This window comes from Leptosomus discolor, chromosome 5 (genome assembly GCF_034619465.1).
Source record: "Leptosomus discolor isolate bLepDis1 chromosome 5, bLepDis1.hap2, whole genome shotgun sequence".
NCBI lineage: Eukaryota > Metazoa > Chordata > Aves > Leptosomiformes > Leptosomidae > Leptosomus > Leptosomus discolor.
This window is the reverse complement of record NC_141395.1, coordinates 30,825,691-30,940,229: the sequence shown is the minus strand read 5'-3', so window position 1 is coordinate 30,940,229 and position 114,539 is coordinate 30,825,691. Positions and strand designations below refer to the sequence as shown.

Genomic DNA, 114,539 nt, shown 5'->3' with positions numbered 1-114,539 from the left:
CTAATTCATAGAAAAATGAAATCTAGATTGGAAAAATAAATTTATAATTAAATTCATAGTAGCAAAATCCTGTTGTAGATATGTGGTTATACCAGTCAACATTATTGGTTTTTAGAGCAGCCTGTGTTAGAAGGGTCACAGGAAGTCTGTATGCTGTGGTCTGCAATGAAATCAGATAATCTTGTACAATTTTTCAGCAAATCTCTATACACCTCTTTTTTTCTGTGCGTGTATACACGTACATGCATGCACACTGTATACACAGAAAGTATTGTTATATACAAGAACATTTGAAAAAGCAGTACATCTGATTTTAGCTTATTATTCCATAATCTGAGATCTTTAAATTCAAGTATAAATTGTATTAAATGTATTACATATTGGTATTTTTCATTGACAAACTATTTTTATGAGGCTGAGGAAAAATGCTCATTTCTTAAGTTTGGAATGTACATAGTCATGGCTAATCAGACACACAGCCCTGTTCTCCATCCTTATCAGCCACTTTTCTATGACTAGTTGGATTTATTTTTTTGCATATGAAAAGTTGCAGGTGTTCTAGACTTGAATCCAAATTATTTTTCTATATTTTTGCTGTAGAAACCATCTGTCCGTAACGAGAGCTACAACTAATAAATTTGTTACAGCAACATGCAGCAGAATGTGGAGGTACATATTTGAGCAGAGACTACATCCTTTCGAGTTTTCTATTAAAATAAAAATCTTACTTAGTCTTAATGTTCTGATTCTGTATTTCAGAAAGCCTGTTTCTTCCAAAAATTAAAATCTTCTTTTTAAAATATTCTGGTGTTTTCTGCTTTGCAGTGGCTAACCTTTGTGATCTTATTCAAATTGTATTTGCTTAAATTGAGCTGGTATCAGTGGGAGGCTTTCAGCTGAATTTAGATTGGACTAGGCTTTTGCTTTTAGCTAGACTGCAATTCCACAAGTGCACAGAACAGAACCTTCCCATGAGAGCCACCTCCATCCTGGACATACTTTTAATATAAGTTGTTATTTAACATAGTAAGGTGTCAGAATCCAGACCTGGCATCAAGTGGACTAGTGGCCCAAGTGTTAGAATTGGAAGGGTGCAAAAGGTCAGTAAGACTGACCTCCCATGGAGGTCAGAAAGAGCAGGACACTTGAGTGTCTAAAAGTTTATTCCTAGGTTATTGTTTGCTACTGCTTTTTACCAATTTCCTCTGCCTAATTTCTGTTAGCTGACTGCACGCTTCCTTAGTTCTGACTGGTTTACTTTTTCCCTGTGGCCCTTGAAAATTAATCTCGAAGTGTAGAGCGAGGTGCATTCCTTACAGGTGATTTTGGTAATGTTTTTTTCTCTTGATATCTGTATACAGTTCTCCACATGTGAATATTGGTAAAACCTAATTCTAAAAGGCAAATAACTCACCTCCGTCTGGAAGAGTGGTGAAAAAAAAATAAATGTGCATAGGTTAACACTGGCTTCCTTAGCATCGCAAGCACTGCTTCAATCCTAGTTAATTACCAAACGCTCTTTTAAGGTGAATGTTTTGAGTAAATGGAACTGAAATTCCAGAATCTGTGTTGTGCACACCCATCAGATTGGTAGCTTTTAAAAATTTATCTGCTGCCTTACAGTTTGACCTGTAACCTCACTGTAAGAGATGTAATTATAATTTCCATGCAGATAATATGCAGGAATCTTATTATATTGTCCTTACATAATTTGTGAAACTTATTTACTTGTCTTCTTGTAACTACTCTTAAACAAAAAAAAAGAAAATCTAACTTATCTATAATGACTTTTACTCCCTCCTTATAGCGTCTCTGCTTGACAGGATTATTGACAGTTATTTTATTCCATAAGTCAGCTTCTCACAAGCAGGCTTCTGCAAATAAATAAAGTCTGTAAGATAAGTCGTAACTCGGCAGAACAGGACCACCTTGCGCTCTTCAGTACCAGCTAACCTTTGATGTACTGGAGGCTCACTATGTGACAGACCCAGGACCCACAGGTGAGAGATGGCATTTCTCTTCAGACAGTGACGGAAACACGTGTTCTTTGAGAGATGCAGGTGTGGATTTGGTTGGGCTGGGGAGTGGGCTGGTTCTGAGAATGCTACTGTCTTAGCACACCAAGCGTGGTTTAGTATTGCAGTACATGTTTTAATTGCATTACATGCTCTGAAGTACAGCTGTGTCAGAACAGGATCTCTTCATCTTTCATTTTTTGGGCCTCTGTATGCTTGGAATTGTATCTGCCAGTTTTTACTGTTCACAATACTTGTAAGTAATCAGATGGTCTTGGACCCATCTTCAACAGAACTCTCTGTATCTTATAATTACAGAGCTAGCGACGTGCAATGCTCCTTTTAATGTAAGGGATTTGTACAGGGGTCAGTGAAGGAATGAAGAGCAGGACAAGGCTTGACTTTTAGGCCAGCCAGTCTTTTTTTAAAACGGCACCCTCAATTTGCAAAGCAAATACAGCAGTTTGGATCACTCAAACAAAAACATGGAATTCCCACTGCACTTTGTACACTCTTTCAAAAGTGGGAACACACCTTGAGGGGCAGTATTTTAAAGCAGGTTGAATCTGTTTTTCTGTGTAAGATTAAACTCAGAGTAAGGGCAGAACTCAGCAAAATAAAGGACCAAATATGTAGTTGGAAAACTAAAAGGAGAAGGTAACGTAACAGAGCCAAGCAATTTGGAAAACTTAACATTAGTTAGGCATCGAAAAAAAAGTTAAAAAAATCACTTGATGTGTTTGAAAATGTCGCTCTGAAAGAGAAGCTATTAATTCTGGAAGGGAAACACTGTTCTTGTAGTGCTTTCTTGGACCCTGTTTTTGTAGGGGAACAGCTGGTCTGAGCTTGTATGGATGGCAGTTCTTATTGTGAGTCTGTTTCCCCATGTAGCGACTGGGCTGCATCAAGATTTTAAAAATCAGCTACATCCTTCCTGCTCATATATTTGTGACTACAGCAGAGGCACTATGGGCCCTGGCCAGAGGTCTGAAGTTCCAGTACTGCTGCCAATTACCCCTGTGAGGATATAACAGAAATTTGCCAGAAATTTGAGACAATACAGCTATTTCATTATGGCAAACTACTAAAACAAACTGTACTAAAATGTTCATGTATGTTGTACCAGAGACTAGGACGAGTGAGAAGATGCATATATAGGAAAGGGGGAACTTCGAAACGGGCCAGATCTGTAAGAAGAGATATCCAAAAAGCTCAGAAAGCAGCAGAGGTCTGTAGCATCAGCCTTACCTGTTTCTACTGCATAACATCTGTTATTAAAAGCTGTTGCCCAAAATGCATTTAGATTTTCTGGGGCTTTATTACCACAGAGTATTTACAGGGTTTTAGTTCTAACCACACTTTGACTATGTAACTGCAGCAGAGGCACAGAGAGCTTCCCTCACAAGTTTCTGATGGCATAAGTAGCCTCCTGTTTTATTCCTGAGAATTTGTCCTTCGTGGATTGGGAAGAACTAAGTAGATGGAATCTGCTTACTCCTGGGTAATGTTAGTATTTCTTTTTAGCCATTATAAGATTTGAACTACATAATGTTTATTATCTAAGCAATTTAATGTAGGCCAGTTTAAAAGAGTACTTTTCTGCTCTGGAAGAGCTGGTAGGGAAATAACTGGAACCATTTGAAAGAAAAAAAGAGGCAGCTTTGGTATTTCCATGGCTCTTCAGCTAAAAACAAGCCTGATGAAAACTCAGTCCCTGAGGATCAGTGGTAACATGTGCCTATCACATGAAACAATGTCTGCTTGCTTACATCAAGTACAAAGGAGTTCTCCGTACTCAGAAGCAAACAGATAGAATTACATCTGGTTGAATCATATCTTGGGGATAATAGGCCCTCCGCATCACAAGACCACGTGTAATCACAGAGGAGTAATTTTCTAGAAATTTAACTTGGAGTCATATTTTTCTTGTCTCTTTAACACATATGATGCCATATCAGTGATGGTTTGGAAAGACAGTAGTGTGAGAACTAAACAACTGGAAAATTGACAGCATTTGTGAGAAAAAAATGTAATGTGTCAAACTACACTGGTGATACAAATGTCAGTGTTTAGAGTGCAGCCGTTACACTCTAGTAACCATTAGATTACTAAATTGGAGTAACTTTCTGAACATGGTCTTTTCTGAATATGACTTCATCTATAATGAATTGTGATTTTACAAAGATTCAGAGTAAACCACTGTCACACCACTTGAAAATTGCATCTAATCCCAACTATAGAACTGCTGCTCACCTTTAGCAGTTTCCCCAGTCAGACTGTCCGGTATGTACATACAGTGTATCAGAGTTTATCAGTGCAAGTGCAGTTCCAGCTGGTACTTCGTTAGTTGAGTTAGACAAGTGAAATGTTAAGAAACATTGAGACTTCTAAGAAACCTGGGAACATACAGTTTTGAGGAAGTTTCAACCTGCAGGAAACTCAGACTTGCAGAATTTCTGGTCCTTGTTCCAGGCCTCAAAACCACAGTCTGTTAGCCAGGTTCAGGGATGACTTGTCCTTGGACTGGCAAATTTCATTTATTTTCAGCTACTGGCCTCCCAGAGAGAAGATGAAATTCTATTTTATTTCCACATTTTAAAAGGCTTTGGGTAGATAAGGGCAAAGCTATTTCTACAGTGAAAGTCACCATGAAGGTTAGTGCTATTCAGCTATCGTAAAACTGTTTAATATCAAGCCCTCAGTTAAGAGAAACTTAGCAAAATGCACAGGTATAAAAAACCACGCCGAAAGTGCCTACTCAGATAAGGTAAAAGGCCATGTTTGCACCTCATCAAATTAAAAATAAATAAATAAAATCACGTCCCTCAAAAATAATTAATCTTTCTCTACCTCCCACCACAGACACTTTCCTGTTTCATCTATGAAATTCAAGGGAGTTTTTTTGTTGGTTTTTTTTCTTTTTCCCCTTTTAACCACAAGCCAGTATGACTAGGACAAAGAGAAGACTCATTAAAGCTACTGTAATGCAAATGACACAAATGTTACTTGAAAAATGCTGTGCTACCAGATAATTAAAACACTGAGCTAGTGCATACTCAGAAGTCCTGTAGGATTATTCTCAAAGCTTTTTTCTTGTACACATGCAAAATTCCATACTTTTTCTGAGCTTCAGTGTGATGTTGGACTCTATGATCTTAAGGATCTTTTCCAACCTAAATGATTCTATGTTTATAGAAGCCTTCTAAATTCATCAAAAGTTGACGAGGACAGAAATCTGGTTTAGGGAGTACTGCAAAGTTTTAAAGGTGCATGGTAAAGTGTTCAGCTATTCAATAAACAGTGAAGTAGAAGTCACAGAAAAGTATTAAAAACTGCCTTTCATTCAGATTATTACGAAAAATAAATTTCATAACTTTAGTGTCAGTGATGAATTGCATGCTCAAAGAATAGGAGATTACATTATGTTAGCATCTTCCCATAATTTTTGCCTTGTCCTTTCTTCAGTGAAACATTTTTATTGGGATAGGAAAAGTCTTGGGATTGTTGCTCTAGATTTAAGAAAAACCACTAGCGTAAAGATTCTAAAGGTAAGCTGGTCTTCAATTTATACACCAATAACAGAAATTAAAGTACTGCACACCTTTACAGGGAGGGACTATTGTTCATAGCAAAGTGTCTCCTTAAAAATATTTTAGTACATGAAACTGTGGTTTTCACTTGTGCAAACAATGTTTCAAATCCCTGTGGTTAGAAGAAAAGCCTGGAAATGTGATCGCTACTAACTGATCTAGAAAATAAAACATTTAAAGAAGGCTTCTGCAATTCTAATAGTCTCAGGAATTTTAAGAATGTTGTATTTTGGCAATGTGATAGGACTTCTCCATGTTTAGGGTCAGCTGTATTTACTGTGCTGGAAAAGCAAAAGCAGTAGCAAAACAGAAAAACCCAGCACACAGCTGTAAGCAACCAAGAGCACAAAAGCCAGGTTTAATTTGCTGATGTAAACAACTAAAAGGGCTTTTTAAAAACAGTGAGGCAAATCCAGCTTTCCTCTGCTGACAGAAACGTACAGCAGCTCTTCAGTATTGTTACTCAAAATTTACCTTGGTACAAGGAGGTCTCATCTATCCTCCTCCTATGGGGGAAGGAGGGGCTCTTCTCTTTCTTCAAACCAGGGCACCTCTGTTGTCACTGCTATGCTGCACAGAAGTTGAGCTTGTCCCCTCCTCATTTGAAAGGGCCTGCAGAAGGAAACTGCAGAAGGCCAGCTGTACCTCAGACCTGCGAGGTTCCCTGCAGCTGCAGAAAACTCGCCCCACAGAGGTGTGTGCCTGCAGCAGCCTCACACCTGTGGCAGATCACACCACGTCAGGGAAGCAGTACCTGCACGTCTTGGGCCTTTTTCTCACTGCACACAAGCAAAGGCAGCCCTTTTCTTTGCTGTTAATAACTAAATGGTGACTTCTTTTCAGGAGTACCAGTAAGTGCATTCAACTTCTGGAACCTTCACAGTACTCAGTATGTTGCGTGCTTGTGGCAAGCTTGTATCTAAGAAAAGCTGCTACTTGTTATCTGGTTTTCCCCACTTTAAAGATACAAATTAAGGAAATTACCTCTCATTAATGTTCACTGTAGTTAAAGTTGATGAAGAGGTCTTTTGTGCAGTGCAAGTACTTCCTTTAAAAAGGTCAGTTGTACTAGTACAGCCTGACAGAAATACAGATGTGAGATACCATAACATTACACTGCACGTGCTCTGTATTTGAGGGGGTTTTTTAATACAGTTTTCTTCCTCCCTTCCCAACATCTAAAAAACATTTAGAAATAAAGCAGAAAACACACTTCAGTGCTCACTCAAAACAATTTCTCCCTGTGCTTTTCACAAACTTTTTCATCCTAATTTTCTACGAAATCTTTGAATAAATGACCACATGAGACAATGATCTCTTCTTTGACCGCATGATGCAAAGCTATCCAGTCTATCAGGCCAAGTCAAGCATTATCCATCCACTTTATCATTCTTAAGCTTAGTATTCTCTGCTAATAGAGCTGGTTCGTTTAGTACAACAGATGTAGCAGGAATTTCAACAGCAGCACTGTCCTGTTCACTTGATTTACTGGATACAGAAGAAGATGGCTGAGATGCTGTCACAAGAAAAAGTGGAGTTCGCTTCAGCTTTACTACACGGCTGCTTACGGGCTTCCTAGACACTGCGATCTTGAACGACATTTGACATGGTGGCCCAGTGTCAGCACTCGGCCTTCCACAGGGCACCTGGGAACTGCTGGGCACCGATGCGTGTGTTGGGGGTGCACTTTCAGAAGTTAGTTTGTGCAGTGTCAGACTTTCACTGCTGGGTCGTTTCAGAGTCACTGCAGAACGTGAAGCACTGCAAGCAGCTATCTTCAATGCAGCTGAATTCTTGACTTTGATATGGGTACTCGTTGAGGGGCCTGAGAATCTAATTGGCTTGGGACCTGCTTTACATGGTAGATAGTCTTCCTCCTCAGTAAAGTCAATTAATCGTCTGTAAAACAAAGAACTTCAATTAAAGAAACAAAACTATGAACATAAATTGTTCTTTTTAAAACATTATTAGAAAACAGACATTCTGCGACAGCCATCCACAAATCTGAAGTTCTTTTAGTTTTCACTTGTTACAATAATATAATTTATGGTTCTCAACTGTTCATCGCGGTAATCAGGCTTGGTTTTACATGAATAGCACCACAATCATCTTCTACCTCTGTAAGTAATATTACACGTTAAAAATTGTAAGAAAATATTAAAATGCTACAGATTCCATCAGACACAAAATCCACTAAATACTAGTCTGGTGTGTTTTAGCTACAAAAATGTAAGACCCAACTGCACATAAACACAAAATGTAGAGTTCCACACTATGTAATTTGAGAAAAGAAAGAGATTGATTCTTTCTCACTGCCCTATTTCTTTTCAACACAAATGATTATGGACAATCAATCTAGGATAAAATGTTTTTTTTAAAAAAAAGAACCGATGTAAGAAAGCCTATGGAGTCTCATGGCAACTCTAATTGGTACAAACAGACTGCATTTTTAAAGTATTATATAAATGCTGTTTCTCAGTGTTAGCAAAGAAAAATGGACAAGACACCTAGAAGGTTTTAATTCCTCAAGGAAATAATAAATGATGCCACAGATACCCAGGTCACGCTAAAACAGCAGAACAGGATGTTGGAGAAACCTGAAACTCAACAAAACAAAAGCTAGGCCAGGCCAGGTCAGAGGGATGATCAGTAAATATAAGTCAAAATCATTTTTGGAGAGATGAGGAAAGAGGGCAAAAGAACAGAGACCAAATTAAACTCAGAGAATATTAACAACACATTTAAAAATGTATCAAAACAAAAGCTGTCAAACTGTGGCTTTATTGCTGGCTCCAACGTGGTGTAAAGCTACTAAAACCTGGTAGTAGGAGAAAGAACATGTATGAATGGGATTATATCTAGATTTTGAGCCAACAAAAGCTGTAGTTTTAACTGATGTGATTGTCAGGAATAAAACATTTAGCTGGTGGGTTGGTACTGTAAACAGGCTATGAACTGTGAGACCCACTAAAGAACCACTTAAAAGATACACTACAAAAGCATTGATGTTCTTCCGGGTACTTGCATTTTGGATTTTAAAAATCTGTGAAATGCCACAGGGATTCATACCAAAAGAATAAACAATATCTGAGAGTAATATTTCTTATTATTTCTCTTATAAAACTGGTATATGGTGACACTTCCAACAGAAAGCCTGCAAATAACCTAGTTCTTATAATGAGTCCAGGGAGGTTCTTCTCAGAGCCATAAGGTGAGAACGCATTCTCAACGTCTGCACATCCTAGATCAAAAGAACCACCAAAACAAAAAGGAAAGCTTAAACATTCAAAGATCTGGTGATTTAATAGTAGCAATGAAGTGCTGGTAAAATATCATCAGCAATTACATTCATTTACAATATTTCAAGACAGTATATGGTCTTGCCAGGATCACTGCAGTACCTCAGGAGTTTTAGCTGACACCTGAACATAGTTTTGTGATGGCACAGAAGACAAATCAAAGCAGAGACATGGGAGATAAAACAGGTAGTGGTAGTAGAGGAGCATTCAGGAATATATGTAGGCTGTCTGGCAATCCAGGGATCAAATGATCACAGTCCTTCCTATTTGAGCTGTAAAAAGCAAAGAATGCGGTATCCAAAAAAAAAAAAAAGGGGAGGATGGTGAGACAGGAGTTTTCAGTTTGGATCATTGTGCTGATGTGGCTCCGTGGCTGCTGCTGAAATGAGAGTGTGGCCAGGGACAAGGACTGTCAGCAGGATCCTCTTCTATCTAGCAGCAAAGTGGCTGTAGAGTGTCTTAGATCAACTGTGTAGCTGCACCTGCAAAGGCTGCTTTTAGGTAATGTACTGAGAACACACTCAGAAGTATCATTGTAAAACTGCAAAGAAGAAATTCTAGAAATTCCTTCTAAAAAAGAAGGGCATCTTGCATTGTGAAAATCAATTAACCTTTTACAGTTTCAGTAAATTTCTTTTTTAGCAGTCCACTTAACTAATAACTGCTCTCTAATGACTCCTTCCCATTCTAAAGTGATTTTTAAAGGCTGAAGAATAGAGAAGAGCTTCAGCAGCCTAAAAGTAATTTGTTTCTAGCAAAGTCAGTCCTGCAATTGCAATTAAGCACTCCGATTATAAGACAGTTTATAAAAATGTAAATAGAAAAAACAGAAAACTCAACATCCATAGCTATTCAAAGAACCTGAAATTATTTTTTTAAAAAGAAAAATAAAAAGATTGTGCTTTATTTTAAACCACCTATGCAAATCAGCATACCTTTTATGAACTGGAGGCATATGATGCAAACTGCCTCTCAAAGGGCGTTCTTCAAGAGTCCAACATTCAATCAGCTCCTGAGGCACTCTCCAGTAGCTGACACCTGCATTTTGAAGGGATATTGTATTGATAAGCTGAGAGAACGTAGTCAACGTTATGTGTTTATACACCTGACTAAATGAATGCATGTATTTTATTGTGTAGAATTTCAGCTTTGAAAACTATGCCGACGTGAACGTTGCTCAGAGCCAACGTGCTTCTAGGGCTTCCAGCAGAGTGCCCACCACTAGTAGGCTATCGCCCCTTGCAAGTGGTGGCTCTCACTGCATCTACTCATTCATGTCACCTTGCTGGAACATCTCTAGAGGCTTTTTTTTTTTCTTCTCAAATAGCCAGTACTATGGGATATTTTACAACATGTTGCTTACTGAATGAGTGAAAATGTATGCAGAGTTTTTATTATAGTTAATTGGCAAATATTTTTCTTATTTTCTGTAAAAAAGTAGTACTACTGAAATAGAAGAAAAAAAAGTAATACTCTACCTCTCCCTTCCCAGGCATCGAAAGCATCCATCATCTTTTTCAATTCAGCTACTGAGTAATAGCTCCAGATATATTGGATGTTATTTCCAGCTTCTCTAGAAATATTGTTTTAAAGGTAACAGTTACGTGGTAAATCTAGCTAAATCCTTAAAAATACAACACTGATTAAACGTATCATTCTTTTTACCAAATCCTAACCATAAGGATTTAATAGTAAATGTTTTGTTAAGTAGAAAGGAAAATGTTACTTAAATTTCATTTTTATTTGTGTAAGAGGTTCTAAACAGACATCCTGCTATGGTCTGCATGCCTGTGAACACCTATTGTTAAAAACAGGTACTCATGAAATAGATGTTCATAAAAGAATAATTACAGAATTAATGGTGTAAAATCTGTTCTTCTAAATCTCAATCATTTATTCAAAGGGAAAACACAGTAGGAAGACAGATACCTGACACTATGTGTCCAAATACTCGTGGAATAAATATTAATGTTCCCAGCCTAAATTTAGTAAAATAAGCATCTTAATTATAAAAGATGATGAAACATCAAAAGCTCTATCTTAATCATGTTTCAGAAGGTACACAGTGAAGTACACAGCTGACACTGTACTGTGGGACCAAGAGAAAAACAAATTGCCTACAGGCACTCAGAAGCACAGGTCTACCAATAGCTTACAATGACTGTCATAAAAACACATTAATAGTGCAGTAGAGATGTACATGTCCTTTAAAGAATTAAAACCATTTCCTTTCATCTTCAGTTCTTTTCAGTGTTGAACATTTCTTTCAGCTGTCTTAGAAGACTGCAAAATACAATTCCATTAATCACAACCAACTTTGTGAATATTTCTGAAACTTTTTCTGGATGGAGATTCAATCACTGTATTTAGTGTGAATATTGTCCTAAATTAGGAAGTAATTTTAAATGGTTGAGACATTTTAAAAATAGCAAGTAAAACATAATGAGAACTTACAGCAACTGCATGCTAGCCACCTTTTGTGGACTCCCTCAAATTCTTGTACTACATGATCAGTCTTTATCTTTTTTTTGCTGTTTTTTTTGGATTAATGTGACCATTGTATTAGCCAGCTGTTCTCAAAGCTGGAAAGAATCTGATTCCTTCCACAAATTTATAGTACAATAATGCTATATTATGCTACATATAATAATATTCAGGTATTATTATAATATGTGAGTGCTCATTCTCACTTCATAGTGCTTTCATGTGTTTGAGAGTCATCTTACCTTTTGTAAATGCTTTTACTATGAATTTTTGTTCCTAGCTCCTTATTAATTGCATCAGTCCCATCAGCTCTTGTGGCATACACACCAATAATTTTACTTTCACAGCTTGCTCCAGAAGTGTTGAGATAGTGCAGGACCCAAACTGTAGGCTTGGTACAAACTAAATCGTAAGAATTGCAGAAATCTAACAAAGCCTGCAAAAAACATAAAACACAAAATACAGAATATTAATACGAATACAATATTTTTAGTTGAGTAAGCTTATATTTTTAAGTTTTCTTGACTGTGCTGGTGAGCTCCTTTAAGTAAATCAAGGATGTAGTTTATCTAGAATAATGTGTGCAGTATTTCTTACCTGATGTTACCAGAGAATATTGTAAAATTAGGAGAAATTCATAGAAAGGCAACAGAAATACTTGAAGGCATGTCAAATCCTTAATATGAAGAGAAACTGAAAGGCCTGGAAATGTTTTGTGTTTTTCAAAAGGAAATTAATAAGGGAGAATGTGAAATATATGGAACAATAGCTTACTAAGAGAACACAGATCACAGTCAGGACTAACACAGCCATACTTGGTAATATGAATTCATTTCTAATCAGTTAATTACAATTAGCTTTTAAGTTACAATACTCTAAAATAGAAAAACCATGAGATTTTAAATACTATATTAATTTTCTCCTTTCTTGTTCTAAAAAAATGGCAAAGTACATTCTCTCTTTCAAGTTTTCACGTGAATTTGTAAAACTGAAAAAAAAAAACCGCTGAACATCTTGAAGGGATCAAATCCAATCTCAAGTAAAATTTGAAGCCAAATAGGGAACTAAACAATGTCATTCCTACCATGCAAGTTTTTACAACAGGCTTGTATGTAAAACAGTAAAATTTAAACTGTTGCTGTATTGCAATCATGGGAAAAGCTGATGTCCTTAACTGCTATGACTGCAACATGAACTCTAGGATTTCTTAACCTAAAACTCTGAATTTACTGGTGATTTAACGTGGCGACTAAAAAGTGCTAACTTGCACGTACGGTAGTTTTAGTATCTGCTGCTAATGAATGATGTACATTAGAGAGTACACCTTAAAAAATGTAAGAAATGTCAAGACCTTTTTAAGTTCTATATTTGACCTTAAAGAATACGTCTCCATTTCATTAGCCAAATGGTCAGACAGACTGTATGGATAAGGGATGCCAAAATAATCTGCTTCCTCCTGCAGTGCAATTCGAATTTGTTCATCTTCAGGAATCCGAACTTCTCCATGAAGAAAATCCAAAAGATATTTAAACAAGCTTCCATCTCGATCAATTAGACATGCTCCTGAAAACATAAATAAAATTATTTAAAATACTGCTTCCAGCAAGCAAAGACAGACTTGTCATATTCTACCAAATCATGAAGTAAAGCCTTTATACAAAACTCTGTACTAGTTTCACTTAGGAGGAGTAAGTATACTTGCTCTATTCTTTCAATATATATACTGTTTTGTTTCCCTGGAATATTTGTTATTTGAAGATAAAATTCCTAGTGCAGTAAACACTGCTTTGGAATTTCAGTGAAATCACTAATCTGCATAGGACCATGCCAACATACAACCTCAGTTGTATTGCACTCCACTTAAAATGCTAAAATCTAACTCTAGATGCATTTCTAATTCTAACTGCAGATACACCTTTTATTGCAGAGATTTTTTACAATTTTGGAACTAGACAATTTAAAAGAGTTAGAAGTAGCATCAGCTCCAGTATAAATCTAGCCTAGCCTTCCATGAGTATTTGATCAAGTTTTACAGTAATTTTTGTTTCTTTTTCTCCCCTATGCTTGCTGGGCTGAAGGACCACTACAGAAACTGACCACACCATACACAGCTGTACACAAGAGGCTGTTCACTGCAACTGGAAGGTAGCAGCAAAGCCCTGCCCGTAAAAATGTTAAACATTTCAGATATTTTAAACAGCCAAAACAACAAGGAATCACTATTCTCCACCCATCATATCTTTAAACTGGACGTGCTTTGGCAGGATTTCCAAGTCACAAACAAGTATAAATTTGACTCATGAATAGTTTTATTCAAACTTTTGTATCAAGCCATGGTGGTGAAAAATGAAATCTTTACTGGGTAATTACGTATTCTGAAATGAAGATGAGATTCAAAGCTTATGTAAAGAACAGAGAGAGAGAGAGAGAGAGATGCCTTTGGAGAATACAGGGGGTCGTAAACAGGATCCAAGTTAAACACCAAATACTCTGCCAACTTCAGTTTTACCTATTTTCATATTCATACCGAACTAGTACATTCCAAAGCCACAGTATGCACTGTATGAAGATGTATGTTTGCAAACCTGAGTAGTCTTGTGGAATTCAGATTAATTACTCGTAAGCACGAAGTCATGCATGCATAATTGTTTTACATCCTGGAATTAAAGAAGCCAACTGATGCTCAGCAGATTGGGAAAAGAGACATACTATAAAACACATAAATATATATAAAAGCGTGTATTTGCCACAGAGCTCCCTGATCGGAATGTGATATTTACAGTTTGAATATATTTACCTGATTCATCCACTTTTAGAGGAAAGCGTCCACTAAACATAGAAGCTAGCATTGAATCCTTAAAGCGGCATAAAGACTCACGCCTGGCTGTGTATAAACATCCTCGCACATTGAGTCGTAGAATACCGTGGGCATCTTCAGTCTTGCCCTCTTCCATTGCATTTGCAAATGATGTTAATTACGAGCTATTCAAACCTGTAACAGATACAAACAGAAGTAAATCAAATGCGAGTTAAGACTGAATATATTACATGTAAGACCTAAGCGTTAACTCAGCTCTTAAATGTTTGTTACACGATACTGTAAATCAGCTTTGAAAACAGTTCTGGAGATGTATTAGTGCAAATAGCCAAATATTCTGCTCATTTACTATAAAAAACCCCTGTTAATTTACTTTGCTAGGAAATAGAGACGTTACTCTTTTGAGATAAATGGGTAAGCAGAATCTTGTGGTATGTGTGAGCAGAGCACTGGAAGGACGTTCTGGGAAATCTTGAGTATAGTTCACTCAAAATGCAGTAATTTTGTATAACACCTTGGCTTCTTTAAAATCGGATCTTTAATTAGGGCTGCTTTAACTAGTTGTTGAAGCTGTCATGTCATTAATGCCACATTGCCAATAAATAGTCTTACTTGTGCCTGCCTTGAGCTCCCTGCTGGAGGGGGCCCCTGTCTGGGCAGAAAAAAATTGGCCTAAGAAGCAGAAGAAAATCTTCAAAAGGTTGGTTGGGTTTGGGTTTTTTTTTTTTTAAGAGCATGTCCTTTGAGGGGTACTAACTCCCACTACGCGCCTTTCGCCTGGGCAACTGCTATTGTTTCACCAAAACTAACTGATGAACTCGGGAGCCCGCTGGGCAGCCGCCCCCACAGCAGGCCGGGGCACTCCCTCCCTTTCGCGGGGCGCTGCTTCGTCAAAAAATGGGGAAGCCCACCCCCGCCCCTCGGGAGCCAGCCGGGGAAGGCGGCTCGGCTGCCCACCCGGGGCCGCCCACGGGCAGGAGTACCGCAGCGGGGCGGGGGCGGCCGCCGCCGCCATGCCGCGTTACCTGCGCCGCCGCCTCCCACAGCAGGGCCGCCGCGCCGCGGCTGGAGCGGGCAGGGCCGCCTGCGGGGCCGTCTCGGCTCCACAAAATGGCGGCTGGGCGGCAGGAAGGGCCGGGCCGGAGCCGAGCGAGAGGAGAAGAGGGAGAGGAAGAGGAGAGGGGCAGCTCGTGTGCCCGTGGTGCTACTTCCCTCTTCGGGGCACCGCCGGGCTTCCCGCCCTGCGGGTGTGGTGGGTCAGCCGGATGCAGACGCTGCCCCTGCGTCCCCAGCTTTGCCCGGAGGGGGTCCTTCAGACACGGCTTTGGTGCCGGCGTCTTCTGAAGGGAGGCTGACCCACGAAAACTCCGCTACTCTGTAAGGCAGAAACCTTTCCTGATAATCTTTTTTCCTTTTAATTACAAGTAAACGTTTACTCAAAGTGGGTTTGATTCAGTTGCTTCTTCTGTAGGCTCAATAATTAATGTCGCAGCTTGAGCTATTGCTATACCTGCAATGTCCCATTTCACTGCAGGGCGGTCTCGGAGCCTTTCTGGTCAGCCCGGGCCGGGGCAGTGGCTGGCCCAAGGTGGAAGCCCGAGCGATGGGCGCCGGTTTCTCCTGCAGCTGCACATCCCGAGTCGCAGCACCGAGACAGGTGCTTTCGCCAGGTGATGTGATGCTGGTACGTGCACCGAGTCTGAAGATGGACAGGCCTACATTGGTTAAATTGGGGGCAAAGGCAGAAAAAGCTGGCCTCAGCCAGTGTTTCCTGGCCTACTTTGACGTGACTGCTTGTCCCTTTGAGCAAACCAACTCGCTAGCTTCTGTGCCAGCAGCAGTTGTTGCATTTTAGCTAATATATAAGAATGCAGGCATCATAGCTTTTAATTTGCTTTCCTCTTGCTTGCATGTGAAATACAGGGGTTTTCTCTGCTTCAGACTTGTCTGCGTTTTTTAGAGCAAACTGTTAATGCATTAAAATAGCATGAATGAATGCAGGGAAGGTGCTTCATCCTCATCGAGCTATTTCACAAAGACTTGCAGAAAAGTGTCCTATTAAAAGGAATTATTTATGTCTGATGTATAGTTGCTCACCAATATGCATGCATAAACAATGGAAAGGTGAAAAAGTTAGATTCTCATTATGCTTTTGTCTCAGCATCTTTATGAAAAATTTCCATACGTACGAAAAATGGTTCTAAGATGCAGCCACAGCCATATGTTAAAAAAAAAAGTTTTTATGTCTAGTTCCCACTTACCTTTGTAAGCAAAACAAGAATAACTTATTTTTTGCTATAACATATAGTAAGAACCTATCCCTATAGATACAACTGCCAAATAACTAGTAGTTGTGTGCAGAAGTTAACAGGGCCAAACTCTAGGATTCAGCAAACCTCAAGTTATAAGCAGATTATATGTTCAGAAAATATACTAAGAATTAACTAAATCCCAAATGCTAACAATATCTTTTAATTACTGTCTGAATTACAGTAACAATCCAGTTATTTAACTGTACACTGCACATATAAGTAATGTGCCCATATTATATTTAAATAGTTTCTCTGTATTTACCTTAGCAAATCAGTTGTATGCGTAATTCCTATTGATTTTCATCTTGTATCATCCTGGTTTTTTACTCACCATTTCCCTTTGGAGGTGTTTTATTACCATATTTAAGGTATTTAAAGCTGCAGGTTTGCTTGCTAAAGGGTCAAAACAAAGGATGTGTGACAAATAATCACAGAGTGGCCACAGTTCAGCTGCATGGTATGCTGTATGGTGGTATGTTACTACATTTTGATTTCAAGAATACCTCAATACTTGTAGGCTACTGTGTTTTCAGTTACTGTTTAGGACTATAGACTTGTAATTCAGACTTCCCTTCAGTCAAGTGAGGAACATTAAAGGAAAGAGCCATCTAACTCATGTTGCATCTGGTCCTGGTAGGGAGATCTGAGCGATCACTTACTACTTAGAGCTCACTTGTTTTTATCTTAATGCCAGTTTGCATTAGAATGGCAATTAAAGCTACAGTAAATATTTCCGTGTTTCATTTTCCATGGCAACTGAGCATGTGGCAGTTGCAGCAAAGAGAGGGAACAGCATGCCAAGCACCACGTCTCTCATGTGCTCCCTGAACAGTTCTTGGCTAAGAATGTACCCAGAAGCGAGGTCTTTAGTGCTTAATATAGATATTAATTAAATAAGCACACAAGTTGCAACATGCCACTGAATGCAATACAGACTGATAATTCACAGATGTTGGACTTCCTATAAAATAAGTGAAAATACGTATAATAGATTGTGAAAGAATGGTATCTGGTTTAACTGTCTTTAGTAAGAATATAGTGTTATCCCTTACTCCCTGGGAGTAGTTCATACATAGCAATTGCAACTCAAATGTGGCCTCTGTTGTCAAATGTTACAGTATGCTTTAAGTTATAACTTCCAGTCTTTCTCACTCTGCAACATTCACTTAGTGAAGCTGCAGCTTTGCACACTTGTTTTCTCCTTCAAACTGGTTTGGGTTTACCTCAAAAGTCTGAACAAAGTTCCTTCGTGTATTTCTGCATTGGGAGACTAGGAGAATGTACATGGTTTCAGCCTCTCCCTCTCTCCACGCGCTCACCCAAACACAGTGCCTAGGTAAGTTTTGGACCTCGGATTTAACCGTTTGAAATAGAGTTGCTGTTAAAGCTTAGTACAGCATGTTCTTGGTATAGAAGCATGCAGCATAATCAGCCTGCACAAGCAAACTGCCTTTCCAGCTGCGTGGTCTTGGGAAATGAACACAGGGACATTTTGTTTTGTTTTTCACTAGTTTCTAAAGGAAGGCAGGGTTACGTGCTCATCCTCTGTATGTTTCGATTTACTAATTTCAGTCAAATTTGACAGATGGGGAGAGGTATTAAGAAATGAATTTTCAGTAAACTTCTCCAGGAAAGGGTGTGATTAGAGGAAATTGTGGTTTTAATACTATACTTTCAGGAAAAACTATAGTGTGAGTTTGAGCCTTGTTAGACATCAGGGAGTCCTCAGGAGCAGCTGTACTGCATGATGTACCTGCCAGAATTGCTTTAGTCATAGCTTGCACTTTAGTAGACCTTACAGGATTAATTCCTCAACCAAGATTTTTCTCAACGCTTACAAATATCTAAAGGGCAGGTGCCAAAAGGATGGGGCCAGGCTCTTTTCAGTGGTGCCCAGTGACAGGACAAGGGGCAATGGGCACAAACTGGAGCACAGGAAGATCCATCTGAACACGAGGAAAATCTTCTTTACTTTGAGGGTGACCAAGCACTGGAACAGGCTGCCCAGGGAGGTTGTGGAGTCTCCTTCTCTGGTGATACTCAAAACCTGCCTGGATACAGTCCTGTGCAACCTGCTGTAGGTGAACCTGCTTTGGCAGGGGGGTTAGACTGGATGATCTCCAGAGGTCCCTTCCAACCCCTACCATTCTGTGATCAGGTGATTTGCAGGTAATGCAACGCTTTCCACGTGGTTAGGGCTCTTACAACAGTTTTGTCTCTCTTTCCCTCACTCCCTCTCATTTCTGTTCAGTTTAAAGACCAGTCACAGGATCTCAAATGACCAAAAACCAAAATTCTGCTCTTATATATATTTAAGGAGTATAGGCTGTGAAACTTGGCAGTGCATTAAAGCTCTTCAGCACTTTGAGCATCTGGCAATTAACTGGAGATTTTTACATGTGAAATGTTATAGTGTGGGAGGAGTTCCTCAGTGGAGTGTAAAGGAAAGTATGACCACAGGTGGAAACACAGTACTTGATGTTTTGTTTTAAATTTCTTGCCCACAGTGGTAACATAAATGTTAAATGGAAGCAAATTGGTGATTGCCCCTTCAGGACTCGGGAGTGTTGTAAAACTGAAGGAAATGAAAACTCAGGATTGAATCTGGAGGAAAACGCTGCTTTCTGGGAAGGATAAGAAGGCACATTTTATTTGTTTGGTTTTCTGTTTTTAAGGATATGTAAGGTTATTTGCTCTTTTATTTGGCCAGAGTTTTACAGTAGCTGCAGTCACTTCCAAGTTGCCTTGTAAGGGGGAAATGTACCAAAGGTATCTAAGGTGTGCTGGATCAAATCTGTATTTAAGGGGATCGCATAGAAGCATAGGGTTTTGCAACTTCAGGGCCACACTGAGAAACTAGACCGTAAATCATACAAGAATTAAGAAAAGGCAGAAGAGAGAGACTCTCCAGGTGCTGTTCGCTGCAGATTATGAAAATAATAAGTTCATAAAGATACATTTTCAAATAATGCCACTGATCATGCAATTCCTTTGATTTACTTTATTGCGTATTGTAGTATTAGCACACAGAAAGGTGAGCTTTTCATGATGATTACTGCACTACAGAACCTCACGCTGTATTTTAGTTCAACCTTCCACATCTCTGTAAATCTTAAAATAAATTAAAACATTAACTCTCTTAAGATTTTCACAAAAGTGTTTACTATAAATTTACTGATTCCAGGATCAAATTTAGGAATTAATGTCAACCTGAACTAACGGTAGGACTGGGCACACATAGCCAGTGAAAGAGAACGTGTGTGAAGGGAGTGTTAAAGAGCAAGGGCTTTGGGGCTCAGAACAGATTTTAGCAAAAAGGATTTTATTAGACTAAAATACTTCCTTTCAATTCCCAGTCCTAGTATTACCTGCAAGTGGGCTTGCTCACTCCATTGGAGACTCCTACCCTTGCAGTATGTGTGGAGGCAGGATGCATACTTGCTATAATCTGTTGGGTTTTAAATTTACCGTTGTTGCTTTCATAACTGTTTTGATGACTGTCTGTTTTGCCATTCCATCTATTACTATATAGCTAAAGATCAGCCAGAAAGAAATTTAACTTTCCACTAAGAAGGAATTACATGGATTTTTCTTTTAACCTAAAGGAACTCTTTGAACTGAAAGTCAAGTAGCTCAGCTCTTCTAAAAAGCTCTGACAGCCAAGTGGAATATCTGCAGTTCTGTACTCACTTCCTCACAATGCTAAGTGTTTATACAATTAATATTTATTTATTAATTTTAGCATTATTAACAGTTGGTATTTAAAATGGTTTTGCAGAGACGCATCGTTGTAAAGTTACGCGCGTCTCACCCCAGTCATGGAAGAACTGGAACTGTGGGTTATAAAGGTTAGTGACTTGCACATATCCCATTTCCGAAAAGGAATGCCTGTGACCACATGCAAGAGTATGTATGAACTGTTTTAACATAGATGATTTTGCAAGTACGTCACAAAACTGCTACGGTGCCTTTCCTGTTTTATCAACAAAGCGTCAAAACAGGTGATGCTGGTTGTATAAATCCCGCTGCAGATACCTTTGTACCCAGCTGTTACGGCCTGGCGATGCATTTTGCCTTTCCATTGTGAAGCACAGCGTTACTGATTCCCTGGTGACTTTGTCATCTTTTCTGGCTTTCGTGTATCTTTTTATTAAGATGTCACCCAGTGGTTTAACCCTAAATAACTCTTCATACGATACAGAAGCTGGCCGCGGATCGCTCCGCAGGGGTCGGGCCGCGCCTCCGCCCTCTCCCGTGCCGCTCTGCCCGCGCCCCCAGCGCCGCTCCCCGCCCGCCCCGGACTGGCAGCCCCGCCTGCGCCCCCAGAGCAGCTGGCGCCGCCCCGACAGCCGCGAGGGGCGCCGCTGGGGGCGCGCGAGGGGCTCGGCCCAGCGGCTGCGGTCCAACGGCCGTTGGTGCACGCGCAGGCGTTGGCGGCCCCAGTGGCGAGGCGGGAGCGGGCGCGCGCGCTACCCCTTGCCTGCGCTGAGGGGAGAGGCGCGAGGGCGGGGCGGCGGCGGGAGCAGCCCGCTGGAAGCGGGGCGGTTGGGCGCTGCCTGCGCTGGCGGCGGGCTCCCTCACTCTTTGTTTAGATTTATGGCGTTTATAGTACGGTTTGTTTAGATGCTTCCAGTTCAAGTTTGTCCTGACAAAGCAAAAGTTGGTCTGGTCACATTGTGAAGTGATAGAACCTAGAGGATTTTACCTTTTAAGTGTAAACTTTGATGGATAACTTGAGGGAATGGACAAGATAAAAAAAACTCTGATCCTTTGTCTTCATGTTCGTTAGTTGAATATTTGGCCACTGTGATAACATGACTTAAGTCTCAAGTAACAACTCATTAACCTGTTTGAATTATTTGAACACAGGTAAAGACTGAATCAATTTTCTCAACTTCAGAGAAAAAAATCCTGATAAGAGGCAATGAAATTTAATTTTTAAAAGTGAGAGAAAGATCATGTATTATTTGGACATTCCCCTTGATAATGTACAGGTTCATTTTGATGATGGATAAACAAGCAACTGCTAAATCATCTACCGTTTTCACCTCGGATGCTGTTGAATGGCATAGGAAGAAAAGGGATGGAACATTACAAGCTGCAAAATGGAATGCTTCTTTAGCATCTAAAATCAAAACTAAATTAATAAGTAAGTCCTGTTAAAACTGAAGCCATTTACTGAACTTAGAATGTATGACTTCAAAAGGAATACTAAATATATTTAATGTGATTTCCTGAATTGCTCCGTTAAACATATTAATGTGGTATGTTGAGAATTTTATGAGAGTCTGAAAGTTAAAACACATGATTGTAAGTTGTTTGTTTATGTAATTCTCTGACTATTTTCAGTGCTTGCTCTTTGGCATGCCAGTGTTTTTTTAAAAAGTGTACTCAAGTGTATTTCTAATATCCATGTCCACATCCATTTTGGTGTCTTAAAAACTAAGAGACCAAAATGAGTAAAATCAATGACTTTAAAATATAGCTGCCATAGTAAAATAGCTAGTATTCCCATTTACAAAATGGGATTCATATATAATTCTTCATTGAGTCATTTACTGAATCAAGGAAAACTACAAATATTAATCTGCTGGTTTTATCACTTGCCAGAAGGTACTCTGTTTTTTCCCTGTAAGTCAGGATTAAATTCAAACACAGGTTTGTCATGGTGGATGGCTGGGGGTTTTTTTTGGCTCTGACAAAAAACCACTATGGAACATCTCAGATCTTCTGCAAGAGGTGAGGAAACTATAAATGTAGTGAAACACCACTGTTTCAGAGCTCTGTAATTCAGGCAGCACGGTTAAGTGACTGTTGACTTTGCTTCTCTTTCTGTGATTGGTGCAGCAATAATTTTTGTTGTTTGTATATATATATGTTGTTGTTGTTTGTGTATATATATATTTGAACTTACTGTAGCTTTATGTCAAAAATACTAATTTGCAGTGAAAAGTAAACAGTATAGATGAATAAAACTAATGTCCTTTAAAAATCTCCCCACTGCAGTAATACAAATAATTCACTAAACTGAATAGTGATTTCAGAGCATAATGTTTGGATTAACAAGGTTCCAGTGTTGTTTCCTGGTTTCCCAAAGCAAAGAAATAAGGCCTTGCCAATTTTGGATTACAGAAGTAATAATGTAAGACAATGAAGTGATGTAGTTGGAGCAGATTTCAAGCTGGCCTTGTTCCTTTTTTTACTATAAAAGAGTACAGTCAGGCTTATTTCTGCCTTAAGTTAACTGTGTATACTGTGAATGTGAGGCAAAAAAATCATCTACGTAATATACATTACCACTGGAAAGAAAAAGAAGACTGCAACAGATATGAGTGAGCAAGGTTCCACTAGAACAGGGGAAGGTATATTTCTAATTTAAAACTTTTTTTCTTTCTCTTGTCAAAACTCACATTTATGCTCAAAATGTTTGAACTTTTTAATTTGTAAACATGTATATTTGTTTTTTAGACATTTAGAAACATTTTTTTTATGGCTCTGAAACTATCAATTTGTTCTTAAACCTTATTTTAAAAAAATCCAGACTAGAGCAGAATCCGTGCATGAAATAAACTTGAACTTGAAGCTGACAGAGTAGGCATCAGAATGACAACCAACAGAAACAGATTTATGTTAGAAAGTGTTAGGCTTTGCTATTGTTCCACCAAAACCTGCAGATAAAAATATTGTTATGTAGTGATAGTTCATGCAGAGGGTGCCTGGAATTGAAGCTGTTGAAAATAATATTATTTTATCTCCTTTAGATAACTCATCTATGTTTAAAGTATCTTTAAAACAAAATAATAAAGCATTAGCTATGGCTTTGAGTGTGGAGAAAGAAAATTCTCGGAAGCTAAAGAATGAGAAAATTTTTCTTCAGAAGGAAGCAGAAAAGCTGCAGCTTCATAATATCTTGCTTCGTCGAAAACTAACCTGTTTGGTATGCTGTAAATAATACCATTTAAACTTAGATCAGCTAAATCAAGCTTTTATCTTTTTTTGAAACTTAACATTGCTTCTTAATAGCGATTTAAAATGTAAATCTCAGATTTGTGAAGTTATATTATCTGATAGCATAGTATTGATTTTTGGTTCATAGGATTTTTTTGTACTTACTATTTTGTTCATCAGGAATATGTCTATGCATAGCTATTTTAGTGTCAGCTTCACCTTTATATTTATAGGTATTGAGATGCTATTAAAAATCTGCTTGTGCTCAATTGAGTGTTTAAAAAAAATTTACAATGTAGATGCACCTTTATATCTTTATAAGCCACTTAAAATATATTTTTTAAATTACTTTTTCTTTTACATGCAGAATAAAACTCTTATAGAAATAGAAGCATTTTTGAATTACAACCTCTTAACTGCAATAGAAATAAGCAGTCTTTCTGAGGTAAGATGTTTTTTGAACTATTACCATATTGAACTCATTTTCCAGGATATTTTCAAAGCATCTAAATGAGTGCAATGTTGAAATCTTCTTTTAAAACATTTACCCCGATTCCTTATCACTTGGGATGAAACCCTAGTCTAGTGAAATCAATTAAATTTTGCTGTTGCTTACACTAAAAATTTAGAATTTAATCTTGTTTACAAAATATCTAAAAGTTAAATATTAGTTAGTGCTGATGAAGTCATGTGGTTCACTGAGTGAGCTAATTGCAGCACTAAGCAAGGAAGACAATCTTGCATGTGGAAACTTTACCAGAAAACATAGTTCATGTTAGTCCTTGTGTCATGGCAAAATTACAGTTAATTACAAAAAAAAAATAATTATTTTTATTGTCTGTTCTAAACAGTTGCTTAGTGTTGCTCTGTGCTTCTATATGTGTAATGCACTTTGCATTAGTTATAGCTACATTAAAAAAGTCTACACGTTGTGTTAGGCTGCAGGTAGGTTACAGATTTTGGTAAGTTTTGCTACAAAATATTTTTCTTTAAAATTATTGTGTGTGTTTGAATATGATGCACCTTTCATCAGCACTTTTATTTTTTGCCCATTCATTTTTTTTTTTTTTCCTGTGGGTATTTCTAATATGTAAAATATAAGAGAATATTCAACTGTTTCTACTTCCCCACTGTTCTTCTGAAAGAATCTTCAGAGTCCTCTTCCTCTGTCCTCTGGTCCAAGTAGCCCTGCTGATGACCAGTTCAAGAGTACGTGCCAGTCTTCTAGGTAGGTGGTTATATTAATGCAGAAGTTGCTAAGTGTCTGTGGATTTTTTTACAACTAATCTTTTTCTGTTGTTGTAGGTATCTTTGAGGTAATGAGAAATTATTTCCTGTCTAATTCAGAAATTGGCTATTTGCAACTTGGAATTTATATAGAGAGCAGTAAACAAAACTTGTGTTTGAATAACTTGCTTCTTTCTTCATGGGATCTCACCAGCACAAAGCAGAATTCTCTATCATAAAAAAATACATTTGCCTCTAAGATAGAACCAGATTTCTTACTTGAGTTGTTGTTTTCTGCTTTTATACATCATTAAGGGAATGTTTTAAACAGTTGAATGTTATGGAATGAAATGTAATAAAAATCTTCACAGTAAAATTTCCTCTTTTCAGATCTGTGGAATTGCCAGTGAAGCATGCTTTAATTGCAACAGCTTATGCAAAACAGCAAGATAGCCCTTCTGTGTGTGAAATAGCAAATTCTTATAAGTGCAGCACTATTTTGTCAAAGGAAATGCATTCAGATCAAGTCAAGTTTGCATTATCATTGCCTTCTGGTGCCAGTAATCAAACATTAATTGAAATAGACCCAGTGGAAACAACTATTGACAAAAATGTGTTTTTAAAAGGTACGATGTATTTCTGTACAGGTGATTTATTTCTGAGAATTAGTATTTTAATAATTCATTACTTGATGTGCGATACAGAAGGTATAGTAAAAACCCTAAACTGTAACAAACTAATAAAAAATAGAATGCTCACCCATAAGCATAGGCGTCCTGGCAATCACTTGTAGAATAATGGTCAGTGAAATAACACAGCTGCACTGTAACAAAGTTATTGTGAATAGAATAAAACTTCCATACCTGAAGTAGTTATAGAAAAACACATTTTTATTTATACCAAATTTCAGAAGTTCTAACTTTGGTAAAATATGAAATTAGTTCTAGTTGACTAAATTTTTAAGGACCAACCACAGAATGTGTGTATTCAGTAAAAGAAATATTTCGTGCTTCTGGTCCAACCTTCAGTAATCTGTCTTATTCTGATAACTATATTCTTTCTTTCTCCAAGCTGCTGAAATTTTTCTCTTTGCAGAAAATCAATTATGTACAGAACTAACTTGCAATAGTGCCTTCCTGACTCATGTCGAAAATACACAATCTTTAAGACAGTCTGAGAAGCTTACAAAACAATATAATAATAGTCCATTGCCATTCTGTGGAAATGTGACTGAAAGAAAGAAACATGCAGTACTTCCTAAGTCAAAAACTCAACCTAATATAAAGGATTTTGATAGAAAATGTAGCTCAAATAATCTGCCTCATCATTGTATCAGCAGTAGCAGCAACACCAATGACATGAATTTGCAGGAAAGTTCAAGTGTCTTGTCTCACATTATTCCTTCACCTCTTAAATTTAGCAATGAAAGTAAGATAAATTTTAAGAAGCTGCTTTTTACTGACAAGATGAAGCCTGAGGAAACTGTTTATGATGCTGATATGGAGTTGACTGCCAGTGATGCAGGTGAACTACTCACAGTTACCGTGAAAGACAAAGATAAATTACACCGGAATAAAAATAGTAATGCCAATTCTGATAAAATATTGGAAAATTTCAGAAAAGTAAAATATTCTAAGAAGGATAAAGAGAAAATTAAAAGCAAGACTGAAGTCAGTTCAAATTTGTATGCAGAAGAAAGGCACACTAAGGCTGACAATAGTGCAGTTTCAAAAACTGTTGACTCACAACTACTCCAAAGTCAGACGGAGCAGCTACCTACAGGAAATCCTGTAGGGAAACGGAGTTTGCTGAATACCAGTGAATATTATCAAACACAAAATTGTCCGAGTAAAGCTCAAGATACTAGGAGGACATACCAGGTTAACTTAATGAGTCCAAGAAAGCAGGAGACAAATAAAGAAACTTTATCAGAAACATTTGAAGACATGCAAAGCAAAATACAAAAGGCAGACTCAAACTCTTGTAATAACAAGATCCCACCAGAAGTCTACTGTGCTGAAAATGTACCATTCCAAGGTAACACTTCTAATGTATTGCCTTTACAGTGGGACTTTCTGCATACAAATGAGAAACAAAGCAGACCAAAAATTAACAGGAAAACTTTTCAAAACCCTTCTAAAATGAACACAGCAAAATACTGCAGAGAGGAGAATGGGCAGTGTGGAGAATATATTTCAAAAAGGTCTCAAACAGAAATACACCAACATGACAGCAAGAGAAAACAAGACCAGAAGAATATTATAAAGAAAAAATGCGACGACAAAAAAAGGTATTGTGGACAAAGTGGAGAGACTGAAAGTGACAGCATTCATAAAATTACTCAGGAATTAGACCCAAAAAGTAGCCATTTTTCACCAGGCAGACTAAAACGTACATTGGCAAAGGCTAGCCGGAAGGCATGTATAATACCAAAAGAAAATCTCACACGGTTCTCACTTTGTAAAAATGAAGAATTAAAGAATAAGGATGCATCGCATGCAGAGGCTGTTCATGGACATACAGCAACTGAAAATCAGGAAACGCAAATAGCTTTAGTTACACAGAAAGGTGTAGCTATGAATATACCACGAGCTAAAGAACGAGTTGATGATGATGCTAATACTTTAAAGAAAGTCCATTCCTCATCAGTGGCACATAAAAATCCCCACATTAGTAATTCTTCTGGTAATCAGGTAAAGTGCAAACAGAGGTTTACTTCTGATATTACTGACACCAGATCAGAAAAAAATTACTATTTCGGGCATATTGATTCGGGGGGCCAGAATATTTCAGATGACCAGGAGGCCCCTCATGAGGTAGATTCCTTTATGAGCAAGTTAAAGCCTACAGTTCAAAAGTCAGAATTTGAGTGTTCTAAGAATATGCCATTAAATGTAGATAGCTTTTTCCAGGAAGGTCTTTCCAATGTGGAGCTCCCAGTTCTTAATAACCACAATGCGTCCATGAACTTCTCCATACTGAATAATTCTGAAATCTGTGGGGAAAATGATCATAATAAAGCACTGGATGCTGGAAAAGCAGAAAAAAACCTGAATCCTATTTCTAAAGAAACTTACAAAAAGACTCTGACACCTTGTCATGGTAAGTGTAGGGGGGGGGGGGGGGGGGAAGGCATTTTGAATTAGATAGTGCCTGAAATAAGCATAAGGTATCTTCTCTTAGTGGCATCCTACTCTCATTGCTTGATAAAGTGGATAAAACAGGAGTGGAAGAAGGTAAGACTGAAAACCAACAAAATTATTCATATTCTAGATCAGTCAAAATATCTTTTTTAATTGTGGCAACTAATATCCTTGTTACTTTTCAATATATTCCAAGATGACATTTAGTTGGGCAGATGTAAGTAGTCTACATTCCTGAGGAGCAATTATAGCTGGAGTATGTATTAATGTTTCAAAGAAAGTGATGGAATTCAGGTAGTTGGGGATAGAAAAAGTACAATAGGTTGAGCTTTTATACAAGGGAAATGAGAGTGAACTACACTGTTCCCTTCATAAATGGAGAACTTAAAGATTTCATTTGTATTTCTTTAGAAACACTGCAATTCAACAGGAATTCTAAGATCTAAAAAAAAGTACTTTGAGCAGGTTTTCTCTAGAATTTACCCATGAGCAAACTTGGATGTGACATTCTCTTTTTATGTAAGATACATTAAGTTCAGAAAATAATCAAACTTTAGTGTGGTCTGGAAGATAGGTTTAGATTCTTCTATCCTAGAATGAAATGACTGTAAAGGAGCTAAAGGAATATATGACTAACATGTCTATGCTAGAATTTAAATATGTTTTAAAATGTAGCTTTGAAGTTTTGTAGCATAAGGGGTCTCTTGTAAACTTATTTATTCTTAACAAGTTCCTGTTTACTTCATTGTCTGTGAGAATGTCCTGACACCTAGAAGAGTTTCCTAGCTCAAATTAATAGTTTGAATCCCAACCTATCAAGCAAATACTGCCTTGGCTTCATTTGTTTGCTAGGACACAATGGCCAAAAAAAATCTCCTGGTTTACATGAACACAGAAAGAATACTGGCAGAATTAGACCGTCATGTGAAGTATTAGTCATGGTAATTAGCAGTTGCATCTTCTCATCTTCGATTCTTTCTTTGGAAGGTAGAAAAAGGATCACACAAGTTTATTAGCTTTAATGATAAAGTAGTAAACCCTTGTGATCAGCAGTATCAAAGACTGCTGACATAAAAAGTAAGCTAATCTTTTGATCTTTGTCCATTTAAGCATAGTTCAAAAACCAGTTCATTTTTCATCCTACATCTAAATCCACATCTTGAATTAAAAGAAAGCAAGGAAATGCCATCCTTTCTGAGGATGCCAGCTCTTCTGATCACTACCTTGAGCTGTACTTAGAAATACACCTTGAAAGTCTCCTGTAATGAAAGTCTCTATATAGTTAGATCTATGTGAACATAAATATTCACACTCAAAGGCATCCAGCTTTCCTAAATAATGCAGACTCATAGATGTCTCAAAGCTCTTACTGCTTAAAAAGAAGCTGACCTGATCTCTAACCTGAATCTTTAGGAAAAGCTCAGAATAACAATTTGCTTTCACTATAAAACAAGTACAAATCAAGATTGATTTGTGAGGCAGCCAAACTTGGGAGGTTTTTAATGATCCTCTGATTTTCATGATCCTCTCGTTTAAACCAAATGAGCATTGCTTTTCCTTAATGAACTCCTTCAAAAGACAGTGCTTTTTCTTTTGCCTTCATAAATCGGCAGAGACTTGCTGCAAGCAGTCCAAAGTCACCTTAATATGTCTCTTAGAAGTAAAGTTAGCAGAAATCCAATGAAGAACCTCTGACTTTTTGTCTCTGCCTTACACAATTCAGAAGAGTATTGATTTACATGATCAGTCTTACACACTGAGATATTTTACTTGATCTCAGCACAGAATTCTACTACAGGGCAGTAGTAATTCAGCACTATCAGCCTGACCATCAGTTAAGAGTGTGTGTGCTAGCCTATACAAGGCATTCAGATGCTATACTAAAGAAAGAAAATCTCCACTTTTTGGACAGATATATACAGCGATATAACTTAATAGTCTCAAGATAGGCACAACAAAAAATTCATCATTTATCCCTTCTGTATATGAATTTATTCTGTGAGATCAATAGCATCTATTTGCTGCCACAGAGGATTTAAGGTAAAGCAATCGAATTCAAGAAGTGAAGGTAAGAGAGTTTTACATTCAATTCCTTTGAAAAACTACATTCCAAGTGTTCTCATCTAAATGCATTAAATCTAAAACTTGGCCTGTATCAGGGAGGAATGTGCACTCTTGGAAGAACTTTTAAGGAAAACAGATTATTTATTTCATCTTGGATTGCTGTCTGCATTAAATCTTAGTGCTTTTTGGAGAGACTATGACCCCTCTAGGTTTTTTTTAAATGCAGGCTAAATAATAATTTCAGTATTTCTTCCAAGTTATCAAAATATTTGTCTCCAAATTAAATAGTGATTGTTTAGTCTGGCACTCTGAATCAGTCTTAAAGGATTACAGAAAGCTGACACAAATAGTACTTCTTCTACCAAGGCTGGTTACTTTTTCAATGGAGTATCCCTCTTGGAGATGTTCAGTGGTTCAAAATATGAGGTATTGTAAATAGTTTGGTAGTATACAGTTTTGAAGATAGGGAGGCTCAGTTAACCACCTTGCTATGCTCACTTTATGCACATATGCCCAAAGAGCAGACATAAAGTTGGAAAATGCAGTACTAGAGAACCCTTGTACAGGTTGAATCTTCATATTATATGTGTATGCCCTCCCCCTGCATTCAAGGCCATGAGCTGTGTGAAGTTTTACTTTTTTAAATGCAGTAACTCTTGGGAGACTTAAGCAGCTTGCTGCAAATTACAGGGCTTATGGGTCTTTCTTAAAATGTGCCAAGACCCATGGCAGACCTCAGACAGCTCCAAATTTGGGTAGGTTGAAAGCTGCTGTAGTGGCATTTTCTTTGATCATCTATCCCATTTTTTGTTGAGCATCTTTAGAGCAGGAGCAGTAACCAAAGTACCTGAATTAAGAAATACTAATTTAAAATAATTATGAATTGAAAGTTTATTTAATGATTCAGAAAATATTTTAAATGAGCTATATAAACTACTATATTCACAGGGAGAAAGGCTTTGCAAGATCTGACAAATGCTGGTATACAATCTCAAGCTTCCTTACCTAAATCCCCCAAAATTTTAGAAGAAAACTCAGCAGCACAGGCTAGACGAGTAAGAGCCACTATTTGCTACAAAGAACCCAGTCTAAACTGGTAGGTATATGTAATTGGAGCTTTTGTTTGTTTGTTGGAGTACATAGCTATCCCCAGTGAAGATTTCCTATTAAAACCCCCAAATAAACACTTGTACTATCTCTTTCATAAACCTCTTTTGTGAAGATCCTTCAGTGTTAATATAAAACATTTCCTGTTAGTGTGGCAGGTTTTCCAAGTGCCAAAGTAAGACCCCAACAGTATTCAAGTCTCAAAATTTAAATATAGCATGTAATACAACATTTTATACTAGTAGTGAATAATGGTGAATTCTTAATGTTTATCATGGTATAAACCCCTTTAGAGGTGGGTAATTGTAAATGTTATACTTAAACATAAACTTATACCATAATAATTTCCAATATTTGCCAAGTGGCAAGATGATTTGTGCACAAATATTATATAATTCAGTCATTTTGCTTTAGCTAGCTGTATATTTGACTTTAAGATATATTAATTTGATAGTTATTTACCTCTCAGTGTTCTTCGCAAATGTAGTGGCACAGGATTTCCAAGATTGTTAAAAGGCAAGACATAAATTGTGCAATAAGTATTAGAATTTAAAAGAGGATTTTAAAGCTGGACTTGTATTAAGAAAACTAATGTATTTGTACTTACATTAATAGATCTAAATTCCAATGGACATTTAAGTTTATTACTTCTGAAAATATTCTGAGAGCTTTTTGCCACAAAGTTCGTTGTGGTTTGTTTGTTTGTTTTTGAATTATAATATTAATTTAAGGAAAAATTGTGCCGTGTTGTGTGTGTATTAGTAGAATGCATATTCATGACGTAAAGACAGTATCAAGATTTCCCTGTAATAGTGTTGAGAGTGAAAGGATTATAGCAATTTACTTTATGACAAAGGTTCAAGAGGAGTATGTCTTCCTTTTCTGGCAAAACTGGGGGAGGAGAAGAAAATAAATCCACAAACTAAAAAATTAGCAGTGTTCTCATACAGCCTCAAAATATTTTTGTTTTATCTCTGTAAGTAAGCAAACAGTTAATTGAAGCAATGATTCCGAGGACAAATAGGAGCTAAAAGTAATGTAGGAAGTGTCTTTTCACTTTACAACATTTATGCCAGATAATTCTAGTCCCTTTGCTTTTCTTTTACTAATTGAATTGGGTGTTGAAATGGTGTAATCTTGTGATATTGACACATTCTTCTCCTTTACCCCACAATGATAAGGTTCTGTATTTCTGGAGAGAGACAGTAACTAATAACAGAAATAATGTGGATGACACTCAGGATTTTAGATTACTGTCTCCTGTTTATATTTTATTTTCAAGTATGATGTCCTGCATGGATGCTGTTAAACTTTTGGCTTAAATAATTTTTCAGTTTTGTCTTACAGGAATAAGTTATGATTACTCTTATATTAATATGGAAAATGGAAAAAAAAATAAGATGACTACTATTTTTAGCATTATTTTGGAAAACAGTAGTTATCTATGCCTTGCTATTTCAGACATACTTATTTTCCATAAATTTAATTTCTTTAGTGTTTCAAGTTTTCATTGAGAGTATTTACCATTTGGAATTGTTATTATAATTACATAATTATTATCATTATAATTACGTAGGTGCTTGGTGATATTCATACATGATGCCTCTTCTTTCTTCTATTTACAGCAAGTTAAGGCGTGGGGATCGGTTTACCGATACACAATTTCTGGATTCCCCAGTCTATAGAGTAAAAAATAAAAGAAGTTTTAAAAGTAAATCAAAATTTATTTGAAGATGACAAGAGAATTGCCTTTATGAACAATACTTCTAAAATGGGTACAATTTTCAAAATATATATGTATGTTTAGCAGTATAGAGTGCTTATTGTTCTTTGATTAGTAAAGGCCTTCCAAGGTGGAATTTCCTGGAAAGGAGCCCCTGTATAAGGGACACAGAATACTTTACTGAGGAAGGCAAGTACAGATTAGGCTCCACTCTTGTGTTTTGCATTTCTGGTCAATAATTTATAATATGTTCAAAGGGTTTGCAGCACTTCTTAATTTCTAAGAAAAGTGTACTTTTTAATGAGAATGAAAAATAAATCTCCTTTCAGAATTTTATGTGAGTTTTTTTCATATTTACGATGAGTAGAACCATTTCTCAGTGCTGGTTGGAACGGACAAATGCATCTCAAATTTCAATAAATTACTGAAATAGATGGAGACAGTCCCCTTTTTTTTTTTGATAGTTGACTTTTGGATTTGGCAGAATCATACTGAAATTTGAACGAGGAAGTTTCATTTTGAGGAACAGTAGAGAGAAGTGTAGTGTCCAGAGTATGTGCCAGAGGCAGCCAGAAAGAAGATAGCACTGCAATAGAAATTCAGTAGTAAATAGGATCCAGACAAAGCAATACCTTGAGTTTTCAACCAAGAGAGTGTTAGTGTGATGACTAATACAACTGCATCATACCATTCAGCTATCAGGTTTTTATACTGCTTCCCCTCTGGATTCTCTTGGATCACTTCTGCATTCCATAATGCACTACCAGCTGACAAACAGTTTTCTGGCATTATATGAATCACAGGTGCTGCCAGCTGCAGTCTGTAGCTCACAGCCCAGACAGCTTTTACAGATTACATCCGATAAGGTTCAGGTTCATTTTGCAACCAAGATAGCCATAGCTCATTTTTAGTGACATACAAGTAAGTTAACTTCTTTTGGTTTGTAGAGGTTGATTCTTCACGTGGTATGCAGTTATGCTGAGGAATTCCTTACTACAGGAGTTGATGTTATTAGTTTACATGGGCTTAAAAATTGGTTGGACTAATTATGGAAGAAAAATCTATGAGGAATTACCAGAAACTCTCTATCTGTCACAGGATGTCTCTGAATTGCAAATTGGTGAAGGCTGGAAGAGTATTCTGGAGAAGCCTTACTATGCATTTGACCAATTTTTGTACTTTTCGCAACGGTGTTTGCTGTTGAAACTTCAGAGACCAGTTCTTTGGTTAGCTAGACCTTTGGTCTGATAGGGTACACCTGTTTTTAAGAGGCGTAACTGACACTCTTAAATTTATAATATATTCTTAAGAGTACAGTTCGGTTTGGTGTTTTTTGTACTTCATTGTAGCTTCCATTGTATCTTGGGAAGTTGATGGAGAAAATAGTCCTGGAAACTGTTTCCACACATGTTAAAGACAAGAAGGTGATTTGGAGTAGTTGGCATTGGTTTACAAAGGGGCAGTCATGCTTTATTAACCTGACAGCCTTCTGCAATAAGACAACTAGCTTGGTGGGTGAGGGGAGGCCAGTAGGTGTAGTTTGACTCAACTTTAGTAAGGCTTTTGACATTATCTCTGATAACATCCCACAGACAAGCGGATAAAGTTAAGTGCACAGTGAGGTGAGTTGAAAACTGGCTGAACTACCAGTCCCAGAGGGCTGTGACCAGTGGCACACAGTCCAGATTGAGGCAAAACACTGGAGCTCCCTAGGGTTTCATACTGGGGCCAGTACTGTTTAACATCTTCATTAACAACCTGTGCGACAAGACAGAGTGCAGCCTATGCAAATTTGCAGTTGATACAAAACTGGGAGGAGTGGCTGAAACCCTGGATGGTTATGCTACCATCCAGAGGGACCTGGACAGGCTGGAGAAATGGGCCAAGAGGAGTGTCATGAAGTTCAACAAGAAGAACCTACGTCCTTCTCCTGTGAGTTGCCAGAATTTCAGCTGCACATTTTGACAGAAAAATGAGTCATACATATCAAAGTGTGCTCCTGGATGTAGTTTTCAGGTGTGTCCATTCTACATATAAGTCTTGAACTATAACCATAAAAAGCCAGAGGCACAAAAGCATTATTTACAAATATTTAAGTTGTACCATACCTGTTTTCTGTTGTGGTTTTTTATTAGGACAGTCTGTGGCCCAAAGGCAGCTTCCCCAAGATCCTGTAGAACATTCCATGTGTGAACTTGGAGTTAAATATGCCAATAGTGAGGTAGTTTACATAGGGGACTTTTATCCCCTAAACAGAGAGCTTGTCTAGCTGTGGTCACCAGTTCCAGAGACCAGGCAAAGATTGTGTAAATGTACAGCAATAAGGACAACAAGATGCTTTCATGTAGAACCTCACAGGAAAAAAAGTATTCCATCAGTATGAAAGTTCTTCCAGTACAAAACTTATCACCCAGGCAACGTGATCTGTATTGGAAAACAGAGCTGCTGTTTGTTAAAATTATCTGAGTTTCAGCAAACAGATCTTTTCTTTCTGAAACGTGTCACTACATTAGCGAGACCATTGTGAAGAGGTGCAGAAATGGTGGGGAAGATAGATTCTATCCTGATTCTATGTTATTTAAAAAACAACTACACACAGATTTTTTATACCTTTTTTTTTCCTGTATTTTTTTTACCAAGTTCGTAATTAATTGGGTTTTTTAAAATTGAAATGTTCTTGCTAGCTTTCACTGTTTATCAACATCACAAGCTGTGTCATTGGAAATCCAAAAGAAGGAACTGTTACAGCTTGTGTTCCCTGTGCTGGCACTGCAGCAGGAAAACATTAGATGGCTGTTTCTCTCTGTTGCACATGGTTTGAAAGCTAGAAACAGAAGCACATGCTTCATTTTCTCAGAAAAATATAATCTTTCTGGAGATGGTCTTAATTATTTTTTCAGCGAAGGTCCTGTTATTCCACACAGCCTCAGGTGTTACCAGCTATATTACTAGGGTGTTTCAAAGAAATCCATGTAATTTTCAGTGAAAGTATAAGGCCTAGGGCTTTATGCCTTAGTTTCTTCCATTCCTTTTAGTATAGGGATCTTTCAAAGTTAGAAAGGATAAAGAAAATGACCTGGAGATATGCAGAAGTTATTTTAAGCTACTCTGAAATCATATTATTGTTGCTACTGCCCTTCTTCCCTTGTTTTCTGCATCCTTACTGTTTTTGTTGCTCAAACTAATGTTCTATACAAGAATTTACTTTGTCACTTTCTAGGATGCAGTTCTTTTAATTGGTCTGCAAAATGGTCACTTTAGCTACTGCATAAATGTTACGCTGCCTGTTGAATCTTCACTAAGTGTGCTTCTTTTACCTGATCAACTGATGGATTAGAAGCTCTTGCCAGGAAACAGATGTAAAACCAGCTCATGATACTTGGATTAAAAAGTAACCTTAGCTGTCACAGGGATTAAGATTATTTTGCTGAGGATGAGGTAACTTGAACTTTTTATAGCTTCGAAGTTGTTTTTTCTCATGTTTATTTAATCTAAATTTTTTTACACTTAGTATTTTAGTTTACCACTAATACAGGTTTTGATTGTTTTAAAATTTGTAGGAAAATTAATTCCATATATTTGGATTAAACAGGAAGAGGAAAATATTTATGATTCTATAAACCCTTGCTTGCACAAGTAGCCCTTACAAATGCCTGTAATACCTGGAAGTTACTGCTGATTATTTTCTGAGTGCAAATTTATGCAAAATTCCCACTAGGCTCATGATCCCTACATTGCTGAGTTTTATCGCAATTTAAAATTACCTTTGGCGATTTTATTGCTAGAACGTAACAGCAGTTAACAGCAGTTCACTTCGCTCACGTTGCCACTTTGCTCTGGAGGAACATACGTGTCCTTGAGAAAGTGTGAGGTATGCCTTGGTGTTCGAACAGACCGCAAAGGGCTCCGGAAATAAACAGGGTGGTCAGCTCCGCCGCTAAGAACCACGGGCTCGCAGCGCGCGGGGGCACCGCAGCAGGGCGGCCGCCGCCGGGGCGCGCTGCCCCGCCGAGCCCGCCGCTCGCCCCGCCCGCCGCCGCCGTGTCCGCCCCGCCGCGCCCCGCCTGCCGAGGGCCCGCCAGCTGCGGCTGCTGCCGCTGCCCGGGGCTCGCTGCCGCTGCTGGTGCCGGGGCTGCGGGACAATGTCTCTGCAAGTGGCGGCCGGGGCTGAGGAGCTGGTTTTCTATGTGAATGGGAGGAAGGTAAGTGTTCCCTGGAAAGAGTGTGAAGAAAGGGGGGCTGCTATTCCGGAAGTAACCCCGAAGGGTGTGGGCACAGATTTTGTTTCCTCAGGCTTCTTCATGGGAGTATAACTGAATCCTCACACGAGCCTCCAGAAGCATTCCTTCCCATCTCTTCCTTGCTGGATAAGGAGCAAATGAGCCTCCAGTGTTACTTTAGTTAGCTAACACTCTTCCATGCACAGCAAGTGCTGCTAGAACGGGAGAAGCAGCAGTAGAGGACAGACGTGATTACAACATTCAATTTTAGCTAGCTCTGCTGCGTTTGTGGGGAAAAAACGTGTCAAGGTGAAATGGACTTTCAGCTGGGTATCAAATTTGGCTGATGAGCAAACTAGTTTTTCATTTGGACGTGCCTGGTTTCTCATCTTCTATGGTATCAGAGAAGAGATATCAGATGGTACCAGATTTTGAGGCACAGGAAATCAGCAAGACTTAGGTGCCAAAAAATGGAGTATTGGCCAACATAAATATAATATTGCAAGAACAAAATTAAACTGGTTGCTGATTCAGTGCAACTGGAAGAAACTAGCTGATTCTAAGCAATGGAATAAGCAATACTGTAATTGATCAATAATGTTGGCATTTCTATTGCTCTCTGTTGTTAGTTTATTACAGCAAGTGAAAGTTCGTATGAATAAATCTAGAAGAAAACTGATCCCTGCTGATAGCCTTACAGGCTTCCTCTAGTGTTCATCCCAGTGGGTTAAAGTGCCAGGGAGACTCTAAAATCTGCAAATAATTAATTCTTTACGCTATGTTGCCCCGATCATAGCAAAGTTCTGCTGCATGTTTATTTGTAGTGTGGCTGAAGGTAAGTTCCCTCAGTATGACCTTTCACTGAGCAGCAGTTATTTTTAGTACTTGTGAAGTGCCCTGGCACTTCTTTCCTGCAACATGTCTGTCTGGGAAGGAATTTCCAAAAGGAGCCCAAACTTTCCTGGGGTCTTTGGCAATTAGTCTAGTTCTATGAGAGGGAACCAGAAGAGGATTCTCTTCTGGCTTTGTGGGAATATAGTCTGTGCCCTAAATTCTGAAAAGCCTTGGTTTCTTAGTTAAACCTCGTTTTTCATTTCTTACTGCAGATATTAGAGAAAAATGCTGATCCTGAACAGATGCTATTGTCTTATCTGCGAAAGAGACGTATCCTTTTCTTGTCTGTTCCCATAAGTCACTTATTTTAAAGCCTTATTCGAGCAAAATTCTCATAAATGGTAATTAAAAGGTGATTTGCCAGGTTACAGAAGTTGTGACTCCCTTAAGATAAAATAACCATATTAAATAATGTGTCTTTCTTAACCCAAATACTCTTCAGTGAGTGAGCTGCTGTATTTTTAGCATCATTTCCTAAGCAAGCAAAGTTATGCCATCAGGCATGATGTGTATATCCGTATCTGTGTTCCTCACCTCTCCCCCCATAAAGAAATCTAAGAACCTTTTGGCCAGTATACATAAAGCTTGACAGAATAGGGGTCTCCAAGTTTTGTAAAAGTTTCTTTCCCAGGAAGGGGGAGAACTCATGAGTCTACTGGAATTTTGAGGTAGTCTATGTTTTCTTATGATAAGAACTCCAAACAGTTTTCTAAACTCAAAAACTAGGCTTAATAGTAAGTAAATATGAACAAGTATGTTTTTAAAACAGAAAAAAAAAAAAAAAAAAAAAGTTAGACAAGACAGAACAGAAGTTGGGAGAGCTAGAGCTCTTACCCTGCCAGTTTTCTCTTTGCAGACACGATTCTTTCCTCCTGTCTTGGTTTCAGTCGACAGCTCAGTGGCTTTCTGGGTTGCTACAAATTGTGCAGCACTTGCTCTGATCTTTTCCTCTCTTTCTCTTCACCATTTCAGAGGCCTGACTGTGTGTCTGCTCTCAACTGTTCTTTGATGGGTTTCCAAAATCTGCTGCGCCACAAGCTTATTCCCAGTGTTCACGAAGCTGTTACATAATATTCTGAACACATGTATAGGGACTCACAGCCAGGAGCAGGGAGCCGATGTGAGGAAGAGCAGAACCTCTCCTTTTTCAGGCTTCCTAGACTGTCTCATTAGTTTACCACTAATTAGTTTACCCACAGGGCAAGCAGTGTACTGTATACTATAGAATTCACATGGGAGAGAGTTTTAATATTTGTCTCAAAAGAAAAACTTAATTCAAAACATGTTTATTACTGATCAGTCATAAGGAGGAGTCTGGAGCAGAATAGATTGCTGTTGTTATGGTGCTTATGAAATTGTTCTTCAGTAATTTGAACAACTTCAGACTCCATTGGACTATAAAAAGTAGAATCATAGAATGATTTAGATTGGAAAAGACCCTTAAGATCATCGAGTCCAACCATTAACCTAACACTACCAAGTCCACTACTAAATCATGTCCCTAAGCACCACATCTACGTGTCTTTTAAGTACCTCCAGGGATGGTGGTTCCACCACTTCCCTGGGCAGAGGGTTCCAATGCTTTACAACCCTTTTTGTGAAGAAATTTTTCCTAATATCCAAGCTAAACCTCCCCTGGCGCAATGTGAGGCCAGTCTTGTCCTATCACTTGCTACTTGTGAGAAGAAACAAACACCCACCAACTAGCTCAGTACCAGTCCTACCATAAGAGTTCATTGGTTAAAGTGCATTGGTGAGTGACATAATGTAATTCTGCACTGACTTGCTCTGACACCTTGAAAAATCATCTAACCTTTCTGCATCATTGTACCCTGCTTATAAAATGAGGAAAAGATTAACTTTTATTCACAGGAGCTAGTTGGTTTCACCGTGTAGTGTAAATACCAGCTTGTGGTATTCCTGCCTTCTGTTGCTTAGGTCTGTTTGATGGTGTGCTATTCCCTGAGATGCCTCTGCCCAGCAGTGTCTGAGACCACTTCGTTAGCCAGATGGAGGAACTGATCCTTTTCACAGCAAGCCTCCACGTATAGTGGAGTTAACATAGATGAGGGACAGCTAACTTTGGTAAAGAGACAAAAATTAATGTCAGGGAACAAAAACGTGGGACGGAAATATCTTATGCTGATGTTGACAAGCTGTTTTGAGATGGGTTGACCCTGACCAGATGCCAGGTGCCCACCAAAGCCACTTTATCACTCCCCCTCCTCAACTGGACAGGGGAGAGGAAAAAAAAAAAAGATAACAAGCTTGTGGGGTTGAGATAAGGACAGGGAGGTCACTCAACATTTACCATCATGGGCAAAACAGACTCAACTTCAGAAAAATGTAATTTGTTACCAATTAACTGAGAGAAGAGTAATGAGAAATAGAACCAAATCTTAAAACACCTTTCCCCCACCCCTCCCTTCTTTCCCGGGCTTAACTTTGATCCTGATTTCTCTCCCTCCTCCCCCCCGAGCAGCGCAGGGAGGGAACAGGGAATGGGGGTTGTGGTCAGTTCATCACTCTGTTGCTTTCTAGCGCTCCTTCCTCCTCAGGGAGAGGACTCCTCACACACTTCCCCTGCTCCAATGTGGGGTCCCCCTCACGGGAGAAAGTCCTCCATGACTTCTCCAGCGTGAGTCTTCCCACTGGCTACAGTTCTTCATGAACTGCTCCAGCATGGGTCTTCTCCATGGGGTGCAGTCCTTCAGGAACCGACTGCTCCAGCATGGGCCCCCCCATGGGGTCACTAGCAGCAAACCTGCTCCAGCATGGGCTTCTCTCTCTCCACGGGCCACAGGTCCTGCCAGGAGCCTGCTCCGGTGCAGGCTTCCCACGGGATCACAGCTTCCTTCAGGTATCCACCTACTCCGGCGTGGGGGCCCTCCACGGGGTGTAGGCAGTCATCTGCTCCACCGCCCATGGGCTACAGGGGGACAGCCTGCCTCACCATGGTCTTCACCACAGGCCGCAGGGGAATCGCTGCTCCGGCACCTGGAGCATCTCCTCCCCCTCCTTCTTCACTGACCTTGGTGTCTGCAGGATGTTTCTCTCACATATTCTCACTCCTCTCACTCACTGCAATTACTGCTGCGCAACAACTATTTCACTCTCTTAAATACGTTATCACAGGGGTGAAAAACACTGTTGCTGATTGGCTCGGCCTTGGCCAGTGGCAGGTCCATCTTAAAGCCAGCTGGCATTGGCTATATCTGACATAGGGGAAACTTCTAGCAACTTCGTACAGAAGCCACCCCTGTAACCCCCCCCCCTACCAAAACCTTGCCGCACAGACCCGTTACATGTTTATAATGTGAAATGATTGCCTGAGTGAGCGTGAGGAACTTTAATATCTTCCAGTAACGTGTTTTATAATTGCAGGGTACAGCATAATACCTCTCTAAGCATCCTGTCATCTTTTTTTTGAGGCTGAACGCCATAGGAATTGGCACATTAGACCACCGTTAATAACTGGAAGGTCCATTGTAAACTAACAAGTAAATAGCAAGAAGAGAATAAACTGTATCTTAAAGTGTTTTTGCATTATCTGACAGGTTAGGATGTCTGTGAAAGGGCTCAATAAAGCACTTTACAGTGGAAAAAGTGGTAGAGCTTAATTAGATAAGACCTTAAAGCAATACATGCATCTCAAAGCTTTACTGCAAGTGAAGAATGCTAACCCTTGCATTGACAAACATTTTTACTTTTGACAATGTGGTCTGAAAAGAAGGCCTGTTTCCCCTCCATCATTCCCAGCTCCTGGTAGACAGTTCTTTTCCTACACCTTGTGCCAGCTCTGAAGTTCCTCAGACCTTTCTGTGTACTAATTACACTCGTTAGGCCAGCAGAAAACTAACCCAGGAAATAAAGGCTTTCAGCTGGATTAGAGACTCAGTCACTAATTAGTCAGCTCATGGAAGGGACTGGTGAGAAAACGACTTGGTTCAAGAAGTCTTGGTTTTTGGAGCAGTTGGGAAGAGGAAGTATAGATGAAGAGGAAGAAATGGGGAGTAAGGAATCTTCCTTTTGGTGGCTATAGAATATTAAATTAGCTGTCAGTTCACGGCTTCAGATCAGCCACTGTTCCAGATTCATAGAAACAAGCACTTCTGTCTTAAGTGTGATCTTTCAGATGAGATGCAAGGTTAATATCCTGCCTATAAATGGGCCTTCCGGGAAAAACTGGGGTATTGGTTTTAGTGTTCCACTGGAACTTCAGATATATAGCTATTTTGCCCATTACATGTTTCTTCCTTTCATATTTTCATTTGGAAAACTATTTTTCACTTCCTCTTTCTGTCCCAACTTACTCATCTTCCAAAAGAAGTGGAATCAAGTTTTCTGTTTTCTTGGGAACAGAATTTTGGTCATGTCATTCCTTATCTTCAATTTTATTTTCACTGCAAATTTTAATCCAAAATAGAAAGGATATGTATGCTGTCGTACCAAAGCAATTCTACATTCCTTAGCAGTTCAGGAAAAAAGGTGACCTCAAGCTCTTGAGCAAAATAAAGACCAAAATGAAACCTGATAATTTTTTTTTCCCTAATGACAGCATTTTCAGTCCGTCTTACAGGAACTAAGTATAGCTGTGGAGGAGGTGGCTGTGGTGCCTGCACAGTAATGATATCAACTTATGAACCAGCTTCGAAGAAGATACGGTATCCTTAACAGAAAATTTTGAAAACCATACGGAATTGTATGACTGTAGATACCATTTCCAGATATGAAACTGTAAAAACAAAATTGTAAAATCTGTACTTAATAGTGAAAGAATACAAAGGAAAGGTCACTTCAATCCAGAAGAGAATGCTGTAAAAATACTGTTCATTCAGCTATGTTGTAAATTTGCTGAAATGCCATGCTCAAATGTTTAATTTGCTTATATATGCTAACAGCTCCTGCATGGAGTTTTCTTTTTAGGAGGCATACATTTACCACTCTTGTATTAACAATTGGAATGTGGCTCCTGCTTGGAGCTCTGCCATATGGCTGATGGGAACATAGGACAGGCAGAAGTTTGAGTCTTACTTTAATACTGAACTGTGTCCCTACACCCCACCCGCAAAAAGGACGACTTTGAAACTCAAGCTCAGAGTTTCATTAAGCTAAAAACTGGAATAAATTACTTTTAAATTGAGAAAACTTCAGTCAGATTGTTAAATGGTAACATGTCATTGTCAATTGAATATTTTTTTAGGTGGGGAAATAGTCAAAATGTTCCGGTTTTTCCTTTTGACAATTGCACTACATTGGAATGCAATGCAAATGAAAATGTTTAAAGCTATTGTAAGAGTTGAAATTAAAACAGTCAGAATGACACTTGAAAAGAAACATTTCAGCTACAGTAAAACAAAACATTCTATTGCTAATGATGAAAAGCTTTGAAGAATTTTCATTTTGGTATGTGGTTCCTATTTAGAAATTTATTTATTTACATCAGAATTTACTTTGGGTCAGAAATCTGTAAATTTGCATCAGTAATTCTTTACTTCCTTCAAATGACTACACCAATCCTCCTTTCCCCATCTTCCTCCTCCAAAATGCACTTGACAGGTTGCTTGTAGGCAGGAGAGATAAGAGGGCAATTAGGAAAGACTGAAATATTAAGGAAGATACGAATTCTACAGAACTGTCCTCATAGATATAGTTTTTATACAGGGGACAAGAGACACAGCTAGTAAGTGATCCCTGCTATAAAGCTTATTCTCTTCTCATTCCAAATGATGACAATGACTGCTTTGTAAGTATAAACTATGTCTTGATTGACCACAAAATAATATTAAATCATCTCTATTATAATAAAATAATATTAATGTTCTTTATTCTCCTTTATGTTCCAAAGACATTATTCAGCAAATGCATGCTTGCTTCCCATTTGCTCCTTGTATGGGGCAGCAGTGACCACAGTGGAAGGTGTTGGAAGTACAAAAACCAGGGTTCATCCAGTTCAGGTGAGAGTACAGTATCACTGTGTAAGAGGATTACTCATTTTTTCCTTTGTATGGGCTGGCTTGAGTGGCAGTGTTTTTAGGGCATAGGAATTTCCTATGATTATTCTCCCTGCTAAATGGTAACAAAAGACAACACAAGTTTCTGATGGTTGGTTGATCAAGGCTGATGAGGTATGGCTCATGGTGGATCTTGCTTTAATACTGACAGCCAGATCAAGTAGTTGGTATGTAAGAATTGTTGGAGTGGATCAGGCTTGTGCTCTGTTTGGGCTAATGATGCGTCTTGGACAATGCCCCTTTAGCTGATGTTTTTAGTATGAATGCAAAAAAGACTCAAGTCCACTGAAGGTTAATTAGCTTGCTTAGTAAGATGTGCCTGGGCATCACACACAAAATAATTATTCTTATTGAGATTGCTTAAATTGTTTCACTTAAAACATCTGATTTACTACAAAGACAACATTTAGTATGGCATTTCCTGTTTAAGAAAGTGTTCATTAGAATGATGATGTATGCTGGAAGGAGTGCTATTTGTGCTGTTTCATTTCAGGAAAGGATTGCCAAGTGCCATGGCTCCCAGTGTGGTTTCTGCACCCCTGGAATGGTGATGTCCATATACACCTTGCTGAGAAACTACCCAGAACCAACTTCAGAGCAGATGATTGCAGCTCTGGCTGGTAAATATTGCCACTTTTAAATTTTTAGTTAAGTCCTTGAACCATTTTCTTCAGAAACCTTCTGTATGTGAATGCATGTCTGTGTGAGTACACATGCATGTATGTATGTATGTGCTTTATACAAATTGTGCTTCCCAGCAGGATACAGACCTTGTATTCTCTGTCATTCTTTTCTCCTGGAAAATGAAGCATGGAGCTGTGGATTGTTTCAGGGACAGGTGTTCCAATACAACCCCATTTGTGTCTTTGGAAGTTCTTTTAAAGCAGGTGTGCAAAAATTATGTCATATTGGAGAAGCAGCTGCATCTGAACGTCTCTGAGACCCCGTTACATCAGGAGTTGAGAATGCCATAAGCCTCACAGGAGAGCCCCTTTGTGGTAGGAATTAAACAGTCAAATAAGGTAGAGAAATGCGGACTGTCTTCACTGAGAGAAAGTGTGAGCGTTTATTGCAGGTAAAATACCCTTGTGTCATCTGTTGTGTTCTAGAGTCACAGTGGAACCAAAGGCATTTCCTGTTACTATGAGGTGAACGTAGATGGAGGTGTAATGCTAACCTCCTTCGCTATTAGAAGTCAGTCAGGAGGAAGGAGAAAAACATTTTGAGTTGGTGAAGAATATTGTACAATCTCTTACTCTCCTGCATACTAAGCTGCAGTTAGCATTCCCTCTAATGCAGCTCTCAAGTATTTCATACTCCCCTTGAAACAATAGCCTTTTTCCTCAGGAGCTGCAGGGTCCTAAGTCTTGTGACACTGATCTTTTTTCAGAGAGCTAACACTTCTCCTTAAGCCTCAGAAATGCAAACCTCATAAAAGGTATTTTAAAGCCGCATGATTACTGATTTCCTTTTTTCAGGGAACTTGTGCCGCTGTACTGGATATAGGCCGATCCTAGATGCCTGCAAAACCTTCTGTAAGGTAAGAAGTAGCAATGATAGGAATACTAGGTTGTGCCCGTTGGTGTATATATGTATGCAAACCATCAAGATTTTCATTAAGATCATCTCTTTACTCTGTTAAGAGATGTAGGTCTGAGTAAGGTGTGTAGTGGCCTAGCACATTACAAAAATTAACTCAAATGAGCTTGGTGTCTAGCCTGGATTATGAAGAGTGATCTGAAGTAACTCCATGTGCTTTACTGTAGGTCAGTACTGGCATAAATAAAAGCAGAATTTGAATTTATGATCTTAGTAATTTATCGTGTAGTGCAACACGTCAGAAAGCAACAGTGAAAGAAATGAGAGAGTGAACAGTGGGTAAAGGAAATTATGCAGACCATCTATGTGTGCTCTTACAAGGTCAACTGAATTTCACATAGTATGAATTATTTTTTATTAAGAACTTCAACATCCAATGATTTTATTTTTGAACATCACTTCTTTAACACATAATCCTTCCAATTTAGCTTATTAAACTTCATCTAGAAATTTATTGAAATGTAAAGAGACACTCTTATCAGCTTAAGCAGGCTTTAACTCATTGCTATTCTGGGCAATTTTTCAATAATGGAATATTCCTACTTTAGGAATCCGTTTGTTGTCAAAGGAAAGCAAATGGAAAGTGTTGCTTGGATCAGGAAGATGATTTGTTTGACAAGGAAGAGATGGTAGGGTTTTAAGTGTTTTACTTCTCCTATTAGATATAAAACTTACAGAAAGGATGTTGCGTGGCTTTTTCTTGTAATTAAAGTAAATGCATTTAGTCTGCCATTTTTATCCTCTACCTTATTCACCTTACATAATATTATTTGCAAAATAAGATCTTTTGTTATTCCTTGCAAGAAATTTGGAGATGTTTTTTAAAATTAAGGAGTCTTTGTGTATATTTGTATGAGGAGGCAATGATGGGGTATAAGGTAGTCTGAATCTCCAGAGCTGAGATTTGAGCAGTTCTTAAAGTTCAGGAATATTAATAGTCTCAGATCTACTCATACAGTGATCATCATATTGTGCAAGAAATCAGGACATATGTGAAACTGTCTTAAATCAATGATCAATGACAATTGGAATGTAATCACTGATCTCTTAGTAATCTAGTTGCTGACTTGAGTCTGAAGAACTGATACACTCTTAAAAATCAGAGTTGTGATTGTAATTTTATATGAAATCTCTTATCCATACAAACATTTGACTTTGTTCTCAATTTTCTTTCAATAATATCTGATCAACTGCTTTGGTTTTTGAGTACTGTAGGTTGGCATGAAACCACCTACTTTCTAATAGTAGGACTACAGGAAGCCTGTACTTAGTCTTTTAATTCCTTGCCTCTACACTGTCATTTGTATTAGGAGTGAACTTTGAGAAACTGTTACGAATACTTCCTTTACTTCCTTCAGCAGCTCCAAATGATATGTGATAATTTAGCACCAGATCCAAACAATAATGCAATTACTAATTTTCAGTGGGACTCTCATGGTTGGTTTTTGGCTTTGCTTTTTTGGGGGGGCAGGGATGGAATTAATGATGAGAGAAAATTTTTCGTCTTTGCTTGTTTTCTTTCTTTTTGAGGTTTCCACCAGACTCTTTTCAACAGACAAATTCCAGCCCTTAGATCCCACTCAGGAGCTTATATTTCCTCCAGAACTAATGGTAATTTTTGCTGCTTATAGACTATTCTTTAGCTCTGTCTTTTCTGTAGTAGTCTGTAGTTCAGAACTCGTTCTGAAGTCCTTCTTAGCAGTAATTCATCAGAAGAAATGTCATAACATTTTAATATAAATCCAAAATTATATTCCTTTTTTTCTCAGTGAGTTTATTGAATATTTACATACAAAAAATGATCATATTGGGAAAATGAAGTTGCAGAGTTAGGTATTAGATGAGAAGACAAACAGTAACTTAAACTGGGTTTTCAGTGCAGCACCTGAAGAAATTCCTCTCAGCAAACTGAATGGCAAACACTTTTTAACATTGGCACAACAATGCATCTTTCCCATTTTGTGGCTTAATAGTTTTGTTCATCTTTTCTGTCAAAATGTCAGCCTCAGATAGCCACCCAGACCAGGGAGTGTTTAGCCCCAGTGATTAAAGTATGACAAAGATATAAGCAGCTGAAATAAGGGCCCTGTAATGGAAAGTGTCAGGCATCCTTAATTACTGACAGCACTGTTTGCCCTAGAAAAACTGAAAGCTGTTTGCTTTACATTGTTGTCAATCTATAGATTCAAAGCCAAATTCTCTGTAACTAGAAAGGTTGATAACTGTGGGACAGGGATTCTTGACTGTGATTTGTACACAAGCTATTTCCAAGTGATCAGTGAACAGTGCTAGAACAGCCAGAGGCATCCATATGCATGCTTAATCTAGAAAGGGATACTGCTGCCACTGTCATGACCTCCAAGTAAGCTAAGTGTGCAAACAGCTCCCTAAGTATTTTTTTTATCACTTTTCTAATAATTTCAGCAATTGCAGGATTTATTCCTACATTTTTTTGCTTGGAGCCTATTTATTATCAATCTTGTTTATTAGCCCATTGTAATTAATTGAAGACATTTCACGCATGCAGTCTAGAAATTCACCACTATGCAAAGAGCCAGCATAACAGTTCCATTTGTGTCCAATTTTGAAGGATTAAGTAGAACTGCCATTGTTTAAGAACTTTTGATGTTCAGCCTAGTGTCTATTAGACCTTGCACCTGTCTATATGTCTAAATATTTAAATCTGCCTGCCATATTTCCCCATCAGAGAATGGCTGAAAATCAACCAAAAAGAACTCTCTTGTTTCACGGGGAGCGAATGACATGGATTTCTCCTGTAAGCTTAGATGAATTACTGGATCTGAAAGCTGCCCACCCCAAAGCACCTCTTGTGGTTGGGAACACCAGTGTGGGTATGTATACAATCAGAATGGCTCCTGTTGCCATAGTTCCAGCATGCATGGGAGGAGGTGGGGCTACATTTGTCATTCTTCTTGCATTTTCATTCTTAAGCTTACTCCCTGCTATGTTGGAGTTGTCGTTATGGAAAATGCCTTTTGTCTAAGTCTATTCCTTTCTGGTAGGACCTGAGATGAAGTTTAGAGGCGTGTTCCATCCAATTGTTATTGCTCCTGCAAGGATCCCAGATCTGAATGTGGTGAAATGTACGGATGACGGTCAGTAGGCTTTGCTTTGTTCAGATGTAGGAGATTTCTCTGCAGTAAGGGATGCTGCTTCATTCCATAGTGCTGAAGGTGTGAAGCTGACTCACTTTTAGGTAAAATGTCACCTAAACATTTACTCAGTCAAAGCTGACGCAAGGGAAGCAGCTGGAATGGGCAGCTGGAAGCAGAGAAGGGATTTCCCTTTTAGTTGAAGTGGTGAGCTAATAGTTTCATAATTGCATGAAATTTTACCCTCAGTCTCCTGAAATGAAAGCTCACTTTAATGTGCAAAGGCCTCTCTCCTTATATCTGCCTGTATTCCACTTGAGCAATCCTAGCTCTATAGTCCGAGCATAGTTTAAAACCCAGGCAATAATGCACACATTACACTTTCATAATCTTTTGGTTACAGGATTAACTCTGGGAGCTGCCTGCAGCCTCTCTCTTGTGAAAGACATCTTGACAAGTGCAATCTCAGAGTTCCCTGAAGAGAAGACAAGGGTTTTCTGTGCTATCTTGCAGCAATTAAGAACACTGGGCGGAGAACAGATAAGAAATGTTGCTGTATGTTTTTCATTACTTGCAATAACAATTGTAACAAATTGTAACAAATGTGAAATTGGTCCTGAGATGTAAAACTTGTGGTTTTAAGTCTGTTTTTTATCTGTGAGTTTCCTATCAATACATCTTTTTTGAGCTTTCGGTATGTATAGTCTGCATGTTATAGTGTCACTTAATGTAAAAATGGAGATCATAAATTTCTTTTTTTCCAGTCATTAGGTGGAAACATCATAAGTAGAAAATCAACCTCAGACTTGAATCCTATTCTGGCAGCCAGCAACTGTATGCTCAATCTGGCTTCAAGAGGTAAGAGGAAATAGCCTGTCTCTGTCGTAGTGCAGAGGTCCAGGATCCTATTGCATGGGGAGAGGGGAAATAATGACACGTGAGCATTTGTTACGGAACCCTTTTCCCACTCTAATACAAGATCACATCTGCAAGAGAAGCAGTTTGCAAATGAAGAACACATCAAAGATTCTCATGTCAAGGGTAAGCATTCAGACCAACCAAATCACATGTACTTCTGCGAGCAGTGAATTACTGTAAGCTGTCATTCATTAGAGCTGGGCCGGCCACTAACAACAGGACATAAGCACTCGTAAAACCTCACCGTTTGAGTAACTATATACTACCTGCCCACCTACCTGGTAGGTTTTTTTCTGTAATTGATGCTTTACCCTGGTTTAAAATCACTTTCTGGCCCTGAGAAGAACTCTGGCTTCTCGTTCCTCACAGGTACTTACTTCTGTTACAGGAGCCACTAGGCCAGCATCTTTTTCCATGCCCGTTTCCTCAGTTTCCTTCCATCACTGTATATCTACTCCCCCCTACCTGCTCCTTTTCTTGTGCACTATCTTACTATTGGAAGGTTGATAAAATTATTGGTAAACGTGGGCTATCTGGTGGTCTGGAATTGCATGCTTTCCCTTCTAGATGCCTTATCACCTTTTTTCCCTTGATCCAGACACAGTGCATATTGCCATTTCAGAGCATGTAATATTCCAACACCCTGAAACGCTTGTTCTTTAGGGGATTGTTTCTGAGCCAGGATTTCTTAGGACAGATACACAAAAACTTATGCTGTATAATTTCCATGACTTCTTCCTGCGTATTTTGGCATTGAGAAGAAAAACACCTGTCAGAATGTTCTTCTGACAAGCAAAAGTGTACATATTTGCATCTTCTTACTCAACAATTCTAATGATGTGCCTACTTATTTGAGTGATGAATAGGATCACTGATTGATATCTCTTTCTATTAACCTGACAGAACTTTACTGCTGAGAGAGGGGTTTAGGTGTTTTCACAGGTTTTTAACATATTTCTTTGCCAAACAGTAGTCAGTGAGACATGGGAAAAGTGGATTGTTCAAGAAAAAGAGGTTGCAGAAGCACTACTAGTTCTTAGAGTTTATCTTAGATCACAGTGTAAGAGAAAATGCACCTTCCTAGATCCTGGCAGGCTCATAGGTGGGATTGGACAGTAATCTTTATGTGTGTAAACCAAGTGTGTTCTGAATGGAATTGCAAAGGCAAAAATCCAGAAACGCCATTGCTGCTGTTGTTAACAGTGCTATTTTTCAGATTCACACTTCAACAAAATAAAACTCCTTTACTAAAATTTTACTGTCGCACTAATTATATTTGAGGAATGCAATTTTAATGCTAAATTATATTCTAGGATGAACAGGTTAGTGTCATCATTAAACAAAAAACATGAAGAAAATAATCTTGCTGTAAAGCAGCAAGTCTTGAACTGTCATGTTCATTGAATGCGAGGGAAGTGTTTTAATATAAGAACCTTTTAAAAATGGCACAGAAAATTATCTGGTTATAGAAAGTCTTGAGATAGGTCAGGGCTACTGCCAGATAAATAGTGTCTAGTAATAAAACAGAATTTATTTTTAAATGCATCGGACCCCTTAGGTAGCATGCAAAAAGTACAAAGGACACAGAAGACTAGTAAAAAATATACTTTGACTGAATCTGTCAAACACACGTGAGTAAATTCCACACTGGTGAATCGCTGTGGATTTTCATCTGTACAGTGATCATGCCTCTCTGTTTTTGCAGAATGACAATGCTGCTTGACAGTTGTGTTACTGATATAGTTGCAATCCTATTAACAAAACTCATTGAGCCAATGGAGCTTGTTTCATTAATAGAATCAATTACATGTGTGAAAATATTGCATTTCCAGGAAGCTTGCTAGCTTAACTCTGTGGTGATATCAGCAAACCCAATGCAGCATAGATGGAATTTAAGTGTTCAAAGGGCTAGTACAGATTTAGGTTCCTTGCGGAATTTTATCCTCTTCCCTTTTGAAAATTCCATCTTTAAGTAGTATATATCATAGAATGACGGTCACTTTTAGAATAATCTACCAAAAAGAGAAAGGAAAAGGCAATAGCATTGATTCCCTTCTGGTCTCCTAGAAGTGTTCAGAATCTCAGAACAAAAAAACCCAAAACAAAACAACAAAACAAAAACTAAAGATTTTTTTTTTTTTTTTACTTTTGCAGCAGTTCTTTTTTGTTCAGTTGTCTTCCTCATTCTTTATGTTTCAGAAGGAAAGGTAGTGATGACAGCAGCTGCAGAGATTTGAAACAGATTGACAGGAGTGGGGATGGGATCATCGTGGCAGAATCAGAAGGGAGGATTATGGAATGGGGGTTGATCTCTGGGCACTTTGTTGGGACTCTGGTTCGATAGTTAGGATACTATGGAAGGTGGAGCTGTCATTTGTATTTATAGAGCATACCACTGATAATTTGTTATGTAAACTCTGTAGTTATTATTTACTCAGGGAGGCTGTGGGTATATCTTACCAATTAAAATATGATTGATATATGTTAATTGCACAATTGTACAGAAGTTTCTGAATTTGGGATTTTTTTAGGAAGAAAGTGGCAGATTCCTTTGAGTAATATTTTTGCAGATGGAGTTGGTAGCAATACTATTACACCAGAAGAGATCTTAGTCTCTGTCCATATTCCTCATTCTAGGAAGGTAAGTTACTAGTTTGTTTAGATTTGCTTTATGCAGAGTTAAAGACTATTAAATAAAGAGCAGGAGGGGGCATAGTCCCTGTGTTTAAAGTAACACTATTGCTGCTCAATTTCTGAATTCCTTATATTTGATCCTGTCAGTGCCATACTATCTCCCAGTTTCAGCCAAAACCCACAACTTAGCAGGTAGCTGGTGATATAAAAAGAATGATATTCAGACAAAAGTTTACCCTAAAACGATGAGGGCAATAACAATTGTCTAGACCCCCTACAGAAAGGGGTCTTGGACAAGCTGCCATAGTCCTCACCAAAGCAGACTGCTCACCTGTGATGTGGTTGTCATTAAGCAAGTAAAGCATTGTTATCTGTTGAGGATTTTTCTTAAAATAACATGAGATTAGACATGTGTGTGGTGCTTCCATAAATGTTGCTGAACTGAATAATAGTCTTTAACTGGTATTGAGCTTGCAAGAGTGGATATGCGAACTTGTAAGAGAATTATGGGTCACGTTATCTGAGTACTAAAGTTTGGCAATACTTTGAAGCCTCTAAGCTTTTGATCTTGTTATAAATGCAACTCCAGTCCACAAGATCCTTGTCTTCCAGCTATGTACTGTGAAAAAATCTAGGTCTTTGAACGGTATAGATGATGGAGGATTGGGTATGGACTGCTAGAAAACCAAAGATGGTAAAGATACTGATAGGTCAAGAGAAGGAAGTGTATGGTCTTGAATGCTCAGGAAGTTGAATTTGTGCTCTTGATTTTTTATTCTCTTGCTTCACATAGTGCAAGAACAAGTTCTACTTTCAGATACTTACATGTCTGCAGGTTTCCCACTTCTGTCTACTCTTGCTCAGGGGGAGTATGTCTCTGCATTTCGACAAGCACCAAGACGGGAAAATGCTCTCCCAATAACCAATGCTGGGATGAGAGTCCTTTTTGAAGAAGGTACAGATGCAATAAAGGATTTAAGCATTTTCTATGGAGGTGCTCCCTCAACGACAATCTGTGCAAAACAAACCTGTCAGACACTTATCGGAAGGTACAATTTCTCTGCCTTCTCTATATCTCTGAATAAAGGGACTTTGAGAGCTTGGGTGTACTTCCTTGGAGCATAAAATTACAGAAGGATTTCACTTGTCTGGCTGATGCCATGTATGTTCAAGCCTTAATGATCTGATCATGCCTTAATGATGACTTTTAAGGATTTTTGGAGCCTGGAGGACTTTTCAGGACCTTTTGGAGTCTGCACATGGCTGCAACTCCAGTGTGAAGTATGCAGAGATATGCAATGTGAGCTGTGAGATAGGTGAATGAGGTATACATAGTCGCTTGTGCACCTGAACCCAAGCATTGGTAAATGATGATGTATCCTGTAGGCTTGATAATCCCATAGTATCAGTGTTCTCGAGCCCTGCGGTTTGGCTCGAAGAGATACAAAGTTTGAGAACTTCAGATATGCCCAATAAATTTAGGAGCACAAGTCAAGCCTTAACCTTTTCAATGTCTCGGCATCTACAAGATCCTCGTAGTCTCTGAAGTTAATCCCTGACATTACCTCCTACTTTAGAGCATCTGTCCAAGTTTTGGAGGAAAAAAACTTACAAATAATTCCAGCAGTATAAATCCATTAATTTAAATGGAGTCCCACTGCACTGTTTTACCATTTAATATACAATGTTTCTCTAGTTGAAGTACTTACTATTTTTTCTGCTTTACCTTATTCAATTTATTCTAACAGATTTAGATTTTGATATTTAACATTGTGTAACTATACTTTGAGGATTTTCAGAACATGTAACAGATATCCAGCACTAATCAGATCCCTTGAAAGCAGCTACAGTTCACATCAATGTCATTATCCACTTTTCTTTAAATATAGGACAGTATCTGCAGAATAGTGATAGTCTGTAAGACTGTTAAATCAGCTTTAAAGCTGTAATAGGTTTTGTTTATTTATTTGTTTTAGAAAGGCCGGCATAGCACTCAGTTCCATTGATTTAAGGGACCTCACTTCTGTGAGCAACATTTACCTACACTGTTTTCAAAATTGCAGGCCATTATTAGAATCAATATTGTGGCTTCATTGTGAGCAAGATTATGCTTGCAGTCCATGGTACAAACGGATTACTGCAGTTTGTATTTATTTTTCTGAATCCTGATCTCATTCTATCTGTTATTCTTCCTGACAGACACTGGAATGAAGAAATGCTGGATGAAGCTTGCAGACTAGTTCTTAAAGAAATTGCTCTTCCAGGCTCAGCCAGTGGTGAAAAAGTAGACTATAAGAAAACCCTGATAGTCAGTTTCTTCTACAGATTTTTCCTGGAAGTATTGCAATCATTAAAGACAATGGTAAATTAGTTCTCCGTGTCTGCTTTTGTGCAAGCAATTGAAAGGGTTTTTTCTGTCTGTTGATGTTTGCAACTTGTACAATGTGATAAATATTGTCTTTGGGGTTCAGATCTACAGAAGAACATAAGTGCTTAACTCTCAAAGAGACTGAAGGAGAGATGCCCATTTAACTTTTAGGTGCTCAGATATCTTTACCTTGGACATTAGGCTTTAAAAAAAATTGTTAATGCAACAATGTATCAGTATTGAGCTCCCAAGCCCAAAGAAAACATATATGAAGTCTTACTCCATCTGTCTGTAGTTCAAAACATAAATAGAATAGAATAGAATAGGAAATAGAAATAAAAAATAGGAAAAAAAATAGAATAGAAATAAAGGCTTTGAAAAGCAGCTGGAGGTGTTAAACCAGCCCTCCTTCTTGTTGACTGGGAGAGGAGAACTCTAAAATTTAATTTCCCAGCATTCTAGGTGTCTACTTATTTTTGCCTTAAATCTGTTCTTATGAGGAAAAATATCCCTTTTGCCTTTTTCTTCTGTGTTACCTTGAGCTCGCTCTTCTAAATTACTATTGCTAGGTAATTTACTGTTACCAGGAGTGATTCTGTGCCAGCTTTGATCAGACTCCAGAACAAAGCTCTTCTGACTATTCCTGCTTTACGTTGCTTACTTTAAACAGGCATATTTGTTGAATCCAATATATTTTAAAATATTGTTTAGTGAAATCTCGAAACTCCACATTGTTTTAAAATTGTTATTTTAGAGCCTTTCTAGCTTGTGAGAGTCCTGAAGGAATTTCCTATACAAAGAGTTTGTATTTGGTGATTTTGGTTGTTAGCTTTTTTAATTGGAATATTCAAAATGTGAGTTTTAGTAGTAATTCAATTCTTTTTCAGGATCCTTTCCGCTACCCTGGGATACCTATGGAATATAAGAGTGTCCTACAAGATTTCAAAACCAAAATGCCCCAGAGTATCCAAATATACCAGGCAAGTTATTTTATTCTAAGATTGTTCTGTGCTTCATTAGACTTGTTAAAAACTCATGGTTCAAGCATAACCCTTCCTGTGAAGCTCAAGTACAAATTTTCCAAAGGATTGAAGGCAACGGGGTCTTAGTGGTTGATTTTAGCTCTCGATTAGAAAAAACTCGTCTGTAAAAATAGTCCCTTCTATACTCACTTCTTCTAAACAGTTCTCAAAAGATAAATATGCTGAGAAAACTCTGTTGTCAGACTTCTTAAACTTGGATATTGCAGTGCGCAACCCAATTGGAAAAAAATTTGAAGAATATAAAAAAGATTGAAAATCCCACATCTATAGCTATCACTATAGTATTCTTGCCGAAGATACACTTTTCTATAAGATCTGAGAGGGCTCTTAGGTCTTACGGTAGATTTAGGAACCAAGATGGAGTTTGTGATTGATAGCTATCCGATCAAATTACAGGAGTATTCAAGAAGTTAGCAGTAGAGGGCAGCAAAGAACACCTTTTGGATTTTCTGAGCTCACCGTCGTGACTAGGTCATGGTGGAACGCCTGCAAGGATTTTTGATATTTCGATACCCACAATACATAAGTAAAAATATCAAGTTTTTGAAAACCTAAAGAAAATTCAAATGAAATCTAGGTAAACTTTTTTTTTTAATTTTCAGATTTTATTTTAGATTAACATTTTAGCTGTAAATACTTTAAATTTGTTCAAGTTATCTTCAGCTTCCTTCAGAGTTGTTGTCAAAAAAAAGACACTAGAGACTTACAAAAGGGACCAGGATCAAAGGAACTAGTTGTTTGTGACTTTCAGCAATTTATTCCCCAGCTTCAAGAAAGTGACTAAACAGAAATGGAAACAATTTCTTATTCAGGTCAGTGGGTACTGAGCAACAGAGATTATTTAGAAATCCAGAAAATCTGTTTTTTCACTTGAAATTTCTGTCTAACTTTCTCAGGTCCCTATCTTTTGTCTGGAGTTCTTCATCTGAACATTAAAATTAAGGGGGGAAAAAAATGTATTCTGAGAGATAAATACCTGGTCATTCTGTTAGTGGAAGAGTTGAGATGGTTTGGCTGAGACAGCCATTTGAAGAACTTTAGGCAGTCAAGTGAAAAATGTCTGTTCTTGGCCTTGGTCTAATAGCAGACAGTGTGCCAGAAAGTGCAGGAGGTAGAAATGTATAGCCAGAATACTTGTGTGCTGGAAACTATAGAAGAAAAAAAGGTTTTGAGTTCTGAGCAATTATTTAGTTCTAAATGTAGAAAAGGAAAAAGTTAGTGTGAACACTGACCCAGAAATTGGAAGCTGGCAACAATTAGTTGGTGTGGTAGAATTAACTGGCCACACTGAATTAACTTTCAGGAAAGACTTAGCAAAACCAGGTTGATAAGGCACTAAATTCATACACACGTGCAAGGAGATAAAATTGGGAAGGAAATATTTAAACAACATTTTTTTCACTGATTTACATTAATCCATTGCGATCTTACAGTGAGGAAGACAAATCCTAGGAATCACTGAAAATAGCTCAAAACACAACACCAGACACTGGTAAAATACAAAACAGAATCTTGTGAGAAAAATTTGGAAAATTATCAAAGATTTATGACACCAATCAGTAAGGGAGGAATCTGTTCTTCTGAAAAAAAGAAGTGCTGTTTGTATTACTTTGATATAAATGATTAAGGAAAAAAATCCAAATAGACAAACCTGTGCAAGGCTCTTGGAAGGCTCCTTAAGAGAAGAAATTGAAGAAATCCTCAGGAGCAGCAATCACCTGCATCCTCATAACTTTCGATACGGAACTAGTAGATGATAATGTGAATAGCTGTGCAGCTTGCTCTAGGTGAACCTGCTTTAGCAGCGGGTTGGACTAGATGAACTCCAGAGGTTCCTTCCAACCCCTGCCATTCTGTGATTCTGTGAATCATCTGATTTTCTGATTACTGTAACAGTAACATGACTATTCTTTTTTTAACCGTTTGGTGGTGGGGTGTGTGTGGTTTTGACTGTACAGGACATAGAGCCGAGTCAGTCTCCCCAGGATCCTGTAGGACGGCCAATTATGCACCAGTCTGGAATTAAGCATGCCACCGGTGAAGCAGTTTACATTGATGACCTTCCTTCTGTGGATGGGGAACTCTTCCTGGCTGTTGTCACTAGTTCCAGAGCTCATGCTAAGATTGTGTAAGTGTTCAAAGTATAGCTGAATAAAGCGTTGTTACGAACTGCTGTCTGAGATTTTTAGAGCAGACTAATGAGTTATGTGTATACAGAACAGCACACCTGATACCCGCACTGGCTCAGGTGCTGGAAGCAATGTTGTCGCTCTAGTAGATGTCTCTGGATTTAACTGTCTCATTCCATATTACTGTACTAATAAGGTTGAACTGTTTCTGGTCCATGAGCCAGCCTAGGACCACTCCACAAAGTGCTGAGCAGTGCAGTGCAAGCAGACACTGAAACTCGGCTTTGCCAATATTGCTTTGAAATCTCTATTATGAAAAAGGCAGTGGTTCAAAATGAAGGAAATAGTGTTGCAACATTGCAGCAACAAGGTAGCAAAGGTCATATGAGGCGTTATAGGAGAGGAAGATAGGAACAGGATTTTATTTTGAAAGAAAACTGTTTTCACTTGTGTTTTTGTGCTGCCAAGATACACCTATTCTACCAGTTTGTTCAACATTCAGGCACCAAAATACACATATCCAAGTTGTCTGCCGAGCATTCAGGCACGAAGGCATGTATCCAGGTGGTCTGGTCAGGATTAATTGTGATGATAGAGAGGACTGGGGCTGTCAGCTATAGAGTTCTTATTGTATTTCCTGGCTTACTCTTAGGTTAGTATGCTGGGTTTGGATGTGCTCTTTTTGGTACCGTCAAGGAGGTATCACCCCCATCTCTGTGAGTCAGTAGGATTTCTTCACTTTCCTTTGTCTTCTGATCTGGGTGTCCAGAGAAGATGCCTGTAGATGTGCTGGGGTCTTGATAACCTGCTAAACTAAGTGCTATCAAAATATGCCATTCTTATAGGCCTTCTGTAGTTCTTTCTGATCCTTCTACACCCATACATTCCCATCCAGTCTCCATTTATACTGGTCTTGCTATTTCTATTATAGTTCTCTATATGAACTCTCTGTTTATAGGTGCTTATTTGTATCAGTTTGATATCAGTGTAGGCTGTGAGGTCTTAGAAAGCATCATAATTGTGCAGTGATTTTTATTATATCAGTGCAGTTCAGGCATTCTAGTGGGCCAATGATTTTCCTGTCGCATCTAGAATATTTCCTAGAAATGAAGCAGGTTTGTAGAATTTTGAATTGCCTTTGGCCTGCACTTACTCACATGCCAGAGGTAGAAGGACGAGATACGTCTGAACCTATGAGCAGATCCTGGCAGTACAAAAACCATACCTCTATACTGTGTTCCCTTCCTCTGTGCAATGTTTTGCAAAAGTAATAAATTACACTTCTCTTTTCCCATATCCCAATCAGATCTATAGATACCTCAGAGGCTCTAAAAGGACCAGGTGTGTTTGATATCATAACAGCTCATGATGTACCAGCCACAAATGAGTTTTACTACTCCAGTGATCCGGAGATTATATTTGCAAGACACAAGGTATAACTACTGTCTTTTTTAAACTGATGTTCTTAATTTTTATTGGTTTTCTTCATATTTTTATAATGAAATTTTACTTGTTGACTCATGAATTTCTGTATTGTGTCTAAATCAGGAATCACTTTAGCCATATAACAAGGTAAATTCTTACAATTTTTTCTCATTCCCTTTTCAACTTCAAAATAGCTCACGTGCATTATATTCTGACTAGAGAAAAATATATAAATCAGAAAAATACCCCACAAAACTGAGTTGTTGGAAGAGTATGTTTCATTGAAAGTTAGGCTCCTAAATCACTTATCCATTTTTGAATACTGTGTTTTCTTTGATTCACTTATTATATTCGTATTTCTAATAATTTGTTAGCTTCATGGATGAGCTAATAAAGATCCTAGGTCAAAACAAGATTCCAAAAAGGAAACATGAATAATGGTTACATGAAAGAAGAATATCAACAGCACATATGGGGATAATTTGAATCCAGTCTTTGATTAAGTGGTGTGTATTTTACAGGTGATTTGTGTGGGTCAGATTATCTGTGCTGTGGTCGCGGATTCAGATTTTCATGCCAAACAAGCAGCTGCAAAAGTGAAGATAGAGTATGAAGTGCTGGAACCAGTGATCTTAACAATTGAGGTACTAATAATTTATCTTCTCTTGCTTTTTTATTGTTTTATCTATATAATTAATGGAAGAAGCAGTTCATACTCTTCACTTGCTTTTTAAACATGATTTTCTGGGAAACAAGGTAAGTGTGAACATCCAAATTAACCAGTCCCCCTATAAATAACTTTTCAACCTTTTGGATAATTTTGACCACCTGTGATAGATAGGGAACAGTCTCAAAGGTATTAAGGTCCCACAGGTTTCATAATAATAAACGTAAGAGTAGAAAAGAAGAATTCTTTTAATGTTCCCAGTGAGGGAAAGGCAGTGAGCAAACTGGTTTTTTGTAATTCTTTTGGTAGCTACCAGTTGGTCAATCAATGTGTGTATGTTGGCTGAACAATCAGCTCCTAATTATCTGTAGCATTTTGTGTCTGTTGTCAGGTTAGCAAGCCAACAAAGTTAGGCTGGAGACACAGGAAGTGTTGGGGGAATTTGAGGGGAAAGGGGATATAGAACATTTTAGAAATGTGATGAGGGAGTCACAGGGGAAATGGACGTATGCTGGGTTAATGAGATGAGTGGAAGTAAGGAACTAAGGTCACATTTGCAGGGAACTGGTGTTAGTTCTGGTAGTCACTTTACAGCTTGTTTCCATAATACCTTTGCAGTGTAACGGAACAGTCTTTCTGGTATGAAAATAGTAGTCATCTCTTTTTAAAGACTGGCAAATTTTACTAATATTTCATTGCAGTTGAATCTCCGATTAAGTCTTATTAGGAATAAAGCAAATCATACTTAATAGATTCTACTTTTACTTGGTCCTTGTGATTTCTTCCCCTGTTACTGGCATCACCCTTTGGATGATGGGGTTGCGTTCTTATTCTGTGCTGTCTTGGTCACTTGCTAGATGTGTGAGAGGGAAGAGCAGGCTGAATAAACCAAATGTATTTCCTTAAAAAACTGCTATCATCTGTAACACAAGACACATGAGGAAAGAATTGCTGGAACTGAATACACAAACTCATCAACAATGACAGTAAAGTGATGAAATACAGTTATTCATTGACTTTGATAGCTGGTGATTCAAATCTCTGAAGAGAATGGTGTTTCTCCTGAGAGTAAAATGCCACAACAAGCTGAGAACCTTTAAAATACTTTAAAAATTTATTTCTCTTTTTCTCCACTGCAGGAAGCTATAAAGCACAACTCGTTCTTTGAGCCGAAAAGAAAATTAGAACAAGGAAATGTTGATCAGGCTTTTGAAACTGTTGATAATATAATTGAAGGTAAGCGTCAGAATACAGCTGATGAGAAGTTGTTGTCAGTATTTGGGTTTGTCTGTCTGTTCTTCAAGTCCCAGTTCTACCTTTTTTCCATATAACCATTAGGCACGAGAAACCCCTTGGTCCCCTGGAAAAAAATGTGGTTAAACCTAGTGGTCCTGCTACTACATTCAAGCTTTCTGCATACTCTGTCCGTGAAATAATCACAGAATAATTAGGTTGGAAGGGAGTTATCTAGTCCAACTTCCTCCTGAAAGGAGGTGTAGTTAGGGTAGATTACTGAGGGCCACGTCCAGTCAGGTTTTGAATACCTCCAAAAGTGGAGATTTCACAACCTCAATGGGCACCTCTTCCGATGTTTGACCACATTTGAATTTCTTGTGGGTGTTGCCTGTTATCCTTCCACTGTGCATCTCTTGAGAACAGTCTGGCTCACTCTTCCCTACACCCTTGTATTAGTGGGTTGTAGACAGCAGTAAGATCTCCCCTTAACCCTTTGCTTCTTATGGATGAATAAATCCAGTTCTCTCAGCCTCTTCTGATACATGCTGTGGTCCAGCCTCCTGACCATCTAGGTGGCTGCCTTCTTGACCTGGTCCAGTATGTCCATACTTTGTTTAATTTATCTATGTTTTATTTAAAATTGTCACCACTTGTAGGCAATATTGTTCTGCTATTAATCAAGCTCTGTTGATGCCACTGGAAAAAGACCAATTTAATCCTGCAAGAAGTTTCATCCATGTTTTTGTTTTAGATGTTGCTCCTTCATACAAGGAGCATCATAAGATTTGACACTGATTACCGTAATTTACGTGATGATGGGCAGTTGGTTCTTTCTGATTCATGTCTTCTGTCCTTTTCCCTCAGTAACACTTCTGTTTTTCTCTTTGATTCAGGGGAGATTTGCATTGGGGGGCAGGAACACTTCTACATGGAGACTCAGAGTGTGCTTGCTGTTCCAAAAGGAGAAGATAGAGAAATGGATGTGTATGTGTCAACACAGCATCCAGCAATTATTCAGGTAATACAGAGCATTCTCAGAGAAAGTGATTGAACCTGTGACCATAGAGCTTTTTAAGTTTGGTTTACAAATCCATCTTAACAGTTTAGAAGCAGTAGGAACATGACATTGCATATCTGGATTATCCAAGAGCAGCTGCTTTGTATACTGGTGTATCCTGATAAACACTGACCACTACACTATGAGGATAAGGAGGAAGTAAAAGTCTCTTATTTCACTGTGAACAAAGTCCCTCATGCCCCATTATTGTAGGCATGCAAAACTCCCTGTGGAACGCTGGGGCTCCTTCATCCCTATTAGCTTTCCATTGAGGTGAGGAGCAATCAGCACCCTGCAGAGTCAGTCTGCTGAGGCTTTGATCAATTCTAATAGCTGCAGGTAAGGCTGCTGCTCCATGCCAAAATCATAATCATAGAGTGGTTTGGGTTTGAGGGAACCTTTAAAGATCATCTAATCCAACCCCCCTGCCATGGACAGGGATGTCTTTCACTAGATCAGGTTTCTCAAAGCCTTGTCCAACCTGACCTTGAACACTTCCAATGATGTGGCATCTACAACTTCTCTGGGCTACCTGTTCCAGTGTCTCACCACCCTCATTGTAAAAAATTTCTTCCTTATGTCCAATCTAAGCCTACCCTCTTTCACTTTAAAACTCTTGCCCCTTGTCCTGTCAGTACAGGCCTTGGTAAAAAGTTTCTCTGTTTCTCACAAGCCCCCTTTATATATTGAAAGGCCACAATAAGGTCTCCTTGGAGCCTTTTCTTCTCCAGGCTGAAAAAATTCCAACTCTCTCAGCCTTCCTTCATAGGAGAAGTGTTCTATCCCTTTGATCATTCGTCTGATGGTAAATGGTAAAGCAAACACTGATATAGCATATGGTCTACATAGCAATAGCTATGGTGCATGAAACTGATAGTATTTCAGACTCAACACTGGCATTTTGTGTTCAAAGCCCAGTTCAGGTCCTTTATCATTTCCATTATTATTGTATTGCCAATAGCCTAGAAGCATGAAGAACTTTGTGTTTGAGAAAATTATTTGAAGCAATATTCCCAACACTAGCAAGACCGTAGGTTATTAAAAAACAAATGGTTTTATTTGAATTACAAATTAAAATAAAATTTATGATCTTACTAATAAAAATAATAAAAACTGTATTCTAATCCCTTTTTCTTATACCTGAAGTTTCTTACTGTTTAGGTACTGAAATCCAAGGGTATTATTCTTCACTCCTGTCCATGGCCAAGAAAAACCTTTTCTAGAAAAGGGTTCCATAGATGTTTCTTGTGTTGGCTTTTTTTTTGTCTCCATGATAGAGATTTTAAATGTGAACACTGCTGAGTGTTTGTTGTTATCTTTTTCTTGCTTTTTAAGCTAGGGTAAAGGAGAAATTGTTTTCATCTGATTAAAAAAAAGAACAACCACAACCTTTTTTTTTTTTCTATAAAAGGTTTTTATTTCAGAACCAAACTTTTAGGCTCAGTTTGAGTTCACATAAAAGATTGAAACTGGTCTTACAGGAGATGGTAGCTGCAAGTTTAGGCGTTCCAGCCAACAGAATCATGTGCCATGTTAAACGAGTTGGTGGAGCTTTTGGTGGGAAACTCCTGAAAGCTGGCTTACTGGCATCAGTTGCTGCAGTGGCAGCGAACAAGTAAGTGTGGTATGTGTGTACAGGGATATGAAGAGAAAATGGGGTGAACAAGTTTTGCGTTTTGGCTAAAATGCTTTCTCCTTTCCCAAATTGCTAGCCAAAAAGTCATAAAATCCTGACTGTTCACATTTTGTAAAACGGTTCAGTGCATTCCTTTATTTTGTTTCGTTAGACTGCTTACGTTGAGCAGCTCTAGCCTCAACTAAATTAATGGGACTTGAAGGAATTGGTATAGGCTAGACATGTTCTTGAAATGACTGAGCATTTCAAAAGGACCAGTCCCTAACTACTGAGGCTTTGCATGTACGTTCAAAACATGACATTAACCAGTGAACTTCACTGGCACAGCACAGAACTGGTTTTAAGAACAAGTAGTTCTAGTTCAGTCCACAACATCTTTCAAACAAAATTAGCTTAAATCTATTAGATATTATTATTTTGCTAATACTACTTGAATTAGTTTAGGAACCTTAACACATAAAGTTCCATCCCCCACCCTCCAAATTTGGCGGGACAGTATTGGCAATTAGCTGTCAGGGGATAGTAACCTCTTTCATAAGTATAACTGATTTGCTGAAGAATGCGCATCAGGCTACATCCTGTCCTAGCCAAAATGATCTTGTCATCTGAGTGGTTAGCTCAATGCCTCTCTGTTGTTACTACTGTCACTGTTGTACAAACTGCTTTTGATTATATTTGGCCGTGTTGTCTGTGTTTAGGATTAACCAGACCATGCTAAAAATCATCTTTTTTTATAGTTTAAACAATCTTGTTCTACTGTTAGGACTTCGTTTTACATCTTATGTCTATTTTTTTCAAATGTAACTATTTTCAAAAGTATTATCTGTGTTTTGGATTTATTCCAAGGCACTCTATTTCAGTACAATTCTGAATGGCTAAGAGACAACTATTTCTTGCTTAAGGTTGAATGCTAGCTGCTCTTAACTCATTTAACACAGATCAGTCTTAACAGTGAAATAACAATTTCTTCATAAGCTTGCACTGAGTTATCTCATTGGCTTTCAAGAGATGAAATGAAAATTCTGACATGATTGTATGCAAAAAATATGAACCGTGGACATAACTTTAAGCATATATTTAAGCCTGTTAAAGTTAAGTTTATATGTTTATGTGCATGGCTAGATCTGGATACATGATGAATAGCCATCTTGGTTTTTTGACTGAAATTTGACTTTTCTTTTGTTCATTTAGAACCAGCAGAGCAGTCCGTCTTATTCTGAGCCGAGGGGATGATATGTTAATCACTGGTGGCCGTCATCCTTTCATTGGTAAATATAAAGTGAGTGCCACAAGAATTTGTTGAGAAAATACCTGCCTATATTCTGTGAATAAGTATTTCAGTGTTACTGGTTAATATTTGTTCTATTAATGAAAATTAGTATAATCAGTTCAATTTTTAAACAAAACTACTAGCCAGGAAACCAAGAGATAACGTTGCTGTACAGCCTTTTCTCTGCTTCTGCCTCTATCTCTGCAGGGTTTTGTTTTGTTTTGTTTTCTAGTCCCTTTGTATCCTTTCACTTTTATAGCTTTTCTGTCTTTATTTCTAGCTCAGACTTCTTCTGCAGAGGTTTATTTTAAACTATCCATACTGTTAGGTTCACACAAAGCAGCAGCTAGTTTTTCACAGAAGCAGTGTCATACAGGAAAACTCACTCTATGGAGGAAATTAATCTCTTCCTGCACATGCACTGTCATCAGTCATAACGATTCCTTAGGAGAATTTCTGCCGCCTTTTCCGTCTCTACTACATAGGTAAAGTAAGAGAGGTTTTATAAGATGCTTCCCTGAAGTTGAAAATGAGCTGTAGCTCATGTTGAGAATTCAGGAACTATCAGTGACAACAGGTGAAAAGAGAGATGTTGAGATAAAGATCACATTTCTTCATTAAGAAAAACAAATGTCACACTCCATCTGCCAGACCCTATTCTTACAGTTAGAGTGGGATTTGTCTTTGTCTACAGTGAACATTCCTAGGTGACACACTTATCGGCCATCTCAAGCAATACACAGGAAGCCAGTGGGCTTCCCGGCTTCTTCCTTTCCCAATGGGCTGATGTTGCTTGTTACATGCTGTACCTATACAGATCACAGATGCTAGGTAGGAAAGCCAATATCTTAGGAACATACTTTCTTTCTCTCTTGCCCTTCTATAGTTTCAGTGAATGCTGCTCAGAAATTAATAGTGCAGTATGACCCTAATTGTGTCAGTTACATTCATTTTCAATATATACAAGCACTGAAGAAATTAATGAATGCTAAAATCTAAACAGGTTATTGTTGATTCTTCTAGGTTGGCTTCATGAATGATGGTAGGATCAGAGCTGTGGATGCCAAATATTACATTAATGGAGGATGCACTCCTGATGAATCTGTCCTAGTAAGGATTTTGTAAGCTGACAAATCTTACAACATGAAGGAATCACAAGCTGGAAAATGGTGAAAGCCAAATTTCCTTGCACATGTATCATTAATCATATAGCCTTTTGATGTAAGGACTGTGGGTTGTTGGAAAACCTACACCTAGTAGTTTAAACTTTCCTTATTCAGTTCAGTAAAGCACTACTCTACTTTTTGATATTTTCCTATGCATTCACTTCATGAATGGTTTGTCAGGCTTATTTTCCCATTATAAACATGTCAACTAACAATGTGTTTCTTTTAAAATACATAATACCTGCATCTGTGCCTGCCTAAAGCTTTATGTCTACAAGGCTGGGAAGACCTTTCTTAGCTTTCAGAAAATTCATAGCCATCATTGTCCTGTTACTATCTCTGTGCATTTCTGTACTGGGTCTGCATTTATTGTGCTGTATACCTCAGTTTCTCCCTTATAGGTCTGCAAAGTATAAAATTTTGCTTGCTTTAACATCAGTCACTGACTATTTGTGTTTGCATAGGCTATTCTAGCTGTAACTGAAATGTTTGTTGAGGTTACTACACCTTACCTGCTTGTCATTGCCCCACCTATGGGTATTTTCTGCACTCTGAAATCTGTTAGTTCAACTACCTATGCTGTTGCTGCCTAACCTGGGTTAGAAAAACATCCATGATTAAAAGCATGTACATCAATGCAGATCACATGTCAGAACCATCTTAAGATGAAGTTCTGCAATGATACAGTGAAGCTGGTGGGCCTAGAATTGGAGGCAGTTATAAGCAACTGAGTAACCTTTCCACCCACATCAGCTGCAGCTGGAATAGCATATGTGATAACAGCCTAAGTCTCTAACCTCACTCTGTAATTAATTAGCTCAATAACCAGTGGTCTAGCTGTGTGATTCCATTTGATTCTATTAGTGTAGCATTAATAATCTAACAGTTTTTAAAGGAGAAATAGGCTTATTGGAAATAAAATTTTAAGTTTTACTGAACTTAGAGTCCAGGTTTTTTCTGGTCCAGTGTGACTTACCTGTATGTTCCCAAGACCATATTTTGTGACTTATTCTTTCTTTAGAGAGGACCTTATTCTATGGGAGCCTAGCCCCAGAAAGAGGCAAGATGCTTGATGTCACCATAATAAAGACTATCTAGCATGGGAGTTGAATACCAGTAATCTATGCTTAACTTACTTATTGTTCAGTCAACAATTAATAATATTTTTTTAACTCTCGATGATTGCATCAAGATTAGAACAGACATTTCTGGGAAGAAACTTTGGCATTGCTAAGGGTTGTATTATAATGATATATTGTATTCACTCTGATTTATCAATAATCCTCTTAAGACTGATTGGCTTCATACACATACTTTCTCTGAAGTCCATAAAAGTTGTGTTCATAATAAAAAAAAAAACAAAACAACCCTTTTTATTTTCATTCTGCAAATAACATTTCAACCTATATTTCCTAAGTGAAAAGGTAGCATTATATGACATTATTCATATGCACAGTTATTATAGCAGAACTATCTTCTGTTGTTTCTATGCAGAAATGTTTTAAAGTTTATTATTTAAAGCTCAGTAGGAACAGTAGGAATATAGGCTTAAATTTGCCGTTCTGAGAAATCTACTTAACATTGAAGAGAGACAGTGGCCTCTTCATGAGGCATCAAAACCTTTTTTAACTTATTTATTTATTTTTATACCAGCTCCTAGAGCCTAATTTGAGGTCTCTAGTACGTCACTTTCCTTATATTGTGTTTTTGTGTTTGTCATGTGAAATCTTTAAAAGAAAAACATAAGAACCAGAAGACACTGTAGACTGCAGTACATACGCTTTTTAGTGGAACTAAACCTTAACTGTGAATTTCCATGGGATGTGATAATTCAGAATGCTTTCATCAGTTACTTTCATAGTTCCTATTGCTTTAAATCTAATCTGCCTATTTTTAGTTCTGTGTGGCTTTCGATATCAAAGTAGGAGCAAAATCAATTGTAAAATGAAGTATCTGTTACATCCTTAACTACTAACCAGCACTCAACTGCTAGTAACATCAGTTGGTTCTGTGAAGATCAAAAAAGAACTGAAAACTAATATGCTGCATGAGAAATGTATGAATAAAATCTGTATGCGTGCATAAGAGTATTCTTGCTACCAGTGATTGACAGAAACCCAGTTTTAAAGATAATTGTCTCAAGTTAAGGTCGTTCTATGAGATGAGAAAGATTTAAATGTGAATTTGAAAGAAGCACTGTTCTGGCATTTAACTAGACCTGTTTGTCCTCTGCCTCAGGTAGCAGAAGTATCCTTATTAAAAATGGACAATGCATACAAGATTCCCAACTTGAGATGCTGGGCTTATGCCTGCAAAACAAACTTGCCATCAAACACAGCGTTCCGAGGATTTGGCTTTCCCCAGTCAGCACTGGTGACAGAAACTTGGATAACCGGAGTTGCAGATAAAACTGGTTTATCACCAGAAAAGGTAATAAAATGAAGGCATCTTGTCTCCCAAAATGAAGTCTATGCAACTGGAAAGTTAAACCCCTTTAGATTAGCTCAACTCTTTGAATGCATCTTTTCTAAGTTAAACATACTTTGTGCTAAAATTAGTATTTTTTTTTAATTGATGACTGGTTGTTGAATGAATAGCATACTCTTACAAACTGAACCAAACTGGTAATCATTCAAAAAACATATGGTAATCTTCTTGTTGTCTACTAGTCCCCCCAAATGGTCAGTCTGCCTTTAACAGGTTTGTGTGACAGCTGCTAATTTTACTATTTCAGATTAGGGAAATAAATATGTATAAGGAGAATGATCAGACACACTTCAAACAAAAGCTTGATCCACGAAACTTAATACGGTGTTGGAATGAATGTATGGAGAAATCTGCATACTACTGTAGGAAAACAGCTGTCAATGAATTTAACAAACAAAATTACTGGAAGAAAAAAGGGATTGCCATTGTACCAATGAAGTTTCCGTTTGGACTAGGCACACGTTACCTTTCTCAGGTTAGTTTCTTTAAAGAATAAGTGATGTAAGCTTTGTATCTGTAGAAGATTGCAGTTACTCTACCTTAAGATAGTTACCCTGCCTTAGGATACAAAACAAATATGTTATCTTTCAACTTCTGAAAAACTATCATCCTCCTAGTGGTTGTTCACTGAAGGCTATACTAGCTTCTAGCTCTCTTCAAGCTGAGATAAATTTGTTTGGTTTTCAGGACCCGAGCAGCTTGGACTCTGCCTACTTAAAGGCCAGTCCCATCTTTTGTGAAGTGGCATTGGTATAGATGAGTTGAACACTTCCATGAAAAGTTTTGAGGACTGATGGCAAAGTGTTCATTGGATAAGTTATCCATTCTAGAAACAGCTCTGAGCTTACTCTTTCTGACCATGGGGGTACTATGGGATGCTGTTCTTAAAGACTTAACCCTTTGATGTCATCAAAGACTTAAATTTAAGTAGAGAAGGGCAGTAGTATTTTTAGTCTTTGTATTTTTTTAATCTAGGTGTCCAGTGCTTCTGGAATAGACAGCATTCTATCAATTGAAAATTAATGACTGGCTTGTATCATATCAAACTGTCTGTCTGTTCAAGACTTAAGTCGCAGGACCTTCGTAGTCTACAGTGCTACTTACAGCTGAGTCCAGGAGGAAAATCTCATTCAGAACCTTACTGCTGTCTGATGCTGACAGCCTGCCCAACCTGTGCTGTTGAAAAACCTGTGTCCAAAGGTTCTCAAACGTCAGTGAGAGAGAAAATGGAACTTGCAGCAATTTGCATGCACAGCCACTAGTGAGGGACGTCCTCCAGCTTCTTTTGGAACTGTTGCCAGGTGTAGATTTATTTCAGGATCTAGCAACAGAAAAGGCGGATCTCCAAGGATTTGTATCTTTTTCTGTTAAAGTTCATTATAGAGGAAGAGCAGGGACTAGCATTCCAAATTTTGCTTTCTGTTCAAAAGCATTAAACAGATTGAAATATACTTCAAAACTTTGTCTTTTTTGATTCATCAGTTCATCACCATATACAACACATTTCTCACTGGTCTAATCTTGATTTTGGTTTTCTTTTTTAGGCTGCTGCTCTGGTTCATATTTATACTGATGGGTCTGTGCTTCTGACACATGGTGGAATTGAAATGGGGCAGGGTATTCATACAAAGATGATCCAGGTAACAAATGATCCAGACAAATATTACCTTGTGCTTTACCTCTCATGCAGATGAACACCGTGAAGGTTTTCTTCTTGGTTAGTTAGTGTACCAGTAGGGCAGTTTCTTAATCAGCATAGCCACTGCTTCTTTGCATTGGTGGTGTCAGAAAGCAAAGATACCTTCATTAGGAGTCAGCAGGAAATAAAACCAGATTGTTTGGTTTTTATTCTTCCGATGGTATGTGAAGAGGCTTATTGGAAGTAAGATTTTTTGGAGGGCTGATCCCATAAAACCCACAGTAAAAAAAAAAGACTGTCAGTATTCAGATTAGTTTACAGTCCAGGGAATATTATTATTATTACCATATTTGTTCAGTTGAGAGACAGATCTGTAAAGATATTCATCAAGTCAATGAAAGCTTGGGATCTGGGCCAGCATAATTTGCCCTGTCATACAGGACATAAGCATCAAAATCAGGAACTGAATGTTGGACTCCAGAGTCTCAGTCCAGAGTCTGAGTACAGCTAAACCACTGCCCTTTTCTGTTTCTTTGTACTGACAAACTGGGCAGAATGATTTCAGCTGGAGGTTGTAAGAGAGCTTGCTAAAACTTCTTATTTCCTGGTATCACTGACTTCTAGCAAGTGCTAGAGAACTATTGGAGTGTTTCTAAAACAGAGAAGAATATGTTGTTCTTCCTGAAACAGGTTGCTAGTCGGGAATTGAACATCCCCATGTCATGTATTCACTTCTGTGAAACGAGCACAACAACTATTCCCAATGCATGTGCCTCAGCAGGATCTGCAGGGACAGATGTCAATGGCATGGCTGTGAAGGTAAAGAGTAGTATTTAGTTTAACAAACCCCCCCTATCCCTTGTGGTATTTAATGCCTGCCAAACTTTAAGTGTTAGTGATCCCATAGGAATCAACCTTGAGATTTACCAGTAATACCACTGGAGATTGCCAAGAAGAAACAGGAATTGTTGACAGTTTCTTAGTAATGGTGCTTATGAGTTTTCAGAATATGATCTGAGCTTTCCCCAAAAGCCTTATGTTTGACAAAACCTTTGTTTAATCTAACAAACTAACTAGTCCTATACAAATCTTGTACCCTGTTCCTGTTCTAAATCTACTGATTCATGCAGATTCCAGCCCTTGTAACTTAACCCTTTATAAAGTTTGTGTCTATGCAGTTAAAATGCCACCTCCTATCATACTTTTTCAAACGAAGATGACAGTAAAGCATATACTAATTAAGTACTAACTAGAACATATCTTGTATAGTACCAAATGTATCTCTGTTAATTTTGTGTTATGTTCTTCTGACTTCTCACCAGGATGCTTGCCAAACTCTTCTGAAACGCCTGCAGCCTATCATCAACAAGAACCCAGAAGGGACCTGGAGTGACTGGGTAAGACATGTGAATCCCACTAAATGTGTTTGTGTGCTTGCAGAAACTGTGATATATGTTTTGTTGTCTATCAGTCTGCTCAGCCTAATAATCCTAAAGTTAAAAACTGTAGAAATGGGTTACTTCACAAAAAGATGGAGTGTAGGTGCTTCATTTAGATATGTGGGAAACAATCCCCAGATCATATCTAGTTGGAAAGGAGGGGAAGCTACCTGTGAAGTCACATTTGGAGGCACAGAAGTTCCTAATGTACAAAAAATATCAGCTTGTGCAATAACATGACTCACCCCAGCTTACCCTCAGACAAGCTGTTGCCAAAAGGTTGTCAGGGTATACATGTACAGTGTCAGTTTTCTTACGTGGCTGTTCTTTATTCTTACCAAATCAATAAAGAGAAGCCTTCTCAACCTCTTCCTTCCATCTCTCTCCCATATGCAGTATATTACAGAACTGCACAAAAGGGTAGCAGGAATCCTTGCTCCCATTGCTCTAATATGTAATTAGTTATAATATTAGTTACATTTGCAATAGAGTAGTACAGAAGTAGGTCTAACGCTATTTATAGAAATGGCCTCTGTCTGATGCCCACTTGAAACTGGTATAGAATTTTAGGACTAGAAATCAAATATTCTTAGCTAAAAGCTTTCTGCTATAATAGCAACTCTTTTTATCAAGATATGGCTGAGAATCTAACCGTATGTATTGAGGTGTTAAAAGAAAAACTTTGTATTATATCTTCTTATCCAGTATTGCTTTTTATCTACAGCCTAATGAAAAGGACAGTCCCTGCCTTGACACGTTTATAGATCCAGTACACTAGGGTGTACACGTCTTCTTAAGTGATTAAATACTATAATTAACTGCAAAAATGTAAACAATTTCTTGGCAGTAGTAATTCCTAGCAATAGCAAATAATGTTGGAATACATGTGGTAGCTTGATAACTGGCAGCTATGTATGCAAAGATAATCTCCTGTAATAGATTCCAAATTAATTTGGGTAATTCATACACCCAAAATATTAGCAGAAATGGCTGACCTAAGAAAGAGTGTTAATATATGCAGAGAAGTAATTTTACATCTTGCAAAGTCAGTAAATTACAGTTAATAAAAAAAACCCAACAACTTCTTGACTTGTAAACTGAGTAGATCTAATGAGAGAATCACTGAAAGGGAATAGATCTGGGACTCATGCTGTCATTTTTATCACTGGCAGAAGAACACTGCAAAGAGCATTTCTTTATTCAGCTGTCATTTTTGTGCAAATAGGTCATGCAGATCTCTTATGTCAGTGACATCAACCAAATCTGTTCAGTTGACAAAGAAGGACGCATTTCTATCAAACTTGAGCAGAAAAATTGAGTAGGGCCCTTTCTGACTATGGCATTACCAGTAATAAAGATTCTTCAAGAACACCACTGTTGACAGGTCTATTCCTTATTGTATTGCCAAAAGAACACAGATCGCTTGTCCAAAGGAGATTTAATTCTGCAGGATTAGGTACCATGTGCAGCTAAACACGCTTAACTCAGCTAGTCTTCCTTTCTTTACAACTTATTACAGTTTGGGTTTTAAGTAAATATAGGTAAGTAAGTATATATATGTAAATAAGTAAATGTATATACGCTGTGTTCCTTCCTGACTCCTCCTTTGGTTTACCACAAACACTGCTATATTTTACAGATTAAAGAAGCTTTTGAACAGAGTGTGAGTCTTTCAGCTACTGGCTACTTCAGGTAATATGTTTTTGTTCCTTAAAAATGCATAGGTTAGACCAGGACTAATTTCTTATGATAACCGATGCCATGAACAGAACATCCTGTCCAACAGTTCTTTCTAATGGCTCAGCTAATGTTTTATGTAATTCTTAGATATATGGAGGGTTGGAGTATAAAGTTTTGCTAATTTATGCCTAGCCCTATGTGGACTCTCAAAAGTATCAAAAGAATATTTCGTCTGATCTTTGCTCCATGGTTCGGCCATTAGCAAACCAGAAAGCATCAAGAAAGTGACTGCTGCCCATAGCAGTATGTGTGCAAAGTGGGGTATAGTTTATTTACTGGAGGCTGTATTGCTATAAGTTATAAATATTGTTGTACTACAGATTATTTACACTTTTATAGACAAACGTGATCACACCGAGTTGCATGACAGGAAGAACAAGTGGCAGCATTAGAGTATTTACCCAGCACACACCTGTAATTAGCAACCAGGTGCACTTGCAGAAAATTAGGCCCATTTTATTCTAGATCTGAACCTTAACGTTATTTCTCTTTAGAGGAAGGAGAATTTAAAATGTCTGGTTGAGTTTAAGAGAAAGCTCATGGTAATTTATTTTTAAAAAAACTAATTCAGGTATTGAATGACATGATTCAGCACTAACTGAAAGCTAGGGCAGGAATTAGTGCTCACATGAGAAGTGGGGTTACCCAGTGACCCTAGTTTTGGAGTCACTGTTTTGACCTCTTTCCTTCTCAAGCCTCATAAAATTCCCACCATATATACTCTTAGATATGGATTTATTCAAAACAACATGCTAATGTAGGACACAGTAATCTTAAACACAATTCCCACTGCTCTTTTACAGTGTTTATAAAGAACCAGAAAGGAAAAATTTCTGTGCTATAACTTAGGTGGGACTCTAAGCCAAGATTCTTTCTTAGCCTGCTGTGGCTTGTATTTTCTCTCCCTCCACCTGTGTTTACCTACTTATCAATAGCAACATTTCAGGTATTCAGGCAGTCTGGAGTAAGTTGAAGTGGCACTTCGCAAACCCCTGCTTACTTAAAACACCAAGAAAAGCCCAAATAAAATGTCCCTTCCTGCTGTTAAGTCAGTTCAAGTATGTTTTCTGCTTATGCAGCCCTTTAGGAAAGTTCATATCTCCAAATGAATAATAGTCATACTTTGTTATTGACATGTAATGCTGTCCAAAACCATCTGCGGATCCCTAAGCGTCAAATCCTGTATTGATCTAGTTCTTATCCAGTCATATTCTCCATAATCAAAAATCTCAAAGCCAGCTGAGGTAGATGGGATGTGAGAAGTTGAATATGTGGATTTTGTGTATCCCTTTCTCAGTGCATGGTTCAATGCTATGAATTATACTATAATTGTTTTATGGGGTATAATTTTAAATATGCCCAACAAAGATATTTCTGTCACATATGGTCAGAAAACATGCCTTGGTCACATAGCTCGTGTGGTTGGGAGATACCGCATTTCGCTGTCCTCTTGCATCAGTTGAATTTACCCCATCAGTCCTGACTACTATAGTCTCCTCAGTTAGTCCCACGCCCTTCTAAATAATTACACCTTTATTTCAATATTCCTATTTTAACCCTTTCATTCATTCTGTAGGCAGTTTCTGTAATTTTACCTCTTCCATTTATCTCTTGTAAATGACTCTTTCATAGGTCCTGACCAGTTTTCCTCCCTTTTTCTGAATTTCCTTATGTGCTATTACCCCAGCAACCAGTATCTTAAATTTGTATTCTGTACTTGATTACCATGTCTTTATTAGTATATTTCTGAGACTGTGCTGGTTATAGACTTTCCTGAACTGAAATAGGCTGCTTGTCTGCTAAATTTTATATAAACACCAGATCCATCAAAGCTAAAGTACTAGTGCTCTGTAGGATTTCAGGGAACTTAACTGCTGGGGTCCTACCGGTTATTGAAGATTTAACTTGAAGTAGTTTCAGCTTTCATGTGCTTATCTGCTCTGTTATGATGCAAACATTCATTAATTTTCTTCTTGTGGACTTGTCTCTTCCATCAGAGGTTACAATGAAAACATGGATTGGGAGAAAGGGGAAGGACACCCATTCACATATTTTCTTTATGGAGCTGCTTGTTCAGAGGTTGAAATTAACTGTCTAACAGGAGATCACAAGGTAATAACTGAGTGTCATGGAAGTTTTGTAAACAGTGTGAATGAGGTTTGTTTGTATTGCTGGATGCTCCAACAACCGTTGAGGTTTTACACTAATAAGTCACCTGTCTTCACATGATAGTAAATATATCAACAGTGTAAATGCAAATTACAGGTGGAGCAGAATGAAAGCTGTGCAGTGTTAACCAGCTTTTGGCACATCTGTATTAATGTCATATGCATTCACCTCTTGGGTTATGGCAGACATCTGACATGTTTGTTGCTTGTTCTCTCCCTGTTTGTCAGTAAACAAATTACAGGGGAGCTAAATATTCTGTTTCCAGGCATTTGACCATCTAGACAGCTAAATGTCATAGACTGCTAATCATGTGTCCTCTATCTGTACTTGTTTATGTGGGGGTTTTCTTGTGCAATGGGAAAAATCTGGCAGGGCTGTCTCTGGCTAAACTTCTGTTAAACTTGAGACAAGCCCATTTTGCTTGTAATGGGGTATTGGAAATTACTTGGAAATTTTTTATGTGGAGGGGCCTCTATCTTAGCATGTTATTCCACTGAATACCAACTCTAAGCCACATTATGTTCTAATGCCTCCACGCCATGCATCTCTCTCAGTAATGTGCATTTGAATTTTATTGGCAGAACCTCAGAACAGACATTGTTATGGACATTGGATGCAGCATAAATCCAGCTGTGGATATAGGACAGGTATGTCCCAGGAATTTCTTGCTGTCTTATTTCTGTTACACCGATAGCCTTATCTGAAGTGAAGATTACCTCATTAATTCAGAAAACATTAATTTCTTACTAGATAATGTTATAAGTCATAGGTCATATTAGAAGGTCCTTTGCTTTTAGACTTGCCCTATTTGAGTCAGTGTCAGAGCTTTGTAGATGTCAGTGAAGCTTGAATTTTACCCATGGTGTCAACCTGTAGGACTTCTTGTATATACGTATGCCCACTGTCTGCATCCTGTTTGTGATCTACAGTCTCCAAATTATCCCGTTGTTTGACCTGCCTTCCCCACTTGACAGCAGGGAAACACCTTTATTCATTGCAGGCTGGTCCACAGATCTCATGACTTCATCATGAAAGCATTTGTCTCTGCCTAGTATGAGAGAGGAGTGTGAAAGTTTTTCCCATCACAGTAGCCCCAAAATGTTGAAGAATCCCATTAGGCAAACAGGAAAGAAAATGGTCTTCTAACAGCTAGTGATACAGTTCTTGCCAAAGTTTTACCCATTTTACTGAACATAAGAACATAAATGCTATGTCTTTTCTTATTTAAAGATTGAAGGTGCCTTTGTTCAAGGCATTGGACTGTACACAATGGAGGAATTAAAGTACTCTCCAGAAGGAGTCCTCTATACTCGGGGACCAGATCAGTATAAGATCCCTGCTGTTTGTGATATTCCGGAACAGTTTAGTGTTTGCCTGCTGTCATCTTCCCAAAATCCTTATGCCATCTATGCATCCAAGGTAAGCAAACCATCACAGGGCCTAATTCTTAGATACCAGGACAAACAGAAAAAATGCTCTGGTATAAAACATACAAGTTTTCAGATCCTCTTCTTTAGCATTTCAAACAAATGTCCATAAAATTGTTTTATTTACGACATCAGGGAAGCTAATATGAAAAGACGTAATGCAGAATATTGCTGCGTATCTTTCATGGTTGGCAAGTAGAAATTTTAGGGTTTTGTTAGCAGACTGCTGGAAGCTGAATTTAAAACCATACGTTTAAAATGTGGTGATAGACTGAAGAGTTAGAATAAAAATTATAAAAAAATTGAGGGAGAAATCATAATGACAATGAGAGTGTGCAGCTTACTTATGTGTGTTATGCAGTAAGAAATGGGACTGTATGTGTATTTATATAAGAGATTGGTTCAAGTATTCAGTTGGTATTGCTGCAATTCAGTTGGTATTGCTTCAAGTCAAGTATTCAGTTGGTATCGTTGCTTCAGTTTACACCAGCAAATATTCTGGCCAGTTGTATATAAGTAGTAATGGTAAATCAAGATGAAGGTAATTCTGTAAATTTCCAGCTGTTTCAAGTATTAGGTGTGCTTTTAGAATACAGTAAAATAAAACAGCACAACAGGAGGAAAAAGCGTATTTTATGGTGAAAGTTATTAAAGAACAAATAGTTCCTTTAAAATTATTTAAAGCTGTCTCAGTAATACATAATTAGAAAAGTATTTGTTTGAAAAAAATATCATCTAGGTGAAGTAGTTACATAGTTGATTGGGAGCTTATCTAGAGGGCTGATACTAATATCCCTCTTCAAACAGAGCTTTTATTCTTTTCTGTCAACTTATCTCTTATAATTACCGTTACAATTCACTGTAAGAAGGTGTGGTTCTGTCTTCATGCAGCATGTTTGGGGAAGACATTTGGTTCTCAGATTTTAGCAAGGAGATAAGTAAGATACAATTGCAGTATCCCAATCCAGTCCAGATTAAAACGTTCAATACCACAGCACTGAGAGGACTATGGAATAAGGGTGGATTTGACCTATCTGAGATAAGGAACAAATGTGAATCTTATGTCAGAATCAGTAAGGGGATGTCAAGCCCACTGATGTCAGTGGTGTTTGTCTGCAGGGAGTTATCATTAGTTCAGGCTTTGTTTCTTACTCATATCTGTACCTGAGTTTGGATTGGTTTAATTCTGTCTGACAGTTATTCTAAATTTCAGTTTAGCAATGAGCCAAAGAGATTCAAAAATCAATAGTCAATATTTGAAATCAACCTTTTAAGCTCTGTGGAAGCAGCTACCATCAGAAGACTTGGTGTGATCTAAGCTTGCTTCCACTAAAAATAAACTTGCTTACTGAAGGACGAAACACTTACTGAGTCAATGACTTTTAAGCTTTTTTAGTTGATATTGATATGGCATGTACTCCTCTTGTTTGCTCAAAACCTACACCTATTTGACCTTTTTTTTTTTTCTTTTTCAGGGGATAGGTGAGGCAGGACTTTTCTTAGGATGCTCCGTATTCTTCGCTTTGAGAGATGCAATAAGTAGTGTGAGGAATGAAAGAAGACTGAAAAAGACCTTTGCACTGAACAGCCCTCTGACCGCTGAACAAATACGGGCAAGCTGCGCTGATGACTTTACTGAGACAGTAATAGGAAGGTGGGGAACAGTCTGTTCAAGTATCTCTGGGTAGAGGCGCATACTGCTTTTGGCACGCTTGAATGGTTGGGTGCCAAATGATGTCTCCAGTTGGTCATGCTGAAATGGCTGGTGACAGGTCTCACACAAGTTATTCCAACAAATACCATTCAAGCATTTTATGGGAATTTCCCTGGGTTTGTACAATCTTTTTTTTCCCTTTGAAATTTACGTAATTTTTTACAATCGCCTCTTGCCCTGATGTCTCCTTCTTTCTTCTATATGTCAAATCTCTTGGAGGATTAAATAGCTTCTTTTACTGACATGCAATGGATCAGCCTCCAGGCATCTTCAGTCTTCTTCCAGGTGCTTTCGCCCAGTGACTTGCACTCTGGCACCGTCACTTCGTTCTGGTACTCCCGGCTATGCTCAGTACTCTTTGGGAGAAAATTAATTAACTCAAAGCTAACAAAAGGATACAGAAGAAAACCAAATGAGGCAATACACTTCTTATAACACTGATCCTTGATATTCTGTTTTCTGCAACTGTTCAGCGTAGTCATGTTCCCGCTGCTATTATGATTCTTTTTCTGTGTAAGTTTTTATTTAGCCTAGAACTTCTGTGCAGCAAGGTCTTTGTCAGCATAGAAATCCGTATTGTGCCCTGAACCTCTGGAGCTCTGCCATGGAAACTCTTGAGCTTTCACTCACAGATTACTTCTGTAGTATTTCTGTGGTCATGGTGTGGCATCATTGGCTCCCAAATCAATAGGCTCATGGACTTATTCTCATCCCAGGAGCTTGCAGGAGGTGAGGTCCACCCATGCAGAGACCATGCTTCTCCATCCCTGTTTGGTCCTGACCCCAGTTATCACTGACCTTCCTTCTGGCCATCTTCTGTAGGGGTCTCCTGTACAACACCCTGCTGAGTGACTCGGAGGTACCTGATAAGGGCAATAGTGGGAGTTTGCCAGTTAAATAATATTACCAAGTCACTCTTTTCATGTCTTGCTTGTTCTTTTAGATGACAAACAAGGAATCTGCTTCCTCCACTCCTTGGGCCATATCTGTGTGAATGACAAACCAGAGTGCACAAGACCTCAATGGAATGCAATGGAATGGCAAACTGATTTACTGCCCCAATACACACTAATCAACACACAGATAAATATATTTTCTCATTTTCAGAATAAAATCAGCTACCAAAAATATGCACATTATATCTTCTATCTTTATCTTCATTCTCTATCAGGTATACTCATTACGGTACTTCACTTAAATTACTGCATTTAATTGCTAGAAATACATCTCCTGCATTTGATGCATATATATTCAACAAGAAAGATCTGCTGAACAGCTCAGCTCAAGTGCTGCAGGAGAAGAAAGTTAGTGCACAGTATAAAGGTATGTTCCTAGCCATGTCCTTAACCCGGGCCCCGAGGAGACAGCAGACTTCCCTAAGAGGAGGGTCCATCCAGCATATTGGACGCTCGGTTCCCCTCAGAATGGAGTCTCCTACAACTATAACCCATCATTTCCTCCTTGTGGAGGTGGTCATGATACAGGGGGTTGGCCTTTCTGACCTTGGTGACATCTCTGGTGTAGATGGGCTGTCATCCACATCATCCATTGACTGGCCTTCCACGTCCAGAGCCTCGTACCTGTTGTAGAGTGGCCTAGGGGGATGAGGTGGGCAAGGAGAGGGTTCACCTGTCACCCTGAGTGGGGACTTGCCTCCATTCACCCCCTTCCTTTAAGCTGCTGCCTTCAGCCTGGCAGGGGGAGGGTACAGGGTCCCTTTGATCTTGTTTTTTTTCTGGTAGATGTTCCTGTTTCTGTCTCAGGGAGGGCAGAGCATGGTTCCCAGTACCAGCTTTGAGTGAAATCCATAACAGAGATAAGGATTTCTGGGATAACATAGATGAGTGAGCAAAGGTACAGGGAGACAGACCACCACATCTGTAAAACCTCATGGTGGTCTTACCTAAAACATTCATTTTGAAATGGGGTTGCCCATTGCACCCATCAGCAGGTATGCATAACAGATGTGCAGCAGGTGACAGAGATGAAAAGGTGGAGGGGAGCAGGGCTGAGAGGAAACAATGACAATAGACGTTCAAAATAGGTGTGTCAGCTCACAGCTTAACTCAGCTGTTCCAAACAACATTACTGGCACTCTGACAGATACTGTTTCAGAAAGCGGGTTTTAAAGTGATGCAGTGGCAGCTGTATGAATCTTGATGGAGCATTTCCCCATGAGGAGAGGAGACTGAAAAGCAAGCGCAAAGGTGTTTGAGAGGAAGAAAAAGAAATGGCTGAGCTGAGCCAACACAGGTATACATACAAATCAATATTCAACTTTCACGTTTGATAGTTCAAAGCAATAAAATTAACAGTAAGCTCACATTTAACAACATCACTGTATACCCAAAACACTAGCATAAGAAATAACTCTGGAGATATTCAACAGCTATTGCATTAGTTCAGATCCTGTACTCATTTTCATAAACATTAAATCTAGACTGTCTTCATTCATTGTAAGGGTGAGAGTGCAGGCTTAAATTAGCGTAGTATAGAAGAGAGTGCGACCTGCACACACCCTCAAATAAGTCATATTTAATCTAAATCTTTAGAGGGACAACAAGATTTTATTCCTTTACAAATAGATTAATATTACAAATAATGGAGAAATTACTAGCTTATGTTGATAAAGTTTTCCTGTTCATTTCTCTTGGTAAATTGTGAGAGACTACAGCTAATGGGAAAAGCTCAACTGGCAATATGTTTGCGATTTCGTAATATCAAAGACTTCAAGGAGCTGACAGCAGGAACTATCATGTCTTTGTGTTCCTTTCCTTAAAATGCTATTTTCATAATCTGTGATTTATATTCTTGGCTTTTTATGTAATTGTGACTTAGACAAATGTTGTCATTTTAGAATGAGTACCAAAATAGTGCCTTGGGTTTAGAATGAATGAACAAATATTTGCAAATATTAAGGTGGAAATCCCCCCCCCCCCGAACGTGATGTCCCTTAGGGTATTTTTGAATGTGGTATTTTGGGAATTTCATCGGCTGTTAAATGGAATTTGCTTAAATGTGTCTTCAATAAAAGAAAACTTGTAAGGCACTGTTCTGCCATTTTGTCACACTGTGATCTATAACCAATATTGTTTCAAGGAAAAAGTAGTAACAAAAATGGTGTGAGGTGAAATCTGGCTCCTACTGACAATAAGAATGATGAGTGTTTGACCTTAAAGTTTAAAATGTGTGACTTGGCGAGCCTGGTGCTTTCCCATTAATCTGCTGCAGTGATGAATTTCACAGCAACAGACACCCTGGAGCAGGGCTGTGGGCCTTGGTGGGGTCTTACATACAGGTGACAGCAAGGGGGGAGAGCTGGGACTGGATAGACTTGACTGCCTAAGGCCTGTTAGCGGAGGGGTCCTTCTTGTGTGTGTGTCGATATATTTATATGTACATTTCCTGCTAACGGACCTTCATGCTGTTGAGCCAGAGAGGGGAACAGGAGAAGGCCATTGGTGCTGTTCGTGTCTGCAGGAGCACAGAGTGTTTCTGTCTGTGCTGATCAGTGTGCCCAGCTGTATTTATAGGTGTATTATGTTTTACAGACGTGTTTGCGTGTCTGCTTGTTGAGAGTACAAGGCTCAGCCTTGCTACTGGTTGGACCTTGGGGAACGGAGCTGCCTCAGCCTCACCTCTAGTTGGCTGATGCTGCCCCTAACATACTCATCTAAAGAATTGTATTTATTGCAATTGAGGCTCTCAGCAGCATGGAATAGTCATCTTGTACAACTGAGATAGATTGTGTTATATTTCTGGATGCAAGTGCAAGCACTCTAGCTCCAGAAAGGATGGTGGTTTCATTTCCACATTCATGTGTCCATACATGCAAAGCATGGGCTTGCTTTTTCCTTATTTTTAAAGCTTTCAATTTTTTATATACCCGGTGTATATCTGTCTTGCAAGAATGAACAAAATACTGATTTTACTACTCTCAAGTTTTACCCTAGTTTTAACCTGTAAGGGTACCGTAACTAAGTGAATGCTGGGTTGGGTGATTGTGCAATGCCTGTAGTTGGGGCAAGAACAGGCAGGGGAAGGTAGGCAGCCTCACTGGAGATATGGCCTTACTTTAAGAAAATCAATTGAATAAGACAGCAGGATCAAATGCAAGCTAACCAGTTCTGCTTGGATGAAAGAATTTTGCAGATAAAACCTAAGATTCTTCTTTTCCAGGCTCTAAATGTAATCTCTTCTACCTCTTGTATGGATAGATAAGGAATGCTTATTTGCTCTCATAAACACAGATATATTCAGGGATAAAGTTTTCAAATAATGTCTACTGATAAAAATTTACCAGAATTGGTGTGTTCCCCAGGTTGTGGGTGGCTGATGCAGATCACTTGAACCCTGTATAGGAACACCGAAGGACAACACTTCTGCTTGCTTTCTTCTGAAAAACTTAGGAGTTCAGCTGAGAGGAGTGCCAACCTCTCTGCTAGGCCAGACAAGACAAAAGAAAAGATTCACAGCCAAGGAGGTGGCTTGTTGGGATAGGAAAGAAGCAGGGCTGGGGATGACCTGAATTAAAAAATCACGGTTGTGCAGGTGACCCCCCTTTCCCCTCCTGAAACACGGTGACTTGCTCCATTCATACACCTGACAACTGGTCATTTCAAGAGGTTTAGTCAAAGAAGATTATGCTTTACACCTGGTGGGAATTCAGCAGCCGTGTAAGGTCTAGAGGGAAGCTTGCGATCTCCAGGTTGCTTTAGTGGTTTGCCCTTTTGGGGAGCAAGGAACCGAGTTGCAACTGCATCTCCTGTCCTGTATCAGCTTGGAGGGTGCGTTGCATGCAGTTATACTCCGTCTGGTAGGCACCCCCAGTTACGTGCCGTGTGCCAGTTTGGCAGCGTATGTTTTTTAGACAGTACGGGACCTACACTAACACACTGGTTTTGTTTGTGCCATCTGTTAATAGACAGACTGCCCTACAGCCTGGAGAGAGGGCGAGACCTGCCGCTGTAATTGCTGGTGAGAGAACCTGTGTTTTAATCACAGGAGAGGCCTGCACTTCTGGAGCTAAGGAACATTGTTCTATGCCAGAGGTGAGGGGCTTTTAACGGATGATTCTGTCTGCATAGACTACAATACACAAAGTCTTTGTAAGGTGATGTTATCATCGGGGTCTGAGGAAAGAAGAAATTACTACAACTGTAACAGCAAACCTCGGACCTAATAGAACAGCAGGTATGGTGTTGACAGGGGTGTGAGAAAATTGTAAAGCCTCATGTGCTTTTATAACTTCCCCACGTAAGAAAAAGAGAGACCTAGGAAGCATACAGAAGCTCTGATAGTTACTGAAAACCAGGTTTATTTGGAGGAATGCACAAATGAAAGGGCAAATGTGCCTTTTGGAATACAGTGTTCTTTTTATATATATATTGTGTTCCTATTGTACGGCACCTGAGGTGAGTTCTAATCAAGATGCTAATACAGCACAGACATTCTGGGCATAAATTTAACACAGTAATAATTAATGTCTCTAATCCCTCTGATAGACGCGTCAAGTAAATTGTATAAAACAGGTTGTCAGATCTGAAACTGGAATATCTAATCCCTTTGAAAGTGAGAATAGGGGTTGGACTAGCAGATTTTCTGCCAGTTACTCTGTATTTAAATGAACAAGAAAAATGGCTTGACGTAAGCTTTGTCTAAAGCTGTTTTGTGAGTCTGATTTTTCTAACCTTAATCAACTGTCAGCCCTTCTAAACCAGTCAGTATACCTAGGCAGGCAGCTTTGCAGCTGTTGGTAAATAAACCAATGAATGGGAAAGAATGTAATACATTAACTGGTATTTTGCCCTTCAAAAGCCATGTTTCTGCTGAACAAATAATTCTAAGATTGGGAGTGAAATCTTAAAACATGAAGTCAATAGCAAACCCCCTTTGTTGATGGGGCCTAGTTCTCAACCTGGGTGGTTGAGATCTGAGGTGGTCTTCCTGAGCATGTGAACTAGACTGCTCAGACCCTGTTAGTTGCTCTACTCCCTGCTGCTTGCCTGATCGCACAGGCTTCCCGATTTTACACATCCAATTAATAGGCTGTTGAGTATTTAATGACTACCTCGGAAAAACGAAAACAAATTACATCATTTTTTTGGAGCAGCCTGGGAAATGGAGTGCGTGTTACTGCAGTCAAATTTATGAAATACAACTGGGATGGTTTTAGGAAACTCCTTCCTCTTCCACAGCAGCCTCTGTTCTGCTGACTACTTTGTACTTACCTGTTGTTGGGACGCTTCGCAGGCGGGGCTGAACCTGAGCCCCGAGGAGGGAGCTGGGTGGGGATCTGGCCGAGTACCGCGAGCGGTTACGTTCAGAGCCCGACGATGTCTCTCCAGAGGGCGTGGGCCCAGCTGGCTGTAGACCCGTCTCTGCTGTGAGCAGGCCCCAGCTCCCCCTTGCACACACAGCGGGCTGCCAAACCCCGATGCGCAGCAGGACCTGCTCCTGCTCCCGGCGCTTCTCTCCGTGGGCCGCTCTCCTCGGAGCGCAGACCAGCCCCGAGGGCAGCCGTCCCTGCAGCGCGGGGGGGGGGGCCGGCCCGCGGGGATGCGGAGGGCCCGCTCTCTCGGGGCGGCGCCTCGAGCCGCCAGGGGGCGCCGGGATCCCCCGACGGATTGATCCACGCGCACCGCCGGCGCGGGGGGACCAGGCGGCTACTTCCGTATGACGAGAAATCACGGGGGGGGGGGGGGGGGGGCACACGGACGAACGTGCTCACTCCCGGGGGGGGGACCGGGTGGGCACCCCCGCTCGCGGGGGAGGGAGAGCACCGGGCAGATCACCGCCAGGTGCCGGTGGGTCCGCAACGCAGGGCCTGCCGCTGGGAGCAGGCGGCCCGGGGAAGCCCGGCCCCCTTCCCTCCGTCCTCTCTGGCGGAGCGGGATGGTCCGCCCCGGGCGGGGCCAAGCGGGGCCCTCCCCTCTTCTTCTCGCGTTGGTTCTGCTCGGAAAGCTGTGGCCGCCGCTGCTCGCTCCTGCTCGCGCCAGCCTCCGCTACGGGCCGCTCGGGCGTTTTCTCTCTGCCTTAAAGTCGGTGAGGAGACGGGCCTGGGCGGGGGCGGCCTCCGGTCGCGGGGGGTGGCGCGGCCGGATGGGGTCGGCTGCTGCCAGGCCAGGCCGTAGCAGCCGCGCCGCGCTCGCGTGGAGGCGGAGGGGGCTCGTTCTCTGTCTCCCCCTGCACGGGCACCGGAGCGCGGCGGCAGCGGAGCCGCCACCTCCGCGCTGTGCGACGCGGGTGCGGGGAGGCGCCGCAGCGGGCACCGCACAGGCCCCGGCTCCGCGCGGGTCTCGCCAACGCCCTGCCGCCGCCTCCGCCTGGGGAGGCCCGGTGCGTGCCGGGTAGCCGGGGCGGGGGCCGGCGCCTCCCTGCTGGCGGCCCTGCGCCGCGGGGAAAATGGAGGCCAGGGAAGGGAAGGAAGGAGGAGCGGCGCCCTCGTGCGCGGCCGCGGGGCGGGCTGGGAGCGGCCGCCGGGAGCGGGAGGCCGGGCTGCGTTCCCAGCGCCCTGAGGCGTGTGCCTGTTTCCTTGCAGGGTGTCTTTTATGAATAATCAAAAGCCACAGAAGCCGACGCTATCAGGCCAGCGGTTTAAAACTAGAAAGCGAGGTAAGCTGCCGGCAGCGCGCGTGCTGCCAGCGCCTGCCGTCGGCGTGGCGTGCGCGCCCCCCCCCGGCAAAGCGTCCGTTTCTGTCAATAAACCACTGCGTTTAATGCTCTTCTCGTGAATCTTTTAAATGAGACTGTGCTAAGTACGAAGTCTTGAGGCTAACTAGGTGCTAGAATGTTCTCTGCACTGATAAAAAAATATTGGGTAGTAAGAATTGTAGCTGAATTTTTTGTGATAACCTTGGTTTAAGAGACGGTCATTCTAGAGCTGTACTGAGTGTGTGTAGCCCGAAAGCAGAAGTATCTGGTGCCCCTGAGTTACAGGGGAACTCCAGCACGGGCTTGTTGCAGGTTAGTACGTACATCTAAGGAGCATGTAGCCTGGTAGAAATTTCAGGGTTAGCCACTGGATAAAAGTTACATGGTCCCCTTAATGCTGTAAGAAGACCTGATTTAAATTTAAAAAAAAACACGAACCAAAAAAACCCAGTGCCACAAACCCACCTACTCCCCCAGCCAACCAAACAAAAAATGCCTGAAGTGTGGGATGTGCAAGTGCCTATCTTTTACGTGCACAGTTACTCCCATAAGAAGAGATAATGACTGAAAAGGTGTGATGAGTAATTTTAGTATTTTGTTAGTGTTTTTTTAAACATAAAGAGGAAATGGAGACAGCACTTAGAGCTTCTGTTTAATACAGTTTTCCTAATACACTAGCAGTATTCTAGTTCAAACTGAGAGCAGTACAGGGTGCTGTAAGTGCTTAACTAGTAATTAAGTTGTACAGAAGTACTTGCTGACTTACAGAACCTATTTTAATGTTCAAGTAAGGGCACCTTGAGAAACTGTTGAAGTGACAAAGTTGGATTTAGCCTGTCCAGCAGATTAAATGCTACCATCCTGGGGTTTTGTCTTTTTTTAAGCATTTAGCCATAGCGTGGCTTCCAAGCAACCCTGCAGTAACAGTCTGTCCTGGATAATAACTGGTCTGGTACCTCTAGACTTCCACCCAGCTCTTACCAACGTGTTGATACTTGCATTGAATGTAAGGACACTGGTTTGCCCCTTACAGAAGGGTTGCTAACAGATTCTAACAAAACTGGCTAAGCTGTTGTAGATGGCACTCAGATTTGCAGCTGAGTTCTGTTTCTTTGGAAGCTTTTCCTCTCGTGGTTTGCATAATCTTAAGGACAAATTGAGATGAATGAAGTTGAAGACCTTTTCCATTTAGGGTTTCTGTTAGTTATATGGATGGATCTGTTGCCTGTTAACTATGTTGTACCTATAGTGAAAACACATCAGCTGATCACAGCCTCATCTCAGATGTGACAAAGCACGTGTTCTGCTTTAGCAGCACCAAAGGATGCTAAAGACATCTGCAATTATGGTCTGTTGTATCATGTTTATTTAAGACTAAGAAGTTAGCTCAGATTGCTACATTCTCCCCAGGCACTTGAGGAAAGGCAATTGCTTCAGACTCATATTAAGAGGAGGGGATGGTCTTCATAACCAAAAAGCAAGTGCTCTCAGTTGGCTCTAACATGATAACGGTATGCAGCTTTTCGGTCAGAGTATTTCATCGCTGTTCATCCAAAACAGCGAGAGGCCCAATGGAATGAAATAGAGCATGAGTAATAGAGTCAAATATACAAAATTGTAGGGGCACATGTTACGAATTGCCTTCCAGCCTGTAGCTAAACCTCTGATTTTGGAGGGAAAGAGAGATCTAACACGTGAACAAGGATCTCGGAATCAGACCAAGAAGTCAAATAAGCTTTATCATAGCCAACTAATGATCATCACAAATGACTGTTCTTTTTAGTGAAAGTACAGTAAGAATTCAATTAGAGGGAACAAAGGAATGTTTTAGCTTTTGATAGCCTTTCCCCCAGCCTTGACTGAATAGGGGAGTGAAAGCAGTAACACTTCTTACTGCTGTATTGGCCGTTGAAATTAATTTTAGGCTACAGCATTAAGTCGCTATTTGTGCTAGGTAATACCAGTTGTTAGGCTTTTCAGTGCAAATTTGGGTTGTTTGGGGGTTTTTTTAATAAGAAATGACAAACTTTAAAAACCAAACAGCTGTATGTGGCAACTTTATTTCAACGCTTTCTCTTTACAGATGAAAAAGAGAGGTTTGACCCTACTCAGTTCCAGGACTGTATTATTCAAGGTTTAACCGAAACTGGCACTGACTTGGAGGCAGTAGCAAAGTTTCTTGATGCTTCTGGTGCAAAACTTGACTATCGCCGCTATGCAGAAACGCTTTTTGACATCCTGGTGGCTGGTGGAATGCTGGGTAAGTCCCTTTGATAGGGCTGCTGTCAGCCTTTATTCACTTGACTCTAGAAAAGCTCACTGGTTTCTGTCAGTGTAAAAACTCTGCTAAAGAGCCCATTGAGTGTGTAGAACAGGGTTTAGGTTATCTGTGGTAAACTATCTGACCGCTTAGCAACTGACTGAGCAGTCAGATTGCTGTAGAAATACTCTGTATACCCTACCACAGAGTCAGTTTGCATTCTTCAGAGTGTAGACTGTACAAACATGGCTTAAAGGAAAATATATTGGATTTTTTTTTTTTTTTTAACCAGGAGTGCATCTTGACTCTGGAGTCAAGTTCACTTCTGCCGATGTGAGATGGATGAATGCTTGTTTCAGGTGTGTGGTCTGTGGTCACAAGGCCCCGAAAGATTCTGCCGTGATCCTGTGCTTTGTGCACCCTGCCCTGTTATTTTGGAACCTAGTATTGTTTACAGAAGAATCTGATGTGCTTAGTCTTGGAAATGCTATTACAAATCGTTTGTTGTTGACAATAGCGAGGCTGTGGGCTCCAGCAGATGTCAGGGAGGGTGAAATGAGAGGGTGGTCGAGTCAGCAGAAACCACAGGGAACTGAGGAAATTAAATGTGATGACGAAAAGTCTTGTAAAGTCAAGTGTGCACTGTGTGTAAAGAGCAAAGAGTAGAACAGATGCTCACCAACCAGGTAAGCAGTAGATGAAGCTGAACGAGGTTAATAAGTATTATAAAAAAAAGTACTTCTAGATTTAGACTTTACATTTCCTATGTGACTAAATACCATTTAGTGAGAAGGGTTCAGATGACAGGGGCCCATTTAAAACACAGGCTGTGGCGATGTCCCTTTATGTTGTCTGCTTAAACTGGAGAAGGTCTGTCTCGGATTTTAGCATTTGTTGTGCAGTTGGGGGGAGGACTTAAATGAGAAATTTGGCAGTTGCAGAAGATTTTTCTGTAATGTAACAGAAATAGAGTTGAAATAACCTAAATGCACAGAGGAGGGAGAGGAAATACCTGATTCTGGGCCACAGTCAGACTCTGGATGGCAGTTCTGCCATGGGGGTGGCTGGTTTGGGAGGATGCATCTGTTGCATGTTGAGGAGGTCTTCGCACTGATACTGTAGAAATGGCAGATGACTAGTGCAAACAAATGCTGAAAAGCAAGTCTTTCAAAATGGTTTCACTTCATCTGCCTGCTTAACACCATTCCAGTACACAGCTTTGAGATATGTAGACTGAAGTTACCGTGATGTTCCTTTTGGCAAGAGGCTCCTTTGCTGATGTTACAAGAGCTGGTAGAGTGAGTTAAGTGAACTTGTCTGCCACGTGAAGCATCGCTGCTCAAAATTGTTAGTGTACAAGCTGTTAAATCTGCGGGTTTACATTTGAGAGCCTTAACTTAACCAGTGCATACTGTGTTAGGAAGTGTTTCCTCTAGGAAAGAGGCTAAGAAGGAAGGGAATTGCTGCATTAATGGTGATATAGGGGTCCTTTACTCTCCGTAACAAGTAGCTAAGTAGAGTAGTTTTGATCGTTAGTCAGACAAGGCCAGAATAAAAAACTGTCATCCTGTTGCCTTACCACCTTTTAATATTACTACCATTAATGCTTATTTCAGTCTTTAAGTCGTATTTCTGACTGATACATAGCAAAAGGATCTCCCTTCTATGCAGGATGGCAGAGAAATTGGTGATGAGGTATTCTGGCACTGGAGTTGACGTGGATTCACCCTAGTTAGTGAAGCAGCCTGGCTACCAGTCAAATGCCTGTATTAAACTGAAGAGGAATGGTGAAGAAGCATCTTCTAATTATCAGCTAAAAAAGCTCAAGTTCCTTTCAAGACTAAAGTTTCAAGCTCGTCTCTGGGGCATTGAATTTTGCACATGCATCTCTGTGTTTCATCACCTATTGTGACCTACTCTGTTATTTAAAAGACCCTTGCTTACAAAGCAGCGCTATTGCAGCAGACATGTAGGGGTGTCTTCAGTGATCCAGTCATTCAGTTCATCATGGAAGGACAACGTGTTGCATGTTATGGGTACTGGAGTTCTTTACTGGGGAGACTACTCAGTACACTCACTGGGGAGTAACACCACTAATGCTGAAACCCTTCTTTAGCCCCAGGTGGTACGCTGGCAGATGACATGACACGCACAAACGTCTGTGTATTTGCAGCACAGGAAGACCTAGAAACCATGCAAGCATTTGCTCAGGTTAGTTCTGAAATGAGTACAATTAAACTGTTAGGTGGTCAAAAATGAAAAGTTTGTGTAGTTGAAAGTTTAGGTTAAAATAATGCATGGCTTTAAGAAGCTTACTGGAAAAGGTAAAGTAGCACTGTTCTAAGTTAAAAGTGCTCTAAAGAGTTCAGACCAACTTTACTGAACTTTATTTTAATTCTAATTAAATGATAGTTCAGAGCAAAAAATAATACAGTGTGTATCTTTTTAGGTTTTTAACAAGCTAATCAGGCGTTACAAGTACCTGGAGAAAGGCTTTGAAGATGAAGTCAAAAAGGTATGGAGTAGGTCCTTATGGGCTGACAAACAAACCTTTAAATTCTGCTAGTTAAAGACTCTATACAGAAGAGTTACATCATACAATGGATTATTAAAGTAGAACACTTCAAAGTTGTTAATAGAAGAACAGCTATCTTGTATGACTAGTGGAGAAGATGACCAGTGAACTAGTGCTTCTGCTAGTCAAATAGCTTGACTGAAAAAGTGTCTGACATGGAGGCAGTAGCTAAACTTCCATGAGAGATCATAGTTTCATAGCAGCTCTTCTCACTTTCTCTTTCAGTTGCTGCTGTTCCTGAAGGGGTTCTCAGAGTCTGAGCGGAACAAACTGGCCATGTTGACGGGCATTCTGCTAGCCAATGGGACACTTAATGCGTCAATTCTCAACAGTCTTTACAATGAGAACTTGGTTAAAGAAGGTAAGTGTTGCCCAGCTCCTCCTTCAGGGAAGGATGGTAGGGGACAGAACCATGACAAGTAGGTGGAAATTGTGATGACAATACACCTTTACAGCTCACTAGCTTCATTTGGTGATGGGTTTACAACGGGATTAGCAAAGGCAAGCGTGCTGCCTCGCAACCCGGAAGCTCTTGATAAGGCTTCAGTCTTTTCAGAAAGCTCATGTGTAGGACTTTGCTGCGTGACGCTGGGGGCTGCGGTTACTAGTGTTGCCCAGCAAGGCAATACTGTACTTTGGAGAGGGACCTTTCAGCGTGCAGAAGGTGTGTCACATCTTTCGGCTTCTTCGTAAACTGCAGCAAGGAGAGTTGAGTTCAGTAGAGGGAAGCCTTCGTGATGCTGAGTGGTAAGACAAGTCCAGCATGCTGGAGGCTGCAGTATCTTCAGGCAGAGGTGCTGCTGACTATCCTAGGGCTGCCTCTGAGCGCTGCTGCTGCTGCTTTGAGCAGGGCTCTGACAAACCGGCTGCCCTGTACTCCAGGCCTTATGATTCCCTTTGTTTTGAATTTCAGTAATGATAATAGCACTATTCCTATTGCACAGGTGTTTCTGCAGCTTTTGCAGTCAAGCTATTCAAATCATGGATAAATGAGAAAGATATTAATGCAGTGGCTGTCAGTCTTCGTAAAGTAAACATGGATAACAGGCTGATGGTGAGTACCACTGAAATTACCGATTTCCTGCTTAAGCCAGTTTAGTAAATAGCATTTACCAGCAAAGTACTCCACACACGTTTCTTTTGTGAAAGAGTTGTTGTAAACTTTGTTTTCAGGAACTCTTCCCAGCCAACAAACAAAGTGTTGAACACTTCTCCAAGTACTTCACTGAAGCAGGACTAAAAGAACTGTCCGAGTATGTTCGCAACCAGCAAAGCATCGGAGCTCGCAAAGAGCTGCAGAAAGAACTTCAGGAGCAGATGTCAAGGGGAGATCCATTCAAGGATGTAAGTATTTGTCTGTAGACAAGGTGGAGGTGCTTTTGGTTTTTTCCTTTCTTTTTTCTGTAGGAACTTAGTTTAAATTATCTGAAATGCAATAGCATTTAATACTAATCTGAAGAAGATACATGCCTAATTAAATACTGAACTTAAAACACCTAGCTCTCACTAAGAATTTAAATTAGGACCAGGTTTTCTGGACTTTGGAAGTTTTAATTTAGGCTAGTGTCATATGCGGCCTGTGTGCTGACTCTTTTATTGCAACTGGCAGATAATCTTGTACGTGAAGGAGGAGATGAAGAAAAACAACATCTCGGAACAGACTGTGGTAGCCATAATCTGGTCAAGTGTAATGAGCACGGTGGAATGGAACAAAAAGGAGGAGCTGGTAGCAGAGCAAGCTATTAAGCACTTGAAGGTACTGTCGCTTAAGTGTGGACTTCTGCTGCCATTGGGTGGGACCTGGGCTTCCCTCTGTCTCCAGCTCCCTTTTAAATGAGTTAAAACCTACAGCCCCCCTAATGCAGAGACAGCGTTAGACAGGGGATTCTTCTCCATGTAACGGTGGTATTACAGTCCAAGTTACTGAGGCAAAAGCAGTATTGCCCCCCTAGAAGCACCCTGGGGTGGAGTGGGGTGGGGCTCGCAAATTTCTGAGCAGTGGTCGATGGAAACGGTGTGAAACCCGTTTAGTTGGGTGATCAATGTGAAGTGCTCTGTGTGTGCCAGTTTGTTGTTCCCGTTCCAGCAATACAGCCCTCTACTTGCTGCCTTTACTACCCAAGGTCAGTCAGAGCTGACTCTTCTGTTGAAGATTCAGGAGTATTGTTACGACAACATTCACTTCATGAAGGCCTTCCAGAAAATAGTGGTGCTCTTCTATAAAGGTAACTTCTGTGGGGTTGTAGTTTTGGGGGGTGGTTTGTGTTTGGTTGTTTTTTTAAAAGCCTGTATTTGCAGAATGCTTCAGTCCTGTTAAGGCCTTTAGGGAAGATCAGTGCTACAACATTGCACTTCATGAGCTGGAGAATTTTCTACCTTTCTTTTGCAAAGACGGAGCAGTAGAAGGCGAAGGTGGATGTGGCTGTCCTTGGCATGGGGGAAGTATTCCTCTAGACAAGGATGCTTCCTGTCAGCTAGGTCTGAAGAGTCACATGTGGTACATCAAAGCTAAACTTAGATTTTAAGGCTCTTTGAAGTTAGGGAAAGATACATGACCGTGTTCTCCTTGGTTCTCTGTCTGAACACTGTGAACAGCCAGAGATTGAGACCACCAAGGTGTCCTGGGGTGCTCTAGGCTCTCTGTGGAATGGCTGTTAAAAGCCCTTACTGACACATGTGCTGTGCACCTGTGGAAACACCACGGGAACATAAGGAAACTCGTTGTCAAACTGAAGGTTATATTGTACTTGTAAAATTTAAAAAACAATTAAACACTTCCTGGAGTGTACTTTAAAGAATTTTCATCCATGCTTAGCTGTTGACTGGAGCTTAGAGCGTGTCATCTCCAATAGCTGTGAAACACTCAAGACTATTAGTGGGAGTGAAAGTGCAGCTCCTTGGTGGAGCGCTCAGGGAACCCCAGCAGGCTCTCTGAAACGCGTGGTTCTCAGGGCCTTTTAAAATAGGAGGCACTCCTGGTGCAGCTGTGTCCAGGCATACCCAGGGAGGGAGCATGTCTAGGGGAGGCAGCAAAGACTGCCCGTCAGTGGCTCTTGGCAGCTGGTATTCAGTGGTTTGCTGTGTTAATGCTGCTCTTGCACATCTTGCAGCTGAAGTTCTGAGTGAAGAACCCATCCTGAAGTGGTATAAAGATGCGCATCTTGCAAAAGGAAAGAGTGTTTTTCTGGAGCAGATGAAAAAGTTTGTTGAATGGCTCAAGAATGCTGAAGAAGGTAACCAGCAGCTTAGCTCACAAGTTGAGCTTGTTCATTTTGGGAACCTTAGTGCAAATAATGCTTTGCTTTGGGGGTGGGAGGGTGTTAATTGCTCCTCTGAGACTAGGTGAGCGCCCTGGAACTGGCCAGAAAAGCTTGCTGGTGGACTCCACGTGGATCCAACAGCAGCTCTTGCGCAGGGTGCAGGGCAGCAGCTGAGCTCGGGGGCGGGGGGGCCTGACCTGCTGGCAGCCTGTTGACGAGGTCTCTCTGTTCCAGAGTCGGAGTCTGAAGGTGAAGAGGGTGACTGACCAGTGAAACTCTGTCCTCAGTAAAGCAAACAGCTGTAGATAAGTGTCATGTCTCGTGTGTCCTTCTGATTCTTACATCCTACCTCCCTGTATCAAGCATGATATAAGGGCTCTCATGGCAATTTATTTTAACTGTTTTCTATAGTTATTGAAATACTGGGTTTAGTTTTTAAAACCATGTTTTAAGTAGCTTACAGGAGCTGTTGTAGATTTGACTCTTAACCTGCATTTGTCCTTTCAGTTATATTCTACCTCCTGTATTTTCTACTGTAATAATGTAATTTAAGGCCTTCCACAATGAAATCCATTTTACCCCTTGGGTTTTCTATCTATATTTGAGTAGACATGATATGGTGAATGAGATTATGGCAGTTCTGTTTGCAAATTAAACTGTAAAGCCTCCAAAGAGGGCGTGGCTCACATAGCAACTCAGTGTGACACTGCAGTCCGTACTGCTTGCTCCAGATAACCCCACTCATAGGTGGCTGTCAATCTCCGTGCCGACTTTGTCTTTACTAAACTTCCAGCATAAAGCAACCCTCTGTTCCAGCGGCTGGCTGAGGTGGGAGCTCAGTGTCCTGCTGGGAGGGAAGCTGTTCTCTGGTGGCACTGAGGGGCATCAGTGGTGGGGGTAGGACAAGCAGCATCTCTGAGCCTGCCAGCTGCCACAGCTGGTGGCCTGCGTCCCTGGGGTTCTTGGGGTCTTGCTGCTTCTCTCATGGGTGCTGCCCCACCAAGGCATGTCTCCTGGAAGGGAAGGGGGGGCTGAACTCCAGCCCCGACCCCAAAGAGGGATTAATTTATGCTGGCAGTTGACATATTAAACCGAACAGCTTATCTGCTCCCTGAAACTTTGAATTCTTAATGGGAAGTGCCAGGACAGCTCCTAATCAAGACAGATTTGGCGAGAGTTAAGTCTATACTGTTGTAACCTAGTAATGAGCATTAACTGAAATACTGGTAACCAGAGTACACCTACTAAAATTAAAAAAATATATATAAAAAAATGGTGATCACAGTGCACTCTGATCACTACTGCAGTGATCTTCCTTATTTTGTAACTTTTTTTTAAACAAATAAAGGCCATCCTTACACTAACGTGAAGGGCTCTATCTGTTCTCTTACCAAAAAGGCATCGGTGATACTAAAGGGTAAAGATCAGTCCTGGGTCTTTTGCCATCCTCATGACAGTTGAATAAAACACAATTAAAACAGTATTTTCTTGCTGTTAAGTGGCCTGTTTCATAGAATAGAGCGTGTTCTTTTCCTCATGTTAAAAGCGCAAGTGTGCTGAGATTTTTATTTACTGAGGAAATGCAACCATGTCATCAATATCTTTTTTCTTAAATAAGATTTATGCCAGCAGCTGGATTAAATTTCAGTATCCAAAAAGTCATAATACAAAATAAGGCATTCATAAAATAACTGTACACAATAAATATTTAACACTACTTGTATTTCTTTGGTGGGCTGGCATCTGTGTCAGCCTGCTCAGCTGCAGGAGACAGTGCCCTTTTTCCCTGTTTCAGTGGGGAAAAAAAGGGGTGTTCCAGTGCTTCTGCAAGAGTAATGCGTTTGGCTGGGTCATACTCCAACATCTTCTGAATGAGGTCAAAGAGGTTCTTGTGGTCAGCATCATGGCAGGTCATTAGTTCCTTCACGAAGAAAACAAAACCTGTTTGAATCTTGTAATGGCGCTTAAAGCTCCTCTCCCTAAAAGCATTTTCCCTCCTGTCATCTTACCTTCAGTGGCTTACAGCGCCTTAAGATGTATCTGCCCGCAGAACTGTGTTCATCCCAACACAGCTGGTCATCACGGAAATACTTCTGTTTCCTTAAACAAACAGACCAGTTTGTTACTCCAGTAACGAGGTCACTGGAAACTTTATCACTGGAAGCGATCAGTTTGGTCGCAACTTGGGAGGGGATCTGGGACTATTCCATGAGAGTGGCCAGCTTGTTCAATACAGCAAAAGGGTGGATCTGAGTTTATTAAGCTTTTTTAAAAAAATTTGCTATTAAACCAAATCTGAAAATATTTAGATTAAGCTATAGCAGTTCAAGTACAGAAGAATATAATTACCTGGTTTTCTTTATCATGTGTTTTGGCAAAGGCCCCAGTATTTGCTCCATCATTGCCAGGTGTTCTTTGCTGTCACGGGTCTGGAGGGAAGGAAAGACAGACATTTTTACTCATTGTTAAGAGGAAGTTACTGAGAACCACATGCTAACCGTATGCATTTCTGACTGTACCCTGCAACCAATAATCAATCAATTTCAGGTCAAGGAAAACAAGAGAGGCTGTAGTCATCCTTTTCCTGAAATAAGTTACAATGTACTGGAGTTCTTTTTTCCCTTGACCCTGCCTTTTTTTTCATTGTTCGTAAATTTCAAGTCTCAGCAACACTGTCGAGATGACAGAATTCAGGTATTTGAGTAGTAGTTGCTGAGGGTCATAGAGGAAGCTACATCTGTTATTACTGTACCATGTAAATTACAAATGGTAACAGGGTGACCCTTCCTATCAAGCTGCTGCCAAAATGTTTACAGAAAGCTGCTGAGAAAGTTCCTTTGTGCCTCCATCTTCTGTTCTCTTCAACTTGGTGTTACAGAGACATGCAGCATAATTTCTCACCCTGACCATTCCCCTTAGTCCCCACCTCTCTGTAGCACATTTCCACCAAGCTGAGGAGTGTTACCGACGCTAGATCACTCTGAGGGGGGCAGTTACTTACTGGGAATATTGCAAATCCAAGGTAGTATTCTATGAGAATACAGCCTATGCTCCAGACATCACATGGTTGTGCCCATCCTAGTGCTGTGAAAAGATTCAGCAGGTTCATGGTTACACCACACCACAAGCGGCTCAACAGCCCAAGCAAGATACGCAACATGGCTGTAGCACAGTTCAACAGCACGCAAAGCCGTACGTGAAGCGTCAGCCTCACTGACTTCTACTGACCTAGGATAACTTCCGGAGCTCTGTAATGTCTTGTAGACACCAAAGCGCAGTGATACTCATCATCATATGTTGCGCTCCCAAAGTCCACAACTTTGATGTCTGGATTTTTTACTGTGAGTTCGTTGCATTTCTGGAATGAAACACAGTGGGATGCAAGTCACCAAATGAGCCCAGACATGGGCTGAGGGGGAGGTGGGGAAGAAGACAGCAACTTGCCAGTTTGGGGTTATACTCCTCTATGTAGTCAGACGACACAAATAAAATATTTTCCGGTTTCAGATCTGTATGTGTCAACTTGTTCAAATGCAAAACTGCAAGACAACAAACACAGTTAGCAAATTCCACAAAGCAAATTTTAACAAATAAAGCAAAAGAGAAATGTACTTACAGTTCACCGATTTGCAGATCTGATACGCTATATGCCTGATGTGGTCCAGCTTGAATGGCAGAAAGCCATTCTCTTTAATGAAGTCAAAGGTGCTGAGCCCGAGTAGCTCAAAAACAATGCAGACGTGGCCGTGGTACTCAAACCATTCTAACATCTGGACACAGCGACTGCAAAAGCAGGAAAATAAATGAACTGCAACAGGAAGTTGTATAACGCTGAGATACAGATGTCATAGGTTACAGAAAACCGTGTCACAGAAATCTTAAAAGCGAACCCAAAGTACAGGGAGCATCACATACTTACTATGTACTGCTGGGATCTGATGCGTTTAAGTGTTCCAGTACTTCTATTTCAGCGTAAGCTGCTTCGGCGTACCTAGCAACGTTTTTAATTATTTTCACAGCTACGTGCCTATCTTCCCTAAAAAAAAAAAAAAAAAAAAAGACAGGTTTTTGACAGTGATTAGAACAATGAGTAGCTTTAACTAACAATACTTGATAAGTACCACCATATATATATATATATATATATATTTTGCTTATAACAATGGCAGAAAAGGTTGGGTGTACTTGGTTTTTTTAGTACATACTGAGTGAATACAATCAAGGCTGATCTCTGCACAAACACAACTAAAGTGTTTTAAATTCTGGGAACACACTCAATACCTTATACACACTTATACAGCGGTATTATTCTTAAAGGTTAAAAGTCCCATTTACCTCCCCTTTGTATCTGTGTATGCTGGGCCAATAGTGGAGAAACTTCCACATCATGCAGCCTAACAAGCACAACTGTCTGTCAGTCAAAAAAAATGACACGCCTTCGTCAGTTCTTCAAGTAGTAAAGATGTAACTGAGGTGTCACATGCCTTCTACAGTGACTAGAAAAGACACTCTAGTTCATACTATTTTGCACCCAGCAAAACTGCCATCAAACGCAAAATACGTTCTTGAATTAGATCATACTCATTGCTAGAACCCAAATGGCATTGCATCGTCACAGGCAATACTGTAAGGTAAGCTACATGATGTCAGAGCCCTTGCTTGTAATACAGATCTGGGGTGGTCCAGGCCCCAGGAGTGCCCACTGCGGGGTGCAGCTTCACTCTGCGCTGTCTGGGCCACCTCCCCGCACCGGCTGTTGTCCTCGACCAGGCTGGGGCGCGCCGACAGAAGCCGCACCCACCGCCTCACCCACCACCAGCCCTGCCCAGGCGCTGGCGTACCAGGTGCACGATGGCGTACCAAGGTCATGTTTGGGAACTGCGGCAGCCTTGCAGCCATGCGCAGAGCAGCAGATAGGAAGCGAAGGTAAAACCTGATACAATCAGCACGTCATGAAGCACACTGTGACAGCATGAGGAAGGAAAACGGCACATATTTAATGAAAGACTTACGCTTCGTGATTGATGCATTCCACTACTCTTCCAAAAGCACCTTCACCCAACGTAGCAACAACCTCATCTATAAAGAAAAGAACTCTCAGTCAGAGCAGCTGTGAAGTTACTCAGCCATTAAAAAACCAAGCAAACAAATAAAACCAAAAAGACTAAGTACTATTACTGGAGCTATTCTAGACTGCGCTGCTTTAAATTGTAATTATCTCGTTTGAGAGATGTTACTGGGTAATTCTCATCAAGGCACATTACGGGGATCTCAGTCCAGTAGGTTCATTAATTTAATTTACTATTTTTTTCAGGGGGAAGGGAAATAGAAAAAAGAAAAATATTGACGTTCTACAGAAAAAGAATAACAATCCCCACCCCCAAACAAAAAAGTCAAGACAGAAAGAAAAGACTTTCAAAGCCCCCTCACATCTTATGCTAAAAGAACTTATTCTATCCGAAAAGTTAATAAATTTTGAAAAATATTCTATACATCTTGCACTTAGTACGTCTCCACTCTGACAGATCAGGTGACCCTCCTCATCATCCTCTACACTCCTGGGTCTTTTCCTTCGATGACTCCTCTGGAACGGCACCAAGATCGTCCAGCCAATCAATAAACCCGAGTGAATTCAGGTCAGAATACGAATTCATTCAGCAGGGAGATATTCAGGCATTCAGATACACGCCAGGCCACAAACAGTTGGCAGGAGCAATTTCAAATTCAGTCCCCAGAAATTCACAGGGCACATAGTTTATGTTACAGGAGAAAAACATGGCAAGGAACAGATTTTCAGATGAGATACTCAAAGTGGCAAGGCAACAAAAAATGACAATACAATTGTTTTTCTTTTAAGAGACTGGTTCACTGAATTTTACCTTAGATTTCAGTGCCCATCTTTTCACTTTAAAGCAAAAGGATCTAATAATTATCTTATATATACATATTTAAAAAATAGCCTTGTGGCCAAATTAAAATACCTATCTTAAGTAACTTCAGATTATATCACTGGTCTGAATAGTTGATAACAATTTTTTTTGTTTTAAATCATAAACAGCATATACATTTACTTAAGGCTGTCTCAGGTGAAGACCTTAAATTATAAATCCTATCTTCAGCTTTCTTAAGAGTTAAATATAGAACAAAGTCAGAAAAACTGCCCCACTAGTGGGCAGACATCATATCTGATTCTACAGATTTTTCAGCGATAACTTAAACTATCTTACTAAATAAATTTTTAAAAATAAAACTCTGACATTATCTCCTTGCTATTTCAGTGATACTTAGTCAAAAGCAAGTTTAACAGCCTGTGCTTTTCGAGAAGGGCTGAAATAAATGCTTGTCATAAAAATTTTGAAGGCATCAAAGTAATGCCTGTATTTCAGTAACTCAAATTGATGGCTATTACTCATTAATCTGCTCAAATATATCAAATGAACAAAAAGCAAGACCATGTTCTGTGGTATCACAAGCATGCCTACAGACTACACATTTTCACTGAAGGAAATAAAATCCTAGCAAAAAAAAGAGTAATCTACTACTATTAGCTAGAGAAGTAAACTATTAACATTATCAAAAGAACTCCCCAAACCCCCCCTCAATTACTACTGCCCAGATGAGAATCTATCTTCTTAAAATAAATAAACAAAACTAAATTAAAATTGGTCATACCACCTGTGAATCATCACGACAGGTAGTGTGATGTGTCTTGTATTTCCTTTTGTAACTACTCGTCCCACTATGACCCGATGAGTTGCTGCTCTGATGCCCAGTATCACATCCCTGCTGGTACTCGTTTCTGTATTCTTCAACACAACATCGTTCATGACAGTCTCTTTCATTTACAGTTTTGGTTTCTAAACAGCTACTACAAACGAAGGATCAAATAAGCTTAATTAGAATAATTCTAGTACCGTATCAAGACAGCTTCTTGTTTTAAGCTGTAAGACATCTCTTGAAGTATCTCCAACTCAAAAATGAATACGTTATCATACGACAACCTGATGAGAACAGTAAAATCTTAAAACATATGCTTGCTGATATCAAGAAGTCAAAAAGTTATCTACCTCTCAGGAAATTCAGAAAGATCACGTTTGCAGTGCTTGCTCTCCTGTGCACCACCTAATGATGTCCTCTTTCTCTTACTGCCACTGCCGCATTTTCTGCGAGCTGGACTTCCTTTTTTATCCCAGTCACGATTATCAGTTTGCCTGGAATGCCGCATCTGTAACACGTATTTTGCTCTTTGAATTACATCCCATAGACAAACAATTCATTTTCAAAGCCATTAATTATCAAATAACACTATAATGAAGATTGTATTTTCCTCAACTACCCAATTTTCATTTTTTTTCTGCTCGTTCTTCCATGCCATTTTTTAGTTCGAAAAGCTTTTTCAAATCAACCGGTTTTGATAGAGGAACATAAACGAATAACCTACTTTTTTTCCAAAGATTTTAAAAAGAAGTGGCCTGGCTCAGACACTAAACACAGGCCGTGCATGTTTTTTCCGCAAAGCTGCTCAGGCACCCGACGGTGCCTATGCTAGGAAAAAGGCAGGCTCCCGCATGCTGAGACAGGGCACGCAAATACTGCCCGGTGTGCTTTTAAAGACTTCGAGGGACTTGTCATAAACTTTTACCTCGCTTCCTTCTATAGATTCTCGGAGAATTCCTAATGCCAAGTCAAAATTATAATAAACCCTAGGTTATCTCCTAGTTATTTACCTCGAAGAGGAAAACAACTCGCTACACGAGTCTTTTATTTCGCTTTCCGACCACGAACTGATTCCAGCTCACAACCTGCGCCTCGGGCTGACGCGCCCGGGCTCGGCAGCAACGGCGCTGCTGCCAAGCGGGAGGCGGGCGCTCAGGGTGCCGACACACCGCGGCCGGGCGGTGCGGGGCCGTTCCCCTTCCCACCCCCCCGCGGCGGCAGAGGCCGGCGTCCCACCGCATCCCTGCTCCGGCAAGAGGCTCCGTTCTCGGCCCCGAGTAGGGGCATGGGAAACGGCTCCGGCCTCCCCCGCTAAAGCGACCGAAGCCATTTTCTCTTCGCATGGACAGGGCGCCGGCAAAGAACATGGCGGCCGCACGGAGGCGGGGGCACAGGGGCGCCCCGGCCACCCGACACACCCGCTCCTGCGGGGACGAGTCGAGCCACCGGCCACCCTCCCCCACGGCAGGAAGCGGCCTCCTTCCCCCGCACCACGGCGGCGCCCTTCCCTCCGCCCCGCCTCCTCCTCGGCGGCGGCCCGGCCCAGCCCGGCCCAGCGCCTAACGCCGTCCTTCAGCTATACCCCGCCGCCGGGCGCCACAACGAGCCCGCAGCGCCCTTCGCCATTGCCCCCACCTCCGCGGCTCGGGAGCGCCGCCGCCGCCGCTCTTCCCGGGAGCTGCCACCGCCGCTCTTCCCGGGAGCCGCCATACTCCCGCTACAGCTGGGCTCAACGCCTCCAACTGCCGACCCGCAGCCCGCTACAAAATGGCGTTGCCAAGCAGTGCGGCGGCGCGTCGCTGAGGCACACCCGCGGCGTCACAAACGGACGGGGCGGCACCGCGAGAGCCCGCTCCTCGCCCCGCGGGGAACTCCCTGCGGCCCGGCTCCCGCCGCTGCTGGCGGCGTCGACTTCTGTCCGTTCGGTGCGGAAGAGGCCACCGCTGCAGCGTGCCCGGCGGTGAGGGGGCTCTGCGAGGCGGCCTGCCTTGCCGAGAGGCGCTAAGGGCACCGGCGCCTGTCCCACAGCGCCCAAGACCGGTGCAGTCCCCCTGTTGGAATCACGGTGTATACGATAAATTGAGTCTTGAACCAAGCATGTAAGGCGCGTGCTACATCAGCAATTTAACCACATCCTTATCGCTGAAGCTTCCTCTAACGAACGGAGAGTCCTCCAAACCCAGCTGACACCGGTCACTGCGGACAAGTACCGTCGCAAACAAGGCGATGAGCCACCTCATGACTACGTAAGAAAATTCAACAGTTCAAAGTTCAAGAAAAGTTTCTCTCCTAAAGGCCACCAGAGACCGCTAGAAACCACCAAATGCGCCCACAGAAGCACGCACACACACCCCCAGACTTAAGCTGCATACGTAATGACTATGTAAATATTATAATTAGTTCCAGGAAACAGAATGAATATGTATAATTATTCCGGGAAATTTAATGCATCTATATGTAGCAAAGTAGTATAAGCTTTGGCTGATGGAATGTGCGGCAGACACGTCGAACGATTCCCTCATGTCCCCAGCTAAATAAAGCAGTGCCTGCTCGTTAATGCTAAAAACACACCGTCAAGGAGTTTCGTTCCTGATTTCGGTAACAATTTTGGTGACCCAGATGGGGCTCTGCTTCTGACACTCGATGGATTCACAAGATCATGAGGACTCTGGTGGCACCGAAGGTTTTTCAGGTAGATCCTCCAGTCCCCTGGTCCAGTGAGTTCAGAGCAAAACCCCTGGGGTTTGTTAAGGCATTAGTGAAGGGTACAGCCATCTCTAAGTCAGGAAATGCTTTCCTGCAGCATCAGGGGGTTATAAGGGAAATAAGGGGGGTTGAGGTGGGAATAAAGGCTTGATTGCACGCTACTACAGGGTTACCTGGAGTGCCAGCCAAGGTATTGATTGTAGTGTTGTTGTGTTTGTAACTGTAATTTGTATGTTTTGTTAGAAAGTCTACTGTTTGTGTGTAATGTGTTTGTTTTGTTTTAATATGGGGTCCAGTCAATTGTCTAAGGGGTCTGAGGGAGATACGTTAAAGAAATCACCTCTGGAGTGTATATTAAAACATTGGAAAGATGTAAAAAGTGACCCCCTTACCAAGAAACAATTAACTGAATATTGTAATCATTGGTGGCCGACGTATTTTCTGGAGGATCAAGAAAAGTGGACAAAGAATGGGACTTTAAAGTATAATACTGTATTACAATTAATGTTGTTCTGTTGGCAGGAAGGGAAATGGAATGAAGCGCCTTATGTTGATTTGTTCTTTTCATTGCGAAATCATCCAGAATGGCAAAAAGATTGTGGTATGATACCTCCAGATCCTATGGTTTTAGCTTTAGAAAAGAATCAGCGTGTTTAAGGGCCATGGCTGCCACTGTCCTACTAATCCAAGAAGCCTGGAAGTTAACTATGGGAAAGAAAATGACTATGTGCCTCACATGGTAGTTTCCATACGGGAGCAAAAGCAGGGCCACTGGTTATCCCCAGGTCAGACGCTGAAGTCCAGGTGGTCCTCCTAGAGCAAGAAGACATGGAACTGAAGACAACTACTGCTCTTAACCCTGCAATGTTTCTAGACCCTGAGTCTGGAAGGGAGGAAGTGTTACAACATGATTGCCTTCAAACCACCAAACAGGTCTATTCAGGTAGGGAAGACTTAAAGGATACTCCGATAGAAGGCCCTGAGGAAGAATTATTCATAGACGGTAGCAGCTACGTGCACAAAGGGAAACGAAGAGCTGGCTACGCAGTTGTAACTCAGACTAAGATTGTGGAAGCTTAACCGTTACCTGTAAACACATCAGCCCAAAAGGCAGAACTGGTGGCACTACAACGGGCATTAGAACTATCAAAAGGAAAAGGGGTCAATGTCTGGACAGATCCTTAAGTATGCATTTGGAGTGGTACATGCCCACAGAGCAATATGGAAAGAGAGAGGACTACTGTCAGCACAGGGATCTCCAATCAAATACAGGGACGTTATCAAGCAATTTCTAGAAAGTGTTCAGTTACCAAGAGCAGTAGCCATTACACAACGTAAGGCCCATCAATTTGGACATACTTCAGTCAATATAGGAAATCAATTGGCAGATAAAACGGCAAAAGAGGTGGCAGAGGAAAGCATCCTGGTTGTACCATCCAGACAGGTGAACTTACCTAAAGGGGCACCTGAATATCAGAGCCAGGATAATCAATTAGCTGAAATATTAAAGGCTCATCGCAATCCTGAAGGATGGTGGGTGACTACAGATAGGCAAGTCATAGTACCACAGGCTGTAATGAAATGGTTAGCAGATGATAAACATAGTGCAGCACACTGGGGGGCGGAGGCTGTTACAGAGAGCTTGAGAAGCCAAGCACCCAGCCTGTACCGCAGTCAAAGTGGAAGGGATCGACTCGTGGATACATTTCACTCGAGTGAAGCCAACCCTGACGCCCGAGGAACCTCAGTGGGGAGAGAAACCGTCAGAGGATCTACGAATAAGACTAACAAAGAGATGAGGACATTTTTCATGTTATGCATTTTGGGGTATAGTGTGGGAGGGGAAGATCCCATAATTGACGGAAGTGGTCATGACAACATGTATGAAAACTTAAAAGCAGAGACTGTGAATATGACTGATTGTTGGATTTGCTCACAAATAATGATAGGAGGAACTGGATCTCCCTGGAGAGTAGTTCCTATAGAGTGGTCAGAAATGTGTGCTGGAGAATGTGCGGATTACAATGGAACCAGATACAACATTAATAGTACTATCTATAGAAATTGTTCACAAGAACGTGAGAAAAGCATACTTACATTACCAAGGAAAAAACTACCTATGTACCCCCTGCCTGAAACACCTCAACCAATAGTTGTATTGGCTCATGTCCCCAGCTGAATAAAGTAATGCCTGCTCGTTAACACTGAAGACACAGTGTTAAGGAGTTTCATTCCCAATTTCGTTGACACCCTGACCTCACTCCGTGATCAGAAAGCCCTTTACTCCCCCAGTTCTGCTACTCTGACTGATTCATGTGCATTTCAGCCGGTTACATTTTACCGTAACCCCGTATGCCTCATCAGTTAATTCAGTTAAAGTAGTTTTAGGTAAGTAAACCAACTGTGCAAAACCAACTATTTTCCTGCCAAGAACTTTGCAAGACAAGGGACGTGAAAAAAAAAAAAAAAAAAAAAATCCTAACCCTCATTTAAGAATGACTGCCAGAAGATTGCTTAGGGGTTTTTTTGGTGAGTCTCCCGAGTTGCTAAATCATCATTTTTCACCCTTGGTGATAAAACTTGTTATTTGTCTCTTTACTTCCCTAGACAAATAGTTAGAGGCTCTCAAAGCATGTACCCAGTCAGCCTTAAATCAACAGAGGTTTAAAGGACCACATATGACTAACAAAGTAAAGACATCTTTGTAAATCATTGGCATTGAAAACATTTCTGAATAGTTGAATGCTTTTTTTTTTGATGTCTTCTTGTATACAGAAATACCCACTATAAAACAAACTAAATGCAACTCTTCAAGTGTACAGTCTTCTATACCCACAGAAAAGAACCCAAAACCTCTCCCACAAAACTAACCCTTGCTTCCTCTGCTGCTCACTGCTGTTGCACACAGCCACCCCTCTTGCCGCCCTGTGCCTTGCTGCAGCCCTTCAGCCGCCACCTCTCTTAGAAGGAGCTTTCAAGCCTGTCAGCTATCAGTTGTCACCTCAGCAGAGCTAACCAAGCATTATGCCTGAAATTTGATTCTCTAAAACCCATAATAAGCAGTCAAACATCTCATGTGCAATCTAATTTATGTGGAAAAAGAGCATCTAGGATAAAACAGTCCTGAAACACAACAGCCTATACACATCAGTTCCCTAAAACCCAATGATGTTTTTATTCTGGTAAGGACTAAACCTTCTGAAACACTTCTACTCCTGATAAATGACCCTACTCACTGTATTTTTTTTTATTTATTTCCCCAACTGACCCTATGATCAACATACAATATGTACATTACAGGTGCAAGTTTGTCACTGTCCATAGACAATGCATCGTTATTTTCATCCATTGTTCTCCAGCTTAGACTAAGTACTGCTCTCAGCATGATGTACTTCCAACACCAACTTCACCTACTGTTTTTCTAATGCCAGCAAAGGTAAGAGACAATCTAGAATATACATGATAAGACCCTCCACCATAGTCATAATGCAAGACTGTTGTGTTAATGTACATATTTTTCTTTGCATGGGTAGATTTATGTCGACAGAACTCACCTTGTGGCTGTAGTGTTTGTGATAAAGGACCAGACTGGTGAAAGTAGAGGAGTTTATAAAGCACAAGTCGACAACAATAAAAACAGTACTGTCTGCAACATTTTTGCTATTTAAAGAATTATACATGTCACAAAAGTCCAAACAGCTGGTGACACAACAGCTGACTGTGTGCAAGAACTAAATTGCACGTACACTGTACCCAGCAACTGCCCACAAAATCACACACTTCCATAGCTGAGCTACTTTCTACTCTCTGCCTTGCTTTCTCTTCAACAAGTGGATGGGACCAACCTCACCATTGTTTTTCCTGTTGTATTCCAGGTTCTCGTGAAGAACCTGGGAGAGGTTCAGAGCCACAAACAAGAGAGACGTGATACGATTTTTAAAAGTTAGTATGTAATTCTGTCCCATAAGATCACTCTCCTTTCAATACACAGATTTAGATAAAAAAGAAAGGATCTAAATTTAATGTATCCTCCAGAAAGTAAATTGCTTGGTGTCCCTGTATTTCATGCATTCTATATGACAACCTTCTTTTTGTAGAGGACAAAAAATAGACCTGAAATTGTTTCCAATGATGTTAGCATTTAAATTATTGGTTCCTTTACACTGTAGGAAACCTTTCCAGTATGTCCTTCCTTCTGCATAGCAGTGGTGTCAGTGTGTCAGTCAAACATGCAGTTGCATGCTTATGTCTACTTGCCATTACCACTGGTTATATGGAAGAGCACAGAGCTAAAATAACTAAATCCTTCACCTGACTGACTGAAATATTATGGTAAAACGTATTAAGTCTGGAGCAAAGGCTAGGAGCTTTAAGCAACACTCCATACAAAATACAGAAACTTTGTCCCAGAGAGAAGGTACTCATCAACTCTGCTCATAAAAACCTCAGTAATCTGTACCTGGTAGATTTGAGTCTTCATTTAGTCAGTTGTTCTATCACCCAATGACCCCCCCTGGAGAAAGGGAATCGGGAAAAAGAAAGGAGACCTGTGGGTTGAAATGGAAACAGATTTAATAAAACAGTAATAAGAAAACTAATATTAATACTAATATAAAGTACACAAAGTTATACTCAGCCCATGTAGTGGTCGCAAGCTGCACACTCCCAGCAGAGGATGCTGGAGCACCACAGCTCCCGTGAAAGCACAACTCACAACAAATGGGAGAATAGGCCTCAGGAGCAGAATGACAAACGAGACCCTCTAGGGATGGCTGCCATCGAGGAAAAGAGACCATCCCCAGCAAACTTTCCAATTTAATGTTTATAAATATGTAAAGGGCGAATGTCAGGAGGATTGAGCCGGGCTCTTCTCGGTGATGGCCAACGATAGGACAAGGGGCAACAGGTGCAAGCTGGAGCACAGGAGGTTCCACATCAACATAAGGAAAAACTTTTTCACTGTGAAGGTGACAGAGCACTGGAACAGGCTGCCCAGAGAGGTTTTGGAGTCTCCTTCTCTGGAGACATTCAAAACCCACCTGGACGCATTCCCGTGTGACCTACTCTAGGTGGTCCTGCTCTGGCAGGGGGGTTGGACTAGATGATCCTTCGAGGTCCCTTCCAACCCCTAACATTCTGTGATTCTGTGAATTTAAAGTGAGCATGACATTTATGGTATGGAATACTTCTGTTGGCCAGCTTAGGTCAGCTGCCCTGGCTTTCGCTCCTCCTGGCTTTAGCACGTGGCTAACTCGAAGCGGCTAAAGACCTTGACCGCTAGAGACCCACATACCAGGCTGGCCACAAACTAAAACAAAGCATCTTATCAACTTTGTTCTCACCGAATTGGGTGCTGCAGTCATCTCAAAAATGCAGCTTTCCTGAACAGAAAATTCATTCTCTGCCAGGACACTTTGCTTTTCTCTTGCAGATAAGTTCTCCTCTTTATTTTAAGAGGCAAAGTCTCAAAATGGGAAATACTGGTCTGAAGCAGACTGTAAGTCAGCAGGACCTCCCAAGGATTACAAGGCACATATGTGAGAATGGACTTGCTAAGTAACATTGACAGTCCAAAGAGGATTGGGGGAAGAAGTCCAGAATGGCAGGAGTTGGATGCAGGAACTGTGGGTACTCTCTCCTGCCTGGGTTTCTCATGCACAGCTGGAACTAGAAACATACGCTCACCTCTATGTATTACAGAGTGAGAAAGTGAACCTCTGTGGAAATTAGTTGATTTTTTCCTGCTTTATGAAAAAAACCCCGATGCCAAAATTCACCTTTTAAATCTATGAGAAAGAGCAGAACATTCTGCTTTTCCCAGTATGCCCAAGGTGAAGAACTGCCTCTTTGACATGTACAAATCACTCTCTTTTCCCTGCTTAAGTCAGTTTATTTTATGCTTACTATACTAAGTCACTTAAGCATAGGATCATATATATGTGTGTGTGTATATATATATATATGCATGTATATATATATGTGTGTATATATATACATACACACATATGTATGCATGTATTTTATTTTTCCTCTTGACCAGTCAATATTCAGGTATCTCTGTACCTTCTTGCAGACTTTCTTATTTGAGTCCAACAACATTTGGTCTCAAATAAGACCAAACAACAGTTCTTTCTCATTTGTTCAACATCATCTTGGCCATCTTGTATTATTTTGGGTGTATCAGGATATTCTTGATTAGAAGTCTGACCACAGTCTTTTTGTCACTCCTCTTTGTTGTGTTTACCTGCTATTGTTTGTGCAATAAACTGATGAAAAACAAGTTACAGTAAATCCATGGTTACCCAGTTTCGATCAACAGCTACGTAAAGACACAAACACTGACTCTTTCGTATCAAAAGTGTTGTGCCAGAGGCAGAAGTGATTGTTTCTAATCTAGCTTTTGGGGAGGCTGAAGAGGTTACTGTTCCAACACAGCAGTACAAGAGCAAGCACTCCTTGAAACATGCCCTTTAATCCCCTAGGACAGAAAGGTTTCATCTATGACACTGCTTTCACCTAGGGGAAAAAATTGCATCTTACTCAGTTTTCTGAAAACCAGTAAAGTAAGGAAGGTTACAATTTACATGAGAGTTTCAGAAAAGTGGCAGTATGAAATTGTAGCAAAGGACATTGTTTCAACATAGTATCACTAAGAAAGATAAGGCAGAAAACAAAGATTAGCAAAACAAAATATATTTAAAAACTATTTTCTTACTTTACAAGTATTAAAAAAAATAAAATTCCTGGAAAAACTGACTTCTAAAGCATAAGACTCCTCTGTGACAACTCCCACACAATGTCACAACTGCTGAAAATCCCGCATTCAATGAGCAAAGGTATGATCCAGCTCAATTAATCCTTTTTAATGACACTTTAAACCCCATAATCCAGCAGTTGAATAGTCTCTAAAGAATGTGTCGAGGCACTCTGTGGCTACAGGGCAAAAGGGTTGGCATGAATTGTAATATCTTTAATGCGAACATCATTAAGAGGTCGGTAGGTTTTCTCATTCACAGGCAGCTTCTCCAGCTCATCCAGGGTCTCCAAGCCATCAATAACTCTGGAAAAAATGCAGAAGTTCTAGGAATTGCCTCCTAATAACGACTTAAATTTCACAACTGAGATCTCAGAGCACTTTACAATTAAGTATCATAGGTTAAGGACTTTGCAAGCAAATGATACAAATAAGACAACCAAAACATTACATTCAGCACATAACTTATTTTACAAGGAAATATTAAGCATCCATGACAGATTCTGATAAAAAGTACAAATAATTCCCATTGACCTGACAGTATCATATTTTATACCAACGATAGCTGTACAGAGAGCCGGGCTGCACTTCCCGGCAGGCGGAACTGACCAATCATAATACACGTTTAAGTCGCGGCAAGATACTGGCCGTTCCAAACTTCACTGTGGATTACTGAAATCCTACGACTGGAAAATCAGAGATCTTCCAAATGTGAGATTATAATTTCTGACCTTCTGACTCAAAGACAAGACTGGACAGAACCATTAATAACTGTGTAAATCTAATAGCACAAGTATGTTCAGGCTTTCAGATTTTTTGTTCAGGCTGAAGAAGCGGAAGAGAGATCGTTCTAATAAACCTCTTACTTTTTTGTTGAAATAACTAGCTCTGGTAAATCTTGGCAGTTTATTCCCCAGTCACGGCCTTGGCAGAAAACACATCGTGCTGTCTGCAGTTCAATTCAGTCACATTTGTCAACTCTTTGAATCTAGGATGCTGGATTGTGGGCCAGCAGGGACTGCATATGCTGTTCTGCTGATTCTGCAACTGGGGCAGGAGTATCTTAAACTGACAGAAAATCTGGCAAAGTTCATCTGTCAGAGCCTCTACTCTTTTCTAAGAAAGATGTCTAAAAACTTCAATCACACTTCTAAACGACCTAGAAGTACAGAATAGTATTTTCACATTTCAATAGTTTCCTTTGAATATTTAACTCAATTTAATAAAGGCAATTTTTTCTCAGCAGATTCACTTGTACTCTAGAGACCTTTTAACAACAAGCAAAAGAAAAGATATTACCACAATTTTGAGATAGAAAAAGCAGTATCTGAAAGACTCAAAAATTAAATACTTGCTTTCAGGATGATACATTACCAGTAATGTCTATTAACATAAAAACATTTAAAAATAATGATGCATCTTAAACAACCTCATCTGATTTTATAAACTGTCAGTTCCATGAGTTTTATCTGACCAACAGGAAATTCCACTCAAACAGAAGAATGACCATGTTGGTACCACACCCATCCCCAGATCCAGTCCAAAATCGCATTCTTGCTTCTCAGTAAACCTTACAACTGTGCATCCAGTTGCTCTGGAGTTTGCTTAAAATCATGCTGCGTCCATTTGGGCATGAATGAAAAGGCAATAACTAGGGGCAGGGGGGAAGAAAAAACCCTCCATTCTTGAGGTAATTTTTAATATGTCTATTTCCACTGAATTCTCTACTACTAAGAAAAAGGGAGCAGCATTTTTGGAGCAACTAATTCTGGTGACAGTGCAAGAGCATACATTTGCATATACACATCCAATATTTTAAAGAGTTTTAGAATCAGAAGCTTCTAAATTTGCATTGCATGTGCCCTGAAATATTCAGATCCTTCACACACTATGATAAAGAGGCAGGCAGTTGGATCACTTACTTTCCAAACACAGTGTACTTCATGTCTAGGTGTGGTTGCTTGCCATAAGTGATGAAGAACTGCGATCCATTGGTATTCGGACCATTGTTTGCCATTGAAACTACCCCACGGACACTGTGCTGAAAGAGGGCAAAATGGTCAACATGAATACACATCTGTGAAAGCTGGGCTTTAACCTGGACAAAGTGCTCTGTGAATTAGTATTGTGCTTCAATACCATTATTAAGAGCAAATCTTCATTGCTAATACATTCCATCACAGTCCATAATTAGCTCCTCAAAACTGCTCTTACAACAAAAAATTACTTCTTTGCCTTCAGTGCGCGAAAACTACTTTGTTACAAATTCTTTCTACTTCTGTTCTAAGTGATTAAAACTCTCAAACCTAACTTGCCAAATACAGAAATGCCTGTTCCTATTTTAATAATAAGCTTTCTATCCCTTTATTGTGGGATTATACTTTGCTTCACAATTACAAAAGAGGTATTTAATACAGTACAACACAATGCTGATTGTTCTCCAACCTGTAAAGAATATTCATATGAAAACATAACTGTATATTGAGAGTACAGAAATACCTTTAAGTATTCACTGAATTCATCTTCAAACTTCTTGCCCCAGATACTGTTACCTCCTTTTCCCGTGCCTGACAAAGAAACAACACAATAGATTACTGGATTTTCAGTACAAACAAAGACCCTATATAGCCTGTAATTCGTTTGAGGCAGGGATCAGGTTCTCATGTCTTGATACTGAGCAGAGACATAACTCTATATAAGGAACACCTGTTAAGAAGCAGAACAAAACACTGACATATTCTCAAATTAAATTCAGTATGTGTACAAACAGACACACAGCTGAATCATATTTTCTCCCAAACAGCTGATACAGTCTGGGACATTTTCTCCAAATGCTTTAGAGACAGCGTAGCCTTTCAGACAGAAACCAGAGAAACCACAGTAGCAACTGCTACCTGTTCAACAGGTGGTAAGTCAGCAGAACCATTGTATTAGGAGAAACAGCTGGAAAAACTAAAGTTTGTAGAATGCTTTACTACCGCACGATTATTTAGAACTAGGGTAACAGCTGCTCTTCTGTAAGGTCACCACAGAAAACTAATCTCATCATAAAAACCTCTATCAACAACACAATAATTCTTGTATCTTATTTTCATTCTATTTACATTTTGGTTTTAAAATTCATACTTTTATTTTTATTTCTATTTTATTTTTATGTACATTTTTCTATAGAGACACATGGACAGAAGAATTTACCTAACGGATCTCCTGTCTGAACCATGAAGCCCTTTATGTTCCGGTGAAATACGCATCCATTGTAGTAGTTACTAGCACAAAGAGCCAGGAAGTTCTAAGGAAATTAAACAAATCATATTAGCAAACAATTCAGAAATAGCATCCTCTTACTAAAATGACAGCATTGGCAAGACCAAGACTAACCCTTTTGCCTCTGCTTTGCATTGTGACCACATGAATTCCACAGAGTACTGACACAGAATAATCATAAACAAATTATAGTTAACACACTCCTTTGACACTGTCACAGATACGAAGGATTTTAAATAAAGCCTATAGCACAAGGTTGTCTGACTCAAGGAACAAACAAGAAGCCCAAGACATGCTCAAAAGTATCACTTCCATTCAACATTTTTATTTTATAAATGTAATTTTGTCAGCAATAACTTCATGCCTCAGCTTTGTTAGTTAAAAAGTAAATTATTTCAATTTAAGCTTAAATTTATTGCAGAAAGGAAAACCTGGGACTTCTGACAAACTGGGAGCGATTCTCACTCTTAAATGAAAATCAAATCTGTGCAAGTGTGAGCAAACCTCAGGAAATTCAGAAATCCCAGGCCATGTGCCGTATTTCCCCTTAAGGGCAAAGGGCACTTTGGGAGATGCTGGGACTTGGACAGAAGCAGCCCTTAGCTAAACAGGCTCT

General features: G+C 39.8%; 6 protein-coding genes across 14 annotated transcripts in view; 3 read left to right on the top strand and 3 right to left on the bottom strand.

Annotated features, from left to right (window-relative positions):
- Positions 1 to 6,975: 6,975 nt before the first annotated feature.
- KCTD18 (potassium channel tetramerization domain containing 18) lies at positions 6,976 to 14,342 on the bottom strand. The gene is made up of 6 exons (XM_009958246.1): positions 14,186 to 14,342; positions 12,740 to 12,951; positions 11,631 to 11,824; positions 10,383 to 10,477; positions 9,840 to 9,942; positions 6,976 to 7,504 (listed from the first exon to the last, which is right to left on the bottom strand). The coding sequence occupies exons 1-6, from the start codon at positions 14,340 to 14,342 to the stop codon at positions 6,976 to 6,978; spliced, it is 1,290 nt and encodes a 429-aa protein (XP_009956548.1).
- A 7,183-nt stretch (positions 14,343 to 21,525) lies between these two features.
- Positions 21,526 to 32,738, top strand: SGO2 (shugoshin 2). The gene is made up of 9 exons (XM_086465977.1): positions 21,526 to 21,667; positions 23,280 to 23,455; positions 23,834 to 23,911; positions 24,612 to 24,694; positions 25,084 to 25,319; positions 25,789 to 26,496; positions 26,554 to 27,795; positions 30,849 to 30,996; positions 32,633 to 32,738. The coding sequence occupies exons 1-9, from the start codon at positions 21,526 to 21,528 to the stop codon at positions 32,736 to 32,738; spliced, it is 2,919 nt and encodes a 972-aa protein (XP_086322103.1).
- Positions 32,739 to 36,872: 4,134 nt separating this feature from the next.
- Positions 36,873 to 79,728, top strand: AOX1 (aldehyde oxidase 1). 2 transcript variants are annotated; one of them, XM_086466118.1, is made up of 35 exons: positions 36,873 to 36,932; positions 38,057 to 38,114; positions 42,412 to 42,508; positions 43,693 to 43,801; positions 44,352 to 44,478; positions 45,337 to 45,398; positions 46,006 to 46,086; positions 46,988 to 47,068; positions 48,165 to 48,309; positions 48,481 to 48,573; positions 48,974 to 49,125; positions 49,335 to 49,428; positions 52,020 to 52,129; positions 52,987 to 53,171; positions 54,322 to 54,484; positions 55,378 to 55,470; positions 57,492 to 57,661; positions 58,969 to 59,095; positions 59,609 to 59,731; positions 60,894 to 60,990; positions 61,884 to 62,008; positions 63,529 to 63,662; positions 64,875 to 64,962; positions 65,977 to 66,063; positions 68,358 to 68,549; positions 68,854 to 69,081; positions 70,151 to 70,246; positions 70,936 to 71,064; positions 71,568 to 71,642; positions 73,324 to 73,376; positions 75,422 to 75,536; positions 76,175 to 76,240; positions 76,824 to 77,012; positions 78,496 to 78,663; positions 79,678 to 79,728. In XM_086466118.1, the coding sequence occupies exons 1-35, from the start codon at positions 36,873 to 36,875 to the stop codon at positions 79,726 to 79,728; spliced, it is 4,023 nt and encodes a 1,340-aa protein (XP_086322244.1). The 2 variants fall into 2 exon arrangements, with proteins under 2 accessions (XP_086322244.1, XP_086322243.1); XM_086466117.1 differs by lacking the exon at positions 79,678 to 79,728 and having other exon boundaries at positions 55,378 to 55,472; positions 57,491 to 57,661; positions 78,496 to 78,728.
- Positions 79,729 to 85,743: 6,015 nt separating this feature from the next.
- BZW1 (basic leucine zipper and W2 domains 1) lies at positions 85,744 to 95,846 on the top strand. Of its 3 annotated transcripts, XM_086465638.1 has the most exons (12): positions 85,744 to 85,778; positions 86,275 to 86,348; positions 88,471 to 88,647; positions 90,764 to 90,858; positions 91,097 to 91,162; positions 91,448 to 91,583; positions 92,167 to 92,276; positions 92,396 to 92,566; positions 92,832 to 92,978; positions 93,309 to 93,447; positions 94,333 to 94,455; positions 94,717 to 95,846. In XM_086465638.1, exons 2-12 carry the CDS (start codon positions 86,285 to 86,287, stop codon positions 94,746 to 94,748), a joined length of 1,260 nt encoding a protein of 419 aa, XP_086321764.1. In that variant the 5' UTR covers positions 85,744 to 85,778; positions 86,275 to 86,284; the 3' UTR covers positions 94,749 to 95,846. The 3 variants fall into 3 exon arrangements, with proteins under 3 accessions (XP_086321764.1, XP_086321767.1, XP_086321766.1); XM_086465641.1 differs by lacking the exon at positions 85,744 to 85,778 and having other exon boundaries at positions 86,267 to 86,348; XM_086465640.1 differs by lacking the exons at positions 85,744 to 85,778; positions 86,275 to 86,348 and having other exon boundaries at positions 88,534 to 88,647; positions 90,764 to 90,769.
- A 341-nt stretch (positions 95,847 to 96,187) lies between these two features.
- CLK1 (CDC like kinase 1) lies at positions 96,188 to 102,869 on the bottom strand. 2 transcript variants are annotated; one of them, XM_086465636.1, is made up of 13 exons: positions 102,835 to 102,869; positions 101,550 to 101,707; positions 101,158 to 101,350; positions 99,976 to 100,066; positions 99,495 to 99,561; positions 98,402 to 98,518; positions 98,099 to 98,265; positions 97,927 to 98,021; positions 97,711 to 97,840; positions 97,484 to 97,566; positions 96,832 to 96,911; positions 96,492 to 96,582; positions 96,188 to 96,403 (listed from the first exon to the last, which is right to left on the bottom strand). In XM_086465636.1, the coding sequence occupies exons 2-13, from the start codon at positions 101,705 to 101,707 to the stop codon at positions 96,197 to 96,199; spliced, it is 1,479 nt and encodes a 492-aa protein (XP_086321762.1). In that variant the 5' UTR covers positions 102,835 to 102,869; the 3' UTR covers positions 96,188 to 96,196. The 2 variants fall into 2 exon arrangements, with proteins under 2 accessions (XP_086321762.1, XP_086321763.1); XM_086465637.1 differs by having other exon boundaries at positions 101,158 to 101,347.
- A 7,878-nt stretch (positions 102,870 to 110,747) lies between these two features.
- The window catches only part of PPIL3 (peptidylprolyl isomerase like 3), a 6,390-nt gene continuing 2,598 nt past the window's right edge, over positions 110,748 to 114,539 (bottom strand). For all 5 annotated transcript variants that reach the window (XM_086465211.1, XM_086465216.1, XM_086465214.1 and 2 more), the window contains 4 exons: positions 113,855 to 113,948; positions 113,159 to 113,226; positions 112,582 to 112,700; positions 110,748 to 110,965 (listed from right to left, as the gene is read on the bottom strand). In XM_086465211.1, coding sequence (XP_086321337.1) covers positions 110,839 to 110,965; positions 112,582 to 112,700; positions 113,159 to 113,226; positions 113,855 to 113,948 — 408 coding nt within the window. In that variant the 3' untranslated portion in view covers positions 110,748 to 110,838. The remainder of the gene's footprint in view (positions 110,966 to 112,581; positions 112,701 to 113,158; positions 113,227 to 113,854; positions 113,949 to 114,539) is intronic.

Excerpts from the sequence above, each read along its gene's own strand:
- BZW1 (XM_086465638.1), top strand. The coding sequence starts at position 86,285 with ATGAATAATCAAAAGCCACAGAAGCCGACGCTATCAGGCCAGCGGTTT. Across the intron at positions 92,277-92,395 it reads ACATGGATAACAGGCTGATG|GAACTCTTCCCAGCCAACAA; the intron begins GTGAGTACCACT and ends CTTTGTTTTCAG. Across the intron at positions 92,979-93,308 it reads AAGCTATTAAGCACTTGAAG|CAATACAGCCCTCTACTTGC; the intron begins GTACTGTCGCTT and ends TTCCCGTTCCAG.
- AOX1 (XM_086466118.1), top strand. The coding sequence starts at position 36,873 with ATGTCTCTGCAAGTGGCGGCCGGGGCTGAGGAGCTGGTTTTCTATGTG. Across the intron at positions 38,115-42,411 it reads GTCTTATCTGCGAAAGAGAC|TCCGTCTTACAGGAACTAAG; the intron begins GTATCCTTTTCT and ends CAGCATTTTCAG. Across the intron at positions 66,064-68,357 it reads CTCCTGATGAATCTGTCCTA|GTAGCAGAAGTATCCTTATT; the intron begins GTAAGGATTTTG and ends CCTCTGCCTCAG.
- KCTD18 (XM_009958246.1), bottom strand. The coding sequence starts at position 14,342 with ATGGAAGAGGGCAAGACTGAAGATGCCCACGGTATTCTACGACTCAAT. Across the intron at positions 11,825-12,739 it reads CAAATATAGAACTTAAAAAG|GCTTTGTTAGATTTCTGCAA; the intron begins GTCTTGACATTT and ends TGTTTTTTGCAG. Across the intron at positions 10,478-11,630 it reads AGTAAAAGCATTTACAAAAG|AGAAGCTGGAAATAACATCC; the intron begins GTAAGATGACTC and ends CAATATTTCTAG.
- CLK1 (XM_086465636.1), bottom strand. The coding sequence starts at position 101,707 with ATGCGGCATTCCAGGCAAACTGATAATCGTGACTGGGATAAAAAAGGA. Across the intron at positions 101,351-101,549 it reads CTTTCTGAATTTCCTGAGAG|TAGCTGTTTAGAAACCAAAA; the intron begins GTAGATAACTTT and ends CTTCGTTTGTAG. Across the intron at positions 96,912-97,483 it reads TTGGATTTGCAATATTCCCA|ACCCGTGACAGCAAAGAACA; the intron begins GTAAGTAACTGC and ends CCTTCCCTCCAG.
- SGO2 (XM_086465977.1), top strand. The coding sequence starts at position 21,526 with ATGGATAAACAAGCAACTGCTAAATCATCTACCGTTTTCACCTCGGAT. Across the intron at positions 27,796-30,848 it reads GACTCTGACACCTTGTCATG|GGAGAAAGGCTTTGCAAGAT; the intron begins GTAAGTGTAGGG and ends CTATATTCACAG. Across the intron at positions 30,997-32,632 it reads AAAGAACCCAGTCTAAACTG|CAAGTTAAGGCGTGGGGATC; the intron begins GTAGGTATATGT and ends TTCTATTTACAG.